Genomic DNA, 134,357 nt, shown 5'->3' with positions numbered 1-134,357 from the left:
GACCTCTGGGAAAACACTTGGAAGCGATCTCTGAAGGGACTCCTGGGGGAACTTAAACAGAACACCCAGGGTTCAACAAATGCAGATGGAAATTACATTACCTATGAACATCTATGTGGTGAAGGAGAGTGGGCTAACCCTTAGGACCAAGCTCGGGTGTTACCCAAATTCATTCTAGATAAAATCTGAGGGGTGGCAAAAAAGGCTTTTAACCAATTACCAAAGGTTGAAACTAAAGGTAGTTATATTAATATTAAACAATATTCCTCAGAAAGTTTCTTGCAGTGTTTGGACTGCCTTTGTGCACAAGTGGAAAGACAAGTAGACGATCCAGTGGTACAGGCAGAACTTATTAAAGAGATGGCTCAGAGAAATGCGAATGAAGCCTGCAGTAGGGTAAGCCTAGGTCTGCCAATCGATCCTCCTCCTACCCTAACACAGATGATCGAAGCCTGTGCTAAGAAAACAGAATTCTTCTGTGCACCAGAGAGGAAGCTAGGACTGGCAAACCTGAAGACTGCAGCAGCAGTAACGTCAGGAGTGAAAAGGTGACCAATGTCACCAGATCAGCTCCAACATGTCATCTGCTTTCAGTGCAAGAAGCCAGGACACTTTGCCAGAGACTGTCCTGAAAGCCAGCAACACAAGGAGAAAAATCAGAAACGACACACCAACAAACAAAAAAACCTAAGACCTGAGCGTGGACCCACCCAGCGTCATGGTATAAATACAGCGGGCTCCACAGTGGGGAAAGCCTCTCCCTTAAGAAAAAAGGGAGAGGAAGGGAAGCAGGATACAGGACAGTTGGAAAATAAAAATGACAAACGTTTACTTAACAAAGTTTGGCAAACTCATGGGAGTTTCAGACTCATGACTTCCAAAGCTTTTCTGTTTAGATCTACCTGTTGGATGGTCATTGCAGTGGACCTACCGGACAGCTCATAGGAAGTGATGATAAACCACACGGGACTGGACAGCAGTGAGTATTTTGTTATCGGGGACACTGCACACTCACCCCTGGAGATTGAGATGGCTCCCATGACCATCAAGTAAGGTATAACTCACCTCATTCTCCTGGAGTGCTGCCCTCAGCCACCCTTCTATTTGGCCAAGGGACAAATCCTTGCCCAGGCCATTCCCATTCCAATGGAGGTTCCAGTAGATGAAAAAGCACCTGAAGTCTACTGGGCAGAAGTGGTTGGTGAGAACAAACCCTTTATGGGATGCAACCTAACCCGTGGGTCAGACCATCTCCACGTGGAAGGGTTGCTTGACACGGGGGCAGATGTGACGATCATAACTGAAAGGATGTGGCCGTCACATCGGGAGTTGCAGCCGATAGCTGGCAAAATCCAAGGTGTAGGAGAGGTCAAATTGGCAAAGATCTCAAAAAGCTTTGTACAAATTGAAGAGCAGGATGGAAAATTGGCCAGTGTCCATCCGTTTGTCACTGATTACAAGTGCCCCCCATGGGGGAGAAACACCATGTCCCAGTGGGGGGTCAAATTAGTTATCCCTAAGACTCCCCAGGATTTTTAGAGTCGGCCACTGTGGAGTGCCCTACCCACAAGTTAACATGGCTGGATGACACCCCAAGATGGGTAGGTCAGTGGCCATTAAGTAAGGAAAGGTTTAAGGTGCTCGCGGAGCTTGTGGAGGAGCAATTAGCAAAAGGCCACGTAGAAGGGACAACTAGCCCCTGGAATTTCCCAGTCTTAGTGATTAAGAAGCTGGGGAAAGAAAAGTGGTAGCTCCTCCATGACCTCCGGGAAATAAAAAAGGTAATTGAGGACATGGGGTCACTCCAACCTGGGATACCTTCCCCAACGATACTTCCCCGAAATTGGAAATTGGCTGTCCTGGATATCAAGGACTGTTGTTTCCAACTTCCCCTAAACCCAGAAGATGCCCCTTGGTTTGCCTTCTCTGTTCCTACCGTCACTCAAGAAGCCCCAATGAAGCGCTACTACTGGAAAGTATTGCTGCAAGGCATTAAGTGCAGTCCTTCCATCTTCCAGTGGTACGTGGCCTCATTGCTGTCCCGGGCGCGTGCCGAAAAAAGAGAGGCCATCATCCTCCACTACATGGATGACATGCTTGTGTGCGCCCCGATGACTCTATACTCCAATACACATTTGACCTAGTAGTTAAAACTTTAACTTCTACTGGATTCCAACTGAAGGAAGACAAAGTCCAAAGGATGCCACCTTGGAAGTACCTGGGCTTAGAGATCACTGTACAGACCGTTGTTCCACAGAAATTGGAAATTGTTAGTGATCCGAAAACCCTAGCAGTTCTCCATTCCCTGTGTGGGTCTTTGAACCAGATCAGGCCCTGGTTAGGCCTCACCAATGAGGACGTAAGCCCCCTTCTCAATTTATTGAAGGGGGAGAGAGAGCTGGTCTCTTCCATTCCAGGGAACTGACCCAGAGGCAAAAGCCTCAATCCAAAAGGCACAGAAGGCTTTGGCCCAGAGGCAGAGTTGCTTTCAAATTCATTGTCCTGGGAAAGCTGCCACACTTGCATGGTTTAATATTCCAATTGGTCAAAAGGCAGAAAGATCCACTTGTCATCATAGAGTGGGTTTTCCTCTCCCAATAATGATCCAAGACCATCACAAAGCCATAAGAGCTGATGGCTCAGCTGATCAGGAAAGCCAGGGTAAGACTGTGTGAGCTGGCTGGTTGTGACTTTGTGTGTATTCACCTCCCCATCAAACTTTCTAAGGAGGGAAAAAACTGTCCGGAGAAGTTGACCAAAGAGATGTTTGAGCACCTGCTCCAGAACAATGCCAACCTCCAGTTATCTCTAGACAGCTACAGTGGACAAATATCAGTCCACACCCCATTACACAAGCTGTTTAATGAGGAATTCCACCTCATTCCTCGTGAGAAAAGGAGCCGTAGGCCACTCAAAGCTCTCACAGTGTTCACTGATGCGTCGGGGGCATCCCACAAGTCGGTGATGACTTGGAGAAATCCCCAGACTCAGCATTGGGAAGCTGATGTTGAGTTTGTGGAGGGGTCGCCCCAGGTCGTCGAACTGGCCTCAGTCCTGAGAGCCTTTGAGAAGTTCTCAGAGCCAATTAATTTGATAACTGCCTACGTGGCGGGGGTAGTGTCCAGGGCGGAGCAGGCAGTTCTCAAAGAGATAGAGAACAAGCATCGCTTCAGGTTGCTCTCAAAACTAATTTATTTAGTTTCGCATAGAGACCATGCATTCTATGTGATGCACGTAAGGTCACATAACAATTTGCCAGGCTAAATCACCGAAGGGAATCGTAAAGCAGACTCCCTTGCCCCCCCAGCTGAAAAGGCACACCTCCCAGACATCTTCCAACAGGCAGAGCTGAGCAGTTACATTAGAATGTGCCAGGTCTCATCCCTCAGTTCCAACTAACACGGAGTCAGGCCCGGGCCATTGTGGCTATCTGTCCCAGTTGCCAGCTCCAGGCTATGCCATTGCTGGGTGTTGGGGTTAACTCCAGAGGCCTTGGGAGCTGCAAAGTGTGGAAGGCAGTCGTAACACACATTCCCAGTTTTGGTTGCCTCAAATATGTACATACAAGCATTTACGCATATTCAGGTGTGATTTATGCCTCTGCCCACACAGGAGAAAGGGCTGTGCATGCCAAACAACACCTAGTGCAAGCCTTTTCAGTGCTGGGGATCCCTTGGGAAATCAAGACCGATAATGGCCCAGCATATACATCCAAGGAATTCCTAGAGTTTGTCCAGCAGTGCGGAGTGGAATATAAAACTGGCGTCCCCCACTCCCCCACAGGCCAAGGTGTGGCTGAGCATGCCCATCAGACGCTCAAGCAAGTCTTGACTAGACAGAGCAGTTCAACAGTGTGGATGTCACCACAACAAAAGCTCTGCAAAGCCATGTTTACCATCACTTTTCTAAATTGTTCATTTGAAAATATGAATCCTCTGGTGGTACGTCACTTTAACAGCAGTGATCAGTTTGAGTTGTCCCAGCGTCCACCTGTCCTAATTAGGGACTCAGAAACTTGGGAGACCAAGGGCCCTTATGAACTTGTTACCTGGAGGTGTGGCTACGAGGGCGTACCCACCCCCTCAGGGCCACATTGGATACCCCAAAAATGGGTAAAACCTTTCGTCCCCAAAAATCCAGCTCCAGCAGATGGGGATGAGAAGCAAGTAACAGTTGATTCAAAAAGAAGGAGGAGAGAAAACCTTCCTGAGATCTGGTTCCATTCTGGCAGACACCCTGACTTTAATATGCTTTAAGATGTTTGTTTTTCCTTTTTAGAAAAACCTACCTCCACCCAACCTTGCAATAAGCCCCATCCAAGTTCTCATCCTGTTCTCACTGAGCAGTCTGACAGCCATGTGGATTGTCCCTCAGCCATGCCAAAACATCTGGGTGACCCCGGCACAGACACTCCAATGCCAGGAATTTGAAAAACTTTGTTGCATGAACCTGACCTCAAAGGCTCCCAACATCCACGCAGCCCTCTGAGACATGAAAAGCTTGATTGGACAAGTGAAGCAAGAAACTGAGGATTGGTTCAGTGAACTGTTCAAAGGCTGGGGACTCACGAGGTGGTGGACTTCAATAGTTAAGACAATTTTGTCATTTTTTGTTGTTCTTTTCCTTATACTGTTGGCATTCGGAATTCTACATTCTTAATTTTCAAAGTAATCACTGCCTTAATTTCTGCTACCTCAGAAGTCAACCACATGGAGTTAACAAACCATAAACAGTCTAACTTGCCCACAAATCATAAGTGGTGGGCAAATCCATATTCTGAATCAGAATAAGTCTGACGTCTTTCTTTTAAATTTACTTAACAAAAAAGGGGGAGATGTTGTATTGCACTGTTTGTTTTGTAAGTTGCACTGTTCAAAGTTTTATATTGCACTGTTATGTTTATAAATTGCACTGAGAAAGTGGTTTGCCTTGTATCTCCCCGAGGCTTGTGAAGTTGGTTCAGTCCTTCCTTAGCCTCTCCCTGTCAGCGGTGTCCCATTGGTCACAGGTCTGTTCCTCCCCTTTCCCTGAGTTTAAAAGTGCCCGCCATCTTCCCTCACTCTCTCTTTCTCCTTTCACCATGTGGAGAGAATAAACTGTGGATCGCCTTCCCAAGGGAGAAAAGAGCCTTCTTTGGTTTTTTGCCTTTGTCTATGATGATTTTCCACCCCTCTCTAGTTCAGAGCTAGCCAGAGGACCGGAAAGGAAAAATGGATTCACCTCAATGGTACACTGCTCATGTGTTCTGTACATCTACACCTGCTTCTCACAGCACCTCACAATAGTCCATCAATCTTCCCACCTCTTGACCAGAAGCCACTCACTTTGGAAAAGGACTATAAAAAAGTGACTCTCTGGAGAAGCCTTTGAGATCTCCCCATGGATGGAAGACTTATCTATTGGCTGAGGACCATGAGGACGTCCATCTCATCTGTTGGTAGCTATTTCCCCATTCCCCCTCTTTTTCTCTCTATACTTTGTTTCCTATATCTCTCCCATCTATCGCATACTATGTTGTTAGCATTCAATAAAAATGCATTGCTGAGAGTAAACTGATTTTGTCCCCTGCTGTGTCTTTTGCACCCCTGAGATCAAACGAACAATCATGACCCTCGCCTGTGTTGGCAGATCATGACATTAAATTGGCATCAGGGACAGGATTTCTGACAGACAGAAGAGGTTGCAAGGTTGTGTGTAGTCTGTAATAGGGGAAGGATGTATTGCCACCTCGAAAGGGGCAGGCTTGTCTAGAAAGCAAGGGGGGCAATTTCAGATTTCCCGCAAACTGCAGACGCCTAGGTGTAAAGCATCCCCACACTCGTTTGAAGGCTCTGTCTTCAGAATTTCACAAAAGATCTCTTCGTGCAAAAGGCATGACTGTGTTGTTTTTTGTGTTTTGTTTGTGTGAATTTTGACTGCTTGGTGTAGCGAAGACACAACCTGAGATTTGTACTGAAGGTAGTATATCCCAAGCAGCTGCGATCTCTTAACCCACACAGGGAAGTGAAGGGGGGCAAACTGCGAAAGCTCTGTGTGTGTGTGTAACTTAAGTAATAGAACTCCCTGTAGTGATTTTTACTTATCCCTTCATAAAATGACTGAAAATCCCAGTGCAACAAATAAAGCTTCATTTTATGCTTTACTAGCTAAATATAATGCCAGACCGTCCCAAGGGGGGAGGAATGTGCGAGTAATAATTGGTTTAATTTAGAAAATGTGATTGATAGAATATGTTCTTTGCAACATGAAGCAAAATTCAAACTGGGCAAAAATAAAACCATACTCTGCTCAGTTTTAAGAGCTTGTCTTATGGCAGCCATAGAAACTTGCTTAAAGCGAAGAAGTGAGGAAAGCACAATTATAGACTCTCTACAAAACCTAGTCGAAATTTTACAAAAACAATTAGATGAAGAAAGGAATGAGAACCATTTGTTGCGAGATAAAAACCATTTGTTACGAGCTGCCCTAAGAGAAGAATGGGCCAAACATTCAAAACATACTGACTCATAAAAAGAAAGAGAAGGAAACTGTTCACATTAATCAAATACACCCTCAAAAAGAACTAAATCTGATGAAAAATTGTGGGGAACACTGCTGCCCTAGCTTGAGACCTGTGATTAAAATAGGATATGATTATATCAATGATGAGGATTTTGACCCACATATAACCACTAAAGAAATCCCGTACACTGCTACTGAATTAGCTATGAGACTGCTCTAAGCTGCACTCCCCGAGAAATCTTCTCCACAGGTTTTGGGCAGTGTACCAGAGCAACCTTCTCCACAGGTTCTGGGCAATGTGCCAAAAAAATCTCCTCCACAGGTTCTGGGAGTTGAGCCAAAGCAGTACGCCTGCACTAGGCTTTCCCAAGGGTATAAACACTCCCCCATTTTGGCCCACAACGCTTTAGCCCAGGAAGTAGAAAAGCTACCCAAACCCAACAATGTAGCTGTTTATCAATATATTGATGATATCCTTGTGGGAGGAGATGAAATAAAAGTAGTGGGAGATAACCACCAAAAAATAACCTCCCATTTGGAAAGCCTTAATTTGCAGATTCCCTCAGAGAAAATTCAAAAACCTTCACAGGAAGTGAAGTTCCTGGGAATTTGGTGGAAAGGAGGTATGACATGCATTCCACCTGATACTCTAACCTCTTTAGATCAGGTTAAAATGCATGAATCCAGGAAAGATCTCGAACAAGCTCAAGCATTATTAGTGTTCTGGAGAAAACACATTACAGTCACTACTGTAATCCCTCCACCTGATGGGGTGGCCCAGAGATCTTCAGTTAGGAAGTGGTATGCTCAGATAGAACATTACTGTAACATCTCAGCAACAGGAGCTGTAAAACATCTGGCAATACAAGAAACTGAGAGCTTGGCTAGAAGCCAAGACAAATCTGCTTCAGTAATTAAAGCAGCCTGTCCTTTCTCCCCCAAACAATCAGTAAATTATTGGTTCACTGATGCTTCTGCCAAACGAGAGAGAAAACTGGGGAAATGCAGGGCAGTAGCCCTCCACACTTCCTCTGGTGAACAAATTGTTACTGAGGGAGAAGGCAGCTCTCAGACCGGTGAGCTGACAGTTGTTTGGAGTGTTTTCCAACTTGAAGTACAGAATATCTCTCTTGTTTACATCTACACTGACTCTTATGCTGTGTTTAAAGGAGGTACAGAGTGGCTTCCTTTTTGGCAGCAAAATTATTGGGAAGTTAACAGAATTCCAGTCCCTGCTACACGCTGGGTAGTTCCATCATTTTAATCTCCCTCCTGCCTCCTGGATGCAGACTCTGTTGTGTTTACTTTTCACAGAAGAATGTCTAGGGACATGAAGAAGCACCCCCTTAGTGTTGGATGACAAAAACAATGTTTTCCCTCCCTTCATGGCAACACGAGATGATGATGTCACAATAACCTGTAAATTAATTGCTGAATCCTGTCGGATCTCAGGAAACTGGAGGTTTTGAGCTTTCTGTGCTTCTAGGCACAGACACCCTCGAAAACACTGCACTGGACCTGAAACCTTGGAGAAAATTTGTAAATATAAATAATGAGTTAGAAATCACAAATGTGTAGTGGGTTAGATGTGTGTATTTTCACTGGGTGATGGGTTTTAAATCTGAGGTTTTTACAGTATAGTGGTAGTTAGGGGACAAGATGGAGAATTTTGGGTGGTGTCTTTTCTTCTTGTCCATTTTCTTCTCTTCTTTCTTCTTTACAGAACTTAGATAGTAACCTCTGGTTGGTCAGTCTAAAGTCACTCTAAAGGTTATGGGAATCTATTGTTGGGTCAAAAGTATAAATAATATAGGTGTTAAACTTTTATTGGTGTGTTTAGCTTTAAAAGGCCTTGAAGCAAGCTAAGCTGGGTCCATTTTTCCTACTTCTAGCAAGGAGCTAGAGGTGCTCTCTGTAATTCTCTGATAAGACATAATAAACATCCAAGTCCGAACACGAGAATCCGTCTCAATCGCCTTTCTAATAATCCTGGCTTAGAACAGAAACAGACAAGACAGATGACAAACCACTAATTAGTGGTACAAAGCCTAGCCCACTCCTTCAGAATCCCTCATTGAACCTGTACACAGTTATGGCACTGGACCTCACAGCCATGATCTATTTTGTGAAATTCAAAATCAGAATTGTTGGCTAAACTTAACTGCTGTACAATTTTCCCATAAAATCATGTGCCATAAAAACAATACAAAATACTGGGGAGAACTCGATGTTAATGTTCTAACACCTACGACCCAGCCACCGGTTATGCTGAGCCAGAAATTTTTTGAAATTTGATTATATGTAATCAGGAAAACTGGCCAACAACAAATATGGTTTAATCCAACATTGTCTATTAAACAAGTCAAATTGTTAATGCAAAACAATGTCTCAGAAGCTCAGCAGGCTTGTTCACCTTTTTTGCAAACTTCTTTTGAGGGGTGGACAACCTGGTTGCGAAAGCGGAATCCTTTTAAGAAACAAACTACAAGAGACATAACCTATGTTGTGAGAACAGGATTGAGAATTTTCAATAGCATCGATTCAGAAGTACTAATAAATAAATTGGCTACCACAGCTGGAGATAGAACCAAATTACAGCAGCCATTGCAGTCATCCTTAACAGCTTTGGGAACCCAACAGTGGTTGTTATCAAACATATTACCAAATTGAGAAAAGATAAATGTAAATGACCACAAATTGATAATTGACGCACTTGGTACTACACAAAATAACATGTCTTTGGCTCTCAGCTGTATCCAGACTCAGTTGTAGATGCAGTCAGTTGCTGCCTCAATTATAAGAGAAGGTGAGGAAGGCACTTTTGCTACTGAAATTCTGAAAATAATCCAAGATAGTGCCTCTGATTTTGAAAGAGAATTCCAGTCCGGGTGGAACATAGTAAATTTTACCTATGACCCCAGCAGAAACACAGCCACAGCCTTTGTACTGACAATATGAAATGCTTCAGTGCATTCAATACTCCCTATCATCACATTAGGGCTGTGTGCTGGTTTGAAAGCAAAACCAGTGAGAGACTCCAAGTCAGTAATACAATTTAATAGGAAAAAGGAGAAAAAATAAAATACATGCAGTTATACAAAAGAAAAAACACCGACAGAGTCAGAATACAACCTGACACCTTGTCAAGCATGGTGTTGGTAGCAGTCCGTATAAATGGTGGCTGCAGTCTTCCTGTAGAAGGTGCAGTTTTCCTCCGAAGATCCAGCAATGATGTGGAAAAGGTCCGACTTTCCTCTGGGATCCAGTGGAAAAGGGCTGCTTTTGAGTCCCAAACCCCAGTTTTTTATCTAGGTAGGAAAGGCTTGGCTCCTGCCCCTGGCTGGAGCATCTCCCAATGGGATGATGTAATCTTATCAGTCATACAATAGGACTTAATGGCCCATTAACAGAATATATCTTCTGGAGGAAGGATGGGTTGTGAAAAGATAACGATGATCATCCCCGATCTTATCAGATGGCACATCAGCAGAGGATATCTCCCACAGAGATAAGGATCACCACCCCTCCCACATTTTAACAGATGGTGATAGAATACATATTTTTGCACTGTACTCCAGGACATAATCCACCCTTTATTCTATTACCATCTACATCATACCCAAACCAAAACCCTTTTACAGACATATATATATAATAGAAAATGAAACCTTACATACAGTTCTCACTTAAGATTAGGACTCCTTGTGGTACACAACGGGTTTCCCCATCTTTCTGCATTACCCACCAAGTGCAACCAGGTCCTTGAGCAAAAGCAATCCCACGGATTGGTTTGCCTTTGCCTGTGGTGGGATTAATCCAAACAGTCTTTCCTAAAATACCTTTCATGGGTACCACACGGACCTTGTCCCCATCCACTGTGTGCAGGGGTTCAGAGTGGGCAGGACCGGCTCGATTGATGGACCCTCGGGTGTTAACCATCCAGGTGGCTTTGGCCAAGTTCATTTTCCAGTTTCTGAAGGTTCCACCACCAAGTGCTTTCAAAGTAGTCTTAAGGAGTCCATTACACCGTTCAACTTTCCCGGCAGCTGGCGCGTGGTAAGGGATATGATATATCCATTCAATATCATGTTTTCTGGCCCAGGTGTTGATAAGGCTGTTCTTGAAATGGGTTCCGTTGCCTGATTCAATTATTTCAGGGGTACTATGCTTCTAAAGGACTTGTTTTTCGAGGCCAAAGATGGTGTTCCGGGCAGTAACATGAGGCACAGGGTAGGTTTCTAACCATCCTGTGGTAGCTACCACCATGGTCAGTACGTAGCGCTTGCCTTGGCGGATTTGGGGAAGGGTGATGTAGTTAATTTGTTAGGCTTCCCCATACCTGTACTTCGACCATCATCCACCGTACCACAGAGGCTTCACCCGCTTGGCCTGTTTGATTGCGGCACAGGTATCGCAGTCGTGGATGACCTGTGAGATGCTGTCCATGGTAAGGTCCCCCCCTTGGTCACGGGCCCATCGGTATGTTGCATCTCTCCCCTGATGACCAGAGGCATCATGGGCCCAACGAGCTGGGAATGATTCTCCCTTGTGCTGCCAGTCTAGATCCACCTGTGATACTTTCACTTTGGCAGTTCGGTCCACCTGCTCGTTGTTGTGATGTTCTTTATTAGTTTGGCTTTTGGGTACATGTGCATCCACATGGCGAGCCTTTATGGTCAGTTTTTCTACTCGGGCAGCAATGTCCTGCCAAATCTCAGCTGCCCATATGGGTTTCCCTCTGCTCTGCAAATTGGCCTTTTTCGAGCAATTCAGCCATCCCCACAGAGCATTAGCTACCATCTATGAGTCAGTGTAGAGATAGAGACTCGGCCACTTCTCTCGTTCAGCAATATCCAAAGCCAACTGGACAGCTTTTAGCTCTGCGACTTGACTTGATCCACTTTGTCCTTTGTGTCCTGGTTTAGGGCAAATTTGGGAGGAAACCTTTGAATGATTTCCCTCTGGAAAAAAGGAAAAAAAAAAAATGGAGACAAGTGGAAAAAAGAAAACTGTTTATTCAATAGGCCACACACCTCCCAGCACAACAATGAACAATATCAAACAGCAAAACCTCTCGCTGTTCCAAGGAGATGGCAGATTTAGAAGAGTTCTTTCCGTGGGCTGCCCGGCTCACTCAGTCTGTTTTCAGTCCCTCCTGTGCTGGGAAATGCTATAGCCCAGGCCAGGCCTGGTGGGCCACAGGTGTGAGCTCCCGGTGCTCTTCTGGGTTTTCAGTCCAAAGCAGGTTCAAATAGTTCCAGGAAAACAGAAAAAGGGAAAAAAAACAATCCAGGGGGCTTCTCTGACTCAGCTAGCCAGAAAATTAACCAAGAGCAAAGGAGAGCTCTCTCTCGCTGTCCACCCCAGACAACCCAGTCCGAGTGCAGGAATGCGGGGGAGCCAGTGCAGTCTCTGATAACAAACTCTGCACTTCTTCTTCCCCCCCCTGCCCTTTCACTCCTGGAACCAGTCTTAAAGTTGCAGAATTTAATATTCAACATCAACAGAACAGACGATTTGGGGATATAGGCATCATACAGTCACCCCAAGACACTTCGTTAGCTTGTGCAACTTGTCGTGTGGGGCTCCATACTGTAGCTTTCCATTTCTGGTTAGTGCCTACAATTTGGCAGGAACAATCAGTGAAGGGGGCATATCGTCTTTCAGTCTCTGGTAGCTCATTATATGGTGGGGCTTCCTTTGCAAGTGCCACTTGCATCTTTTCTTCTTCGGAAGTGTCTTGGTTTAATTTCGATTTCTCAGCCAACGCATCAAAGTAATATATTTGTTTTGAGTTGCTAATTTAAATAAACTTATTTTTTCTGTTGTGAGACAGAACCAGGAGCAAAAGAGCAAGGCAGGCCTAAAACTTGAGAGAGTATAAAAGAAAATTTATTAACTACACAAACAAAGAGAAAGGGGAAAAAAAAATCAGAATAAGATTTTTCTCAGATCACTCCTTCCCTCCCTCTCCCAACCTTCATAACAACAAAACAAACATATAAGAAATACTTCGGTCAGTCCCCAATTTAGTCTTTCTCAGTTCACTTCTGGAGAGAGAAGCCTCTTCTTGTTGAAGCTGAAGGGATTTTTCCCACAAGAAGGAAGAAGACAGTTCTCTTGTGGTTTTATCTTTCATGATTTGCATCCACCCGTGAACCTGCAATCCTGACGCTCGTCCCAACTCCACAGCCTTCCCAAAGCTGTAGATGTGGGCCATGTTTGTCTCATGGGGTATTACTTTTAAGAATGAAATGTTCGACAGCAAAGATTCTCTCTGTCTCCTTTCTCTCTGCTCAGGCTTCATCTTCAGAAAACTGAAATCCCCTTCTTTTCTCAGGGCTGAAATTCTCAACACAGGTGCTCTTTGGTCAAATCATCTATTAAATGGAACATTTCCATCCCCCCATGTCTCTTTCCATGGTTTATAGGAATATTCAGTACATCAGTTCATCCCTACAATTTTACAAAAAGATTTTCAGCCATTTCAGCATCTTCTCATTCTCCTTCCATCTTAAAAACTTAGCTCTTACATCACTGACTTCAGAAATCTTCTTATTCCCTTTCATATTCAAAGGAAAGGCTGGAGGCTTTGCAAATCTTATCTGAGCACTAAAGAGTTAAAGTTTAACACAACTACAAGAGTTGGGCCAGGCTCAGGCCGCGCTGGGGGGGGCGGCTGAGGTGTTAATCAGCCATTCTGGGGCTGGGCTGCAGCCCCACACTGCTCATGGCCACCTGGGCAGGCCCGGCCCATCCGACAGCAGCAAGAGTCGGCCTCCCCCTCACGCCAGAGCCGCAGGCCCGTGGAGGAGGAAGCCGTGAAGGTCTTATCACACAACTTTTTCTCTCCCCGGCCATTGGGTCCCGTCGTTGGCAAACGGGGCCCAAGAGGCCTCCCGAGCCTCCCCCCCCCGGCATGGGGCAGGGGGAAGCTTGGGTTGATGTTACCTGCTCAGCCGCCGGAAAGACAAAGACACTCATTTCCGGATTACCTCCTTCAAAATGTGTGTTCACGGAGCGAACTAACTTTCTCTAATTGGCTGTTGCAGGTGTCCCAATCCCCACATTGGAAATTCTCTTAGAGAAAACCTCTCTCTGAATTTCTTCTTCCCAAGTCAACCTATCACAAGAAGTCAATCCAAAAGTCTCACTTTCAGGTCAGTTTGTAATTATTTCCAGAATTCCAGGGCGATTTGGATTTCCAAAAGGTGCCTGCTGAGTGATGGGGGCAATCCACTTGCTCCATGTGGTGTCAGTGGCGTGATGTGTGGAAGGCACCTTTCTCTTGAACATCCAGCCCAACACTGGTAGTCGAGGTGCCAGGAGGAGTTGTGTTTCTGTGCCAATCACCTCTGAGGAAGCTTGAACCCCTTCATAGGCTGCCAAGATTTTCTTTTTTTGTGGGAGTGTAGTTGGCTTCAGATCCTTTGTAGCTTCTGCTCTAGAATCCCAGTGGTCGACTCCAAGTCTCACCAGGCACCTTCTGCCAAAGGCTCCAGGATAGACCATGGTTCCCGGCTGCAGAGTAGAGCACATTCTTCACCTCTGGGCCCATCCTGACTGGGCCAAGGGCTACTGCATGAGCGATCTCCTGCTTGATCTGGGCGAAGGCTTGCTGCTGCTCAGGGACCCAATGGAAATCGTTCTTCTTGTGGGTAACCAGGTAGAGAGGGCTCACAATCTGACTGTACTCAGGAATGTGCATCCTCCAAAAGCCTATGGCACCTAGGAAAGCTTGTGTTTCCTTCTTGCTGGTAGGTAGAGACATAGCGGTGATCTTATTAATTACCATTGTTGGGATCTGACGACGTTTATCTTGCCACTTGACTCCTAGAAACTGAATTTCCTGAGCCGGTCTCTTAACTTTACTCCACTTAATGGCAAAACCAGCTTTTAGCAGAATTTGGATAATCTTCTTTCCTTTCTTGAAGACTTCCCTTGCTGTGCTCCCCCATACAATGATGTCATCGATATACTGTAGATGTTTGGGAGTTTCACCCTTTTCCAGCGCAGTCTGGATCAGTCCATGACAGATGGTGGGACTGTGCTTCCACCCCTGGGGCAGACGATTCCAGGTGTACCGCACGCCCATCCAGGTGAAAGCAAACTGAGTCCTGCACTCTACTGCCAGAGGAATGGAGAAAAATGCATTGGCGATATCGATAGTGGCGTACCACTTTGCTGCCTTGGACTCCAGCTCGTACTGGAGTTCCAGCATGTCCGGCACAGCAGCGCTCAGCAGTGGAGTCACCTCATTCAATGCACGATAGTCTACGGTCAATCTCCATTCTCCTTCAGATTTACGCACAGGCCAGATGGGGCTGTTGAAGGGTGAGTGGGTTTTGCTGACCACCCCTTGGCTCTCCAGTTTACGAAACATTTCATGGATGGGAATCCCTGATTCTTTGTCAGTACGGTGTTGCCGACGGTGTACTGTTGTTCTGGCGATTGGTACCTGTTACTCTTTAACTTTCAGTAGTGTCTCAGCAGAGGGGTCATCTGCAAGACCAGGCAAGGTGTTTAGCTTTCTAATGTTTTTTGTCTCTACAGCAGCTATCCCGAAAGCCCAAGTATATCCTTTTGGGTCTTTGAAATATCCATTTCTAAGACAGTCTATGCCAAGGATGCATGGGGCCTCTGGGCCAGTCACGATGGGGTGGTTCTGCCACCTGTTCCCAGTTAAACTCACTTTGGCCTCCACTACAGTCAGCGGCTGGGATTCTCCTGTTACCCCAGAAATAGAGATGGATTCTTCTCCTACATACTTTGATGGCATCAGAGTACATTGGGCGCTGGTGTCAACCAAAGCCTTATGTTTTTGTGAGTCAGATGTGCCAGGCCATCGGATCCACACAGTCCAATAGATCTGATTATCCCTCTCCTCTACTTGGCTAGAGGCAGGGCTCCTCTATTCCTGGTCTTGGTACACGTTGCTCTCTTCCTGTAAATAGGTTCTTGAGCTCCCTTCAAGAGGATCAGTCATATCATCATTCTGATACTGTCTGGAGTTCTGTACACGAGAGACTGGAGCAGCATTGACTCTAGATGAACTTCTTGGGGTAGGTGTCCCTCTTTTCAGCTCACGTACCCGGGCTGCTAAGGAGGAGGTGGGTTTTCCATCCCACTTCCTCATGTCTTCTCCATGCTCCTGAAGGAAAAACCAGAGGTTACCTCGTGGAGTGTGTCCTCTTTCCCTGTTTCAGGAACGCCGGCTCCTAATGGCAGAAACTCTTGTTGTTTTTGGGGAGATCTGGTACGTGTTTTCCTTAAGTTCTTTTTTTAGTTTCTGATGGCCCTCTTCACTCAAGCTCCAGACTTGCTCCACCAGCCTTGTTTCCACAGATGAGACATGGGTACGACATGGGGCTGTGACAGTGTCCTCATAAATTCTTAGTTTATTGGCCAAGACGCCTACCATGTCCTCACCTTCCCTCCACTGCAGCGTTGCCAGGTAACGGGAATACATGTCTGGTCCAAGTCGTGCAAATCTCAACCACATCTGTGACGTGCACCGGACACAGTCTGGGCTCTTAGGAAATCTCTCATCTTCTGAGAAAATGATCTCCAGCACGGCCAATTCCCTCAGGCATCGGATACCTTGTTCTATTGTGCTCCATTTTCCTTGGTGCACCTGAAGATCTTCTTTACAAAGGTATCTGTCCTTCACACTTGTCAGCAGTCGCCGCCAGAGGCTGAGAGTTTCTTGGGTTCTCCCAATCCCCTGGTCAATGACCACATCCCGGGACAGAGATCCCAGTTGCCTGGCCTCACTTCCATCCAGAATGGTGTCATTGGCTGCAGCGTCCCAGATGTGGAGCAGCCAGGTCAGAATGGACTCATTCGTCTGGCGGGTGAATTCCCTCCACACGTCACGCAGCTCACCCAGGGATAGAGAGCGAATGATGATTTCTGGCTCTGTCTCTTCTGCTGGGTGCGAAGGTCCTGCCATGTCCTCGTCAGTCACTATGCGGACTGATTTGCTCCTTGATTTCTTCTTCTGAACAGGGGCAACTGCTACTGGTCTAGGCTGTTCTGGTTAAGTGATGGTTTGTGTGGAGATGCTGATGGCATTTCTGTCTTTTTCCTCCTCTGTGGTAGTCTGCATAGACACGGACACTGTTGCTTTTTGTTTGGTTCTTCTCCTCTTTGAGACATTCTGTGCACGCATGGACGAAGTTGATTTCTTTTTTCCTCTTCTTCAAAAATATGCTGCAGTACACCATGTAGTGTTCTGTTTCTAAGCATGTTGTAGGCTGTGCAGAGGAGACAAAGCAGAACTAACAACAACATTATGCTGTCCTTGGCATCCAGTGGGAACTCAACATTTCCAAAAACTGCTGTGTCTGGCCGAAAAGATTGGAAAAAATTATTCTTTACCCCTCCCCCCAGAAGCTGGGTACGATTGTTAAGGCCCTAGATGTAGAAACTTAGACTAGGACAAGCAAACAAAGTTGAGTATATATTTCGAATGATGTTCATTGCCTCAGAGATTATCATGCAGTAGACATAATAGGCCAATAAAGCAATTTTTATATCATACCTTGGTCTACACAGGAGCATTACAGCCGGCAGATAGTTCCCCATGTGCAGAAAAATAGAGAGAGCAAGATATAAAACCCATGTAAGCATGTTGAGAATCATGGAGAACACAAAATTGTAATACTGACTTTTTTCAGTACCCTTCGTGCCCCACGTTGGGCGCCAATAAATGTGCTGGTTTGAAAGTAAAACCAGTGAGACACTCCAAGTCAGTAATACAATTTAATAGGAAAAAGGAGAAAAAATAAAATACATGCAATAATACAAAAGAAAAACCACCGACAGAGTCAGAATACAGCCTGACACCTTGTCAGGCATGGTGTTGGTAGCAGTCCGTATAAATGGTGGCTGCAGTCCTCCTGGACTCCATAGGACTTAATGGCCCATTAACAGAATATATCTTCTGGAGGAAGGATGGATTGTGAAAAGATAACGATGATCATCCCCTTGGTTTATCAGATGGCACATTAGCAGAGGATATCTCCCACAGAGATAAGGATCACCACCCCTCCGACATTTCAACAGATGGTGATAGAATACACATTTTTGGTTTGTACTCCAGGACAGGCTGAATCGTGATGGAGTTATTCTCTATCCTTTCATTTGAAGGCTGCAGGCCTTGCACATAGTAAATAATGCAGAAGGAATGGACAACACGATGTGTACCTCAGAGAAATCTAATTTTTAAGTAAATACCATATATAAATATTACTATTAAATATCACTGTCATTGTCTGTCTATACCTGTATCTTGTATGCATATGTTTGTATGATGTATGTGTTTATAGAATTAAAGTATGTATTATATATGGTAGTAAGCTGACAATATGAACATAAGGGGTGGAATGTCTTGGAGTGACTGTATGATGCCTGCATCCCCAAATCGTCTGTTCTTTTGGTGTTAAATATTAAATTCTGCAACTTTAAGACTGGTTCCAGGAGTAAAGGGGGGGAAAGAAGAAGTGCAGAGTTTGTTATCAGAGACTGCACTGGCTCCCCTACATTCCTTCTGACAGACTTTGTTGTCTGCGGTGGCCAGCAAGAGAGAGCTCTCGTTTGCTCTTAGTTATTTTTTTCTGGCTAGCTGAGGCAGAGAAACTCCCTGGATTGTTTCTTTTCTTTTTTCCTGGAACTGCTTAAACCTGCTCTAGAATGAAAACGTAGAAGAGCACCGGGAGCTCACACCTGTGGTCCACCGGGCCTGGCCTGGGCCGCTGCATTCCCCAGCACAGGAGGGACTGAGAACAGACTGAGTGAGCCGGGCAGCCCACGGAAAGAACTCTTCTAAATCTGCCATCTCCTCGGAACAGCGAGAGGTTTTGCTATTTAGTGTTGTTCATTTTGTGCTGGGAAGTGTGTTGCCTATTAAATAAACAGTTTTTTCTTTTTTCCACTTCTCTCCAAGGAAGTTTTTGGGTTTTTTCCCCCAGCCGGCTGGGGGAGGGACTGCTTGTATCTTTTTTTTTCCTAAAAAGACCCCATTCAAAAGTTTCCTCCCAAATTTGCCCTAAACCAAAACAGAGCATAGAGAATGGGCCTGTCAAATTGGTGAGAAGTGACAAACTGTTAATTTGGAAACTTGTATTGTCCGGGAACAACAAGGGTTTAGCTGTGAATGTAATGCAATTAGAGCTCAATTTATCTGCTTGGACACAGAACAGAATGTTTGTAACTTTGGAATTCATCTGAACGAGATTCCTGAAACAGTACTGGTGTATATAGGCACTGGGTATTCCTGCTTAAGAATTGCTTGTGATAGGGTTTTTATAAAAAATTTGGTAGTGAATACTAAAAATCATTCAAATTTTTGTGTTTGTAGCTTTACTAAACTTGCAGGATGTGATTTTTCCTATGTAGCTCCAGTTACTTTTTATCACCTTTTGCAGTTCAATTACACACTGATCCACCATCTATTGCCCACTCCCATTGGAATGAACCTCACTCTGGTAAAGCAATTGTTGCTTCACCAAGATTTAATTGAAATTTTGTAAAGAATTAAGAAAGACAAACTAAAAACCTTAATAAATGTTTATCTCAATGTGAAAGAAATACATTGTGTTTTGCAAAGAGTAAATAAAGATGCCGAAAACAGATGGTGGGATACTCTCTTTGGATGGTGACCTACTGCTACAGGTGTCCTGAACAAATTGTGTCATCCCTTTATTGTTCTCCTGATTTTGATTTTGATTGGATTTGTTTTATCAGCAATCCTATATATTATGAATTGGAAAATGATGAAACGGTTAACACAATTGGCATCTGTACTGGATGTACCCAAATCGGTCACTGTTGACATACCTAAGGTTATTGACACAAGACAAACCACATGAGTATTTGAAATAGGATAAAACGTGATATTGACTGAAATTACTTATTTTTAATTGTATTGCATTTTTGAATTAAAATTGTTTATTCCTTTTGTAATCAAAAAATTTAATACATATTTTAATTGAAAATGGATTATTTTGGTTTTGTTTCTTTTCCTTTTTCTTTTCCTTTTCCTTTCCCTTATCTTTTTCCTTTTTTTCTATTCTGTCTCACTGTCTCTGTTTTCTGGGTTGTGCTACCAACTTGGACGAGTCCTGAAGACTTGGCATTGCAACAACACTATGAAGGAGGGGTCTTGATGACAATCGTGAGTCACGAGGTAGTGTAAGAGACCATCTGGAGTTTCCCTTATTTGCCTCATGACTGTCGCAAGAACAGAGACTGAGACCTCGTGGACCCCACTCGATTTGAGGGGGGGAGTTTTGGCCTGGTCTAGGCGGATGCTTGCCAAGTGACTGCTTGCAGGTGGGCTATGCTTGCTGTGCTGTGCTGTCATGGTACACTGCTCATGTGTTCTGTACATCTACACCTGCTTCTCAGAGCACCTCACAATAGTCCATCAATCTTCCCACCTCTTGACCAGAAGCCACTCACTTTGGAAAAGGACTATAAAAAAGTGACTCTCTGGAGAAGCCTTTGAGAGCTTTCCATGGATGGAAGACTTGTGTATTGTCTGAGTGTCCTGGGGTACAATGCAAAAATTTGTATTCTATCACCATCTGTTAAAATGTGGGAGGGGTGGTGATCCTTATCTCTGTGGGAGATATCCTCTGCTGATGTGTCATCTGATAAGATGGGGGGATGATCATCGTTATCTATTCACAACCCATCCTTCCTCCAGAAGATATATTCCGTTAATGGGCCATTAAGTCCTATTGTGTGACTGATAAGATTACATCATCCCATTGGGAGATGCCCCAACCAGGGGCAGGAGCCAAGCCTTTCCTACCTAGATAAAAAACTGGGGTTTGGGACCCGAGGGCAGACCTTTCTACTGGATCCCAGAGGAAAGTCGGACCTTTTTCCACATCATTGCTGGATCTTCGGAGGAAAACTGCACCTTCTACAGGAGCACTGCTTCAACAGAACCACATCTGTCATCCAGGAGGACTGCAGCCACCATTCATACGGACTGCTACCAACACCCTGACTGACAGGGTGTCAGGTTGTATTTCTGACTGTGTTGGTGGTTGTTTCTTTTATATTATTGCATGTATTTTATTTTTTTCTCTTTTCTCCTATTAAATTGTATTACTGACTTGGAGCCTCGCACTGGTTTTACTTTCAAACCAACACATTAATTGGCGCCCAACGTGGGGCACGAAGGGTACTGAGGAAAGTCAGTATTACAATTTTGTTTTCACCATGATTCTCAACATGCTTACATGGGTTTTATATCTTGCTCTCTATATTTTTCCACACATGGGGAACTATCTGCCAGCTGTAATGCTCCTGTGTAGACCAGGATATGGTATAAAAATTGCTTTACTGGCCTATTATGTCTACTGTATGATAACCTCTGAGGCAATGAACATAATCCGGAATATATACTCGACTTTGTTTGCTTGTCCTAGTCTAGGTTGCTACATCCGGGGTTTTAACAATCACACCCAGCCCTTGGGGGGAGGGGTAAAGGATGATGTTTTCCAATCTTTCCAGCCTGATACAGTAGTTTTTGGAAATGTTGAGTTCCCGCTGGATGCTAAGGACAGCATAATATTGTTGTTAGTTCTGCTTTGTCTCCTCTGCACAGCCTTTACAGCCTACAACATGCTTAGAAACAGAACACTACATGGCGTATTGAGGCGTATTCTTGAGGAAGAGGAAAAAAGAAACAAATCAACTTCGTCCACGACTGCACAGAATGTCACAAAGAGGAGAAGAACCAAACAAAAAGCAACAGTGTCCGTGTCTATGCAGTCTGCCACAGAGGAGAAAAAAGACAGAAGCACCATCAGCATCTCCACACAAACCATCACTGAGCCAGAACAGCCTAGACCAGTAGCAGTTGCCCCCGTTCAGAAGAAGAAATCAAGGAGCAAATCAGTCCGCATAGTGACTGACGAGGACATGGCAGGACCTTCGCACCCAGCAGAAGAGACAGAGCCAGAAATCATCATTCGCTCTCTATCCCTGGGTGAGCTGCGTGACCTGCGGAGGGAATTCACCCGCCAGACAAATGAGTCCATCTTGACCTGGCTGCTCCGCATCTGGGACGCTGCAGCCAATGACACCATTCTGGATGGATGTGAGGCCAGGCAACTGGGATCTCTGTCCCGGGATGTGGTCATTGACCAGGGGATTGGGAGAACCCAAGAAACTCTCAGCCTCTGGCGGTGACTGCTGACAAGTGTGAAGGACAGATACCTTTGTAAAGAAGATCTTCAGGTGCACCAAGGAAAATGGAGCACAATAGAACAAGGTATCCGATGCCTGAGGGAATTGGCTGTGCTGGAGATCATTTTCTCAGAAACATTTCCTAACAGCCCAGACTGTGTCTGGTGCACGTCACAGATGTGGTTGAGATTTGCACGACTTGGACCAGACATGTATTCCCGTTACCTGGCAACGCTGCAGTGGAGGGAACGTGAGGACATGGTAGGCGTCTTGGCCAATAAACTAAGAATTTATGAGGACACTGTCACAGCCCCATTTCGTACCCATGTCTCATCCGTGGAAACACGGCTGGTGGAGCAAGTCCGAAGCCTGATTGAAGAGGGCCATCAGAAACTAAAAAAAGAACTTAAGGAAAACAACTACCAGATCTCCCCAAAAACAACAAGAGTTTCTGCCATTAGGAGCCGGCGTTCCTGAAACAGGGAAAGAGGACACACTCCACGAGGTAACCTCTGGTTTTTCCTTCAGGAGCATGGAGAAGACATGAGGAAGTGGGATGGAAAACCCACCTCCTCCTTAGCAGCCCGGGTACGTGAGCTGAAAAGAGGGACACCTACCCCAAGAAGTTCATCTAGAGTCAATGCTGCTCCAGTCTCTCGTGTACAGAACTCCAGACAGTATCAGAATGATGATATGACTGATCCTCTTGAAGGGAGCTCAAGAACCTATTTACAGGGAGAGAGCAACGTGTACCAGGATCAGGAATAGAGGAGCCCTGCCTCTAGCCAGGTAGAGGAGAGGGATAATCGGATCTATTGGACTGTGTGGATCCGATGGCCTGGCACATCCGACCCACAAAAACATAAGGCTTTGGTTGACACCGGCGCCCAGTGTACTCTGATGCCATCAAAGTATGTAGGAGAAGAATCCATCTCTATTTCTGGGGTAACAGGAGGATCCCAGCAGCTGACTGTAGTGGAGGCCGAAGTGAGTTTAATTGGGAACAAGTGGCAGAAACACCCCATCGTGACTGGCCCAGAGGCCCCATGCGTCCTTGGCATAGACTGTCTTAGAAATGGATACTTCAAAGACCCAAAAGGATATCGCTGGGCTTTCGGGATAGCTGCTGTAGAGACCGACGGTATTAGAAAACTGAGCACCTTGCCTGGTCTTGCAGATGACCCCTCTGCTGTGGGACTACTGAGAGTTGAAGGGCAACAGGTACCAATCGCCAGAACAACAGTACACCGCCGGCAATACCGTACTGACAGAGACTCAGTGATTCCCATCCATGAAATGATCCGTAAACTGGAGAGCCAAGGGGTGGTCAGCAAAACCCACTCACCCTTCAACAGCCCCATCTGGCCTGTGCGTAAATCTGAAGGAGAATGGAGATTGACCGTAGACTATCGTGCATTGAATGAGGTGACTCCACTGCTGAGCGCTGCTGTGCCGGACATGCTGGAACTCCAGTACGAGCTGGAGTCCAAGGCAGCAAAGTGGTACGCCACTATCGATATCGCCAATGCATTTTTCTCCATTCCTCTGGCAGTAGAGTGCAGGACTCAGTTTGCTTTCACCTGGATGGGCGTGCAGTACACCTGGAATCGTCTGCCCCAGGGGTGGAAGCACAGTCCCACCATCTGTCATGGACTGATCCAGGCTGCACTGGAGAAGGGTGAGGCCCCGAACATCTACAGTATATTTTTCATGAAGTTGCTTCCATCGGTAAAAAAACTCCCAATCTGGATTCTCTATGGGCACATCTATCAGATCTGGTCAGCTGGAATAGACCTATTCAGTTATCTGCAAGCAGTCATGCTCTGGCTCATTGTCAATTAAAATGGAGGATAGAAAGATGGCAGGGTTAAGAATAGAAGTTGTTTTCAGGGTAACATCGTCCTGCTATAATAACAATGATTAGTATTTCCGGATCCGGTTGCCAGACAGCCAATGTTCCCCCTTTTGCACAAGGACAGCCACTACTGCATGGGGTGCATACACTACAATGTGTAGCCCAAGTGTGAGTTTTCGGGCCTCCTGGATCAAGATGACAGTGGCCACCACGGCCTTTAGGCATCCAGGCCAACCTTGGGCAACATTGTCTAGCTGTTTAGAAAAGTAGGCCACAGCTCTCTGCTGGTTCCCGAGATGCTGTACTAGTACCCCCAAAGCCATATTTTGTCTCTCATATGTAAAAAGTTCAAAAGGTTTAGTTAGGTCTGGCAGGCCCAGTGCTGGAGCTGACATTGTTAGCGTTGAAACACATAATCACAGAATGATTATATGCAGGTGCTTTATTGAAGAGCTCTGGGAATCAGGGGTGCAGACCCAAATCTGACTCTGACATGGATCCGAGATGAACATGTTTTTATACCCTTTTCATTATATAACTATCTATTAATTATTAAACCCGTATTGTTCTATTGCATACATTGATCTTATCCAAGCATCAATTCTTGTAATTTTCATTAGGCCCCCCCAAATATTCTTTCTCATGATTCTTGTTACGATTACATCATTTCTCATGATCCGTATTACAATTAAACAATAATTATATTCAATTACCAAACAATCGTTACATTTAACAATCATATTATTTATCATATGATGATTAAGCAGGTGTAGCTTCACACGATCTAGAAAAAAAAACAAAGCTCAATATTCGTTCCCAGGGCCTAGTTCCCTTTCCCAGGCCTACCTCCCTGAATCTATTGTATGCAGTTCCCATGATTTTTAGAAACGTTTTAACCCTATGCTATCAACATCAGTGAGTGTTTCAGCTGTTTAAAAGTTGCTCTAGCGTGTTCAGTCCATGGGATAATTCCTCTCTCAGCTGCTTTTAATGCCCCATTAGGGGTTTTACTTGAAGTCCATAATTTGCTATCCACAAATGACACTAACCTGCCATTCCCAGGAAAGCTTGCATCTCTCTCACTGTATGGGGCTCCAGGAGTCGACAGATAGCTTCTTTCCGTTCCTTGCTGAGCTGTCAGTGTCCATGGAAGATCTCAATCCCCAAATAGACTACTGCTTTTTTAGCAATCTGTACTTTGTTTTTAGAGACTCTGTACCCACTCAGTCCCAATAAGTTTAATAAACTTACAGTGAATCATATGTAGTCATCTTTGGTCCTGTCTGCAATCAAGATGTCATCCATGTATTGAAAAACAACTCCTTCTTACTCCTGTCTTTTCCAGTCTTCCAATTCCTTTGCTAGCTGGTTTTCAAATATGATAGGGCTGTTCTTGAAACCTTGAGGTAAAACTTTCCAGGTAAGTTGACTTTTCCTCCCTGTCTTGGGATTTTCCCACACAAAAGCAAAAAGATCTTGACTGTTTTTGTGTATAGGAATGCAGAAAAAGGCATCCTTCAGATCTATAACAGTAAACCACCCTAATTCGTCTGTCAGTGCGGTCAAAAGGGTGTAGGGATTGGCTACTACTGGATGTATATCCTCTGTAATTTTGTTGATTGCTCTTAAATGTTGCACTAATTTGTAACTCTTACTGTCTGCTTTCTTAACAGCTAAAATGAGGGTGTTGAATTTGGACTCGCATTAATAAACTATGTTGTAGGAATTTTTCAATTATAGATGCCAATCCCTTATGATTCTCTAATTTTAAAAGGTATTGTTTTTGCCTTACCAGTGTGGCTCCTGGTTTGAGCGCAATACTCACTGGTTCTGCCCGTTTGGACCTTCCTGGTGAGAGGAATGTTAAATTTGTCTTTACAAATGAGTTGTGGATCAGCCTATAGATAAGGCTAGCACTGAGAGATAAAAGAAACAATGGGATGGATTCCACTGATTGATGAATGGAAAGAGATATTTGCCTTTACAAACAAACTGTAGGGCTGCTGATAAATGAAATTGGATATCGAAAGATGAAAGAAGCAACGGGGGGAAAACTATGAATTCTATAAGAATTAAAAATTAAAAGGGAGGGTTATACATTAGAGGGGAATTTCAGGTATCAGGCATTCCGGGAAGTCTGTGCCTCTCAAGTACCTAAGCCAATGGGGAAAGAGAGAGGGAAATGCGGCCAGGAAAATAGGATAAAAAGGAGGCTGCGTCCTCCGAAAATTTGAGAGATCCCAGGGGAATGCCCCATGGCCTCTCCCTTTATTCGAATAAAGCAAAAAGGACTCCTCTGTCTCCTTTTTGGACATAAACCTCTGGTGTTTGTGGATTAATTTTCCTGACAATTTGGGGGCTCGTCCGGGATCTTTCCACCGTCCGGGGCGGCGGGCGGCGAGCGGAGCTGAAGGCGTGCCTCACCCAGTTTCGGTGATCAGCTGCCCTTGGTGCCGGCTGGCACCGGGCGATTGATTGGGTTCCCGAGACTGTCCAGGAGACAGACGAGTGGCGGACCAGGGGGGTCCGTGAAGAGTCCGCAGGGAAGGACCACTGAAAATCTCACCGGTGAGTAAAATGGGATCTTCGGGGAGCAAACCTGGGAGGGCACCCATGGAGGGTAGCACAGGTAAACCTGAGAGGGCACCCATGGAGGGTAGCACAGGTAAAACGGGGCACCCAGAGAGGGTTGGAAAAGTGAAGCCGCGAAGGGGCCCCGGAAAATGGGATGACGATCCCATAATACCCTCGGAGAGTCCCTTGGGGAGAATGCTGAGGTCTTGGGACAGATTGTATATTCACCCAGAAGTAACTATGGAAATGATAGTAAAATATAGTTATTTTGTGTGGCCAGAGTATAAGCTGGCAAGGGGACTTATATGGCCACCTTATGGAACAGATAAAATTCATTTGTGTCGAATTTTGTGGAGGTATCTAGAGGAGAATTGGAAAGGATGGATTGAAAGGGAATGTGGATTAATATGGGTCAGACAAGGAACAAGAGAAATTTATGTGTTAAGAAAAAAAAGGAGAAGAGGAAAAAGAGGAGGAAGAGGAAAGTGGTGAGGATTGGGATGTTTTTCAGCACCTTCCCCCGTCTTGTCCTCCAGTGTTGCCAGCTGCAGGTCGTCTGTATCCTCAACTTTCAGAGCAAGGGGATCAGGGAAATGTTATTCCTACAGCCTCACCTGAGAAGGATGATGGTGTAGGGGGAGGGGAGCAGCATGTTGTATCACCCCCCAGAACTAGAAGAGTGTGTTGGTTTGAAAGTAAAACCAGTGCGAGACTCCTAGTCAGTAATACAATTTAATAGGAGAAAAGAGAAAAAAAAAATAAAATACATGCAATAATATAAAAGAAACAACCACCAATACAGTCAGAAATACAACCTGACACCCTGTCAGTCAGGGTGTTGGTAGCAGTCCCTATAAATGGTGGATGCAGTCCTCCTGGATGACAGATGTGGTTCTGTTGAAGCAGTGCTCCTGTAGAAGGTGCAGTTTTCCTCCGAAGATCCAGCAATGATGTGGAAAAAGGTCCAATTTTCCTCTGGGATCCAGTAGAAAGGTCTGCCCTCGGGTCCCAAACCCCAGTTTTTTATCTAGGTAGGAAAGGCTTGGCTCCTGCCCCTGGTTGAGGCATCTCCCAATGGGGTGATGTAATCTTATCAGTCACACAATAGGACTTAATGGCCCATTAACAGAATATATCTTCTGGAGGAAGGATGGGTTGTGAATAGATAACGATGATCACCCCCCCATCTTATCAGATGGCACATCAGCAGAGGATATCTCCCACAGAGATAAGGATCACCACCCCTCCCACATTTTAACAGATGGTGATAGAATACACATTTTTGCATTGTACCCCAGGACAAAGAGGAACTCAGTTTAGGGCATCGGAAGCCCCCCAAGAGACAGGGGTACACCAGATGCCACTCCGTCAAGTTCCTTTGGGGGGTCAAGGGGGAGGATTTGGGTTTGTAATTGTACCACTTACTACCCAGGATATAAGAGGGTTGAAAAAAGAATTACCCCCATATTTGGATGATCCCATAGGGGTGGGGGAAAAGATAGAGGAATATTTGGGAAATGACGATTATACATGGAAGGATTGGGATTTTCTTTTGGGAATTTTGTTTGAGTCATCAGAGAAACGAATGATTTTGCAGAAAGCTCGGCAGCTGTGGGAGGATGAACACCCACAAGCAGCAGGGGGGGCTGGACCCAATGCACCTACGGTGGATGATGCCATCCCCCAGGCAGACCCCCAGTGGGACCCAAATAACCAGGCCAGTCTGGCTCGCCTTCGCGATTACCGTTCTTATTTGATCAGGGCAATCAAGTCTGCGGCTCCCAGAACTAACAACATAGCTAAGGCTATGTCGTTAGAACAGGAGAAACAGGAAAGCCCCTCTCATTGGTTGGAGAGGATTAGGGATGCCTTGAGGAAGCACGGGGGGATGGATCCTGAAGGGCCAGCCTTCAACACATTGCTTAAAGTACAATTTGTTACTAAAGCCTGGCCTGATATACGGAAAGGAGTACAGAAATATGAAGAGTGGCAGAATAAGCCTCTAGAGGAATTGGTTAGAAAAACACAGCAGATATATGTAAGAAGGGATGAGGAAAAGGCAAAAGCTAAAGCAAAGATGATGGCAGAGTTTTTGCAGCCCCAGAGGAGTAAACCGCAGGGTCCAAGGGGTCCCCAGGGACAGAGGGGACGGGGTCGGCCACAAGGAAGGGGCAAAGGGATTCCCTCCTCGGCAGGGGACAGCCGACCCAAACAGCGGCTGGGGAAGAAACAGTGTGCTATCTGCAGGGCAGAAGGGCATTGGAAAAACGAGTGTCAGCAGAAACAACTGGACCCTCAGGAAGAGGAAGTCCAGAGGATAATGGAAATGGATTGTTAGGGGTGTCAGGGGCTCCTATTATACCAAGGACCCACCACTCAGGAGCCCTTGATAACTTTTAAGGTGGGTCCGGATCGAGAGGAGGTGTGTTTTTTGGTAGACACGGGGGCCTCTCGGTCCACCTTAAATTTTATACCTAAGGGGGGGAAATTGTCAGAAAGATCCTTGGTTATTCAAGGAGTAAGCGGGAAGGATGAGCGAGTGCATTTTATTCAACCGCTGTTAATAGATGTGGGGGACAGATTTGAACTGCATGAATTCTTGTTTGTTCCTAATTGTGATTGTAATTCACTGGGAAGAGATTTGATGGCTAGAATGGGAATGCAAATTAGCATTGTAAGAAGTGACACGGAGTCCGAAACTGTGATATCTTTGTGTAAAATGTCTGAAAAGGCTTATGCTAAAATAAATCCAGAAGTATGGGCAGCTCCAGGGAAATATGGGAAACTGGACATAGAGCCTCTCCAAATTACTTTGAAGCAACCAGGACAAGTGGTGTCTAAAAAGCAATACCCTCTTTCAAGGGAGGGAAAGAAGGGGTTACAGCCTGTTAGTGAGTCCCTGCTAAAAGCAGGTCTTTTAGAGCCGTGTATGTCTCCCTATAACACTCCTATCCTGCCGGTTAAGAAACCAGATGGAACCTACAGAATGGTGCAGGATTTAAGAATAATAAATGAAATTGTCAAACCAAGGCATCCCACAGTTCCAGATCCATACACAATCCTAAATCAAATCCCTTCTTCACATCAGTATTATTCTGTACTGGATTTGAAGGATGCTTTCTGGGGGTGTCCAATCACAGAAGATAGTAAACAGTATTTTGCTTTTGAGTGGGAACAGGAGGAAGGAGGGAAAATGATAAAACAACAATTGACATGGACAGTACTCCCTCAAGGATATACAGAGTCACCAGTTCTGTTTGGGCAAGCTTTGCAGAAAATATTAAGAGAGTTTACTCCACCCTTAGGAGTCAAGTTGTTGCAGTATGTAGATGATTTGCTCTTATCAGGGGAACAGGAAAAGGTGGTTGAAGAGGCTACTGTAAAGCTGCTTAATTTTCTTGCAAAAAAGGGACTTAGAGTATCCAAAAAGAAAGCACAGTTAGTAGAAAAGAAGGTCAAATATTTGGGACACATTCTGTCCGAAGGGTTACGGTGTATTGATCCAGAAAGGATACAAGGGATTTTACAGGTACCATTACCCCAGACTAAAAAGGAGTTACGGCAGTTTTTAGGGTTGGTGGGGTACTGTAGAGCATGGATCGAGGATTTTTCTGTGGTGGCCAGACCTTTATATAACTTTTTAACTCAAAACAGTCCAAATGTTGTGGTATGGACACCAGAAGGAGAGAAAAGCTTTAAGAAATTAAAAGACAAATTGGTTAAGGCCCCAGTCTTGGCTCTTCCAGATGCAGAAAAAGAATTTCAGCTATATGTGGATGTCAAACAGGGTCATGCTAAAGGAATTTTGGTGCAAGAGCATGGGGGAACACGGAGGCCTGTTGCCTATTTTTCTAAGTTGTTAGACCCGGTGGCCAGAGGCTGGCCCCATTGTCTGCAGAACTGTGCAGCCACAGCTCTGATGGTGGCTGAGGCCCGAAAGCTGACAAGGGGAGGGTATCTCATTGTTAAAGTCCCACATCAGATTAAAGCTTTGCTAACTGAGAGAGCCTCTAAGTGGATGACGAGTGCTCGATTATTACAGTATGAATCTTGTTTAATGGAACAGGAGGATTTAGAATTTAAAGGTGGGGAAATTTTTAATCCAGCTTCTTATTTAAATGGCCCTGGAGAAAAGGGGGGCCAGGAAGAAATCCATGATTGTATCCAGGTTATAGACCTCCAGACACGAGCTAGGGAAGATCTACGGGATATTCCCTGGCCTGAGGGAGAGAATGTGTTCATTGATGGGTCCTCCAAGGTGGTAGAAGGGAAACGATTTACAGGATACTCTATCGTGAATGGGAAGCAATTAAAGGAAGGGGGGAGGTTACCAGCCACCTGGTCAGCTCAGACAGCAGAGCTGTAGGCGCTTGTGAGAGCCTGTGAATTATACCAGGACAAGACAGTAAATATCTTTACTGATTCTAAATATGCATATGGGGTAATACATGCATTTGGAAAACTATGGGAAGAAAGAGGTTTATTAAGCTGCAGAGGAAAGACATTAGCTCACGAGAACTTAATCTCTCGCCTATTGGAGGCAGTGAATTTACCAAAAAAAGGTGGCGATAATCCACATTAAGGGGCATCAGGCAGGATGGTCGGAGGAGGCAATAGGAAACCGACTGGCTGATGAAGAAGCTCGCAAAGCTGCATTGTTGCCAGAAGTCTCTAAGATCCTGCCTATGCTCCCAGTAACTGCACCGCTGCCAGAGAAACTCTCTTTTCCACCAGAGGAACTTGAGATAATTAAAAAGAGTGGGGCAGAGAAAAGAGAAAATAATTGGTTTACAAGGGATGGTAAGCAGTGGCTACCAAAAGCTCTAGCCTTACAATTGTTAAAACAGCTTCATGAAGGGAGTCATTGGGGCTCCCGAGGACTGGCAGAAGCCTTCCTCAAAATGTACGCTGCTGTTGGTCTCTTTAGCCTGGCAAAGCGAGCCACTGAAGGCTGTTTGACTTGTGCTAAAACCAACAACAAAGTTACAAAGAAACTGGCCAGGGGAGGGAGGCGTTGGGCAGTACGTCCCTTCCAGAGATGCCAGGTGGATTTTACTGAAATGCCTCGAGTGGCAAGATTTAAATATCTTCTGGTAATAGTATGTCAATTAACCGGGTGGCCAGAAGCATTTTCAACTGTGTCAGCAACTACAGGATCAGTTGTTAAAATATTTTTGGAACAAATAATTCCAAGATATGGGATGGTGGAAGCAATAGATTCAGATAGGGGAACTCATTTTACAGGAAAAATTCTTCAAGGAGTTATGACTGCTTTAGGGATACAGTGGAACTTCCATACCCCCTGGCATCCACAAAGTTCAGGCCAGGTTGAGAGGATGAATGGAGAAATAAAGAAACATCTCCTGAAGCTGGTGATAGAAACTAAAATGCCATGGGTGCGGCTCCTGCGCCTGGCTTTTAGCAAGGATAAGAGCCAGACCCAGGAGAGATATTCAATTATCTCCCTTTGAAGTGATGTTTGTAATTCCTTACCCTTGTAATTCTCAGCCTAGTGGGGGGATAGAGATAAGTGATGTGTATTTAAAACAATATGTGGCTCGGATACTGTCTCTTGTGAAATCTCTTCGACAGGAAGCTCAGCTGGCACAGACCCTGCCTTTGGACTTTGCTGTTCACAACATCCAACCGGGAGACTGGGTCCTAGTTAAGGAGTGGAAAGAAGCACCACTGGTGGCGAAGTGGCGTGGACCTTTCCAGGTGTTGCTGACCACAGAAACAGCCGTCAAGACAGCTGAACACGGGTGGACCCATCACACTCGGGTCAAGGTCTCTGCAGCCCCAGAGATTTGGACATCTCAGCTGGAGGAGAAGGACGGGAAGCCGCGACTGACACTCCGCAGGAGTGGACTGGAGCAGCAGCCAGTGCGTCGACATCGGGGGAAGCCTCGTGTGCCCACCCACAGACTGCCTGCTGAAATAGTTTGTGTGGGTATCCCTCCTCTCAGATCTCCAGTCATTGGGGGCCAACCCTTGCTGTCATTGTTTTCTTTATGTTGAGCTGTTTCTGTGCCTTCACTCGCCACAGGTGGTGTGAAAGACAAAGTGAAAGTAAAAATTAAGTTAGGAAATTAGATTACACAATCAGAATGTTTCTCTTAATAATGTTACCTTTATATTATCAGTTAGGTTGGGGCCAAGAATGGGAAAATAATTTTTTGACCTTAGGAGAAGAAGTAGCAAAAACCTTTAACCTTAGCAATTGTTGGGTCTGTGGAGGGCCAGGGGGATCTGAAAACTGGCCATGGGTGGCCAGCCCAGTAGAACCTAAATGGTGGATTAGCACCCTGAGTGAGGTCCGTAATGGAACAGGATTTTGGGATGAAGAAGGAAGTCCATGGCGGCTTCATTCTTCTGAAAGAGGCACTTACTGTCTAAATAGGACAGGAAGCATATATATGGGAAAAAGCATTTGTGACTGGACTTTATCTTTGGGTTTAGATTGTTGGACCCCCAACTGCCTTCCTTATGATTGTTCCAGATATCAAGGCAGATGGAATCAAACGCATGTTAAGCTCACAAATGGTAGCTGGGTAAAGTGCTCCTATCATAATTACCAGAAAGATTTAAAAGGCTGTAAAGCAGTGGGGAAGGATAAGTTTTTTGACCCCTTATTTTTAAGCTGTCCCCGAGATAATTCCACAAGTAGCACACATGTTATACGTGACTACCAGTGGAAATGGCAACATCGAAATGGAACTCGAACCCTTTTTAATAGGTTCTGGTCCAAATCTAACAAAACAGATCTGGGATGTAACTGCAGGTGGAAACCTCATGTGGGAGCTTGGAAATGCAACTACTGTGATTCTTATGGTGGGGCGACCATTGTTGGGGGACCACTGGGCCCAGGGAGTAAGCTGTATTTTGACTCTCCAATTGACCATGAAAATTGGGAAGGTCCCTTTGCCAATGGGACCTGGGCTTTAAAGGGGCATTACTGGATTTGTGGCCAACATGCATATCGCAGGTTACCCCCAAACTGGTCAGGAATATGTTATGTGGGGTATATCAGACCACTGTTCTTTCTGCTACCACAGGTTCAGGGAAATCACTTAGGAATCAAGGTATATGATGATCTAATTAGAGAAAAGCGGTCAATTGATGTATCCCTGGCTGGAGGGAGCACCCAAAGATGGGGTGAAGATGAATGGCCACCTGAACGAATCATACAACACTACGGACCAGCCACTTGGAATCCTAATGAATTAATATCAGGTGCCAGAGAACCCATTTATAATCTAAACCGGATAATTAGGTTACAAGCTGTCTTTGAAATAGTAAGTAACCAGACAGCTACAGCTCTTGACCTTCTTGCTGACCAGGCTACTCAGATGAGAACTGCAATATTTCAACACCGGATGGTATTAGACTATTTATTAGCAGAAGAAGGGGGAGTGTGTGGCAAATTTAATGACTCAAACTGCTGTTTGCAAATAGATGACAATGGAAAGGTGGTGAAGCAAATAGCAAAAGAAATAAGAAAATTAGCTCATGTGCCAGTCCAAACATGGAAAGGATGGGAATGGGACATGTTTTCTTGGCTACCTGGTGGACTATGGGTTAAACAACTACTTTTTTTCCTCTTATGTGCTGTAGCAACTCTAATATTTTTACCATGCATGATCCCTTGCTTAGTACAACTTATCCAACATGTGATCAAAGGGATGCAGGTAATAGCCACGCCTACTGATCCAGAGATGGTTACAAAAGGACAGAAACTGATGTCACTCCAAATAATTACAAAACCAAAAATAACTCAGGAACAAGAAATTAAGTCAATGATAGCTAAAGTTTGTAAAGACAATTATTAAACAAATAAAAGAGGAGGGATTGAGAGGAATGTTGAATTTGTCTTTACAAATGAGTTGTGGATCAGCCTATAGATAAGGCTAGCACTGAGAGATAAAAGAAACAATGGGATGGATTCCACTGATTGATGAATGGAAAGAGATATTTGCCTTTACAAACAAACTGTAGGGCTGCTGATAAATGAAACTGGATATCGAAAGATGAAAGAAGCAACGGGGGGAAAACTATGAATTCTATAAGAATTAAAAATTAAAAGGGAGGGTTATACATTAGAGGGGAATTTCAGGTATCAGGCGTTCCGGGAAGTCTGTGCCTCTCAAGTACCTAAGCCAATGGGGAAAGAGAGAGGGAAATGCGGCCAGGAAAATAGGATAAAAAGGAGGCTGTGTCCTCCGAAAATTTGAGACATCCCAGGGGAATGCCCCATGGCCTCTCCCTTTATTCGAATAAAGCAAAAAGGACTCCTCTGTCTCCTTTTTGGACATAAACCTCTGGTGTTTGTGGATTAATTTTCGTGACAACAGGAATTTCTTTCCCAAGATGAAAAAAAACCACTTCTGTTGTGACTTCACTTTTCATGAATAGCAGCCACTCAGTAATCTGCAATCGTGAAACTCCTATCTTCACAGCCTTCCCAGAGCTGTGCTTTTGGGCCATGTGAAACTCATGGGATATTACTTTTAAGGATGAGCTGTTCAAAAGCAAAAGTTCTCTTCATCTCTTTTTTCTCTGTTCATACTTCATTCTCAGGAACAGAGATCTCCCTTTTCCCTCATGGAAAAGAATCTTCCAAACACTTCAAACCCCCCCTCCATGTCTTTTCCACGGTTTATAGGAATTTTTAGTGTAGTACAGTCCACCTCTATAGCTTACAAAAGGATTTTCAGCCAACCTTCACAATGTCTCCTCATTGTCCTTCCATCTAAAAACTTAGCTCTTGCTTCACTGACTTTGGTGTATCCTCTCTGTTTTTTTTCCTCTCACTCAAGGGAGGATTGGAGGTCTGCAAGTCTTATCTGAGCATTAGAAGGGTTAAAATTTCACACAGAAGTTGTAGGAGCTGTGCCAGGCCATGCTGGAGCTGTGTTAGGATCTCAGGCTGCCCAGGCTGCACTGAGTGGGGGGAGGTCGGATGAAAACTGCTAAGTCCAGCCAGGGGAAAAAAATGGTGACAAGCCTCTGGCTACCTTCTGGCGTCAACTGCACCCAGCTCCAGCCGCGGGCCAGGGGTCTTCCTTCTACCTTGCCCAGCAAGCAAGGGCGTGGAGGGGCTCCACCAAAACGGGTCCCAGCTGCCTGCCCCCCAGGCGTCGTGGGCCACCCCAGGACTGCTTCAATCCTGCAGAGGGGTAAGGCCTCGCCCAGCAGAGGCCACGCCGGGGGAGGAGGGAGGGCTAGGATCTTCGCAATGGGCCTCTCCTCCCCCTGACCATCGGAGCCCCTGGTTGAAAACGGGGCCCAGCAGCCTCCCTGGCCCGCCCCTTGCCCAGGGGCCCAGGCCAGGTCGGTGTTACCTTGTCAAAGGCCGGAAATGAAAGAGAGCTTTCCGAGGGTTTATCTGCTTCAAAATATGGATTTCACGGAGTGAACTAACTTCTCCAATTGTTTTCTCAGGCTGTCAACAACCAAACCAGCCTCCAATTGGTCCCATCAACTCACAGAGGAAGTTTCTCAGGGAGAAAAACTTCCGAGTATCCCCTGGCCCTAGGCGCCTTTAATGCATAACCAGCACACCTTGGTATCTGCATAGTTGTTCCTCTCACATATTCTCATCCTGCTCTTCTCTGGCTGCAATTGCAAATGCACAATTACTTTTTTTTCTTAAATGTCATCACATAGGCGTTACCACCATTTCTGATTGGCACAGCCTTGGGCAGCGACATGCCCATCTTGAAGCTGCCTGGCATTGACTCTGCCAGACATGGAGGAAGCTTCTAGCAGCTTCTCACAGAAGCCACCCCTGTAGCTCCCCTGCTACCAAAACCTGACCATGCAAACCGAATACACTTGTCTGCTTCATCTTGGATTCACATAATACAATCTCCTTTAGTTAAGGAGATGCATCACAGACATTCAGTTTTGTTCTTGCCAGGCTTACAGACATATTTGTCCAGCAAATCAGCCAGCCGAAGGGAGTCCCATGGAATGGTTCGTGTGGTATTTCTTTGTTTACCCCCCTGGGGCCCTACAGACACTTCAGCTTTGATAATGGGGCCACCTTAAACTTTATCTAACTCATATTCTTCATTACTCTCATCGCTAAATTCCTAGCCAGAGTCCTCCCATATATCTGCATCCTAATCTTCTGGGTACGCAATTAACTCACAAATCTTCAGGGGACCTGGAGGATTGGGGGCCTGCATTATCATGAGTTCTAGTTTGTCTTCTACTCTTTTCTGCTTTTCATTTTCCTGACCCAATTGTTTCCACAATTGTTCTATTCACAGAGCATTTATCGTCACTTTCTTTGTTCAATCTCATCTTGTAACTTTCTCATTTCCTTTTCTTTGCATTTCTTACACTGACATGCTGCTTCCAAACACATTCCCAACACCTTTCATATTATTCAGTTTTCTTTGTAATTTTTTAGTTTCCCTCTCCTGATGTTTAACTGTTCCTCTCTTTTACTCCAATTATCCCAATTTTCAAGTGCCCAATCTTCAGATAATCTTGGAGGAGGGCTAATTGTCTCACTAATAGTCAGTTATTGAATCCAACATCCTGCTGACTGTGCAAATTGTGTTGCAGCAGAAGAATCAAAGATCACTCAGATCTGGTCCAGTAGTTAGTTTATTGGGTTCTGCTCAGTAAATTTACATATGTAAGACATTTAATAAGTATAGATGGATTGGAAATCAATATTCTACTACTTACTACATTTAAAGACTTCAAAGTATCTCATTACCATATATACGATATGCACGTTTCCTTGCATTAAGAAATGGAGAGTGTCAGAAATGGTTATGATTTTCTTGACAGCATATGCACACTAACACACCCACGCTTTTGTACACTAAAGACAGTTTGGAAAATTATATTCCTAGTTAGCTCAGACCAGTTGGTAATTTAAGTTTAGTAGGAGAAACTGGAATCAGAAAATAGTTCACAAAATGCCTTTTTTGACTGTCTTTAAGAGAAAGACCAGTTGTTCTCAGGGTACCCAGCCCCCTGAGCTGGAAGACAGGGACAGGGAGCAGAATAACACCACCACCACCCCCCATAATCCAGGAGGAAGCAACTAGTGTTACACTCACAAGTCTATGGGGCTGGATAAGATCCATCTGAGGGTAGTAAAGCACTGGAACAGGTTGCTCAGAGAATTCGTGGATGCGCCATCCCTGGAAGTGTTCAAGGCCAGGTTGGATGGGGCCCTGAGCAAACTGGTGTAGTGGGTGGCCTCCCTGCCCATGGCAAGGAGGTTGGAACTTGATGATCTTCAAGGTCCCTTCCAACCCAAGTGTGCTGGTTACATCTGGGGGAGGGTAGACTCAGAGAGGTTTTTGTCTCTGAGAACTTCCTCTGTGAGTTGATGGGACCAATTGGAGGCTGGTTGAGTTATTGACAGACTGAGAAACCAATTAGAGAAGTTAGTTCACTCCGTGAACACACATTTTGAAGGAGGTGATGCAGGAAAAAAGTTCTCTTTTATTTCCAGTGACTGAGCAGGTAACACCGGCCCGGGCTCTCTCTCATGGGAGGTCTCTGGAGGCTGTTGGGCCCTGTTTTCAACCAGGGGACCCGATGGCCGGGGGGGGAGGAAAAGCTAGTTGATAAGATCTTAGCTCTGCTTCCTCCCCTGTGGGCCCGTGGCTCTGGGGGAGCCTGTCCCCTGTTGCTGGCTCGGAGCAGCTTTGGAGGGGCTGAGTCCACCCAGCCACCCATGCAGCCTTGGGGGAGACAGCCGGGCCCCCTGTCTGGGAAGCAGGAGTGGTCATGGGCAGTGGATGCTGCAGCTAAGCCCCAGAAAGGCTGATTGAGATTTCAGCTGCCCCCTCACCCAGCACAGCCTGGGCGGCCTGGGCCTGGCCCAGCCACTGCAGCTTCTATGTGAAACTTTAACTCTTTTAGTGCTCGGATAAGACTTGCAGACCTCCAATCTTCCTTTGAATGAGAGGGAAAAACAGAGGAGGTGCACCAAAGTCAGAGAAGCAAGAGCTAAGTTTTTAGATGGAAGGAGAATGAGGAGACATTGTGAAGGTTGGCTGAAAAAGTCCTTTTGTAAGCTATAGAGGTGGACTGTACTGCACTGAAAATTCCTATAAACCGTGGAGAAAGACATGGGGGTTGAAGTGTTCCAATAATTTACCAAAAGCACCTGTGTTGAGGATTCTTTGCCCCGAGGAAAAGGAGGAGATCTCTGTTTTCTGGGGATGAGTCATGAACAGAGAGAGAGATGAAAAGAATTTTTGCTTTGGAACAGTTCATTCTTAAAAGTAACACCCATGGGTTTAACACGGCCCACAAACATAGCTCTGGGAAAGCTATGAAGATGGGAGGACTCTCACTACTTTGCAGATTTTCCCCAGGCGGCTGCTGTTTGTGAGAAAAGTGGAGTCACACTGGTTTTTTCCCCTCTTGGAAAAGAAATTCCTATAGCCAAACAAGAGGGAGCTCCTCTCCCTGAAGTGAACTGAATAAGATTATTTAAGTGGGAAACTGACTGAAGTGTGTTAGTATGTTGTTGTTAAAAAGGAATGGGAGGAAGGAGGAGGGAGTGGTCTGAAGATCTTATTCTGAATTTGTTTTTTTTCTTTCTTTGTGTAGTTAATAAAGTTTTTTATATCCTTTTAAGTTCTAGACCTGCCTTGCTTTTGCTTCTGGTTCTGTCTCACAACAGAAAATGAGTATATTTAAATTGGCAAATCAAAACTATAATGTTATTGGCGTGTTGGCCGGGAAATTCAAATTAAACTAAGATACCAAGCTTTTCTATGATGAGAGTGTATGACATGATAGCTTGATGAAAAACACTTCTTCCTCCTTTTTTTCTTTTGGCTTAAATAGTTTAGAAATTTTAGGCATGTTTAAATAAAATTTAAATATAAAATATTTTATCTCAAATATTTTAACTTTTATATTGAAAATAAACACACTTCCTAAACTTTGTTTCTTACTATATCATATTTAAATTTTCAACATCAAAAAAACCCTACTAGTTTTCTGTACTCATACTTTTTAATGTAGCCATTTTTCTCATTTGTTGATAACAGAAAAACATGTCTTGGGCTAACATTTTTGTGTTACAATGAATAGAAAGTCATTTATTATTACGATGGGGTCATTGGTTGGAGACAGAGAAGACACAAATTGACTGAGCGTCCTCAACAAACAGCACTGAGTTTATTATGGCCGCGCCTTTTATAGGGGGTTTGAATTTTCCAGGCTTATACATGTGATTGGTTGAGGTCTTAACACCACTCAGCTCCCTGGCCAATGATACATCTCCATTTAGGGCTGAATGAGATTGGCTGAGGATCTCTGTGTAGGTTTGAATCCAACCTATCCTTGTTCACCTAGGGACCTGTTTATTGAACCAGGCTAGCCGAATTTGGTTTCTTATTTATGGCCAAATTATTTGCCCAGCTACAGACTAGCCGTGATGTGACAATTTATTAATAACCGGAAAATGCAACTTCTAGATTCAGTAAATTCAATAGTAAATTTTAAATATAATGAATGGTCATCTTCTGTGGGCTGGTTTTTACTGACTTTCAGTACGCCTAAGACAATGACTGACACAAAATGCAGTGATAAATACTACTACTCAGAGTTAAGTAGTTCACATTTATGACCAAGAAAGAAATTAATGGGGGAAAAAATCTATCTTACTACATGATGACCTTATCTGGAAGCTTAATTTCTTTGACAGTGATTCAACCTCCTCCTAAATGTTGTCAAACATGATTAGAAAAAAATACTGATAAGTTTTCCCTTATCTTTTATACCAAGTTTTTTCTTTGAAATGTGAAACTGCATATAGTTCATCAGCTGATATAAGTTGTCTTAGCTTCATTGAAAGCAATTCTAGTTTCTGTCATTTCAGGATCTTCCCCTTTTGTCTGCTAAATTTATAGATGTATCTATATTTATTTTTTAATGTTAACAGTGGGAAACTTCTTACCCTAATCCAGAACAGTCTACAGCATATGGCTTAGAAGGTATTTCTTCACTACCATTTACTCTTCATCCTTATACTTGGTCTAATAAATACATTACTGTAGGGCTTTTTCTTGGCCCAAAACAGGGTCTTTCACCCTTCCTCCGGTCTAGCTCAAGTGTTAGGGTGAAATTCCCCTGGGCCCTAGCCACAGAGACGTAGTTAAGATATCAAAAGAGGCTCTTTCCCCTGATAAAGTTACAGGTTTATTTCTCGTGGGTAGTAAGTGAAAAGGGAAGGGAAAAGAGTGGGGGAAGAGAGAGAAAAGAGGGGGAAGGACAGGGTAAAAGCGTGGGAGAAAAGAGCAGGGGAAGAGAGAAAAGACGGGGTAAAAAAGAGTGCGGGATAAGAGAGTGGGGTAAAAGCGTGGGGGGAAAAAGAGAAGTGCGGGATAAGAGAGAAGAGAGCGGGGGAAAAAGGGAGCGGGGGAAGAGGACGGGAGAAAAGCGCGGGGAAAGAGATTGGGGGAAAAAGTGAAGTGCGGGATAAGAGAGCGAGGTCAGCGGGTCCTGAACTTTTCTAGGGTCTGGAAAGGGGGGGCGGGGAGAAATTGGATCCCAGCCAGCTCTGTGTGGCCAGGAGGGGAGAGGGACCAAGATACAGGGCACAGCAGGGGTCACGGGATGTACCATTTACAATGTATCTAGGAAACACAACATCTCCCCGTTTTTTGTTTAACAAAGTTGAAAGAAGGATATTGGTATCATTCAAATTACGATTTTGCCCACCACTTGTAGCTGGCGGGAGGGTTAGATTGTTTCAAGTCTTTCATTTCTATGTGATTGACTACTGAGGTAGAGGGAATGAGACTATGAATAGCCTTGAAAACCAAGTGACGTAGGATCCCGAATGCCATTATTACAAGGAAAAGAATAACAAAAATTAACATAATTGTTTTGACTATAGATGTCCACCACCCTGTGAGTCCCCAGCCTTTGAACAGTCCATTGAACCAATCTTCAGATTCTTGCTTCACTTGTCCGATTAAGTTGTTCATGTTTCGGAGGGCAGCATGGATGTTAGGAGCTTTCGAGGTCAGGTCCATACAGCAAAGTCCTTCAAATTCCTGGCACTCATGTCCGTGTAGTAGCAAGAGAAAATCTATAGCAGCACGATTTTGGAGTGTGGCCTGCCTGGTGATTTCCTCGTCTTCTAGGAGGGAGCTGATTGCGGTGGATGTTAAGTTTGCCTGTTTGACAACCCAACACTCTAGGTGGCCCAATTCGCCTAGAGCTTTAGCTGCTGCAACCCACGGAAGAAACAGGGATGCAGCAATTCTTTTGGACTTGGCCCAATGGAAAATTTCAGAATTACAGTTGGGGTCCATATTGTCTGCACTTCGTTTTTGGATTTTATTACCTGATTTGTTTTTGTGAGTCCAATCGCTAATTAAGGTTTCGTTGGGTGCCAACAGGGACAACCGACCAAAGGTGCATGGCCCTCCTAAGAGCCAAGAAGGAATTCCTGCCCACGCCCGGTCTCCACAAATTAAGAACAATCCCTTTGGGAGGCTTTTGGGGCTTGAATAAGTTGGGGTATCAGCTGCAATATGGCTTATAGTATTGCACCACCATTTGGCAGTGAATTCCCCATGATGTTGCATTATGTTGTGGAATTCCTTTATGCTAGAAGATTTTGGGAAGATTCTAAAGTGAATGCAATATTGTGATGGGTAGGAACCTAGCAGTTCTAATTCTTGGGGTTCTTGAGCTGTTTTGGGCAAACTTGGCAGCAACTCTTCTATGGGGTTCTTACTTACTCCAGCTTGCTGCCTATGATTTTTGTGTGATGAAATGGTGTGTGACTCAGGAATTTCATTGGACAAGTGTGTTTCAAAACTGGCTGAATATTCTCCAGCCTTCAATGGGATTCCTACCAGGCAGGTGGACATAGGGTTTGCTGTTGCTGCTGTGGACAGACATATGTTTTCTTGTTGGAGCGTCTGTGCCAGGGTCACCCAGACGTTCTGACGTGGCTGAGGGACGATCCATGCAGCTGCTAGACTGTTCAGTGTTAGCAGGAAGACAGCTTGGATGGGGTTCATCACGGAACTGAGAGAAGAGAAGCTTTTCTCTAGAAGGAAAGACAAACATTATAAAACCTATTAACAGTCTCTATTTGCTGGAATGCCACCTTCTATGAGGATTTCTTTTCCTTTTTTTCTGCGGCGTCTTCTTTTTGAAGCCACTGCTACTTGCTCCTCGTTCTCCTCAGTTGGAGCAGGATGTTTGGGAACAAACGGTTTCACCCACTTTTGGGGAATCCACCGAGGGCCTGAGGGAGTGGATACACATGCATAGCCACGCCCCCAGGTAACAAGCTCATAGGGACCTTTGATTTCCCAGGTTTCTGGGTCCCTAATCAAAACTGGAGGATGTTGGGATAACTTGAATTGTTTACTACTGTTAAAGTGACGTACCACAGGTGGACTCATGTTTTCAAATGAACAATTTAGGAAATTGATAGTAAACATGGCTTTGCAGAGCTTCTGCTGTGGAGACATCCACACAGTTGAACTGCTCTGTTTAGCCAAAACCTGCTTGAGCGTCTGATTGGCTCGCTCAACTACACCTTGGCCTGTGGGGGAGTGGGAGGTGCCAGTTTTATGTTCCACTCCCCACTGCTGGACGAATTCCAGGAACTCCTTGGACTTATACGCTGCGCCCTGATCAGTTTTGATTTCCTTAGGGATCCCCAACACTGAAAAGGCTTGCACTAGGTGTTGTTTGGCATGCATAGCCCTTTCTCCTGCATGGGCAGAGGCATAGACTGCGCCTGAACATGTGTCAATGCTTAAATGAACATATTTGAGGCGACCAAAACTAGGAATGTGTGTGATGTCTGTTTGCCATACCTCACAACTGCCAAGACCTCGGGGGTTTACCCCCATGCCTATTGAGGGCATGGTGTGCAGCTGACAATTGGGACAGGTGGCCACAATGGCTTGAGCCTGACTCCGTGTTAGCTGGAACTGATGCATTAGACCTGGTGTATTCTGGTGATACTGCTGGTGGCTCAGCTTTGCCTGTTGGAAGATGTCAGGAAGGCGTGCTTGTTCTGCTGGGGTTGCTTGTTCTGCTGGGGTTGCAAGGGAGTCTGCCTGACGGTTCCCTTCTGCAATTTCGCCAGGCAAATCTGTGTGTGATCTCACATGCATCACATAGAACGGATGTTCTCTATGAGAAATCAAATAAATTAGTTTGGAAAGCAACCTGAATAGCTGCTCATTTTCGATGTTTCTGAGCACTGCCTCCTCTGCCCTGGACACTATCCCCGCTACATAGGCTGAGTCTGTCACCAAGTTTATTGGCTCTGAGAACTTTTCAAAGGCTCTCACGACTGCTGCCAGTTCAGCTACCTGGGGCGACCCTTCCACAAACTCAACGTCAGTTTCCCAATGCTGAGTCTGAGGATCTCTCCAAGTCATCACCGACTTGTGGGATGCCCCAGATGCATCTGTGAACACTGTGAGAGCTTTGAGTGGTCTCCTACTCCTCTTCTCACGAGGAATGAGGTGGAATTCCTCATTAAACAGCTTGTGAGACGGGGCATGGACTGATATTTGTCCTCTGTAGTTGTCCAGGGCTAATTGGAGACTGGCATTGCTCTGGAGCAAATGCTCAAACATCTCTTTAGTCAATTTTTCAGGAGAGTTCTTTCCCTCCTCAGACAGTTTAACAGGGAGGTGAATACATGTGAAGTCACAGCCAGCCAGTTCATACAGTCTGATCCTTGCTTTCCTAATCAGTTGTGCTATTAACTCTTGTGGCTTAGTGATAGTTTTGGATCTCTGGTGGGAGAGGAAGACCCACTCTATGATTGAGTGACTCTCTCTGCTCCTTCATCCATTGGAATATTAACCCATGTAAGTGTGGCAGTTTTCCTAGGATAATGAATTTGAAGGGCAGCTCGGGTTGGTAACGGTGAGCTTGCCTCTCTCCTAAGGTCTTTTGTACCTTTTCAATTGCAGTCTTTGCCTCTGGGGTCAGTTCCCTGGGAGAAAGCAGCTCTCTCTCCCCTTTCAATAAATTGAAGAGAGGTTCTAGGTCCTCATTAGTGAGGCCTAGCCAGGGCCTAACCCAATTCAATGACCCACACAGGGAATGGAGATCTGCTAAGGTTTTTGGATTACAATTAATTTCCAATTTCTGAGGAACAATGGTCCGTGCAGTAATTTCCAGGCCCAGGTACTTCCAAGGTGGCATCCTTTGGACTTTGTCCTCCTGCAATTCAAATCCAGCAGAGGTTAAAACTTTAACCACTAGGTCAAGTGTGTCCTGGAGTAGAGAGTTATCGGGTGCACACACTAGCACATCATCCATGTAATGAAGCATGATGGCCTCCCCTCTCTGGGCATGCACCTGGGACAGCAATGAGGCCACATACCACTGGCAGATGGAGGGACTACATTTCATTCCCTGGGGCAGAACTCTCCAGTGGTAGCGCTTCATTGGGGCCTCTCGATTGATGGTAGGAACCGAGAAGGCGAACTGTGGGGCATCCTCTGGGTGTAGGGGAATATGGAAGAAACAATCCTTGATGTCTAGAACAGCCAATTGCCAATTTCTGGGAAGCATTGTTGGAGAAGGCATTCCAGGTTGGAGAGACCCCATGTCTTCAATTACTTTGTTTATTTCCCGGAGGTCGTGGAGCAGCCTCCACTTGTCTTTCCCTGGTTTCTTTACCACAAAAATCGGGAAATTCCACGCACTTGTGGTCTCTTCTATGTGGCCTTTAGCCAATTGCTCCTCCACAAGCTCCTCAAGCGCCCTGAGCTTCTCCTTACTCATCGGCCACTGTGCTACCCACTTTGGGGTATCATCTAGCCATTTCAACTTTTGGGTAGGGCGCCCCACAGTGGCCGCTTCTAAAAATCCCGAGGAGTTTTAGGAATAATCAATTTCACTCCCCACTGGGACATGGTGTCTCTCCCCCATAGAGGGCATTTATAATCTGTAACAAATGGACGGATGCTAGCCAATTTTCCATCCGGCCCCTCAATTTGTACGATGCTTTTTGATATTTTTGCCAATTTGACTCCTCCTACACCCTGGATTCTGCCTGCCACAGGCTGAAGTTCCCAATGTGACGGCCACATCCTTTCGGGTATGATAGTCACATCAGCACCCGTATCCAGTACCCCCTCCACATGGAGGTGATCTGATCCACGGGTTAGGTTGCATGCCAGAGAAGGCTTGTCCTCACCCACCACTTCTTCCCAGTAGACTTCAGGTGATTTTCCATCTACTGGGACCTCCTGTGGAACAGGAATGGCCTGGGCAAGGATTTGTCCCTCAGCCAGGTAATATGGTGGTAGAGTACATCGTGCCAGGAGAATGAGGCCAGTTATGCTTCCCTTGATGGTCATGGGAACCACCTCAATCTCTAGGGGTGTGTGTGCTGTGTCACCGACAACAAAGTACTCACTGCCCAGTTTCGTGTTGTTTAACGTCACGTCCTGTGTACTGTTAGGTAAGTCCACTGTAATGACTGTCCAATCAGGTGACCTGAAATGAAAACCTTTGGTAGTCACAAGCCTAAAACGGCCTAGTGGCTTCCAAACCTTGTTAATTGAATATTTAATATTTTCATTGCCATGCATCCCCACACCCTCTATCCCATCCTCCCCCTTTTTGTTTATTAAGAGAGAGTTTTTTGCGAGTGTGGAGCTCGCTGCATTTATAGCCGAGCGCGCTATTGTGTTAATGGCGGGTACGCGCTGTAAAGCTAGTTTTTTTGTTTGTTGGTCTTCTTCTGTTTCTGGTTGTGTGGACAGTCCCTGGCGAAGTGTCCTGGCTGCTTGCACTGGAAGCAGATGATGTGCTGCAGTTGCTCTGGTGACATTGGTAGCTTCTTGGCTTCTGGTGTCACAGCTGCCATGGTTCTTGGGTGTGCCAGTCCTGGATTTCTTTCGTGTCCACTGAGCAGTTCTGCTTTCCTGGCGCAGGCTTCTATCATCTGTGTTAAGCTAGGCGCTGGCTCCAGGGGAAGGCCAAGGATAACCCTACGGCAGGTTTCATTAGCATTCCTCTGAGCCATTTCTTTAATTAATTCAGCTTGTACTACTGGGTCAGACACTTGTCTTTCTACTTGTATACGAAGGCGGTCCACAAACTGTAAGAAACTCTCAGAAGTAAACTGTTTAATGTTAATATAACTGCCTTTAGTATCTACTGTTGGTAATTGATTAAAGGCTTTTTCTGCAACATTGCATATCTTATCTAAGACAGACTTAGATAGTACTCTGGTTTGGCTTTCAGGGCAATGCCAATCTTTTTCCCCACATAGGTGTTCATATTTTATATCATTATTATCAGCATCTTTTGCATTATTTGAGCTTTTTAAAAGCTCTTGTAAAAGCACTTTTAAAGATCTTTTCCATAGGCTTTCCCATAGATCATATTCTGAAGGAGTTAACAGACACCGGAAAAGCTCTTTGATATCATATGGAACCAGTTCGTTTGAGTTAAAAGTGGCTCTCATCATGCCTTTAAAGATTTCACTATTCCTACCAAATTCTCTTTGTACTTTACAAATTTCCTTTTTATCTTGGTAGGACAAAGGTTGATAACTTCTTTTTCCGTTTCTCTTACCAAGATAAACTACAGGAGCAACTGATGGTACATACTCTTTCTCCTGGTGCTGACTTTCAGGGTTAGGCATTCCCCCCCCACCCGGCCCGGGAGGCTGGCCACCCCCACCACCACGGGAGCACAATCCATCCCCCAGGGGCTGTGAGCTGATCCCCCCCCACCCCCACCGGCACTGAAACTAGCAGGGGCTACATTGCCCTCCCCCACCCCGCAGCAGCTTGGAGGGAAGGAATGTGAAACCGGAGAGGGGGAGGGGTGGTGGAATCCAGGGTTGCAACACCTGTGGGCGGGGTCGCCAGGTACCGTGCAGGACAGGGTCTTGGAGGGGGGAGGGGGCGGTGGAGCCGAGGGCAGGGAGGAGTTATGGGAGGGGACAGGCTTAGGGGCTGGGACCGGAGGGTAAAGGGGGTTGCGGGATGAAGGATGAGACACGTGGCTGTCACCATATCGGCCCCCCCCCACTCCCTGAACCGCATGTCCAGAGCTATCTGGGACCCCGACCCCGACCTGTCCAGATACGGCCACGTGTTCGTGGCCCGGAGGGGAAGGGAACAAGGAAGGAGAGCTGATAATTTTAGAAAAATCGTCAGAACTGGGATACTGGGGAGGATTTGGGGGTTTAGAACAGTTACAGCCGTGCTGAGCATGCTGCATTTCCAAGGGAGACCCTGGGGTGCTTTCTAGGTTATGGTTATAGGGATTTTTGGAAAGGGAAGGTGAGCTTGAATCATTTTGCTGCTGCTGTCTGTTGTTTTCTGTCTGAATTAAAACTTTCCGAATTTGTAAAAATATCGGAAGGAATACAGAGGCAATTTTATCTCCATTTTCTACTTTTAAAGTTAATAAATCCCCTATTTCATCCCAAAATGAAATCGAATTTATATTTTGCAATTCAAGGTCCGATATTTCAACAGACAGCCTGCTGGCAAAACGGGCTAGTTTTTTATTAGATATTAAAACATTTCCTGAACTTAGTATTTCTTTGAGTTGTTTTGTTATACTCTTTTGTAAGGCAAATTGCTGTATTCCCATGGTATTAGCAATTTGCACTATATCTACCCCACTACAGTTAAAACACAGGAAAGGAGTTAGTTGTTAAGACATACACCACGGTTTTCCGGCTTTACTAGATGCGGAACCGATGTTAATTTCGCCGTTTTTCGTCAGCAAAACCTATGTGGCGCCCGCGCCGTTGTAGGGACCGACCCCGTCGCAACAACCCGTAAAAACCGCAAAAATTGCAAAAACTCCCTGTGCCGCAGCTTTGAAACCGATCAAAGCTGCCTGCCTGCCGCGCCGCGCCTGGGGTGGCCGCGTCCAGCCCCCCCCCAGCCCCCGCGCCGCACCACGTGGCCACGAGCTGCTGAGCCGCGTGCACGCTGCAAACACACCCGCGCCGCCTCTCCTCCCGAGAACGGGGCCGGGCCGGCAAAATGCCACCGGTGAGACCCCCCTGCGGAGCTCCGGGAACCCCCGCCGCAAAGGGACGCTTAACTCACCTTTTCTCTTGCAGGCAGAGACGTCTGTGTACACGGTAGTGGATCCACGTCCCGAACCGACCTGTCTGGGACTGACAGGCTGCCAGTTCGTGCTGAAAAGTCTTCGAACTGCACAAAATGCAGCTTAAAGAAATTTGAGCTAGTTGATCAGCTCCTATGCTGGTCGAATCCCGAAATTAGGAGTCACAGCGAAACGTGGGTGCTTTGTAGAAACCACGCACGTGGAGCGCCAACTGTACAGCTTTTTCTCGGCCCAAAACAGGGTCTTTCACCCTTCCTCCGGTCTAGCTCAAGTGTTAGGGTGAAATTCCCCTGGGCCCTAGCCACAGAGACGTAGTTAAGATATCAAAAGAGGCTCTTTCCCCTGATAAAGTTACAGGTTTATTTCTCGTGGGTAGTAAGTGAAAAGGGAAGGGAAAAGAGCGGGGGAAGAGAGAGAAAAGAGGGGGAAGGACAGGGTAAAAGCGTGGGAGAAAAGAGCAGGGGAAGAGAGAAAAGACGGGGTAAAAAAGAGTGCGGGATAAGAGAGTGGGGTAAAAGCGTGGGGGGAAAAAGAGAAGTGCGGGATAAGAGAGAAGAGAGCGGGGGAAAAAGGGAGCGGGGGAAGAGGATGGGAGAAAAGCGCGGGGAAAGAGATTGGGGGAAAAAGAGAAGTGCAGGATAAGAGAGCGAGGTCAGCGGGTCCTGACCTTTTCTAGGGTCTGGAAAGGGGGGGCGGGGAGAAATTGGATCCCAGCCAGCTCTGTGTGGCCAGGAGGGGAGAGGGACCAAGATACAGGGCACAGCAGGGGTCACGGGATGTACCATTTACAATGTATCTAGGAAACGCAACACATTACCACTCCCTACAGCCTTGGCATGGCCTTTTTTCTAATGACCTTCCAGAGTGAGGTGTGAAAGTGTTAAATGGTGAGATCTCTAGAACTATTAAAAATCACTTGAGCATATGATTATATGGAGTGTATAAACTGTGAAAATAATTAAGGCATTTTTAATTATTTCTTCTCTTTGTTTTACTTTCATTTAAAAAAATAGATGTTTTAATTGCATTATACTCTATATTGAAATTGTGATCTGACTAAATTTAGTAGGTGGCATTCTACATCCACATATTTTTATAACCATTCTAGGACAAAGAAATACATATTAGAAAGATAAATACCAAACAAATTTTTCTGAAGACATCTTCCTTTTTATAGTTATCTGGCCTTCTTCTTCCTTTATTTATACTTACAACCTACCTAAAAAAGTTTCCCAAGAAAGAGGCATTGCTACAATATGATCAGTATTATCAGTCCTGATGAAGTCTATACGGTTTCTTCATTAATGCTGCATGCATTGCTACATGTAAGATTATCATTCTCTGTACCAATACCACTAAGTTCCATGTCTGTGCTGTTACAAAAGCTCACAATGCCATTATTACTTTTTATCTTCTTTTTTCTCTTCAGCCAGTCAGGATTAAAAGCACGAGAGATGGAGTTTTGTGTTCGGACTCAGATGTTTATTAATTCTTATCTATAGTACAGTAAGTGCTACAGTACTTCTAGCTAACAAGCTAAAAATGAAGAAATGGCAATGTATCTCGCTCGTTACAAGGTCTTTTAAGGCCTAACTGTCCAATTAAAAACTAACACCTAAATTATTTTTACTTTTGACCTAATGATCAAACACCCCTGACCTGCAGTAGGGCATTTTTTATCCAATTAAAAAAGTACCACCTAAACCCATGACGAAGAAGGTGAAGAAAAAAACCTCTGCCCTAAAACCTCCATCTTGCTCCATACCTATTACTATATTCTAAAATCCCAAATTCCAAATCCTTCACCATGTGATGTTACCAAATGACACAGAGAGAGAGACACTCACACTCACTGACTCCGAGGAATCAAGCAGGAAAAGAACCACTTTATTTACATTTCATGTCTATTTATAGAATTCCAAAAATGACCATGGATTGGACAGTGAGGATAATACCTCCTGACCCCATAGGTCCCATCAACAGTCCATCAATTCTCTCTTCCTCCAAAGAGGAATGCAAAACATTCATTGTTTACAAGAACAGAGTGTGAGAAACTGCAAGAAATTATCTCTCAATAATCAGAAGGTCGAACACAAGGGCAACGATGTGATATCACACACTTCTATTCAAACTACACACCAGTGATTCTAGTTCTATCATTCAGTTTTGGAAGCCTTCTCCAAGGCCTCAGGTCAAAAGCAATGTTCTTCTGGGGGTCAGTGCCTAACAACAGAGAAAGTTCAAAACTCCCTGTTTCCAGGGTTCCAACATGCCATGACCAAATATAGCATGTATTTTTAAAGATCTAATTATCAGTATGTTTTATACCTTCCTGGACATGTCACTGATAGTATTTTAAAAGGCAGCTTTGCAGTTTGAAGGCAAGTGGTTGGGGGAGGGATCACTTGAATCTGTTTCCCAGAGGGACCCGATTCAGAGGTTTCCTCCCAAATTTCCCCTAAACCAGGACATTGTCTTATAGATCAAAATGTGAAATGAATGACTGAATAGGTAAATTTGCACCTCTGCACTAGAAAAAAGGACTTGCAAATGCAAATTCAGTAACATTTAAAGTGCTGGATTGGGAGACAGGAGATGGGGACTCTTGAGAGCTACTTTGTGATTTGGGAAGGAAGTTATCAGAATACAAGGGTGATCATCTTGGGGTACTGAACTCTTGCAGCTGGTGCCTGGGGGTCAGTCAGACCCTGGCTTCCACTTGACTTCCTGGATAGAGAGGTCTCACAAGGAACAGCCTGTCCCGAAGTCTAGGCAGTCTCAGCCACAAAGGTACCAAAATGCAAGCAAGGCCTGAGTTTCAGACAATCAGCTCTTATAGTGATTTCAACTCTAAGTGATTTCAGCTTAGCTTGCAAGGTACCTCAGCCAACGCTGGAATAGGAGACGGGAAGTGCTGTGTAGAGATTCCACAAAGTTCTTTATTGTGAAGGGTTCCAGTGACAGCAGCAATCTGCTGAACTGGATAAAAGTAGGGTTTTTTATAGGGAAGACATGGCTTGGCAAAAGGACCAATGGTTTGGGGCTGAGGAAATATGACCAATAGTTTTACAAGGAGATAAAGCGGGGGTCTGAAGCGGGGAGAAGGGTTTCTTAGCCTAGTCATCATGATTAAGCAATTCTTATCTAGGGAATAGTTCTCCAGGGAAGCCTTGTGGGGGGCCCTGCTCCCTCTACACTGAACAGAAATGGATTTCTTACAGGTTGTATACATGTTCAACCAGTGCTTTCTCAAAGGGCTAATTAGACCTTTAACAATAATTCATGGCTGCCTCTTAGGAGTAAAGAGAATGGGGCATTAAAAAAAACCCTGCTGGGCGCAGAAGAGATATCTGGAAAACTTAGGAGAAAAGGGAAAGGAAATAAACTGTCAACAAAAATCATGACACTGGTAACTCAGATTTCAGTAATCTGGATTTGGTATTTTAGATATTTAGTAACCTGTCTGTTGATGTATTATGCAAACTGCTGTCATTTTAATAAATTGTCTTTTTATATGACTGTATTATTCATAGTTGCAGATACAACCTTGTCCTAACAGAAGTGTCTAAAATATCTGTATAATAGTAGAATCTAACATTTCTTAAATGTCTTAGAAATGAGAGAAGGACTATGCAATGTTCACACTGTGCCCAAATAGAAATTGAGATGTTGCTTATTTCCCAACCTGGAAATGAAACTCTAGATAATTTTAATAAGGAGGTAATATAAAAGGAGATCTTTATTTGAAGGCCTTCAGAGGCAGTTATGGAAAGATGTCCACAAAAGCCCACCCCCCTCCCCCCAGGAGTGAGTACATTTTAATAGGTTTTAGGAAATTAGTATAATTGATAAAAAGCACCAATTAGGAGGACAAGTGGTGATGCAATTCCCCCCCAGGTCAAACCCCTTCTCTGGAGCCCCCCTTCAGCACTAGTTGTACTTTGTCCATGAGAATGTATCTTGAAAAGTTGTTCTCAGCCTTGGTTCCCAGGAAGAACCAAGATAGCACTGGAGCCTTCTACCTCCCAGGGTTTAGAGCTCGGGAATTTGTTTTGTCTTTCTGCTTAAAGAAAGGCCATGGAAAAGTACTGGGAAAGCTAGTCACTAATACGATAGACTACACAGCTACAAATATATGTGTGAAGAATACAGAGAACATATAAAAGAAAAAAAAGGCAAAATTAAACGGCATCAAGGAAGACAGAAAATTCTTTTTAGAACAAAATGCTTCTTTCTTGTTAATATTAAGTTCTGATATTAGAAGCTAAAAGCCCCCAGTCTAAACCGCAAGAATTAACAAAAATACTAATAGATGGAGTGACTAAAAAGTGCCCTGGGGTGACTTTATGATGCTGGTATCCCCGTCGTCTGTTTTTTTGCCCAGAAATGGGTACCGTAGCTTTAAGCTAGACCGAGAGAGACAGAGAAAGCAAGGGGGATGGGGGGGGGGGGGAAGCAGCGAAGCAGTGTACAGTTTGTCTGCAGAAGCTTCACTTTACTGCCTCGGAATTCCTCTCCCAAATCTGTGCTACCTAGCACAGACAGCAAGAGAGAGAAGGTTCTCAGTGCTCTCCAAGTTCTCGGCATTTGCAGAGAGAGACAAGGAGTTTTTCTTTGCTTTTTTCCACTGGTTTTCCTTGTTAGCTACAGCAAGAAAGGTTTTCCCAGGACTTTCTTTTTTTCTGGAACTGTTCAGTTTCTCTAGGGTCCAGAACACCAGGACCATCGCGCCCCCCCCCCCCCCCCCAAAAAAAGCTTCTCAGCAGCCTGGAAGCCAAGTTCCAGTGCTGGAGGGACTGAAGGAGACTGAGCGAGCTGAGACACACCCATGAAAGGACTTTCCATTTTATAATGCTTGTGAGTACCTTGCTTGTTAAATAGTTTTTTCCACTTTACTCCTAGATTTTTCTCCCGAAGTGGGTGGGGAAGAGATTGCTGGATTCTGCCCTTTAGAGGAAACATCCTTTGGGAAGTTTCCTTCCAAATCTGTCCCAAACTGGGACATATGCTCAGGTACATGAGAGGAAAAGAAAGCCCTGTGCTTAGATGTGGCCTGAATTTCTCAGAAGTATTTGAGGAACTTCTATTGGAGATCCTAAAGAGCAACAAATTGAAGCAAGTAGACTTGATCCCAACTGAAATCAAGGATATACACCATCAAGATTCTTCACAGAACTATTTTTTATTTCTGAAAATAGCAAACTCTGGTATGAAGGGAAAAGAGAACCTCACCCTCAAGGAACCAATGGGTCCACAGCCCAGTGTCACTAGTTTGCTTTTCAGTATGTTCAATGACAGCTGATATGTTAACAATTGCTCTCTCCAGTTAAATTACTCCCAAGGAGCGAATGAGATCTCTGATTACACTATGAAAAAGTGTGGGACACTTAACGAGGGGACTAATGGATCCTTTCATCCACCTCATCCTTCCACTTGGATCCTCAATATGATCAAATATTGTTATGTTTGGAATTAGACCGCCAAGGGCACAGGCCCAATATTTATCTAGGGGAAAAACTTACCAGACCTCATTTTCACATTTTCAGTACCACCCTGACAAGTTGTTCTCATGAAGAGCTTTGGATATATTTTGGGCTAAAGTCACATGCAAATTTTGGGACCAAATCTGAGACATGGTTACCAACTATGCAGATAACAGGCACAAAAAGAACAATTTAAATCTCATCAGCTTAATTTGTATCAGTGTCTGTTTTCCAGTTGTTTCAGGAGCAGAAGTCTTCTTAACGCTAGAGCAGTGAACTCGGGGTTCTCTGCCAGCACCTTTGGTTGCAGTGAGGGTAGTCAGGAATTGGAATAGTCCCCTCCACTTAGCTTGTAAGGGTTACTGTCTGTCTTAGGTTGCAATGTAAGATGTAACCAAAAGTATGTATTCTATTACCATCTTCATAAGATGTTAAAATAGGTGGAGCAGTGTGTTGCATTTCCTAGATACATTGTAAATGGTACATTCTGTGACCCCTGCTATGCCCTGTAGCTTGGTCCCTCTCCCCTCCTGGCCATACAGGGCTGGCTGGGATCCAATTTCTCCCCGCCCCCCTTTCCAGACCCTAGAAAAGGTCTGTGCCCCTGGCCTCTGTCTCTTTTCCCCTCTTTTTCTCCCCCTCCTTTTTTTCCTCAATACCCATGAGAAATAAACCCTGTAACTTCATCAGGGGAAAGAGCCTCTTCTGTATCTTATTTACATCCATGAGGCAAGGGCCCAGGGATCTTCACCCTAACACTTGAGCTAGACTGGAGGAAGGGTGAAGAACCCCATTTTAGGGCCGAGAAAAAGCCTCAGTTGGAGCCCCAACGTGAGTGGTCGCTACAGAGCACCCCGCGACTGGCTGTGACTCCTATTTTTGGGATTCAAGAAGCCTTGCAGCTGATCAACTAGCTTAAATTTCTGTTAGCTGCATTTTGTGCAGTTCGAAGACTTTTAAGCACGAACCGGGAGCCTGTCAGAAGCCTAGGCAGGTCGGTTCTGGATGTAGACCCACTACAGTTACACAAACGCCTCTGCCTGCAAGAGAAAAGGTGAGTGGAAGCCTCCTTTCGTGGCGGGTTGGTTCCTGTAGCTCCGCGGGGAGGTCTCACGGGTGGCATTTTGCCGGCCCGGCGCCGTTCTCAGGAGGAGAAGCGGCGCGGGCGTGTTTGCAGCGTGTGCCGGCTCGGAAGTCCGCGGCCACGTGGTGTGGCGCGGGGGCGGGGGGGGGCTGGACGCAGCCACCCAAGCACAGTGCAGCAGGCAGACAGCTTTGGTAGGTTTCAAAGCTGCGGCACAGGGGTTTTTTTGCGGGTTTTAGCGGGTTTTTGATGCTGGGTTGGTCCCTAAATCCGCGCTGGCACCACGTGGGTTTTGCCGACAGAAATGGCGAAATTAACATCGGCTCCACATCCAGTAAAGCCTGAAAACCGTAGTGTACCTAGCACGTCTTAACAACTAACTCCTTTCCTGTGTTTTTAACTGTAGTGGGGTGGATATTGTGGCAAATTGCTAAACATCATGGGCTTACAGCAATCTGCCTTACAAAAGAGTATAAAAAAACAACTAAGGGAAATATTAAGTTCAGGAAATGCTTTAATATCTAAGAAAAAATTAGCCCATTTTGCCAGCTGGCTGTCTGTTGAAAAATCTGACCTTGAATTGCAAAATATAAATTCGATTTCATTTTGGGATGAAATAGGGGATTTATTAACTTTAAAAGTGGAGAATGGAGATAAAACAGCCTCTGTATTCCTCCCGATAGTCTTACAAATTCGGAAACTTTTAATTCAGACAGAAAACAACAGACAGCAGCAGCAAAACGGTTCAGACTCACCTTCCCTTTCCCCAAAAGCCTATAACCCGGACCTGGAGGGGACCTGCAGGTCTCCCTGGGGGGTGCAGGGCACCCAGCACGGCTGTGGCTGTTCTGAGTCCCTGGGTCCTCCCTGGTATCCCGGTTCTGAAAATTTTTCAAAAATTGTCAGCACTCCTTCCTTGTTCCCCTCCCCCCTAGGCCACGGACACGTGGCTACGTATGGACAGGTCGGGGTCGGGGTCCCAGATAGCTCTGGACATGCGGTACAGGGAGTGGCGGGGGCCCCATATGGTGGCAGCCACGTGTTTCCTCCTTCATCCAGCAACCCCCTTCACCCTCCGGTCCCTGCCCCTAAGCCTGTCCCCTCCCATAACTCATCCCTGCCCTCGGCTCCACTGCCCCCTCCCCCCTCCAAGACCCTGTCCTGCACGGTACCTGGCGACCCCGCCCACAGGTGTTGCAACCCTAGATCCCACCACCACACCCGGGCTCCGGTTTCACATTCCTTCCCTCCAAGCTGCAGCGGGGTGGGGGAGGGCAATGGAGCCCCTGCCAGTTTCAGTGCCGGTGGGGGTGGGGAGGGATCAGCTCACAGCCCCTGCGGGCCGGATGGTGCCCCCGTGGTGGGGGGGGGATGCCCAGCCCTGAAAGTCAACACCAGGAAAAAGAGTATGTACCATCAGTTGCTCCTGTAGTTTATCTTGGCAAAAGAAACGGTAAAAGAAGTTATCAACCTTTGTCCTATCAAGATAAAAAAGAAATTTGTAAAGTACAGAGAGAATTTGGTAGAAACAGTGAAATCTTTAAAGGCATGATGAGACCCACCTTTAACTCAAACCAACTGGTTCCATATGATATCAAAGAGCTTTTCCGATGTCTGATAACTCCTTCAGAATATGATCTATGGGAAAGGCTGTGGAAAAGATCTTTAAAAGTGCTTTTACAAGAGCTTTTAAAAAGCTCAGAAAATGCAAAAGATACTGATAATAATGATATAAAATATGAACACCTATGTGGGGAAAACGATTGGCATTGCCCCGAAAGCCAAACCAGAGTACTATCCAAGTCTGTCCTGGATAAAATATGCAATGTTGCAGAAAAGGCTTTTAATCAATTACCAACAGTAGATACTAAAGGCAGTTATGTTAACATTAAACAGTTTGCTTCTGAGAATTTCTCACAGTTTGTGGACCGCCTTCGTGCGCAAGTGGAAAGACAGGTGTCTGACCCAGTAGTACAAGCTGAATTAATTAAAGAGATGGCTCAAAGGAATGCTAATGAAACCTGCTGTAGGGTTATCCTTGGCCTTCCCCTGGAGCCAGCGCCTAGCTTAACACAGATGATAGAAGCCTGCGCCAGGAAAGCAGAACTGCTCAGTGGACACGAAAGAAATCCAGGACTGGCACGCCCAAAGACCATGGCAGCTGTAACACCAGAAGCCAAGAAGCAACCAATGTCACCAGAGCAACTGCAGCAGGTCATCTGCTTCCAGTGCAAGCAGCCAGGACACTTCGCCAAAGACTGTCCACACAACCAGAAACAGAAGAAGACCAACAAACAAAAAAACTAGCTTTACAGCGCGTACCCGCCATTAACACAATAGCGCGCTCGGCTATAAATGCAGCGAGCTCCACACTCGCAAAAAACTCTCTCTTAATAAACAAAAAGGGGGAGGATGGGATAGAGGGTGTGGGGATGCATGGCAATGAAAATATTAAATATTCAATTAACAAGGTTTGGAAGCCACTAGGCCGTTTTAGGCTTGTGACTACCAAAGGTTTTCATTTCAGGTCACCTGATTGGACAGTCATTACAGTGGACTTACCTAACAGTACACAAGACGTGATGTTAAACCACATGAAACTGGACAGTGAGTACTTTGTTGTCGGGGACACAGCACACACACCCCTAGAGATTGAGGTAGCTCCCATGACCATCAAGGGAAGCATAACTGGCCTCATTCTCCTGGCACGATGTACTCTACCACCATATTACCTGGCTGAGGGACAAATCCTTGCCCAGGCCGTTCCTGTTCCAGCGGAGGTCCCAGTAGATGGAAAATCACCTGAAGTCTACTGGGAAGAAGTGGTGGGTGAGGACAAACCTTCTCTGGCATGCAACCTAACCCGTGGATCAGATCACCTCCATGTGGAGAGGGTACTGGACACAGGTGCTGATGTGACTATCATACCCAAAAGGATGTGGCCGTCACATTGGGAACTTCAGCCTGTGGCAGGCAGAATCCAGGGTGTAGGAGGAGTCAAATTGGCAAAAATATCAAAAAGCATCGTACAAATTGAGGGGCCGGATTGGAAATTGGCTAGCATCCGTCCATTTGTTACAGACTATAAATGCCCTCTATGGGGGAGAGACACCATGTCCCAGTGGGGGGTAAAATTGATTATTCCTAAGACTCCTCGGGATTTTTAGAAGCGGCCACTGTGGGGCGCCCTACCCAAAAGTTGAAATGGCTAGATGATACCCCAAAGTGGGTAGCACAGTGGCCGATGAGTAAGGAGAAGCTCAGGGCGCTTGAGGAGCTTGTGGAGGAGCAATTGGCTAAAGGCCACATAGAAGAGACCACAAGTGCGTGGAATTTCCCGGTTTTTGTGATAAAGAAACCAGGGAAAGACAAGTGGAGGCTGCTCCACGACCTCCAGGAAATAAACAAAGCAATTGAAGACATGGGGTCTCTCCAACCTGGAATGCCTTCTCCAACAATGCTTCCCAGAAATTGGCAATTGGCTGTTCTAGACATCAAGGATTGTTTCTTTCATATCCCCCTACACCCAGAGGATGCCCCACGGTTTGCCTTCTCGGTTCCTACCATCAATCGAGAGGCCCCAATGAAGCGCTACCACTGGAGAGTTCTGCCCCAGGGAATGAAATGCAGTCCCTCCATCTGCCAGTGGTATGTGGCTTCATTGCTGTCCCAGGTGCGTGCCCAGAGAGGGGAGGCCATCATGCTTCATTACATGGATGATGTGCTAGTGTGTGCACCCGATAACTCTCTACTCCAGGACACACTTGACCTAGTGGTTAAAGTTTTAACCTCTGCTGGATTTGAATTGCAGGAGGACAAAGTGCAAAGGATGCCACCTTGGAAGTACCTGGGCCTGGAAATCACTGCACGGACCATTGTTCCGCAGAAATTGGAAATTAATTGTAATCCAAAAACCTTAGCAGATCTCCATTCCCTGTGTGTGTCATTGAACTGGGTTAGGCCCTGGCTAGGCCTCACTAATGAGGACCTAGAATCTCTCTTCAATTTATTGAAAGGGGAGAGAGAGCTGCTTTCTCCCAGGGAACTGACCCCAGAGGCAAAGACTGCAATTGAAAAGGTACAAAAGACCTTAGGAGAGAGGCAAGCTCACCGTTACCAGCCCGAGCTGCCCTTCAAATTCATTATCCTAGGAAAACTGCCACACTTACATGGGTTAATATTCCAATGGATCAAGGAGCAGAGAGAGTCACTCTTAATCATAGAGTGGGTCTTCCTCTCCCACCAGAGATCCAAAACTATCACTAAGCCACAAGAGTTAATAGCTCAACTGATTCGAAAAGCAAGGATCAGACTGTATGAATTAGCTGGCTGTGACTTCACATGTATTCACCTCCCTGTTAAATTGTCTGAGGAGGGAAAGAACTCTCCTGAAAAATTGACTAAAGAGATGTTTGAGCATTTGCTCCAGAGCAATGCCAGTCTCCAATTAGCCCTGGACAGCTACAGAGGACAAATATCAGTCCATGCCCCGTCTCACAAGCTGTTTAATGAGGAATTCCACCTCATTCCTCGTGAGAAGAGGAGTCGGAGACCACTCAAAGCTCTCACAGTGTTCACGGATGCATCTGGGGCATCCCACAAGTCGGTGATGACTTGGAGAGATCCTCAGACTCAGCATTGGGAAGCTGATGTTGAGTTTGTGGAAGGGTCACCCCAGGTAGCTGAACTGGCAGCAGTCGTGAGAGCCTTTGAAAAGTTCTCAGAGCCAATAAACTTGGTGACAGACTCAGCCTATGTAGCGGGGATAGTGTCCAGGGCAGAGGAGGCAGTGCTCAGAAACATCGAAAATGAGCAGCTATTCAGGTTGCTTTCCAAACTAATTTATTTGATTTCTCATAGAGAACATCCGTTCTATGTGATGCATGTGAGATCACACACAGATTTGCCAGGCGAAATTGCAGAAGGGAACCGTCAGGCAGACTCCCTTGCAACCCCAGCAGAACAAGCAACCCCAGCAGAACAAGCACGCCTTCCTGACATCTTCCAACAGGCAAAGCTGAGCCACCAGCAGTATCACCAGAATACACCAGGTCTAATGCGTCAGTTCCAGCTAACACGGAGTCAGGCTCGAGCCATTGTGGCCACCTGTCCCAACTGTCAGCTGCACACCATGCCCTCAATAGGCATGGGGGTAAACCCCCGAGGTCTTGGCAGTTGTGAGGTATGGCAAACAGACATCACACACATTCCTAGTTTTGGTCGCCTCAAATATGTTCATGTAAGCATTGACACATATTCAGGCGCAGTCTATGCCTCTGCCCATGCAGGAGAAAGGGCTATGCATGCCAAACAACACCTAGTGCAAGCCTTTTCAGTGTTGGGGATCCCTAAGGAAATCAAAACTGATAAGGGCGCAGCGTATAAGTCCAAGGAGTTCCTGGAATTCGTCCAGCAGTGGGGAGTGGAACATAAAACTGGCACCTCCCACTCCCCCACAGGCCAAGGTGTAGTTGAGCGAGCCAATCAGACGCTCAAGCAGGTTTTGGCTAAACAGAGCAGTTCAACTGTGTGGATGTCTCCACAGCAGAAGCTCTGCAAAGCCATGTTTACTATCAATTTCCTAAATTGTTCATTTGAGAACATGAGTCCACCTGTGGTACGTCACTTTAACAGTAGCAAACAATTCAAGTTATCCCAACATCCTCCAGTTTTGATTAGGGACCCAGAAACCTGGGAAATCAAAGGTCCCTATGAGCTTGTTACCTGGGGGCGTGGCTATGCGTGTGTATCCACTCCCTCAGGCCCTCGGTGGATTCCCCAAAAGTGGGTGAAACCATTTGTTCCCAAACATCCTGCTCCAACTGAGGAGAACGAGGAGCAGGTAGCAGTGGCTTCAAAAAGAAGACGCCGTAGAAAAAAAGGAAAAGAAATCCTCATAGAAGGTGGCATTCCGGCAAATAGAGACTTTTAATAGGTTTTATAATATTTGTTTTTCCTTCTAGAGAAAAACTTCTCTCAGTTCCGTGATGAACCCCATCCAAGCTGTCTTCCTGCTAACACTGAACAGTCTAGCAGCTGCATGGATCGTCCCTCAGCCACGTCAGAACGTCTGGGTGACCCTGGCACAGACGCTCCAACAAGAAAACATATGTCTGTCCACAGCAGCAACAGCAAACCCTATGTCCACCTGCCTGGTAGGAATCCCATTGAAGGCTGGAGAATATTCAGCCAGTTTTGAAACACACTTGCCCAATGAAATTCCTGAGTCACACACCATTTCATCACACAAAAATCATAGGCAGCAAGCTGGAGTAAATTAAAACCCCATAGAGGAGTTGCTGCCAAGTTTGCCCAAAACAGCTCAAGAACCCCAAGAATTAGAACTGCTAGGTTCCTACCCAGCACAATATTGCATTCACTTTAGAATCTTCCCAAAACCTTCTAGCATAAAGGAATTCCACAACATAATGCAACATCGTGGAGAATTCACTGCCAAAAGGTGGTGCAATACTATAAGCCATATTGCAGCTGATACCCCAACTTATTCAAGCCCCAAAAGCCTCCCAAAGGGATTGTTCTTAATTTGTGGAGACCGGGCGTGGGCAGGAATTCCTTCTCGGCACTTAGGAGGGCCATGCACCTTCGGGCGGTTGTCCCTGTTGGCACCCAACGAAACCTTAATTAGCGATTGGACTCACAAAAACAAATCAGGTAATAAAATCCAAAAACGAAGTGCAGACAATATGGACCCAAACTGTAATTCTGAAATTTTCCATTGGGCCAAGTCCAAAAGAATTGCTGCATCCCTGTTTCTTCCGTGGGTTGCAGCAGCTAAAGCTCTAGGCGAATTGGGCCACCTAGAGTGTTGGGTTGTCAAACAGGCAAACTTAACATCCACCGCAATCAGCTCCCTCCTAGAAGACGAGGAAATCACCAGGCAGGCCACACTCCAAAATCGTGCTGCTATAGATTTTCTCTTGCTACTGCACGGACATGAGTGCCAGGAATTTGAAGGACTTTGCTGTATGGACCTGACCTCGAGAGCTCCTAACATCCACGCTGCCCTCCGAAACATGAACAACTTAATCGGACAAGTAAAGCAAGAATCTGAAGATTGGTTCAATGGACTGTTCAAAGGCTGGGGACTCACAGGGTGGTGGACATCTATAGTCAAAACAATTATGTTAATTTTTGTTATTCTTTTCCTTGTAATAATGGCATTCGGGATCCTACGTCACTTAGTTTTCAAGGCTATTCATAGTCTCATTCCCTCTACCTCAGTAGTCAATCACATAGAAATGAAAGACTTGAAACAATCTAACCCTCCCGCCAGCTACAAGTGGTGGGCAAAATCGTAATTTGAATGATACCAATATCCTTCTTTCAACTTTGTTAAACAAAAAACGGGGAGATGTTGCGTTCCCTAGATACATTGTAAATGGTACATCCCGTGACCCCTGCTGTATCCTGTATCTTGGTCCCTCTCCCCTCCTGGCCACACAGAGCTGGCTGGGATCCAATTTCTCCCCGCCCCCCCTTTCCAGACCCTAGAAAAGGTCAGGACCCGCTGACCTCGATCTCTTATCCCGTTCTCATTTTTTCCCCCTCTCTTGCCCCGTTCTCTTTTTTCCCCCAGTCTCTCTTATCCCGTTCTCATTTTTTCCCCCTCTCTTATCCCGTTCTCTCTTTTTTCCCCCCCTCTCTTTTCCCGCATCTCTTTTTTCCCCAGATCTCTTATCCCGCTCTTTCTTTTTTTCCCCCTTTTTCTCTTCCCCCGTTCTCTTTTCCCCCCCCCACGCTTTTACCCTGTTCTTCCCCCTGTTTTCTCTCTCTTCCCCCGCTCTTTTCGCTTCCCTTTTCACTCACTACCCACGAGAAATAAACCTGTAACTTTATCAGGGGAAAGAGCCTCTTTTGATATCTTATCTACGTCTCTGTGGCTAGGGCCCAGAGGAATATCACCCCAACACCTGAGCTAGACCGGTGGAGGGTGAAAGACTCTGTATAGGCCGGGAAAAAGCCGTTACAGGTCTCTCCAACCTGGAATGCCTTCTCCAACAATGCTTCCTAGAGATTGGCAATTGGCTGTTCTAGACATCAAGGACTGTTTCTTCCACATTCCCCTACACCCAGAGGATGCCCCACGGTTCGCCTTCTTGGTTCCTACCATCAATCGAGAAGCCCCAATGAAGCGCTACCACTGGAAAGTTTTGCCCCAGGGATTAAAATGTAGTCCCTCCATCTGCCAGTGGCATGTGGCCCCATTCCTGTCCCAGGTGCATGCCCAGAGAGGGGAGGCCATCATCCTTCATTACATGGATGATGTGCTAGTGTGTGCACCCGATAACTCTCTACTCCAGGACACACTTGACCTAGTGGTTAAAGTTTTAACCTCTGCTGGATTTGAATTGCAGGAGGACAAAGTCCAAAGGATGCCACCTTGGAAGTACCTGGGCCTGGAAATTACTGCACGGACCATTGTTCCTCAGAAATCAGAAATTAATTGTAATCCAAAAACCTTAGCAGATCTCCATTCCCTGTGTGTGTCATTGAATTGGGTTAGGCCCTGGCTTGGCATCACTAATGAGGACCTAGAACCTCGCTTCAATTTATTGAAAGGGGAGAGAGAGCTGCTTTCTCCCAGGGAACTGACCCCAGAGGCAAAGACTGCAATAGAAAAGGTACAAAAGACCTTAGGAGAGAGGCAAGCTCACCATTAGCAGCCCGAGCTGCCCTTCAAATTCATTGTCCTAGGAAAACTGCCACACTTACACGAGTTAATATTCCAATGGATCAAGGAGCAGAGAGAGTCACTCTTAATCATAGAGTGGGTCTTCCTCTCCCACCAAAGATCCAAAACTATCACTAAGCCACAGGAGTTAATAGCTCAGCTGATTCGGAAAGCAAGGATCAGACTGTATGAACTAGCTGGTTGTGACTTCACATGTATTCACCTCCCTGTTAAACTGTCTGAGGAGGGAAAGAACTCTCCTGAAAAATTGACTAAAGAGATGTTTGAGCATTTGCTCCAGAGCAATGCCAGTCTCCAATTAGCCCTGGACAACTACAGAGGACAAATATCAGTCCATGCCCCGTCTCACAAGCTGTTTAATGAGGAATTCCACCTCATTCCTCGTGAGAAGAGGAGTAGGAGACCACTCAAAGCTCTCACAGTGTTCACAGATGCATCTGGGGCATCCCACAAGTCGGTGATGACTTGGAGAGATCCTCAGACTCAGCATTGGGAAGCTGACGTTGAGTTTGTGGAAGGGTCGCCCCAGGTAGCTGAACTGGCAGCAGTCGTGAGAGCCTTTGAAAAGTTCTCAGAGCCAATAAACTTGGTGACAGACTCAGCCTATGTAGCGGGGATAGTGTCCAGGGCAGAGGAGGCAGTGCTCAGAAACATCGAAAATGAGCAGCTATTCAGGTTGCTTTCCAAACTAATTTATTTGATTTCTCATAGAGAACATCCGTTCTATGTGATGCATGTGAGATCACACACAGATTTGCCAGGCGAAATTGCAGAAGGGAACCGTCAGGCAGACTCCCTTGCAACCCCAGCAGAACAAGCAACCCCAGCAGAACAAGCACGCCTTCCTGACATCTTCCAACAGGCAAAGCTGAGCCACCAGCAGTATCACCAGAATACACCAGGTCTAATGCGTCAGTTCCAGCTAACACGAGTCAGGCTCGAGCCATTGTGGCCACCTGTCCCAACTGTCAGCTGCACACCATGCCCTCAATAGGCATGGGGGTAAACCCCCGAGGTCTTGGCAGTTGTGAGGTATGGCAAACAGACATCACACACATTCCTAGTTTTGGTCGCCTCAAATATGTGCATGTAAGCATTGACACGTATTCAGGTGCAGTCTATGCCTCTGTCCATGCAGGAGAAAAGGCTATGCATGCCAAACAACACCTAGTGCAAGCCTTTTCAGTGTTGGGGATCCCTAAGGAAATCAAAACTGATAAGGGCGCAGCGTATAAGTCCAAGGAGTTCCTGGAATTCGTCCAGCAGTGGGGAGTGGAACATAAAACTGGCACCTCCCACTCCCCCACAGGCCAAGGTGTAGTTGAGCGAGCCAATCAGACGCTCAAGCAGGTTTTGGCTAAACAGAGCAGTTCAACTGTGTGGATGTCTCCACAGCAGAAGCTCTGCAAAGCCATGTTTACTATCAATTTCCTAAATTGTTCATTTGAGAACATGAGTCCACCTGTGGTACGTCACTTTAACAGTAGCAAACAATTCAAGTTATCCCAACATCCTCCAGTTTTGATTAGGGACCCAGAAACCTGGGAAATCAAAGGTCCCTATGAGCTTGTTACCTGGGGGCGTGGCTATGCGTGTGTATCCACTCCCTCAGGCCCTCGGTGGATTCCCCAAAAGTGGGTGAAACCATTTGTTCCCAAACATCCTGCTCCAACTGAGGAGAACGAGGAGCAGGTAGCAGTGGCTTCAAAAAGAAGACGCCGTAGAAAAAAAGGAAAAGAAATCCTCATAGAAGGTGGCATTCCGGCAAATAGAGACTTTTAATAGGTTTTATAATATTTGTTTTTCCTTCTAGAGAAAAACTTCTCTCAGTTCCGTGATGAACCCCATCCAAGCTGTCTTCCTGCTAACACTGAACAGTCTAGCAGCTGCATGGATCGTCCCTCAGCCACGTCAGAACGTCTGGGTGACCCTGGCACAGACGCTCCAACAAGAAAACATATGTCTGTCCACAGCAGCAACAGCAAACCCTATGTCCACCTGCCTGGTAGGAATCCCATTGAAGGCTGGAGAATATTCAGCCAGTTTTGAAACACACTTGTCCAATGAAATTCCTGAGTCACACACCATTTCATCACACAAAAATCATAGGCAGCAAGCTGGAGTAAGTAAGAACCCCATAGAGGAGTTGCTGCCAAGTTTGCCCAAAACAGCTCAAGAACCCCAAGAATTAGAGCTGTAAGTTTCCTACCCATCACAATATTGCATTCACTTTAGGATCTTCCCAAAACCTTCTAGCATAAAGGAATTCCACAACATAATGCAACATCGTGGAGAATTCACTGCCAAAAGGTGGTGCAATACTATAAGCCATATTGCAGCTGATACCCCAACTTATTCAAGCCCCAAAAGCCTCCCAAAGGGATTGTTCTTAATTTGTGGAGACCTGGCATGGGCAGGGATTCCTTCTCGGCTCTTAGGAGGGCCATGCACCTTCAGTCGGTTGTCCCTGTTGGCACCCAACGAAACCTTGATTAGCGATTGGACTCACAAAACAAATCAGGCAATAAAATCCAAAAACGAAGTGCAGACAATTTAGACCCAAACTGTGATGCTGAAATTTTCCATTGGGCCAAGTCAAAAAGAATTGCTGTGTCCCTGTTTCTTCCGTGGGTTGCAGCAGCTAAAGCTCTAGGCGAATTGGGCCACCTAGAGTGTTGGGTAGTCAAACAGGTATTGAGGAAAAAAGGGAGGGGGAGAAAAAGAGGGGAAAAGAGACAGAGGCCAGGGGGCACAGACCTTTTCTAGGGTCTGGAAATGGGGGCGGGGAGAAATTGGATCCCAGCCAGCCCTGTATGGCCAGGAGGGGAGAGGGACCAAGATACAGGGCACAGCAGGGGTCATGGAATGTACCATTTACAATGTATCTAGGAAACGCAACACATCCACCCACTGGTGTAGGCACCTCCCTCACCAGCTGTGGGTGAGTCTCTGCATCCCCCGTGGATCCCATGGGCTGCAGAGGGACAACCTGCTTCACCATGGTCATCACCACGGCCTGCAGAGGAGCACCTGGAGCACCTCCTGCCCCCTCCTTCACTGACCTTGGTGTATCCATGTTGTTTCCCTTACATGTTCTCACCACCTCCTCTTCTCTGACTAGTGGAAAAAAACCTGTGTGCCTTTGTTTTGTCTTTCTTCTTAAATATGTTATCAGAGGCCTTACCAACCTCTGTAATTGACCCAGCTTTGGCCATCAGCATGTCCATCTTCAGAGCCATCAGGGATTGGTTCTGCCAGATATGGTGGGAAGCTTCTAGCAGCTTCTCACAGAAGTCATCTCTGTGGCCTCCCCACTACCAAAATCCAGGCTGTGCAAAACCAAAACATTCATCCCATTGTGAGATGCTCTGTGCAGGGGGAGGAACCAAACATTCCTGCCTGTATATAATCTGAGGCTTGGAATGCCACTGGATTCCCAGAGTGTATCATATGAACACGAGAGACATGAGCTAAAAGCAAGTAATCTGGTTTATTGTAAAGTTAAGAGAGTAATTATACTTTTTAGTGTGAGATTTTGTTTTCAGCAGTTTGCTCAGGAGCAGTTACAGGCCCATAATAAATTCGTCATCTTGGCAGTTTACTATTTTTCTCTCAAGGTTTACAGGCTTGACAAACAGGACATCTTTCCTGTTTTCAGGTTTTGTGTGGTCAGTATTCTTCCATATTTCTCAGCATTCTTGCTGCTGTAGCCTTCTGTAGCGGTGGCTTCCTGTGCAACTCCACATCTCCCTCTGTTTTTATGGGGGTCAATAATAGAGCTAAGGTAACCATGACTTGTTTTTGTGTGCTTTTAACAGCTCTATGTTGAAAAGACAGAAGATTAAAAAGGATATCACTGCCAAACAACCCAGTTCAATGAAAATCCAAACTTGTAAATTTATCCTAGAAAACCAGTTTTTTTGATTTAGTCAAGAGAGATCATTTTTCAGATCTGTCAACACCTTTCTTTCCTTTAGAGTTTTTGAAGTTCTGAGTTGATATTTTAATTGAGTGTGAAGTGATTGAATATCTTGTCACAGAGTTTTATCAAAGGCCCCTTGGAGGTGGTTTTTAACTGTCTCCCAATTCTGTTCCTTGTCATTCCATGGAAGAGGAATGTCACATAAAAAATTAAGGATATCTTCCCAATCACAGTGCAGGGATAGGCAAGTTTTTTGTGCATCAAATCTTTAGCCTACCCATATAAGACCACTTTCCAAGGCATCTAATCTGGCCATTATTTCTTCATCAATGCTTTCTTGTGTTTGTAGTTCTTTTGCGACATTACTTAAGGCCTGCCCCACTGTATGAGCAGTTTGAATGGAATTACTTAAGGCAACGACAGCCACAGAGGCTATGGTTAATATTATTACAGCAGAAACAGGAGCAAAAATTAACCAACACAGAAATTTACAAACTTGTTTCTTACCCATTTGGATTTCTTCTTGGACTATTTGAGCCAATTGCAAGAAACCATCCTGTCCTTCCCAAGTCTGAGTCAGATTTACAGGTAGCCAAATTTCAGATCTTCTTTTAAATGGAAGAAGAACAGAATAGTTGCGCATATCTTCACTGGTTGCACGTGATTTGAATACAAAAGAATCAGCGGATTAATAAATACAAAATATTTCTATAATCTATCAAAAAAATCATTAGCTAAAGCAAAAACATACAGGTGTGAAGTACAAGTCATTAGTAATTCGTCCTTCAGCAGTGGCAATATTAGCAATTGTAGCATTCTTATCTAATTTTACTTGATATATCCTATTGCCAAAAGCAGGTAACAACATATTCTACAAATGTTTATACACACAGGACTGATTATTACCTAAATAATATTGAATTAGTGGTCCGGCCATTCCACCATCATGCCAAACAACGCTGCGGTTTGCCTTTTGGGATCGGAGAATGGTTGTATTGGTCCCAATTTCTCGAAGGATACCATGTGGTCCCCAATCAATTTCCCTCCCATAGTGTAAGAATTGTTGTTGTGGCCATTGTCCTATACATGATGTCCATTCCAAATGCTGTATATTGGAAATGGGTGTAAAACGACATTTGGGGAAAGGAGGTGGAGTGGCATCCACAGATTTTTTTGAGGTAGACAGAATGACCGGCAATGTAATAGCAGCCAATTTTCTTGCAGTGTCCAAGTGCACATATACTAAATGTAATAGCATAGAAACATAAGCACAAGGTAAAGAGTTACTTCTTTGATTCCACATTAAGCATATAGGCAGAAAATCAGTAACAGAAGTAGTATTACTAATATATCTATCTACACTATACTGATCTAGGGGAGGAAGCCAAGTTCCTCCTACCCATTCCATTCCATTGTTGCTGAGGGGAGGCTCTGGATCCCAATAGGTCAGAGGGCGAAAAATTTGTGGCTGAAAGATGTGTGCCCTGTAGATTCCTCCTTCTACCACTTGATGGCAGTATAGGAGAAGAAAGATAAGATTGATTGCTCTTGTCCTTGGCTAGATTTAATATATCTTGCTGGCAGGCTGGCAGCCTGGTCCTGTGGGCAAAGAAACATCTATAACCTCTCCCCTAATCTAACAGCTGAACTGGACCTTTCCACTGACCACTAGGTACATCTTTGTATGTAACTTCTGGGTAAACTCCTCTATCAGTGGTCTGACCTAGGTGTCACTGATGTGCTGTGAGGTCATCTCTAGTCGAAAGATTAAAAAAATGTAAAGCATAGGTTGCTTTGTCAAGCTGCTCTTGGGGGAGCATACCTGCTGGATTCCCCCTTTTTTGTTTCTGTAGCATGTTTTTCAATGTAGAAAGTGCCCTTTCCACTATGGCTTGGCCTGTTGGAGAATGGGCAATACCTATAACATGTTTGATACCCCAAGTGTGGAAAAATTCTGGTGTTTTATGAGATATATATGCAGGTACACTATCTGTTTTTAACTGTTGACAGACTCCCATTGTAGCAAAAGCACGTAGCCAGTGCTGGGTGGCATCTCTTGATTTCTCACCTTTGTGAGCTGTTGCTACTATAAAACCTGAAAAAGTATCAATGGAAACATGCACATATTTTAAAATCCCGAAACTCGATATGTGGGTGAGAGGAATGTTGAATTTGTCTTTACAAATGAGTTGTGGATCAGCCTATAGATAAGGCTAGCACTGAGAGATAAAAGAAACAATGGGATGGATTCCACTGATTGATGAATGGAAAGAGATATTTGCCTTTACAAACAAACTGTAGGGCTGCTGATAAATGAAATTGGATATCGAAAGATGAAAGAAGCAACGGGGGGAAAACTATGAATTCTGTAAGAATTAAAAATTAAAAGGGAGGGTTATACATTAGAGGGGAATTTCAGGTATCAGGCGTTCCGGGAAGTCTGTGCCTCTCAAGTACCTCAGCCAATGGGGAAAGAGAGAGGGAAATGCGGCCGGGAAAATAGGATAAAAAAGAGGCTGTGTCCTCCAAAAATTTGAGAGATCTCAGGGGAATGCCCCATGGCCTCTCCCTTTATTCGAATAAAGCAAAAAGGACTCCTCTGTCTCCTTTTTGGACATAAACCTCTGGTGTTTGTGGATTAATTTTCCTGACAGTGGGTAACATCTGATTGCCAAATGTCATTAGGTTTCAACCCTCATGGGTTTGTACCTACTATTTGTGACAAAGAGTCTGTAGACATTGTGAGCAAGTATTCACTACATCTCGTGATTGTGGCAAAGTTAAACCAAATTGTTTGGCTATAGTGCTCGGGCATTTTGATGATAGAAATCATGAGAAAGCTTTGCCTTTTAATCTTTTTAATATTCAGCCTTGTTTTAAAAAAAATCTTTAAAGCTGTTATGTGTACTAACCAAAAGATTTAGTCCAGCTCACACAGTTCCTGAGACTTCCCCCCCACAACACCCGCATCTACTGATCCTATCTATCTTTCACAACACCTACCAACAAAAGAAAGGGAGAATAGAGAGTAAAAAGGCCATAAGTGCATCTTAACTTTTAAAATAATTCCTTTATGGAGCCTAACCCCCCAACTATCAGACATTTTTCTAACACCACACAAGCACAGTTAAAAGAGAGACTACCTGTTCTAATCAAAAATCTAGAATCCAGCCAAATTCTAGGGCCTTTCCCACTAATTACCTGGAGAAGAGGATATGTTTGTGTCTTTACAGATAGAGGACCCTGCTGAGTTCCAGCAAAAAATGTAAAACCATATCTACAGCCTTTACAGGAACACCAAAATGCTCCACAAGAAGAATCCCAAAAGGAATCTGAAGAGAGGACGTCCTGAGAACAACCACCTATCTGCTGCAAAATTGTTATACTTCCCTAATTTTCTTAGCTTTCTCACAGATTGTTCCATCAAATATGACTCCAAAGGGACTCCCGCTCATTTCTACCATCCTAATCAGCTCCATGCGCCTCATAAAGACCTGGATAGTCTGGCAGCCAAACCAAAACGTATGGGTAACTCTGGCAAAAGCCATAAAGCAAGACATCCTGTGCTTGTCTGTTGCTAGCCCTGATGACTCCTTTTCCACCTGCCTAGTAGGGCTGTCTGCAAATGTATGGCGAATACCTGATAATACCACTCGTATGAAAGATAGCAATCCTAATGGCATATGGAAACATAACCCTGTAGATGCCTGGGATCTCTGGACCCAGAAGCTCCCACATGCATCACTAGAATCCCAGGAGCTAGAAATTCTTGGCTCTGTGAAAATTGGTTTTGCAAGAAAACCTTACACAAAAATCAAAGTGGGAAATGATTGAAAGACCCACAATCATAGAAGAAAGAAAAATTATTAGGAAAGATGTTTCCCCATACTACCCAACTTAAAAAAAATCAGAGCCAATGGTGTATTTATACCTCCCCTGTCACTTCTCGGTCCAATAATTACCCACTCCAGCTACCACAGGGTGTGTTTCTAATTTATGGGGACAGAGCATGTCCTGGAATACCATCACGTATTAAGGGTGGGCCTTGTAGCTTGGGGAGGCTTACTTTGCTGGCACCCAACATAAAAATGATCCACAGCAAAAAGAATAGAGCAAAAAGATCTACACATTACTTTGAATCTAATTGCAATGATGATGTCACATATTGGAGTAAAGGCAAAAGAATAGCTGTCTCCCTTTTACTGCCCTGGATGGCTGCAGCAAAAGCCTTAGGTCAATTAGATAATCTCGGATGCCTCCTAATTAAACAAACCAATGCTACCTCCCTTGCATTAAGTGGCTTGCTCTCAGATGTAGATGCAATCAGGCACGCCACCTTGCAAAACAGGGCAGCAATAGACTTTCTACTCTTGGCACATGGGCACGGCTGCCAGGACTTCGAAGGCATGTGTTGTATGAACCTTTCTGATCACAGCGAGTCCATTCATCACAGCATTCAGATTCTCAAAAAAGGATTCAAGAAGTTACAAAAGGAGGATGACTATTTAAAAATTGGAACTTATCTAGTTGGGCCCTATCTTTAATCAAAATAGTTTTACTGATTTTTGCAATTATTTTTATTGTGTTTATGTTGTTACCCTGTTTGTTAAATTGTATGTCAAGAGTTTTTCAAAATTCTTTACCAAAGATCTTTGCAATCGAGAAAAAAGGGGCAGATGTGGTAATTGAATCAACTGAAATAGGAGACATAAACCTGAGACCCCGGCAAACCGGGCACTGTGAAGATGTTAATTAGCACATTCCAAAGTAAATCTTATTCCTAGCCCTAATTCTGGATTGGTCTGAGACCTTTGCCATAAAAGGTCAAGTCCTTCGGGATTGGACCTTTGCCCACAGGTATTCCCTATGTATTGTGAACCTGATCCCCTTACCCTTGTCTTTGATCCCTGCCTATCCTTGGATAACATCGCTTTTGGAAACTGCTTCGTGGACCACGTGGATTAAAGGATATCCTGGCAGACCATTGTACCCGTCTGGCTTAATTTACAGCTGGTGAAGTTGTTGCAAGGGGAGAACCCCCGAGGGATACGACAATTTCACTGAAACTTAACTATAACAGAAAGTACACTTAAGAGAATTTAAAGTAAACATTACTGAAACTGATCACAAATTGATCTTAATAGCACTTAACGGAATTTAAAATAACAGAAGGAAAACTTAACAACACTTAAATTCAATAGAATTGAATTTTACCATCACTTAAACTGCACTAAATTGAAACAGAACAGAACTGAAAATTAATATCACTTAAATTTAACAAAAGTGAAGTTAGAATTGAGAGTGTTTCTTTAAAAATTCCAGACACAAAAGAATTTACCTAATTTTGATTTTATCATTACAATTAAGTTATTGGAAATCTGTCATACAACAGTTAAACATCACTGAACAATATGTAGGTAAACAAGTGTTCCGTGACTGAAATAGCAGTAATGTGGATTTACTGGAGGAATTAAACTGCTACAGATAAAATTTAAGGTTATAGGACTTAGTTAATTGTTCTCAGTGAATTATCTCTCCAGTAAACAATCCTGTTAAAAATCGCAGTTCACTGAAAATACAAGCTTAATTTTAACAAACATATTTCAATGCGCCTTCTAGGCATTCTGATAGCAGTGTGCCATAGCCTCAGCACTTCTCGCAGGCCATGATCCTGCCGGGCAACAGAGTTGATCGGCGGCTCTCCGCAGGCACCAAGTGGGGGGGGAGAGGGAAGGGGCACCGCGCAGGAGCCCGAGACAGGCTGGCACCACTGATCTAACTTTATCAGCTGTGCCAGCATCTTGCTTTCCATCGGATTGTGACTCGCAAAGAAAGTCCAATGTTGTTGTAGTAGGGTTCCAACTCCGCTCTCCACCCACAGCCCGAAGGTGGCAAGGGTCTGCCCTGCCGAGCTGCAGACCTCCTCACTGTAACCTTATCTCTCGTTGTTCGTAGGCAGAGGGGGGATGTTAAAAGCTCCTCTGCAGAATCCTTGTCATTTGCTGAGGAGGCAGGGGGAGACAATTCTTTCCCGGCACCCTCCTGAGCTTTAGTTGCTGTTGTTAAACCAGTGCTGGCATTTAACCCTTTAAAGTGTGATTTTGCCCAGTGCAAAATCAGCTTAAGAGAATGAGAAGCAACTGATTTGCTGTGCTTGTCTAAAAGTTTAGTCACAAGTTCGAAAACATGTTTTTCTTCTGAGGACATATTCATGTCCATGTTCTCCACAGCTCACCTTCAAAACCTGAAGGGATGGATGCCGACCAGCTCCTGCTTCCTTTCAGCAGCACTTCCAGTTCTGTGGAGCTTCCTGCCAGACACCAGAGGCGAATTGTCGTTCCTCACACGGGAACACCATTTGCAGGGATTGAGAGACACAGATCATGCTATGCAAGCAAAGTTGTTTATTACACTTGTTTACCAGTATTTATAGGTCTCTAAGTTCAGTACAAAATTTTCCACTCGGACCCCTTTGCCCTTGTTCCCTTAGTAACAAAATATTCTTGGTAATCATTATTTTGCCAGCAATATCCTTGTTACATTCTTTCATCACAGCACTCAGAATGACCAGACATGATGTCTTCACTTCTGTTCTTGCCTTGAGTTTATCTATCCCACAGCTTCCACTGTACCAGGGCCAGGAGGTCGGTGGCACTATCCAGCTCAGCTTCTGTAGCTGTCTGATCTTCCACAGTGACAACCATGAACCAGGTAACCAGGGAAAAGGCCTTGCCATCAAATGCATCATCACAGAGAGATTAACTGATTACATCAATGAAAAATCTAGAATACAGCAGTCATCTAGGAGAGAGGACTGGCAACTGTTCAAGATAATGGAATTGAACATACTGCACAGACCTATGCACTGCTAGGAATATTTGGGAATGTAGAGAAGCAGCTTTTATGCATTGCAAAGCTCAGTGTTATAAGTACATCTTATATTATTGGCTTTTCGCAAATATTAAAATGAATGCTATATGTATATCCTAGGTTACAATATAAAGATGTGCCCAAAAGTATGTATTCTATCACCATTTGTTGAAACCAGGAGGGGCAGTGATCCTTATCTCTGTGGGAGATATCCTCTGCTAATGGGCCATCTGATAAAAACCAGGTGGGGCAGTCATCTTTCCCAGGACTCATCCTTCCTACAGGAGGATATCTTCTGTTAATGGGCCATTGAGTCTCACTGCATGACTGATAAAATTCCATCATCCCATTGTGAGATGCTCCACCCAGGGGGAGGAGCCAAGCATTTCCTACCTAGATAAAATCTGAGATTTGGAAAACCAAGACAGCCTTTTCCCACTGGATTCCAGAGGAAAATTGGACCTTTTTCACATCATCACTGGACCTTTGGAGGAAAACTGCACCCTTCTATAGGACCACTGCTTCAACAGAACCACATCTGTCATCCAGGAGGACTGCAGCCACCATTTAATCTGACTGCTACCAAAACCCTGACTGACAGGGTGTCAGGTTGTATTCTGACTCTGTCAGTAGTTTTCTTTTGTACTATTGCATGTAATTTTTTTCTCTTTTTTCCTATTAAATTGCATTTCTGACTTGGAGTGTCTCACTGGTTTTGCTTTCAAACCAGTACAATGTATAATGTTGGGAAACTTTGCTGTATTTAATATACTTTCTTTTAGGTCTGCTATTAACAAAACTTAGGAATAGTAATATGATAAATATATATATATTTATTGGACTATAGTATGGTGATGTAAAAAGCTTTTTTCATGTAACTAACCCAGAGAATGGTAAAAGATAATCAGTAAACTCTTCACATTCTTGGTTTATCCTATCTGGATGAAGATGGCGGTGATGGACACCAGAACCCATGGGAAGGAATTTATTGATCGTCCGTTATCAGGGACTTCGTGACAGGACAGAGCCACAAGGAGAAATAAAAAATGTTGATTTACAGGATGGGGGGGGGGCAGGTTGGGGGAACTCAAAGGAATGTCTTTGAATAATGCATGAGGCTTTATGAATATGTAACATACTGATGCATTTAAAGAAGTGTTTTCTGAGATAGTGAGTGGTCTTGGCAGAATGCCAAGCACCCGGCCATCTTAACCCTTTGCTTTATTGTCTTTGTCTCCTATTGTCTTTTTATTGAACCTTTTAGAATTTACCAGGAAAGTGAACCTTGTTTTTCACATCAGCAAAACGGGAAAATAACTCCCTAATTAAAGAATTGTTTTGCTGACAAAATAGTAAAAGGGGCTGCAGAAAAAGGCATCTTAGCAGTGGTGCCACAAAAGGAAATCGAATTGTCAAGGTTTGCCCCAAAGTGTGATCAATAGGACCATGAGTTTTCTGGCACAAACGCTGAAAAGCGAATGGACTATTACACCAGAAAGAACCCAAACATGGACAAAAGAGTTGTACTAGATATAAGTGTTGAGGGTTGGGTTTTCTTTTCTTTCCTTTTCTTTCCTTGTTACTTGTGGAATTCTTTCCCATTGAGTTGCTAAAGAGGCACTGATGGCTGGGTGCTTGAGACATCAGGAGGGGAAACTCCTGTGGTTTTTCGGAGTTTCTCTGGAGGGACAGAGACACCTCAAGATTGGAAGCAGGAAAAGGACAAGGGCTGGGGTAGTTGCTAATATTTTTGCTCTCGCTCTGCGGCTTCCAGAGGACACGCTAGTTCGGAAGCTGCTGTTGCTTGGGGAAAGGAACTCCCCATAACCCAGCCCGGAGCTGCTTCTATTTTTCCTTCTGTGGGGTTGTTACCGTATGGACTAGAAATCCTGAATATTAGAATATAAAGTGTATAAACCATAATAGTAGTAGTAATGCTAAGGCTTGAAGACTGCAGTCCCCAGAGTAGGCCCTGGGAAACTAACTTAAGAATGTGCTGTGCTAAGAGCATGCAGAACCGTTAGTGATAAGGTTAAAGTCTAAACATAAATAAAGTACTGGTGGTGGGCAGTGGCATAAGAGAGAGATTGAGGGGGAGAACACTATAGTCCTAAGATAAGCAACCATGTAGGATTTATGACGCCAAAATGCTATCTTCAAGGTGAATGTATCTACAGAAGAATGTGTACTTCTGCACATAAACCATTTGTAAAAAGGGTATAAAAAACCCTCTAAAAAGGGAACCAGCGGGATCCTGACTTAGGACGCGAGTCCGCAGGTCCCCGGGCCCTGAATAAAGCACCGCATAAACTGACACTCTGTTAGTTTGTGTTTTACTTGGGGTTTCGGGCAGCAGTTTTGGCGACCGCGGCAGGACTCCGGAGGCGGCAGGGGCGGTTCGCGAGCTGATCTACTCCACGCCGGCACCAGGTGATTTCTGGGGAGACATCAACCCGTGCCCGACCCCGCGCCTGACGGACGACTGTGAGGTAAGCCCGCAAGGTGCTTTATTCTTTATTGAAAGGGAAAGCCCGCCGATTAAGACGGGACGGTGATCCCGCACCGGGGGCAAAGGACGTCTTAAAGGTTGTGGAAAAGGAAGCCTAGGCGCTGGTCGTCAGACGCAACAGTGATTGCGCAGATCCAGCACTTGCCACTCGCGGCGACGAGAAAGGCAAGAATTGTGGTAAAGGGTGTGTGAGTGTGGAAATAATAGTAAAGTGTGTGAGTGTGAGTGTTATGATGCCTTTTAAAACCTTTAAAGTTCTGGCTAGTTCGGGGATGGAAATTCCGAATGATTCACCCTTGGGCTGTTTGTTGCAACATTGGAAGGTGGGGAAATTTGGTCAAGAACTGAGTAAAAAGAAATTGATTGATTTTTGTAATCATGTGTGGCCCCAATACGAACCTGAGGGTATGCAATGGCCCCGAAATGGTACTCTAAATCCTGATATTATAACTCCTCTTATGCATTTCTTACAAAATAATGAGAAATGGGAAGAAATCCCGTATCTTGATTTGTTTTATTATTTGAAAAATAAGCCAGAGTGGCAGAAGGAGTGTGGCATCATGGTCTTAAAAACAGCAACAGATGGTTGTGCGGGCTGCAAAGGGTGGCAGAAAGGGAAGGGGTATTCTGTTAAGTTGTCAGACCCTGAGGAGGATGTTTCTCTGTTGGTAGCACCTAGTGCACCCCCCCCGGAAGAGAGTGAATCGAGTGAGTCGGACGAAGAGGTGGATGAGGAAGAAAAAGGGGGGGATTTAGAGAAAGGAAAAGTCGTTGATAAGCCGCGTACTCCTCTATGTGAAAGGACCCGTAGCGGGCGGGAGAAGAAGGGAAAAAGGGATGCACAATTGATGGCTCCGTTGCGGGAAGCGGTCGGACCCCACGGGGAACGAGTAATGGTGAAAGTTCCTTTTTCTCCTAATGATTTGTTAATTTGGAAGCAGTCTGTGGGGGCTTATCGGGAGGATCCTGAACGGGCGGCAAGGGTAGTGAAAATGGTGATTAAAACACAGAATCCAGACTGGAATGATTTACAGGTTTTACTGGATACAATAATGGACTCTACTGAGAAAGAGATGGTGTTTAGAGCTATGAGGGAAAAGGCACGAGAAATGATTAGGTTGCAAATAGCGGATGGTACATTAAACGATTTGGTGCCGCGGGAGGATCCAGAGTGGAATGTTAATTCAACAGGGGGTTACCATAGACTTAAGGCTTATCAAGAATTGTTGATAGAAGGAATACGGAGCGGGATACCTAAGACGTTAAACTGGTCCAAGCTGTATTCAGTGAAGCAGGAGAAAAATGAGTCCCCGTCAGCTTTCTTAGAAAGGCTTAAGGAAACTGCTCGAAAATATACCAGTTTGGAAATTGAAGGGGAATCAGGGAAATTGCAGCTAGCTTTAATTTTTATGGGACAATCCCAAGAGGATATTCGGAAAAAGTTGCAGAAATTAGAAGGGGAAGATACACGGAATTTGGATAAACTTTTAGAAGTTGCGTGGAAGGTATATAATAATAGGGAAAAAGAGACTGCTAAGAAGCAACAAGCTAGTATGTTGGCAGTACTACAGCAGATAACGGGGAATGGTATGTGGGGAGGTGGCCGGGGGCGCGGACGGGGGCGAGGAATGGCTAGGGGAGGAATTTCGATGGGTGGAAGGGGATTCCCAAACCAATTACAAATGGGACAAGGAAAAATGAGATTGGGATTGGATCAGTGTGCCTTGTGCAAGAACAGAGGACACTGGAAAAACGAATGTCCACTTAATCAAGGTATGGGATTCGGGCTGAATAGCGGGGAGGGGTTGATAAATAATTCACGTGCAGTTCGTGGAGGGCCACAAGGTGTCGCCCAAGCCTTTATGATGGGAAGCTACCAGAATCAAAGCTGACTAGATCGGGATCTGAAGGTAGTCTTAGAAGTAGACGGGGAACCATTGGAATTTAGAGTAGATACGGGGGCTACATATTCTGCTATTAACACCAAATTAGGACCTCTAAGTGATTCTACCATTCGGGTGGTAGGGGTTACAGGACAGGTGGAAGAAAGGGCATTTTTACGTCCGTTGGATATAAAGTTTGGGGGGAAAGAATTTGATCATCAATTTTTATATATGCCAAATAGCCCAGAATCATTAATAGGGAGGGATTTGTTATCAATGTTAGAGGCAAAAATAATCTTTGAAAAAGGAAGGGTAAAATTAGAAATTCCAGAAGATAATATAGCCAAATTATTTACAGTGAAAGAAGTAGAGGCAACAGAAATCCCCACAGAAATAGAACAGGCTGTGGTACCATGGGTATGGGAAATAGGGATTCCTGGAAAATCAAAAGCAGCACAACCGGTAGTTGTGGAATTGAAGGAAGGAGCACAACCCGTACGGATAAGGCAGTACCCTCTGAAACTGGAGGCTCGGAAAGGAGTAGCACCCTTAATAGATCAGTTTGTCAGTTTAGGGATATTACAGGAATGTGAATCAGAATTCAATACCCCCATATTTCCGGTAAAGAAGTCCAATGGTAAGTACAGGTTAGTTCAAGATCTGAGGGCAATTAATAATATAACAAAGGATATTCATCCAGTAGTAGCAAATCCATATACATTGCTAACAGCTGTCTCGGAGATATTTAAATGGTTCACAGTAATTGACTTGAAAGATGCATTCTTCTGTATCCCTTTGGCATTTGAAAGTAGGAAAATTTTTGCTTTCGAATGGGAAAATCCTGCTACAGGACGGAAAAGACAGCTCACCTGGACACGCTTACCACAAGGATTCAAGAATTCTCCAACCATCTTCGGAAACCAATTAGCCCGGGAACTAGAAGAATGGAGACTAACTCAGGTAAAGGAGTCACCTTCCTCATTTATTCTTTTACAGTACGTAGATGATATTTTTCTAGCCTCAACAGAAGAAGACATCTGTCGCAGACTCAGCATTGAACTCCTCAACATGCTCGGACAAGCTGGATACAGAGTGTCAAAAGAAAAGGCCCAGCTGGTAAGAACACAAGTCATTTATTTGGGATGCGAGATATCACAAGGAGTTCGGAAATTAGGGGTGAACCGGATCCAGGCCATATGTGCTATACCAACACCTCGAAATCCACAAGAGTTAAGGTCCTTTTTAGGAATGGCAGGGTGGTGTCGGTTGTGGATTCCAGAATTTGGACTAAAAGCAAAACCTCTGTATGAGGCAGTCAAGAATCCTGAATTTAAATGGAATAAAATACAAGAAAAGGCATTTCAGAACTTGAAGCAAGCCTTAAAAGAGGCACCTGCATTAGGGTTGCCAGATCTCACAAAACCCTTTCAGCTATATGTAAATGAGAGGCAAAGACTGGGGATTGGGGTGTTGACACAAAAATTGGGAACATGGAAGCGCCCGGTGGGGTACTTCTCAAAACAACTGGATCCAGTAAGCGCTGGATGGCCTGGCTGCCTTAGAGCTGTTGCTGCAACAGTGCTTCTGATACAAGAAGCTAGAAAACTAACTATGGGGCAGAAAATGGAAGTGTTTGTCCCACATATGGTAATAGCAGTGTTGGAACAAAAGGGGGGGCATTGGCTCTCCTCCAGCCGTATGCTGCAATACCAGGCAATCCTTAGGGAACATGATGATGTTGAAATGAAGGTAACTAACCATCTCAATCCAGCCGAATTTCTTAGAGCCACCCAAGAAGAAGGCAACCTGGTACACGACTGTGTGGAGACCATCGAACAGGTATACGCTACCCGCAAGGATCTAAAGGATGAGCCCTTAGACGAACCTGAATGGGAGCTGTATACCGATGGATCTAGTTTCGTGGAGAATGGAACCAGGTACGCCGGGTATGCAGTGGTAACTCTAAGACAGGTTATAGAAGCCAGAGCCCTGGCTCCCGGAACATCAGCACAACAAGCTGAAATCCAAGCCCTCATCCGAGCCTTGGAATTGAGTCAAGGGAAAAGAGTAAATATTTGGACTGATTCTAAATATGCATTTGGGGTAATACATGTACATGGGGCATTATGGAAGGAGAGAGGACTATTAAATTCACAGGGTTCGTCAATCAAACACCGAGAACAAATTGTGCAACTACTGGAAGCAGTACATAAGCCCCAGGCGGTAGCAGTAATGCATGTAAAAGGACACCAGCAGGGAGAAGAAAGAGCATTCCAGGGAAATCGTCTGGCTGACAGAGCAGCCAGACAGGCTGCTCGCGAGGTATGGACCCAAATGGCGTTGCTACCAGCACGTACCAACCCTGCGGAAGCTTTCATGGACGAAGTACCAGTATACCTACCAGAAGACGAAAAATTAGCACGGCTAGTACAAGCTAAGAAGAATGCGGCTGGATGGTATGTAACTGCCGTAGGACAAGTGATATTGCCAACAAAAATAATGAGAATGATATTAGAAATTGAACATAACAAATGCCATTGGGGAGCAGAAGCTTTAGTGCAATTTCTAAAACAAGAAATAATCTCCAATCAGATGTTAACAATGGCCAAAAGGATCAATGCAATGTGTCCAGTTTGTATTAAGAACAACCCAATGACACGTAGGCAAGTGCAAATGGGAAAATTGCAAATAGGCCCACAGCCAGGAGATTATTGGCAGATAGATTTTTCAGAATTACCAAAAGCACAGGGGTATAAGTATGTTTTAGTCTATGTATGTACCTTCTCAGGCTGGCCAGAGGCATTCCCATGTAGAACAAACCAAGCAAAAGAAGTGATTAAAACTTTACTTCGAGAAATCATCCCTAGGTTTGGAATCCCACTAGGGATGTCCTCTGATAGGGGACCTCATTTTGTGGCAGGAATAGTGCAAGAAGTGGCTAAGGTACTTGGGATAACATGGAATCTCCATACACCTTGGAGACCTCAGTCTAGTGGACAAGTAGAAAAAATGAATCAGACACTAAAAGGCCAAATTAAGAAAATCTGCCAAGAAGCAAAGATACAATGGCCTCAAGCATTACCTTTAGCTCTGTTAAGGGTCAGAATCAAACCTAGAGACAAGGTAGGAGTAAGTCCGTATGAAATTTTATACGGCAAACCCTATCATGCTGCAACTTACAAAGGGGACCCGAATGTGGTGGGAGATCAGGTACTGGTAAATTACATTTTGTCTCTCAATAAGACTCTTACAGCACTACGGGGGGCGTTGCAGTGGAATCGACCTTTGCCTCTGGAGAATCCCGTCCACGATATACAGCCTGGAGACCAAGTCTACATTAAAAACTGGAATGTGGAACCACTAAAAGAAACATGGGACGGTCCCCGACAAGTGATTATGACTACATACACAGCCGTAAAGGTCCAAGGGATCGACAATTGGATACACTACACCCGAATCAAGAAAGTCCCGTCACGATGGGAAGTCCAACCTCTAACCGACACAAAACTGGTGTTCAGGGCGAGGCCTTGATTGCGATGTTAATGTTGAGCATTGCTCGTATCGGAGATGCCTTTGTTAAAGTTACTGTCCCTAAACCAACAGTGATTGTACCACAAGGGGCAAATGTAAATCTAACCTGTTTGTTTTCTGATAACCAGGGAGCTGGATTCGATGAAGTAAAGACGAAATGGAAATTGATCACTACAAATAAGGTATTTTCAGAAGAAATTGTGACAATTTGGGATATGAAACAGCAGAAAGGTAATACTACCCTAATGATCTCACACTTGCAAAAAGCCCAGGTTGGTCAATTTTCATGCATGGTATGGATTAGGGAAAGTTTCGATTATGGGAACTTAGATGTAAAAATTTTGGTGGAGGGTTTTAAGACAGAAGGGCATTCTTATCCAATACAAGTAACACCCACAAGTATGAGAATTGACATGTGGGATGGTCCTTCATTGAGAATCAATTGTACTCTTAAATTAGGGAATCTTTGCAGGATGAGAAAAACTAGAATGGTCCAACAAGCAAAAGAAATGGAAAATGAGAAACAGGAATTGGGGCAAGAGAATTTGGTAGTGGGATTAATTAGGGATTTTGGGAAAATGCAAAATGTAACAGCGATAACAGCGTGTTTGCCCTTGCCAAAGGCAGCAAGTGACCCTATACCGTGGGGAATCATCCCATTAGGAGAAATGCCCCCAAAAATAGTAAATGGAACGAGGAAATGCCACAGAGAGCTACGAAATCGCACTAGAATAGTAGAAGAGGTTTATACCTATGGAAGACGGTGGTCAACCCCAGGGCAAAGATCGGAATGTTTAAAATTACCAAATTCTGTATTCACTGAAATAGGTCAATACAACAATGTTGGGTGGTGCACATTTGAAGTAAATCAGAAAAGAAGAAAACCTGTAGTAGATTATTATCATGAGATAGTGTGTCAGGAAGGGAAAGAAGAGTGGGAGCAATGGAAAGCAATTTGGGGTCCTAGCCTACTCGAACCCTATAGTTATATCGGATCAATACACTGGTGTATCGAGTGGTCAAGAAAACAGGAACATCCAGGGGCCCTCGAAGTTGAAACAGTGCACCACAGCAGACTAGCCCAAATATCAGGTTGGAACTGTAGTAAAGTCATAACCTGTGATACCCCAGAATCCCAAATTGGATTGGTACCCGTTCGGGTGTTGTTGAAATGGGGATGTGAATGTCAGAGATACAACCATACAATAACGGGAGAATTAAAAGGAGCTCGGAAAGATTGTCAATCAACCACAGTACGAAGCCCCGGAAATTCAGTCTGGGTAATGGGACATGGCCAATGGACTACACATTTACCGATAGGTGGTCCGATTACTCAAATAACGTTAGGGATACCAACCTTATGTCCATTTTGGAAACAGTCCAAATTAACCAAGGAGGACCAAGAGAAAAGGACGAAAAGGGGATTAAGCCCTGAGATAGTCGAAGCAGAAAATCTAGAGAATGAATGGCACGAACCGGGGGAAAGTGTAAAATTCGGTTGGATGCTTGAATCCTTATTTGCACCTGTATCTACATATAGAAACCGGGAAATGTTATATAAATTACTAGAGCAGACAGAAAGATTGGCAGCAGTAACAAAGAAGGGATTTAGAGATCTTAATATACAATTACAAGCCACAACCAGGATGACAATCCAGAATAGAATGGCATTAGATCTGCTCTTATTAAAGGAACACGGAGTTTGTGGATATTTACAAGGAGGGGATGATCACTGTTGTGTACATATCCCAAATGTCACGAAGGAAGTAGAAAAGGATATAGGTCAATTGGAGCGAATTGAACTAAACATACATGAAGTACAAAAGAATGCAGAACATAATTGGGTTGGAGCTTTATTCAGTTCTTTAGGAATCCAGGTCTCTGGTTGGTTATCCTCAATTATTCAAAATGGAATAATGATTGTAATAATCATTGTAGTAATTGTGATTATGTATAGGTGTCTTTTAGGAATAATTGCTAAAGAAGGAACACATACACGGCAAATCATGAAGGCCCTGACTCGAAAAGAAGTGATTCAACCAACTTCCTGAAACAACCCTCCACCATCATATCTGGAAACTATCACTTGGAAGAATTGAGCATCCTTGCAGAAGGCTCTGAAGAATGCTCAAAAGGGGGGAGTTGTTACCGTATGGACTAGAAATCCTGAATATTAGAATATAAAGTGTATAAACCATAATAGTAGTAGTAATGCTAAGGCTTGAAGACTGCAGTCCCCAGAGTAGGCCCTGGGAAACTAACTTAAGAGTGTGCTGTGCTGAGAGCATGCAGAACCGTTAGTGATAAGGTTAAAGTCTAAACATAAATAAAGTACTGGTGGTGGGCAGTGGCATAAGAGAGAGATTGAGGGGGAGAACACTATAGTCCTGAGGCAGTGGCGCCAGAGAGAGATTGAGGAGGAGAACACTATAGTCCTAAGATAAGCAACCATGTAGGATTTATGACGCCAAAATGCTATCTTCAAGGTGAATGTATCTACAGAAGAATGTGTACTTCTGCACATAAACCATTTGTAAAAAGGGTATAAAAAACCCTCTAAAAAGGGAACCAGCGGGATCCTGACTTAGGACGCGAGTCCGCAGGTCCCCGGGCCCTGAATAAAGCACCGCATAAACTGACACTCTGTTAGTTTGTGTTTTACTTGGGGTTTCGGGCAGCAGGGTGAGCCTCTGCTCGTGAGAGCAGCCACTCACCTGGGACCTTATTAACACTTACCTCACTAAAAGAAGGACCTATCACCATCTGCTCGAGTGCCTGGGAATCCTGAGCTGGCCTCTCCCTGCCCTGCTCAGAGCCACTGCCCCACTGTACTGCTGCCCCATCCCCGCTGCTTCTTCGGCACTGCTCTGGGTTGCTCTACATTGTAGTGTCCTACCCCCTGCTCTGCCGGGACATCCAGCAGTTCCAACTACTGTAGCAGAATTTCTGATGCATCTTGTCCACCAGCCAGGGATCTTTTGCTCATTCCTGCCATTCTGGCTTAGTGCTCTTCAGAGTCCTGCAGGGGCACCGGGACCAACTGCTCCAGGGTTTTGTGAAGCAAAGCCTCTCCTCCATCCTTTCCCGTCTCGGCCGAAAAGACTGTAACAGAGTCCCTGATTCTGTTTGTTGTTAATTCATAGTTGTTTTGCTTGCCTTGTTGTACATACTAGTAAAGAACTGTTATTCCTATCTTCATATCTTTGCCTGAGAGCCCCTTAATTTCAAAATTATAATAATTCGGAGGGAGGGTATAGTAGGACCCACAGTTGGTCTGTGGGTTAGAGAAGGTTAATGAATGAGGTTTGTTTTGAGAAGTATTCTCTGACCAAAGCTGTTGGCATGGAGACTAAGAAGAGAGGAAAGAGAAAAGAAGATAACTAGAAAAAAAACCCACAGCTGTGGAAAGTATTTTTAGAAAGGTTCTGGGAAGAATAGGGATGGAGAACTTTCCGCCAATGATTGTTATGTGGACCAATTGTGACCAATAAGAAATTGTAAACTGTACAGAGGGTATAAAAGACAGTGCGATGTTGTAATAAACAGGTATTAGCCTTTTGAAGTGTAGTGTGCCTTTTGTGTGTCGCGCCCGCCCCTACAGCAACAGGAGGGGATTTATATTCTCCATTTTAAGGGAGGGTTCTGCCTTCCCTAGTAGACACCTGTCTTTCAAACCAAGACACAGAGGCAGGAGATTTTCCTGGAAATTATTGTCAAATAGATTCTGCTGAGTTGCCAAACAAAGAAAGAAACAGGTTTGTATTGGTGTTAGTTGACACCTTTAGTGGATGGTCTAAAGCTTACCTGTGTTGCACTAACATAGCAGAGAGGTGGTAGAAGTTTTACCCAATCATATAAGTCCAAAGGTTTGAGATTCCTTTGGGGTTGATCCCCAGTAATCAGGGAAGTTAGTCAAACTTTGGGAAATGTCTGAGATCTGTACATTCCCTATATACCCCAGACTAATGGTAAGGCTGAATGTGTGAATGGAACCCACAGAACACAGATTAGTAAAATTTGTCAGAAACATCCATGATATGGATTCAAGTCTTGCCTATAGTCTTGCTAAGAATCTGCATGCAACCAAGGTGGTGAGACATCATGATTCCTTATGAAATATTGCATGGCAGGCCATATAAAATTGCATATATTATGGAAGAAATCTATATGAGGGAGAAAATAGACTTTAAAAAGTATTTAACAACTTTGAAGTTCCACTTTGCAGAAGCTCAAGAGATTTGTCATGTTATCTGGACACATCTGCCCATCTGTTCCAGCCTGGAGACTATGTTAAATGGAGAAATAGTAACCTTACAAGCTAAGTGAAAAAGGCCATTCCAAGTCCTTTGCAGGAGTGAAGGTAACAGGACCAGGGCCTGGCTCCACTGCATGGCCTGTGGGCCTGGCAGAGGGTAGGACCGGGCGTCCCTGTCTGGGAAGCTGGCGTGTCCCAGCAGGGAGGAGGGGATGGCTATCGGCAGTGGGTGCCAGTTGAGCCCAGGGAGACTGATTGAGGTTCCAGTCGTCTTTGTCTCCCCCCCCCCTCGCCCCCCCCCCCCCCCCTTTCCAGACCACTTGCTGCTGTTTCTGGCCTGGGCAAGCGCCTCCCACAGAGGCCTGAGTCTTCTGAGCCACAGACTCTACATTCTCCGTGTGAGATATTAACCCTTTCAATGCTCAGATAAAACTTGCAGACCTTCAATCCTCCCTTGAGTGAGAGGAAAAACAGCAGAGAGAAGACACCAAGGTCAGTGGAGCAGGAGTTAGGTTCCAGATGGAAGGAGAATGAGGAGATGCCTGGAATTTAGGCTGAAAAGCCTTTTATAAGCTATGGGGATGGACTATAATACACTAAAGATTCCTATAAACCATGGAAAAAGACATGGGGGGGTTGGAGTGTTCAATTTGTAGATCATAAGCAAAGGCACCTGTGCTGAAGACCCTTTGCCCTGAGGGAACATCTCTGTTCCTAGAGATGGAGTATGAACAGAGAGAGATAAATGAACCTTTGCTTTTGAACAGCTCATCCTCAAAAGTAATACCCCATGAGCTTGACATGGCCCATAAGCACAGCTCTGGGAAGGCTGTGAAGATGGGAGGAGTTTAATGATTGCAGATCCCAGGGCAGCTGCTATTCGTGAAGAGTGAAGCCACGAGAGAACTTTTTTTTCCTCTTGTGGAGAAGTCCCTATGGCCTGACAAGGGGAGACTCCTCTCCCTAGAGTGAACTGAAAAGGACTATCCTTAAGTTGGTAACTGACTTAAGTGTTTCTGTATGTTGTGGTTGAGAAGGTGTGGGAGAGGGGAGGAGGGATGGTCTGAAGGTTTTATTCTGAATTCTATTATTCCTTTATGTTGTGAATGAATGTTTTCTTTACACTCTTTAAGCCTGCCTTGCATTTGCTCCTAATCCTATCTCACAGCAGAAAATGAGTATATTGAAATTGGTGAATCTAAACCACTACACTAATTGGTGTTTCTGTCTGATTTCATAATGAAGCCAGGGCACCCTAGATAAATATCATGCCTGTGTCCATGGGGCTGTGATTTCAAATATAATATTTGATCATATTAAGGTTATTGACAAAACCGAATGGCTCTTAGTTTTCTACTAGTCACAAAATCATTAACACTGGTTGTTGTTCTTATGTCAGATCAGAATGAAAGAATTATTAAGGATTTGGTTGAAATTTGAAAGCAAAGTCAAATTCTACACCAGGTAGCTCTCAAAGAAGTTCACTGAATCTTGAATATCTTCAGTACATGTTGGAACCCAGAAACCTGGCAGTTTTGAGCTTTCTGTGCTTTTGTCCTGGGGTACAATGCAAAAATGTGTATTCTATCACCATCTGTTGAAATGTGGGAGGGGTGATGATCCTTATCTCTGTGGGAGATATCCTCTGCTAATGGGCCATCTGAAAAAATCAGGGGGATGATCATCGTTATCTTTTCACAACCCATCCTTCCTCCAGAAGATATATTCTGTTAATGGGCCATTAAGTCCTATTGTATGACTGATAAGATTGCATCATCCCATCGGGAGATGCTCCACCCAGGGGCAGGAGCCAAGCCTTTCCTACATAGATAAAAAACTGGGGTTTGGGACGCAAAAGCAGCCCTTTCCACTGGATCCCAGAGGGAAGTTGGACATTTTCCACATCATCGCTGGACCTTTGGAGGAAAACTGCCCCCTTCTACAGGACCACTGCTTCAACTGAACCACATCTGTCATCCAGGAGGACTGCAGCCACCATTTAATGGGACTGCTACCAAAACCCTGACTGACAGGGTGTCAGGTTGTATTCTGACTCTGTCATGGTTTTTCTTTTGTATTATTGCATGTATTTTATTTTTTCTCTTTTTTTCCTATAAAATTGTATTACTGACTTGGAGTGTCTCACTGGTTTTACTTTCAAACCAACACAGCTTTCTGACACTGTCCCCCGGGAGAGCACTGCTTTTGACTTGAGGCCTTGGAGAAGGCTTCCAAGTGTGGATGATGGAGTTAGTCACGGGTGTGTATTTAAAATAGAAGTGTGTGATTTCACATGGTGAATGGCTTTGAATTTGAAGGTTTTAGAATATATAATAGATATGGGACAAGATGAAAGATTTTGGGTGCTGTCTCTGTCTTCTTCCTTCTTCATGATTTCAGGTAGTAGTTTCTGGTTGGATAGTTAGTGCTGCACTGCAGGTCACATGAGTTTGGTTATTGGGTCAAAAGTATAAATAATATAGGTGTTAATTCTCTATTGGACTGTTTAGCTTTAAAAGGCCTTGTAACGAGCTAGATTCAGGCCTCCGTTTTGCTGGCTTTTAGCTGGTAGCTAGAAGTGTTGCAGAACTCTCTGTACTTTAGATAAGATTTAATAAACAACCAAGCCCGAACACAAGAAAATTCATCTCCTTCATGTTTTTAATCCTGACTCTGAGTGAAGACAGAAGAAAATGAAGACAAGCCGCTAATCAAGTGGTGCAGTTACCACATTTACAAGTATACTCACTTCCTGGTTACCAAACTGGGCCTGCATAAAGTGTGTTCATAGTAGCTGTAGTTCTAGTTGGCATCTGTATAATAACCAGTGGGATGGCTGATTGTGTAAACCAGTGGTATGGTTAAATATGGAGTAGAGACTAGATGTGACAATTGATAAAAGATTCGTGTTAATCACAAAAGCATTGGGGTTTGTATAAACCAGAATACTAAGCTCTAAAGTGAAGCATGGATACTAGATAAAGGAAATAATATGATTAAATAATTCTCTTTAAAATCACCTTGTTATGTTATATTATGTTGTATTATGTTACATTATAATATGTTATGTTTTTCAAATAAGTTGTATCGGCTACCAGCTTGCAAAATTGGACTTCCCAAAAAGCCCTTCCTGCCTTTGATCAATACTGCCTATCCCAAAAACCAGACTCCCAGAACTTCTCTAGTGGTTATCTACAAAGACCCGACCTCCAGAACTTCCCTGGTGGTCGTCTGCAAGGACCAGATGGCTATCTGTGACTGATTATCACCCAAAGGCTTTGTGAATTTGTGAACAACGAGAACCCACAGTATAAGAAGAGGCTGCAAAGCGAGGTTCAGTGGAGCGTGGAGTGGGCGGTGACCCCTCGCGTTCCCCAGCGTGCTGCTTGCTCTTTCTATATCAAATAAAGCAATCTAAATTTTGCTGAATATGGAGACTTTTGTCTCTCATTTATAATACTAGACAAGGTAGTCTTGTTAGTCTCTAAGAAAGGAAGGGAATTATGCCGTTTTGGGTTTTGCCTTTTTTTCTTTTATATGTTCTCTGTATTCTTCGCACATATATTTGCAGCTCTGTAATCTATTGTATTAGTAGCTAGTTTTCCCAGTAATTTTCCATGGCCTTTCCCTGGGCAGAAAGACAAAACAAATTCCAGAACGCCAAGCTCGTGGGAGTGGTAGAAGGCCCCTATGCTATCTTGGTTCTTCCTGGTGTGAGAAACAAGGCTAACTCTTTAAAATTTTTCATAGTTTAATAAGGGATAAAAGGGACAGTATGGAGTGCTTGGCAAACTGCCAGAAGCACACCAGTTAGCTTAAAACAATTCTCTTATATACTTTTTCATTATATTGGTTAAATGCATATTCACGAGGATTATACATATTCAAACATTCCTGTGAGTTTACATGTTCCAGGAATGCTTTTGCTTGGCTTGACCTTTGACTTGTCTTCATGCCATCCTGTAGATGAAATTCATATATTTTATTTCTTCTCTAGGCTCTGTTCGATTGTTTGACATTTTTTTATAACCTTGATGCCTTAAGTTTTAAATTTTTCTATTCTGCTTAGGTGTGCTTTTCTGATGTGCTAGGGTGATGAAGACAAAACAGTCCTATTCCAGTTGAGAACTCAAGGACAATTTCTTCAAACTTCAGGCCCTAAGCATAAACAACGTGGAAAGAGGAGGGCGGGTTCAAGGAAATGAACCAAAACCTATAAAAATTTGAGATCTTCTGACCAAGCTCTCCTTTGCTTCCATCTTGGAGACATCCAGGCAGGGGTCACGACTGTGGCACTGTTACTGCTAGGGTGTGGCCTTCTGTAGGCCTCTCAATAAATACCCATTTTATTCCCCTTAATTCTGTGTTTAGCCTCTGTTCCAGTTCCTCTATGCATCAACCTGGAGGGTCAGTAGTAGATTCCTTGTATTTTTCTTTCTCTGGGTGTTTATTTTCCTGGTTTCTTTTCAATATTATCATTCAGATAAGATACTCCACAAGTACATTGAATAGTTATTTCACATTCCTATCATTGATAGTTATAGAAATAAAAGCATTTAACATTACATAGTCTCTATTTTAATATTTTGCAAAAGCCTAAGCTATAATATATATTTATCACACTACTATATAAACTACACAGCACATACAAAGCTGACAGATTATACTATATTAAAGCAGTTAAAAGTGGTTACAATCAGTTCTATATCAAAATCATTGTGATTAATAATTTGCAAAAGCCAATACTTAAATGTGCAAGCCACCAATTATATAGTTATTTACAATTTCTCCCCTTTGTTTTTTCTTACTTTATTTGGCTTGAACTACAGTTTAAAACCTCTGTATTCTTGACACACTGATACCTTTCATAGATCTTAAGTGCCTTTTTTTAGGTTTTTATCATAATTTGTTTTCTTTAATATCATGATTTTCTTTGTCCCTCTTGAGGTCTCTAATTTTGGATTGGTAGGCATTGTTATTACCTGCATATTTTGAACCACATAAGTAATTAAGTGGATAAGGCATTGAATTAAAAGTGGAAGAAAAATTAAACTTGTTATACCACATAGCATTATGAATCGTATCTTTTTCCATCAAGATATTAAAAAATATTTCCCACCATCATTTATTCATTATAGACTCCCACTTTTGGACTGGTATATGGGCTATTTTTCTGGATATTTTTGCCTATATCCAAAACTGCATATCCATTAGCATCAATTTGTAGACAACAATCAGATGTGTTAAATTTTCCACAAACACCTCCTTCTGCTAATAAATCGTCTAGCGCCAACTGATTTTGACACACTGCTGTCGCTACCGCGCTAGAGAAAGCAATGATAGCAACACGGATCTTCTTGGGGAAAAGAAGGCTTTTTATTCAGAAGGCCGTTCTTATTTATAGGGTGTTCCGATGAACTAAGACAAGACAGTAGTTCATTGGATAATTGGGAAAATGCCTCTGGGACAGTACTTCAGGACAGGTCCTACGGTCAACACCAGGTGTTAATCTATGTTATTAATTCCATTCTATTTTGACAAAACTAGCATCCTGGGAAAAACTCCCTACAGGACCTGAACATGTTATCAACTTGGGAATGGATCTGAGAGAACCAGGAGAAACTCTAGCCTGGGAATGATTTCCCTGGCTGTAATTTTCCTAGTCCTCTAACAGTGTGTCCACACACTGCAACTCTGGTTTGCCTTTGCTGGCTAGTTATTAATTCCAAGGCTTGAGCTGTTCATTACTTATAATTTCTACAACTGCTTGGAGCCTTATGATATGATTTAACATATAAATTGGGGTACAATATCCCCAACTCCTATCCTGTGGCCAGGTGACTGGTCCATATGTTTGTATTATTCGTTCAGGAGGCCACTCCTCATTACTCCACTTTTGATATCCCCCAATATTCTCTGATTGATTCTCTTTTGCTTCTTTTTAAGGCATCATAGATGGGTATTCCTAAAGTAGCTCCATCTTGGTTTGGTAACAGAAAAAATCCTGGTTATATAATTCCTAGAGTAGAACTTCTTTTCCATAAGGGAGGGAGTTTCAGATAATTCCTTTTCCCACATATCCAGAATAAACCAACTGGTGCTTTCCAGCAGTCCTTTCTTTGGTTTTTTATATTTTCCCAAAATTAAGATATTTCAGGGATCCCATAATAGGGGTTTTACTCAGTGTCATTACACAAGGAAAGTTTAGTTTCTTTCTCATATTTACAATTCTTTTTCTTTTCCTGGGTCCAGTATTGTGTTGATTTTTCAGGGATCCACCACTTGGAAGTTCCATTATAGACTTTATATCTTTTACAGGAGGTTTGTTCTACTTTATCCAAGAATTTTCTTCCCATACGTCATAGACACTCCTCTGCTATTATCTCTGAACTTAATATCCACCCTTCTGGCCAGTTTTCTCCTTTCATGTTGGTTCTGGTCCATTTGAGAAGCTCAACTGGGCCTAGGCTTCTACCTTTCCATGGCCATTCTTTGGTCATTAAAGCTCGCTCACATACCCAGCAGTTGGTAACATTTACTTCTTTACTGATTCTTTCTCCCAGATCTACAAATAAGTTCTTTCCTAACCTGAGGATTTCTATTTAATTTTCTATTCGTTGTTTGAGTTTTGTATATAAATGTCCACATGGAGTTTGCTCTGGGTTGGATTGCTGTATCTGTTTTTTTTTTTTCTTGTTTATTATTCATTCCTGTATTAAATCTTGTATTAAATCTCATTCTTTTTTCCATTCTTGGGTCTGACTCATGGAAAAGTAAACCCATTTTTCTCCTTGTTGGCAGCCAGGGTTTGATCCTAGAATTTTTGTAACCCAGAACCTTTTCCCATTCTGTAGGCAGGTGCCTAATTTAAATGAATTATAACAGTGTTGGCTGAGGAAGGTATGAGCATTAAAATAAGAACCTTGAGTTTTTCTGTGATACAGCATTCTGTAGCACTTGTGACATGGATCATCCAGATTCCCAAGAGGAAAAGGATTAACAAGGAGTAATAGATGTCCTGTATGGCATGTACCCCTACCTTCCATGCCTTATGGGATTGCTGCCCACAGCAGGTGTATATGATCTTCTTCGTGGCCAGTATAGTGGCCAATCTGGTCTTGCCTTCTATCTCCTTATAATTAAATTGTCACCTGCTTTTTTTATATTGTGGTTCTTTACTGTTCCTTAGTCAACTAGCACATATTAATTTCATCTGCAGAATAGTGTCTTATTACATCCCCATCATGTGGAGTTGTTGTCTGCACTCAAAATATGGTCCCTGTTTTTTATCTAGTATAGCCTTCCACTCAGCTTCTAATAGCTCATGAGTATTGGGGAGCATCCATTCAACTCCACAACAGAGCATTAAAATTGGTACTTGCCCTCAATTTGTGTTTTAATTTTTCCCTTTCTCTTGACAAATTTTGCAACACGCTTGCCGTTTGGGGGAGCTACACTGCCAGAGCTAGGCACAATTTTCCCACTGATGTACCCAACTTGAATGACTCTCATTAGGGTGCTTTAAGCAGGGTATGTGACCAGGAATAAATGTGGGACGTCTCAGCAGGGAGAGCTGATGGCTTTTCTTTTTGTAGGTCACAGGTAAAAGCAAAAACTCTAGGATCACCTATGGTCCCACTGTCTTTTAATTTATATAACCCTCATCCACTCGATTGGGAAGGAAGTAAATTACTGTCCCAAATGTTGTGTTGGAGTTTGGAGAGCCTCTGTCCTTTGGGAATACAAAAGAACTGGTAAAGCTCACAGGGAACTCTTTCCCAGTCTGGATTGATGCCTGTTGTTTACTTGCCACATTGAACATGTGTGCTTCGTTTTAGGGTCATTCTTAGTCCTCCTGTGTAATTATGTATTAGCTTTTGCAAATTATTGTTAATCACAAAGATTTTGATGTAGTACAGTTTGTAATCACTTTTTTAACTGGTTTTGATATAGTATAATTTGTCAGCTTTTGTGGCCAATGCCTGGGCCATGTGTAGCTTTTATATATATTAGCGTGATAAACATATATTGTAGTTTAGGCTTTCGCAAAATATTAAAATAGAGAGTATGTAATGTTAGCTTTTGCAGGATGCTTTTATTTTTGTAACTAACTGACAATAGTGAGAATAAATTAGATAAGTTTGTGGAAATAGCTAAAACTGTCTGTATGATTAGATAATATTGAAGGAACCACACAGATAACATCGAAAGAAAGGATGTGAAAAGGACTTTTACCACTGACCCTGTGGCTATCAATAATCCCTCATTTGTCGCTGTGAGGAAATGGCATACACGTGAAGAAATGGCATACACATTGTGAGGATATAACATACATGACTCCCAAAAATCAAATCTACACTATTGCATGATAGGCCAGAGGTGGAACAAAGCTAAAGAATTCCAGGAACATGTAAAAGAACTCAAAGGAATGTTTGAATATGTATAATCTTCACCAATATGCATGTGATCAGTGCAATGGAAAAGTATATAAGGAAAGTTGTTATAATTAACTGACATGCTTCTGGCAGTTTGCCAGGCACCCCAGTGCTGTGTACTATCCCTTTTATTCATTTTTAAACTTTCTAAAATTTTAAAGAGTGAGTCTTGTTTCTCATACTCTTGTGTACAATTTTATTTTCATTGTGTGTCTCATTCCATTGCTTTGTGGTTTTAGTAAACTGTTATTTTAACTTATCTCTCATTTATTGTCCCTACCTTACTGATGTGAGGAAGGGGTGTGACATATTTGGAGTTTAGTTCGTTGTCAAAACCAATACACCAACATCAACCTGTTGGAGCAAGTCCAGAGGAGGGCCACCAAGTTGATCAGAGGGATGGAGCATCTCTGAGGAAAGACTGAGAGAACTGAGATTTTTCAGCCTTGTGAGAAACAACTGCTCACTTTAAAATTTTGAAGATTTATTAAACCTTAGCAACACAACAAAGGGACTGAATAAGGAAAAAGGGACAGCACTGAGTGCTTAGCTGTTGCCAGAGGCACATCACAAAATGGCGGCTCAGCCTTTTATACTCCTGGTGTTGCATCAGCCAAATAAATATTCAAACATTTTCCTTATATATCCCTGGCCCCTCCCAAAGTCTGCCAGTTGACTCATCTTTGCCATCCATTGGTGAAGACCTTCTTGCAGTCTGATTTGCAGTGAGGTGTTGTCATGCTATGCCTCTCCAGCAACGAGCTTTCCCCATTCCCAACTGCCCCATGTAAGGGGCAGATGTACACACCCTCTCTCCACATGTCCCTGACAACCCTGACAACCAGGGTTGTCCGATGGCAACAACACAGAGGGAGAAAAAGAGGATTATAGGGACAACAGAGGGTGTCCAAAAACAACCTACAATAACAGAGTTGCACACCAAAAGAACTTCAACTCTCAACAAAACTTCCCTTAACTCACACAATATTCCTCCTTTAATTGTGAGAGCCAATCTTCATTCTACCCATCTAAGCCTAGAAAAGAGAAGGCTTCATGGTTTAGAAGATAAAGAACTGGACACTGCATGTTTCAATATGAATCAAGCAAATGCATTTTTATTGCTCTCTTCTAACCCTAATATACAATTTATCTACCTCTACACACGATCAACTAGTTTATCATGGGTAAAAGACTTCTTGCACAAGGCAAAAGTGGGTTTTTCTATTTTTCATCAGCTTCAGAGTTTCTTGGCATTCACCTATTGTATTCAGCTCTTCTTGTCTCGCCCCTTGTTTTCTTGTTAAGCAACAACTGTCCTTATCTCTCTTTCAAGGTGACTTCAAGGGCAAAGCTACAGGTCTAGCTTGGGCTCATAAAAGCGTTCATATCCCTTTACTGGCTAGTTCACTACATGTCCATTTTCCTCTAAAAACATTCGCACACAGGGTGACCTAATTGTGGCCTTCCAGTACCTGAAAAGAACTTAGAGGAAAGATGTGCAAGATTATACAAGAGCATGTAGTGACAGGACAAGGGGGAATGGGTTCAAATTGAAAGAGAGTAGGTATAGATTAGATGTAGGAAAAAATTCCTTACCTAGAGGCTAGTGAGGCACTGGAACAGGTTGCCCAGAGAAATTGTGGCTGTCCCACAACTTGGATGGAGCTCTGAGAAACCTGATCTAGTTGAAGGTATCCCTGTCAAAGGCAGGGAGGTTGGAACTAGATGATCTTCAAGGTCCCTTCCAACCATAATCATTCTATGATTCTATTATCACAGAAAGATACACACTATCTTGGGCATCTTTATCAGCCAAGCTGTGACTGAACTTACTTTGCATAAATCCTCCAAAGAAAATGTGCACTACTTGTGATAAGGACGTCCAAATAAACAATGCTGTTTTCTTAATTTATTAGTAAACCTATTTCCTATTAGAGTTGACATATGGTTTGCAAAACTGGAATTTTGTCAGTGATATGTGAAAACATATTTCTGACCACATGTTGCTAAAATCCAGAGCGTTTGTATTACCCAAATATGGAGGCTGCATTCTGCCTGTGCAATGTAACACTATGGTTTTTTTGGAAAGGATATTTCTTCACTTCTTTTCACAAAACTGAGTGCAACTGGAGCAAATTGTGTTTTATCCCATAAATAGCAGGATTTCACTGCCAGACAAAATTATTCCTCTATGTAGAAAGTCAGAGTTGTAAAATTACTGGGAGGTGAAAGAGGTTTTACATATATCACGTACATCATACATATAAATACATATTATTGTGTCACATAATGAAAATATAATAGCTGCTGTCTCAGAGGTGTGTATATAAGGTGACTGTAGTAAAATACATGAGCTATGGCTAATATAAATCTCACCTTCCTTGAGTTCTGATGGCTAAACTATGACCTTTTAAATGTGGAATTTAAAAAGCTGTTAGAACAAGCATAAACGGAAGTTGGAAAAAAAAACAAACAAAAAGTTCAAGCTATCTTGGTGTAGTCTATTGACTGTGGCTGGTTGTCAGGTGCCCACCAAGCTGCTCTATCACTCCCAGAATAGAGGAGAGAATAAGATAGAAAACAACTAGTAGGTTGAGACAAAGCAGTTTACTAGAGAAAAAAAAAAAAAAAAAAAAAGAAAAGCTAAAGTTTGCGTGCACATAAGCAAAGGGAAAAGTTAATGTCTACTTCCCTTCAGTGAGCGATGTTCAGACACTTCCCAGGAAGCAGGGCTTCAGCATGCATAGTGGTTGCTCTGGAAGGCAAACATTGCAGAATAACGAATGCCTCTCTGTTCCTCTTCTCTCCCTCAGGTTTTATATCTGAGCTGATGACACATGGTATGGAATATTCCTTTGGTTAATTTGGGCCAGCTGGCCTGCTTGTGATCCATCCCAGGATCTTGTCCACTCCCAATCCCTTGATGTGGGGGAGGTGGGAATGTTAGAGAGACAGCACTGCTCATCACTAGGCAAAACACTGGTGCGTTATCAGTACCTTCCCAGCTCCAATGCAAAGCACAGCACTGTGAGGGCTGCTAAGGAAAAATGAACTCTATCTCGGTCAGACTCAAAATACTTGGGTAAAACCATATGAATTATTTGGAAAAGAACATTAAAATAATGTTACTTTTCTGTATTTGGGGAACTATATTTTTGTCCTGGAAATAATGCTTTTCAGCACTGGCTTTGTCATTGTCTCTTTACTGCATTTGCAAATAGCGAAGAACAAAACTTAGTGTATTTCAGAAATATGACAACAGGACACTGGAATTACCCAAAGAAATTCTCATGTAACATTTGTGTTTAAATTGCAATACAGGATGTGACCAAAAGTATGTATTCTATCATCATCTGTTAAAACCAGATGGGGCAGTCATCCTTATCTTTTCCACAACCCATCCTTCCTCCAGGGTGATATCGTCTGTTAATGGCCCATTGAGTTCAACTGCATGACTGATAAAATTCCATCATCCCATTGTGAGATGCTCCACCCAGGGGGAGGAGCCAAGCATTTCCTACCTAGATAAAATCTGAGATTTGGAAAACCAAGACAGCCTTTTTCCACTGGATTCCAGAGGAAAAACCGGACCTTTCCACATCATCACTGGACCTTTGGAGGAAAACTGCACCCTTCTACAGGACCACTGCTTCAACAGAGCTACATCTGTCATCCAGGAGGACTGCAGCCACCATTTAGGTGGACTGCTACCAACACCCTGTCTGACGGCATGTCAGGTTGTATTCTGACTCTGTCAGTGTTTTGGGGTTTGTTCTTTGAAATACTGTATTTCTATTTTCATTTTCCTAGTAAAGAACTGTTATTCCTATTCCCATATCTTTGCCTGAGAGTCCCTTAATTTCAAAATTTTAATAATTTGTAGGGAGGGGGTTTACATTCTCCATTTTAAAAAGAGGATCCTGCCTTTCTTGGCAGACACCTGTGTTTCAAACCAAGATAACCAGGCAAATGGGATTCCTGGAAAAAAACAGGAAAATTCTAAGAGAAAAATTGTGGAGCAGTCTTGCCCATCCCGTGGCATGCTTGCAGCTCCACAACAGCTCCTGTGCTACTTCGGTGGCAGGACCAGACCACGGTGGAAGAAAAACACTTGACTGTGACACCCTATATATCAGAATGCACATTAGTGGTTTCTGCCCACTCCCAAAATAAGGACCTTTGAGAAAAAAATTCAGCTTGCTGCTCTCTCAGAGAAGGTCTGCTGCATGTCTTCCACTCAGGCCCCTAAATGTGTGACCATTAGTCAAGTAATCTAAATTGCCTGCAAAATAACGATGGCTCGGAATGAGAAAGGAAAGGAAAGGAAAGGAAAGGAAAGGAAAGGAAAGGAAAGGAAAGGAAAGGAAAGGAAAGGAAAGGAAAGGAAAGGAAAGGAAAGGAAAGGAAAGGAAAGGAAAGGAAAGGAAAGGAAAGGAAAGGAAAGGAAAGGAAAGGAAAGGAAAGGAAAGGAAAGGAAAGGAAAGGAAAGGCAGGAAGGAAGGAAGGAAGGAAGGAAGGAAGGAAGGAAGGAAGGAAGGAAGGAAGGAAGGAAGGAAGGAAGGAAGGAAGGAAGGAAGGAAGGAAGGAAGGAAGGAAGGAAGGAAGGAAGGAAGGAAGGAAGGAAGGAAGGAAGGAAGGAAGGAAGGAAGGAAGGAAATGAACATTCCCCTATCATCTTGTTTAAGTGCACAGAATATTCAGATAAATAGAACGCAAAGGGAATTCTAAATGATGCTACTAAATTGCCCTGCTTCTAACATTGCTATTAAGGCAAAATAGTGCGAGAAGATGGAAAGGAAGCAGATAGTCTTGTAGGTGGTCTCAATGAACAACTCTGGTGGGTTTTTTTGAGACATGCATAAAAGGATGTTAATCATTCCTCCTCTTTATTTTTGAAGTGTATCAAGTTCTATGAAAAAAGTTCAAATTTTTTGCATTTGCAATGGTTAACTGACTGAATTATTGTTGTAGTAAGACTAAAAATACATTTGTAGAATGACTAAAGCCTGTTTAGACTGTTTTGGAGTCACAAATTTTTCTCATCAGAATAGGCCACATTTCACTCTAACTTACTACACATCTTTAGGTGAAACCCAGAGCTGCCGAAAGAGAACTAGAATGAAAGGCCATGTCAAGATCCCTGTTGGAATGTCGCTTGCTTGCATGCATAAAAAGTCTTGGGCAGGGATGCAGAATAATATGCTTCCACGATTGCAGCTGCAGATTATGTGAAATTGCTGTGGCCTTGAAGAACTGGGATGTTCCCAGTGCAGGACCCTGATCTGCTGGACTTGTGCAGTAGGCAGATCCATCAGTTCCCCAGTTTGTCAAGGAGGTGTGTTCACATAAAATAGAGTTTTCTCTCAACCACATCCCTATATAGTTGGATGAATTTATAGGTAGTGTTCTTGTCCCACTGGGCAATTCTACACACCATGAAAAATTAACTTTTAGCACACATATGTCGCTTCATTATCTTGATGGGTAGTCGGTGTGAGGTATTCCACAATACTGTGCCCACTGGATGTGGGCTCTGTTGGTGGCCTAGTAGGAGCTCTGGCTCTGCAGCCTGTCTATAGAAAACTACCCTAGTTATGTTAAAGGTCTGTTCAAGGTTACCGTGTCCTTGGCGTGACTATAGGAGAAAAACAAGATCATAAATTTTAGCGTTGAGATAAGCAAGAACAAAGGAAAAGACATCTGGGGAAGCAAGATCCTGTTTAGATGACATACCATGTCCACTTCAAAGAGTATCTTACGCAATAACTAGACTGTAGAAAGATAGATCTTAGATGAACCAATAGAATTACTATTAACATATATACGTCTTTTGTGTAACCAATCGTACTCTTTGTAACAAACTCTAAGTAACCACTGAAAACGTATAAAAATCATCTCTTTGTTAAAAATAAAGATTCTGCTCTTTGCATTCATATTGAGTGCGTGTTATTGATTCCTGTTCTCCAGCATAAAGACCTGAGCAGGGCTCAATATGTAACTTTTAGCATACAAAGTTCTCATACAAAAGTTTATTACGCAAACACATATTTACATCAGCCCTATGTTTTAAACGGGATAGAGTATAGCTCTGTTGTGATTTGATCTTGACACAAAACAAAAACTGTGGCTTTACTGTCGGTGGAGTTATAAGTGAAATTAATTCCCTTTCAAAATTAGTTATATTATCCCAGATTGCTTTTATGTCTTTTTTTTCCACTGTGCAAATTGCCCTCATCATATTAATTTGTAATTGCTGCTACAGTGAATTGTACCCACAACTGAGAACCATGTGATGCAGAATGTACTATAGGTACCATATTGATTAGAATAGATTATAAAAGTGAGGTAAAGATCTTAATTGATTGAAACAAAAGTATACATCCATAAGATAAAAGCTTTTCCTACTTTTTTTTCAGTAAAAATACAAACTTAGCAAAAATCAAACTAACAATACATAAAATGGTTAGTCTTATGTAATCCTAATAATATTTGGTCTCCTAAATTGCTACCCATGAAAACAAAAAAAAAAAAATCACAAGAACTAACAAACTGATAATACGAGCAATTATGGGGGCAGTTAAAAATTCCATCTGATTCTGTTGGCAGGTTGGTATAAAAAGAACTGAAAACTCAGCCTACTATAGACTGATCATTATTAGAAAAAAAAAGATCAATCCATGGTGTTGATTCAGTTCCTGTGTATACCACAGAAGCAATCAAAAGTTAAAAGAGCTTAAGGAAAGAGAAAAGTGATTATATCTTAACTGTCTATGAGTCTTCTCATGTAAATCTGCTGGCAGCCACCCCCTCACTCTGAACTCATTCCTCTGATCTTTCGTGGGGGAGGGGAGGGTGCTAGCATTCCTAGAAAAAGAAAACAGCACAAACCCCAGAGGGGTTTCTCTGGATGGGTTACTCCATAGTAAATCAAGCTTTTTAATTGCATGAACTTGATATCTCTCAAGTGGAGTTTGAATTTCTGTTTTATCAAATGCTTGCTGCACTGCTGTTACTTCCTCTATGTTTTTTAGGGGAAAATCCTCTGGTTAACTTTAGGACCGGGGGCAGTGAAACTGTAAGTTTGGCAAGCGCAGCATCTGACTCCTGCAGGAGTCTATTAAAAGTGTATTGACCTTGCCCTGCCATACACAAGTGGGAAGCTCTCTGTATTTGAGTTACCAGTCCCACAAAATTTAGCATAGCAGCAGTTAAAGGTGAAGTATTGTTATTCAATTGCATGTAATAAACTGGTCAGATAAGAGAATTAGAAGACCATCTCATCACTGTCGACTGCAGTATTTTGGCTTTTAGGTTTGCAAAAATCATTACTGCAGCTGTTAGTAAAGTCAAATTAGCTATAACTTCAGAAATTTTATTTTGCATTGTAGTGAAAATCCAGTATTGTGATATACTAGAATTAGGGAATGCAGTCTCTGGGTTTCTTTGAGTGTTTAAATTAACAGATCTCCTTATCTGGGAGCCATCAATGAACTTTATCAGTTTCGAAGATAACATTTACTCAGTTTATTCCAGTGATTTTAACCTTTTGCTGTCAAGCTCTGCTTGAAGCCTCCTAACACAACCGCACTGGTCAGCAAACGGCATCTCCACTTGCAGCCTTTTTTTGAGTTTGGCAGCAAGCAGTGGCTCTGCCTGCATTTTTTTCCCTTTTCCTCATGTAATTGGTAGAACAATTTTTCACCAAATCATGTAAAGATAGCATTATTTCATTTTCAGATTTCTAAGTAACCAGTTGCACATTATCCCAATTTTCTCATACTAACTCCCCCCAGTGGCTTCCTAATGCACTCCACGATACCATTGGCCTTCTTGGCCACAAAGACAGACTGCTTGAAAAATTTTGTCCCTAGAAGACAATTATAATTCTGTAATGTGTAGTCCTTCAACTACAAGAAAGATGGGGAGAGATGTTTTGTAAGGGCATGTGTGAGATACTGGAAGGATTGCTGGCTTGAAACATTTTGGGCATGTGTGTGAAGGAAGGGGCAGATTTGGCCTTGCAGTGGTGAGGTGACGTCCTGCTCTGCACACCCCACCTCCTACGGCCTGTAGCCCAGCCCTGTAGTGGCCACTGATCACTGGTAAACTGGAGACAATGCTCCACATCCCACCCCTGGAGCCCCAGTCTAGCCCCAGAGTGGCAAGGGGACCAAAAGTCCTACCCAGAGTGAGGTTTCTTCCACCCACTGCTCACCTCACCTGGGCTAACAGCTAGCTCCGGGAAGCCTGCGTCGGTGAGTGGCCCCTCCCCGGCACCACTCTGGGAGCCGCAGAAGGGGTGTAGCAACAGCTACGCCTGGGCGAGTCGTCAGGGAGGGACAAAGAGGCGCAGGAGAGACCTTTTACGGTTCTGGGGGAAGGGATTTATTGAAGGAAGAGGCAACAGGTCAGGAGGTTGGGAGAGGGAACCACAAAAGGCAGTTTGAGGGGGTTCTACACAGGCTTAAGTACGGGGGAGGAGCAAGGGGAGGGCACAAAACTCTGGCCAATAACGGTTAACAGGGGGAGGTACAGAAGGCGGGGAAAGGGGTACATTGAGCCAATAAGGTAATCCGAGGGTGGGGATACATACAATTTAACCAATCATGAATACAAAAGGGAATGCTTGACATGGAAACTTCTAGAACAAAGGGAGGGGCTACAAAGGATTGATATCCAGTGGGGCAGGGTTTAGGGTGAGGGACAGGGAACGTTCCAGATAAAGGGGAGGGGTTTAGGATGACTGACTAGGGCAAAGGCGGGAAAGGGAAAACCCATTATGTACTTAACTTAGGGGAACGAAACTGGGACGAACCATCAACACAGAAGGAAAATTAACATTAAACAACACAACACCAGGGGAAGGGCCCAGGAAGTCAAAGGGTACTTAAGCCAGAACATGAACCCTTGGAATTTCTATTGGCAGAGACAACACTGGAACCCAGGAGTGGTAGCTATGTTCATTCTTTTCTGTATCTTCTCTCTGTTTCTTTCTTCTCCTTCTTCTAATTCGCTCTTCTTGGAGTTTGGAGAACCTTAAAATTGGGTGGGTTTCAAGTTTGCTAAGTTGAATGGGCTAAGTTAATGCTTTGTGAAATGCTGTATGGTGATTGAGTGCTGCCCTAAACTTTTATCACAAAGTTCTCTGATTTTCTGAATGTCAGGAAAATTAATCCACAAACACCAGAGGTTTATGTCCAAAAAGGAGACAGAGGAGTCCTTTTTGCTTTATTCGAATAAAGGGAGAGGCCATGGGACATTCCCCTGGGATCTCTCAAATTTTTGGAGGACGCAGCCTCCTTTTTATCCTATTTTCCCGGCCGCATTTCCCTCTCTCTTTCCCCATTGGCTTAGGTACTTGAGAGGCACAGACTTCCCGGAACGCCTGATACCTGAAATTCCCCTCTAATGTATAACCCTCCCTTTTAATTTTTAATTCTTATATAATTCATAGTTTTCCCCCCGTTGCTTCTTTCATCTTTCGATATCCAATTTCATTTATCAGCAGCCCTACAGTTTGTTTGTAAAGGCAAATATCTCTTTCCATTCATCAATCAGTGGAATCCATCCCATTGTTTCTTTTATCTCTCAGTGCTAGCCTTATCTATAGGCTGATCCACAACTCATTTGTAAAGACAAATTCAACATTCCTCTCAATCCCTCCTCTTTTATTTTTAATAATTGTCTTTACAAACTTTAGCTATCATTTACTTAATTTTTTGTTCCTGAGTCTTTTTTTTTTTTTTTTTTTTTTTTGTAATTATTTGGAGTGACATCAATTTTTATCCTTTTGTAACCATTTCTGGATCAGTAGGCATGGCTATTACCTGCATCCCTTTGATCACATGTTGAATAAGTTGTACTAAGCAAGGTTTTTGCTACTATTTCTCCTAAGGTCAAAACAATTATTTTCCCATTCTTGGCTCCAACCTAACTGATAATATAAAGGTAACATTATTAAGAGAAACATTCTGATTGTGTAATCTAATTTCCTAACTTAATTTTTACTTTCACGTTGTCTTTCACACCACTTGTGGCGAGTGAAGGCGCAGAAACAGCTTAACATAAAGAAAACAATGACAGCAAGGGTTGGCCCCCAATGCCTGGAGATCTGAGAGGAGGGATGCCCACACAAACTATTTCAGCAGGCAGTCTGTGGGTGGGCACACGAGGCTTCCCCCGATGTCGACGCACTGGCTGCTGCTCCAGTCCACTCCTGCGGAGTGTCAGTCGCGGCTTCCCGTCCTTCTCCTCCAGCTGAGATGTCCAAATCTCTGGGGCTGCAGAGACCTTGACCCGAGTGTGATGGGTCCACCCGTGTTCAGCTGTCCTGACGGCTGTTTCTGTGGTCAGCAACACCTGGAAAGGTCCACGCCACTTCGCCACCAGTGGTGCTTTTTTCCACTCCTTAACCAGGACCCAGTGTCCCGGTTGGATGTTGTGAACAGCAAAGTCCAAAGGCAGGGTCTGTGCCAGCTGAGCTTCCTGTCGAAGAGATTTCACAAGAGACAGGAGACAGTATCCGAGCCACATATTGTTTTAAATACACATCACTTATCTCTATCCCCGCACTCGGCTGAGAATTACAAGGGTAAGGAATTCCAAACATCAATTCAAAGGGAGATAATTGAATATCTCCCCTGGGTCTGGCTCTTATCCTTGCTAAAGCCAGGGGCAGGAGCCGCACCCATGGCATTTTACTTTCTATCACCAGCTTCAGGAGATGTTTCTTTATTTCTCCATTCATCCTCTCAACCTGGCCCGAACTTTGTGGATGCCAGGGGGTATGGAGGTTCCACTGTATCCCTAAAGCAGTCATAACTCCTTGAAGAATTTTTCCTGTAAAATGATTTCCCCTATCTGAATCTATTGCTTCCACTATCCCATATCTTGGAATTATTTGTTCCAAAAATATTTTAACAACTGATCTTGTAGTTGCTGACACAGTTGGAAATGCTTCTGGCCACCCGGTTAATTGACATACTATTACCAGAAGATATTTAAATTTTGCCACTCGAGGCATTTCAGTAAAATCCACCTGGCATCTCTGGAAGGGACGTACTGCCCAACGCCTCCCTCCCCTGGCCAGTTTCTTTGTAACTTTGTTGTTGGTTTTAGCACAAGTCAAACAGCCTTCAGTGGCTCGCTTTGCCAGGCTAAAGAGACCAACAGCAGCGTACATTTTGAGGAAGGCTTCTGCCAGTCCTCGGGAGCCCCAACGACTCCCTTCATGAAGTTGTTTTAACAATTGTAAGGCTAGAGCTTTTGGTAGCCACTGCTTGCCATCCCTTGTAAACCAATTATTTTCTTTTTTTCTCTGCCCCACTCTTTTTAATTATCTCAAGTTCCTCTGGTGGAAAAGAGAGTTTCTCTGGCAGCGGTGCAGTTACTGGGAGCATAGGCAGGATCTTAGAGACTTCTGGCAACAATGCAGCTTTGCGAGCTTCTTCATCAGCCAGTCGGTTTCCTATTGCCTCCTCCGACCATCCTGCCTGATGCCCCTTAATGTGGATTATCGCCACCTTTTTTGGTAAATTCACTGCCTCCAATAGGCGAGAGATTAAGTTCTCGTGAGCTAATGTCTTTCCTCTGCAGCTTAATAAACCTCTTTCTTCCCATAGTTTTCCAAATGCATGTATTACCCCATATGCATATTTAGAATCAGTAAAGATATTTACTGTCTTGTCCTGGTATAATTCACAGGCTCTCACAAGCGCGTACAGCTCTGCTGTCTGAGCTGACCAGGTGGCTGGTAACCTCCCCCCTTCCTTTAATTGCTTCCCATTCACGATAGAGTATCCTGTAAATCGTTTCCCTTCTACCACCTTGGAGGACCCATCAATGAACACATTCTCTCCCTCAGGCCAGGGAATATCCCGTAGATCTTTCCCAGCCCGTGTCTGGAGGTCTATAACCTGGATACAATCATGGATTTTTTCCTGGCCCCCCTTTTTTCCAGGGCCGTTTAAATAAGAGGCTGGATTAAAATTTTCCCCACCTTTAAATTCTAAATCCTCCTGTTCCATTAAACAAGATTCATACTGTAATAATCGAGCACTCGTCATCCACTTAGAGGCTCTCTCAGTTAGCAAAGCTTTAATCTGATGTGGGACTTTAACAATGAGATGCCCTCCCCATGTCAGCTTTCGGGCTTCAGCCACCATCAGAGCTGTGGCTGCACAGTTCTGCAGACAATGGGGCCAGCCTCTGGCCACCGGGTCTAACAACTTAGAAAAATAGGCAACAGGCCTCCGTGTTCCCCCATGCTCTTGCACCAAAATTCCTTTAGCATGACCCTGTTTGACATCCACATATAGCTGAAATTCTTTTTCTGCATCTGGAAGAGCCAAGACTGGGGCCTTAACCAATTTGTCTTTTAATTTCTTAAAGCTTTTCTCTCCTTCTGGTGTTCATACCATGACATTAGGACTGTTTGGAGTTAAAAAGTTATATAAAGGTCTGGCCACCACAGAAAAATCCTCGATCCATGCTCTGCAGTACCCCACCAACCCTAAAAACTGCTGTAACTCCTTTTTAGTCTGGGGTAATGGTACCTGTAAAATCCTTTGTATCCTTTCTGGGTCAATACACCATAACTCTTCAGACAGAATGTGTCCCAAATATTTCACTTTCTTTTCTACTAACTGTGCTTTTTTTTTTTGGATACTCTAAGTCCCTTTTTTGCAAGAAAATTAAGCAGCTTTACAGTAGCCTCTTCAACCACCTTTTCCTGTTCCCCTGATAAGAGCAAATCATCTACATACTGCAACAACTTGACTCCTAAGGGTGGAGTAAACTCTCTTAATATTTTCTGCAAAGCTTGCACAAACAGAATTGGTGACTCTGTATATCCTTGAGGGAGTACTGTCCATGGCAATTGTTGTTTTATCATTTTCGCTCTTTTCTCTTGTTCCCACTCAAAAGCAACATACTGTTTACTATCTTCTGTGATTGGACACCCCCAGAAAGCATCCTTCAAATCCAGTACAGAATAATACTGATGTGAAGAAGGGATTTGATTCAGGATTGTGTATGGATCTGGAACTGTGGGATGCCTTGGTTTGACAATCTCCTTTATTATTCTTAAATCCTGCACCATTCTGTAGGTTCCATCTTGCTGCCCGAAACCCCAAGTAAAACACAAACTAACAGAGTGTCAGTTTATGCGGTGCTTTATTCAGGGCCCGGGGACCTGCGGACTCGCGTCCCAAGTCAGGATCCCGCTGGTTCCCTTTTTAGAGGGTTTTTTATACCCTTTTTACAAATGGTTTATGTGCAGAAGTACACATTCTTCTGTAGATACATTCACCTTGAAGATAGCATTTTGGCGTCATAAATCCTACATGGTTGCTTATCTTAGGACTATAGTGTTCTCCCCCTCAATCTCTCTCTTATGCCACTGCCCACCACCAGTACTTTATTTATGTTTATACTTTAACCTTATCACTAACGGTTCTGCATGCTCTTAGCACAGCACATTCTTAAGTTAGTTTCCCAGGGCCTACTCTGGGGACTGCAGTCTTCAAGCCTTAGCATTACTACTACTATTATGGTTTATACACTTTATATTCTAATATTCAGGATTTCTAGTCCATACGGTAACAATCTGGTTTCTTAACCGGCAGGATAGGAGTGTTATAGGGAGACATACACGGCTCTAAAAGACCTGCTTTTAGCAGGGACTCAATAACAGGCTGTAACCCCTTCTTTCCCTCCCTTGAAAGAGGGTATTGCTTTTTAGACACCACTTGTCCTGGTTGCTTCAAAGTAATTTGGAGAGGCTCTATGTCCAGTTTCCCATATTTCCCTGGAGCTGCCCATACTTCTGGATTTATTTTAGCATAAGCCTTTTCAGACATTTTACACAAAGATATCACAGTTTCGGACTCCGTGTCACTTCTTACAATGCTAATTTGCATTCCCATTCTAGCCATCAAATCTCTTCCCAGTAAATTACAATCACAATTAGGAACAAACAAGAATTCATGCAGTTCAAATCTGTCCCCCACATCTATTAACAGCGGTTGAATAAAATGCACTCGCTCATCCTTCCCGCTTACTCCTTGAATAACCAAGGATCTTTTTGACAATTTCCCCCCCTTAGGTATAAAATTTAAGGTGGACCGAGACGCCCCCGTGTCTACCAAAAAACACACCTTCTCTCGATCCGGACCCACCTTAAAAGTTATCAAGGTCTCTTGAGTGGTGGGTCTTTGGTATAATAGGAGTCCCTGACACCCCTAACAATCCATTTCTATTATTCTCTGGACTTCCTCTTCCTGAGGGTCCAGTTGTTTCTGCAGACACTCGTTTTTCCAGTGCCCTTCTGCCCTGCAGATAGCACACTGGTTCTTCCCCAGCCGCTGTTTGGGTCGGCTGTCCCCTGCCGAGGAGGGAATCCCTCTGCCACTTCCTTGTGGCCGACCCCGTCCCCTCTGTCGCTGAGGACTCCTTGGACCCTGCGGTTTATTCCTCTGGGGCTGCAAAAACTCTGCCATCATCTTTGCTTTAGCTTTTGTCTTTTCCTCATCCCTTCTTACATATATCTGCTGTGTTTTTCTAACCAATTCCTCTAGAGGCTTATTCTGCCACTCTTCATCCTTCTGTATTTCTTTCCGTATATCAGGCCAGGCCTCAGTAACAAATTGTACTTTAAGCAATGTGTTGAAGGCTGGCCCTTCAGGATCCATCCCCCCGTGCTTCCTCAAGGCATCTCTAATCCTCTCCAACCAATGAGGGCTTTCCTGTTTCTCCTGTTCTAATGACATAGCCTTAGCTATGTTGTTAGTTCTGGGAGCCACTGACTTGATTGCTGTAATCAAATAAGCACGGTAATCACGGTGAGCCAGACTGACCTGGTTATTTGGGTCCCACTGGGGGTCTGCCTGGGGATGGCATCATCCACCGTAGGTGCATTGGGTCCAGCCCCCCCTGCTGCTTGTGGGTGTTCATCCTCCCACAGCTGCCGAGCTTTCTGCAAAATCATTCGTTTCTCTGATGACTCAAACAAAATTCCCAAAAGAAAATCCCAATCCTTCCATGTATAATCGTCATTTCCCAAATATTCCTCTATCTTTTCCCCCACCCCTATGGGATCATCCAAATATGGGGGTAATTCTTTTTTCAACCCTCTTATATCCTGGGTAGTAAGTGGTACAATTACAAACCCAAATCCTCCCCCTTGACCCCCCAAAGGAACTTGACGGAGTGGCATCTGGTGTACCCCTGTCTCTTGGGGGGCTTCTGATGCCCTAAACTGAGTTCCTCTTCTAGTTCTGGGGGGTGATACAACATGCTGCTCCCCTCCCCCTACACCATCATCCTTCTCAGGTGAGGCTGTAGGAATAACATTTCCCTGATCCCCTTGCTCTGAAAGTTGAGGATACAGACGACCTGCAGCTGGCAACACTGGAGGACAAGACAGGGGAAGGTGCTGAAAAACATCCCAATCCTCACCACTTTCCTCTAAATACCTTCACAAAATTCGACACAAATGAATTTTATCTGTTCCATAAGTAGCCATATAAGTCCCCTTGCCAACTTATACTCTGGCCACACAAAATAACAATATTTTACCATAATTTCCATAGTTACTTCTGGGTGAATATACAATCTCTCCCAAGACCTCAGCATTCACCCCAAGGGACTCTCCGGGGGTATTATGGGATCGTCATCCCATTTTCCGGGGCCCCTTCGCGGCTTCACCTTTCCAACCCTTTCTGGGTGCCCCGTTTTACCTGTGCTACCCTCCATGGGTGCCCTCTCAGGTTTACCTGTGCTACCCTCCATGGGTGCCCTCCCAGGTTTGCTCCCCGAAGATCCCATTTTACTCACCGGTGAGATTTTCAGTAGTCCTCCCCTGCGGACTCTTCACGGACCCCCCTGGTCCGCCACTCGTCTGTCTCCTGGACAGTCTCGGGAACTCAATCAATCGCCCGGTGCCAGCCAGCACCAAGGGGAGCTGATCACCGAAACTGGGTGAGGCGCCTTCAGCTCCACTCGCCGCCCGCCGCCCCGGACGGTGGAAAGATCCCGGACGAGCCCCCAAAATTGTCAGGAAAATTAATCCACAAACACCAGAGGTTTATGTCCAAAAAGGAGACAGAGGAGTCCTTTTTGCTTTATTCGAATAAAGGGAGAGGCCATGGGACATTCCCCTGGGATCTCTCAAATTTTTGGAGGACGCAGCCTCCTTTTTATCCTATTTTCCCGGCCGCATTTCCCTCTCTCTTTCCCCATTGGCTTAGGTACTTGAGAGGCACAGACTTCCTGGAACGCCTGATACCTGAAATTCCCCTCTAATGTATAACCCTCCCTTTTAATTTTTAATTCTTATATAATTCATAGTTTTCCCCCCGTTGCTTCTTTCATCTTTCGATATCCAATTTCATTTATCAGCAGCCCTACAGTTTGTTTGTAAAGGCAAATATCTCTTTCCATTCATCAATCAGTGGAATCCATCCCATTGTTTCTTTTATCTCTCAGTGCTAGCCTTATCTATAGGCTGATCCACAACTCATTTGTAAAGACAAATTCAACATTCCTCTCAATCCCTCCTCTTTTATTTTTAATAATTGTCTTTACAAACTTTAGCTATCATTTACTTAATTTTTTGTTCCTGAGTCTTTTTTTTTTTTTTTTTTTTTTTTTGTAATTATTTGGAGTGACATCAATTTTTATCCTTTTGTAACCATTTCTGGATCAGTAGGCATGGCTATTACCTGCATCCCTTTGATCACATGTTGAATAAGTTGTACTAAGCAAGGTTTTTGCTACTATTTCTCCTAAGGTCAAAACAATTATTTTCCCATTCTTGGCTCCAACCTAACTGATAATATAAAGGTAACATTATTAAGAGAAACATTCTGATTGTGTAATCTAATTTCCTAACTTAATTTTTACTTTCACGTTGTCTTTCACACCACTTGTGGCGAGTGAAGGCGCAGAAACAGCTTAACATAAAGAAAACAATGACAGCAAGGGTTGGCCCCCAATGCCTGGAGATCTGAGAGGAGGGATGCCCACACAAACTATTTCAGCAGGCAGTCTGTGGGTGGGCACACGAGGCTTCCCCCGATGTCGACGCACTGGCTGCTGCTCCAGTCCACTCCTGCGGAGTGTCAGTCGCGGCTTCCCGTCCTTCTCCTCCAGCTGAGATGTCCAAATCTCTGGGGCTGCAGAGACCTTGACCCGAGTGTGATGGGTCCACCCGTGTTCAGCTGTCCTGACGGCTGTTTCTGTGGTCAGCAACACCTGGAAAGGTCCACGCCACTTCGCCACCAGTGGTGCTTTTTTCCACTCCTTAACCAGGACCCAGTGTCCCGGTTGGATGTTGTGAACAGCAAAGTCCAAAGGCAGGGTCTGTGCCAGCTGAGCTTCCTGTCGAAGAGATTTCACAAGAGACAGGAGACAGTATCCGAGCCACATATTGTTTTAAATACACATCACTTATCTCTATCCCCGCACTCGGCTGAGAATTACAAGGGTAAGGAATTCCAAACATCAATTCAAAGGGAGATAATTGAATATCTCCCCTGGGTCTGGCTCTTATCCTTGCTAAAGCCAGGGGCAGGAGCCGCACCCATGGCATTTTACTTTCTATCACCAGCTTCAGGAGATGTTTCTTTATTTCTCCATTCATCCTCTCAACCTGGCCCGAACTTTGTGGATGCCAGGGGGTATGGAGGTTCCACTGTATCCCTAAAGCAGTCATAACTCCTTGAAGAATTTTTCCTGTAAAATGATTTCCCCTATCTGAATCTATTGCTTCCACTATCCCATATCTTGGAATTATTTGTTCCAAAAATATTTTAACAACTGATCTTGTAGTTGCTGACACAGTTGGAAATGCTTCTGGCCACCCGGTTAATTGACATACTATTACCAGAAGATATTTAAATTTTGCCACTCGAGGCATTTCAGTAAAATCCACCTGGCATCTCTGGAAGGGACGTACTGCCCAACGCCTCCCTCCCCTGGCCAGTTTCTTTGTAACTTTGTTGTTGGTTTTAGCACAAGTCAAACAGCCTTCAGTGGCTCGCTTTGCCAGGCTAAAGAGACCAACAGCAGCGTACATTTTGAGGAAGGCTTCTGCCAGTCCTCGGGAGCCCCAACGACTCCCTTCATGAAGTTGTTTTAACAATTGTAAGGCTAGAGCTTTTGGTAGCCACTGCTTGCCATCCCTTGTAAACCAATTATTTTCTTTTTTTCTCTGCCCCACTCTTTTTAATTATCTCAAGTTCCTCTGGTGGAAAAGAGAGTTTCTCTGGCAGCGGTGCAGTTACTGGGAGCATAGGCAGGATCTTAGAGACTTCTGGCAACAATGCAGCTTTGCGAGCTTCTTCATCAGCCAGTCGGTTTCCTATTGCCTCCTCCGACCATCCTGCCTGATGCCCCTTAATGTGGATTATCGCCACCTTTTTTGGTAAATTCACTGCCTCCAATAGGCGAGAGATTAAGTTCTCGTGAGCTAATGTCTTTCCTCTGCAGCTTAATAAACCTCTTTCTTCCCATAGTTTTCCAAATGCATGTATTACCCCATATGCATATTTAGAATCAGTAAAGATATTTACTGTCTTGTCCTGGTATAATTCACAGGCTCTCACAAGCGCGTACAGCTCTGCTGTCTGAGCTGACCAGGTGGCTGGTAACCTCCCCCCTTCCTTTAATTGCTTCCCATTCACGATAGAGTATCCTGTAAATCGTTTCCCTTCTACCACCTTGGAGGACCCATCAATGAACACATTCTCTCCCTCAGGCCAGGGAATATCCCGTAGATCTTTCCCAGCCCGTGTCTGGAGGTCTATAACCTGGATACAATCATGGATTTTTTCCTGGCCCCCCTTTTTTCCAGGGCCGTTTAAATAAGAGGCTGGATTAAAATTTTCCCCACCTTTAAATTCTAAATCCTCCTGTTCCATTAAACAAGATTCATACTGTAATAATCGAGCACTCGTCATCCACTTAGAGGCTCTCTCAGTTAGCAAAGCTTTAATCTGATGTGGGACTTTAACAATGAGATGCCCTCCCCATGTCAGCTTTCGGGCTTCAGCCACCATCAGAGCTGTGGCTGCACAGTTCTGCAGACAATGGGGCCAGCCTCTGGCCACCGGGTCTAACAACTTAGAAAAATAGGCAACAGGCCTCCGTGTTCCCCCATGCTCTTGCACCAAAATTCCTTTAGCATGACCCTGTTTGACATCCACATATAGCTGAAATTCTTTTTCTGCATCTGGAAGAGCCAAGACTGGGGCCTTAACCAATTTGTCTTTTAATTTCTTAAAGCTTTTCTCTCCTTCTGGTGTTCATACCATGACATTAGGACTGTTTGGAGTTAAAAAGTTATATAAAGGTCTGGCCACCACAGAAAAATCCTCGATCCATGCTCTGCAGTACCCCACCAACCCTAAAAACTGCTGTAACTCCTTTTTAGTCTGGGGTAATGGTACCTGTAAAATCCTTTGTATCCTTTCTGGGTCAATACACCATAACTCTTCAGACAGAATGTGTCCCAAATATTTCACTTTCTTTTCTACTAACTGTGCTTTTTTTTTTTGGATACTCTAAGTCCCTTTTTTGCAAGAAAATTAAGCAGCTTTACAGTAGCCTCTTCAACCACCTTTTCCTGTTCCCCTGATAAGAGCAAATCATCTACATACTGCAACAACTTGACTCCTAAGGGTGGAGTAAACTCTCTTAATATTTTCTGCAAAGCTTGCACAAACAGAATTGGTGACTCTGTATATCCTTGAGGGAGTACTGTCCATGGCAATTGTTGTTTTATCATTTTCGCTCTTTTCTCTTGTTCCCACTCAAAAGCAACATACTGTTTACTATCTTCTGTGATTGGACACCCCCAGAAAGCATCCTTCAAATCCAGTACAGAATAATACTGATGTGAAGAAGGGATTTGATTCAGGATTGTGTATGGATCTGGAACTGTGGGATGCCTTGGTTTGACAATCTCCTTTATTATTCTTAAATCCTGCACCATTCTGTAGGTTCCATCTTGCTGCCCGAAACCCCAAGTAAAACACAAACTAACAGAGTGTCAGTTTATGCGGTGCTTTATTCAGGGCCCGGGGACCTGCGGACTCGCGTCCCAAGTCAGGATCCCGCTGGTTCCCTTTTTAGAGGGTTTTTTATACCCTTTTTACAAATGGTTTATGTGCAGAAGTACACATTCTTCTGTAGATACATTCACCTTGAAGATAGCATTTTGGCGTCATAAATCCTACATGGTTGCTTATCTTAGGACTATAGTGTTCTCCCCCTCAATCTCTCTCTTATGCCACTGCCCACCACCAGTACTTTATTTATGTTTATACTTTAACCTTATCACTAACGGTTCTGCATGCTCTTAGCACAGCACATTCTTAAGTTAGTTTCCCAGGGCCTACTCTGGGGACTGCAGTCTTCAAGCCTTAGCATTACTACTACTATTATGGTTTATACACTTTATATTCTAATATTCAGGATTTCTAGTCCATACGGTAACAATCTGGTTTCTTAACCGGCAGGATAGGAGTGTTATAGGGAGACATACACGGCTCTAAAAGACCTGCTTTTAGCAGGGACTCAATAACAGGCTGTAACCCCTTCTTTCCCTCCCTTGAAAGAGGGTATTGCTTTTTAGACACCACTTGTCCTGGTTGCTTCAAAGTAATTTGGAGAGGCTCTATGTCCAGTTTCCCATATTTCCCTGGAGCTGCCCATACTTCTGGATTTATTTTAGCATAAGCCTTTTCAGACATTTTACACAAAGATATCACAGTTTCGGACTCCGTGTCACTTCTTACAATGCTAATTTGCATTCCCATTCTAGCCATCAAATCTCTTCCCAGTAAATTACAATCACAATTAGGAACAAACAAGAATTCATGCAGTTCAAATCTGTCCCCCACATCTATTAACAGCGGTTGAATAAAATGCACTCGCTCATCCTTCCCGCTTACTCCTTGAATAACCAAGGATCTTTTTGACAATTTCCCCCCCTTAGGTATAAAATTTAAGGTGGACCGAGACGCCCCCGTGTCTACCAAAAAACACACCTTCTCTCGATCCGGACCCACCTTAAAAGTTATCAAGGTCTCTTGAGTGGTGGGTCTTTGGTATAATAGGAGTCCCTGACACCCCTAACAATCCATTTCTATTATTCTCTGGACTTCCTCTTCCTGAGGGTCCAGTTGTTTCTGCAGACACTCGTTTTTCCAGTGCCCTTCTGCCCTGCAGATAGCACACTGGTTCTTCCCCAGCCGCTGTTTGGGTCGGCTGTCCCCTGCCGAGGAGGGAATCCCTCTGCCACTTCCTTGTGGCCGACCCCGTCCCCTCTGTCGCTGAGGACTCCTTGGACCCTGCGGTTTATTCCTCTGGGGCTGCAAAAACTCTGCCATCATCTTTGCTTTAGCTTTTGTCTTTTCCTCATCCCTTCTTACATATATCTGCTGTGTTTTTCTAACCAATTCCTCTAGAGGCTTATTCTGCCACTCTTCATCCTTCTGTATTTCTTTCCGTATATCAGGCCAGGCCTCAGTAACAAATTGTACTTTAAGCAATGTGTTGAAGGCTGGCCCTTCAGGATCCATCCCCCCGTGCTTCCTCAAGGCATCTCTAATCCTCTCCAACCAATGAGGGCTTTCCTGTTTCTCCTGTTCTAATGACATAGCCTTAGCTATGTTGTTAGTTCTGGGAGCCACTGACTTGATTGCTGTAATCAAATAAGCACGGTAATCACGGTGAGCCAGACTGACCTGGTTATTTGGGTCCCACTGGGGGTCTGCCTGGGGATGGCATCATCCACCGTAGGTGCATTGGGTCCAGCCCCCCCTGCTGCTTGTGGGTGTTCATCCTCCCACAGCTGCCGAGCTTTCTGCAAAATCATTCGTTTCTCTGATGACTCAAACAAAATTCCCAAAAGAAAATCCCAATCCTTCCATGTATAATCGTCATTTCCCAAATATTCCTCTATCTTTTCCCCCACCCCTATGGGATCATCCAAATATGGGGGTAATTCTTTTTTCAACCCTCTTATATCCTGGGTAGTAAGTGGTACAATTACAAACCCAAATCCTCCCCCTTGACCCCCCAAAGGAACTTGACGGAGTGGCATCTGGTGTACCCCTGTCTCTTGGGGGGCTTCTGATGCCCTAAACTGAGTTCCTCTTCTAGTTCTGGGGGGTGATACAACATGCTGCTCCCCTCCCCCTACACCATCATCCTTCTCAGGTGAGGCTGTAGGAATAACATTTCCCTGATCCCCTTGCTCTGAAAGTTGAGGATACAGACGACCTGCAGCTGGCAACACTGGAGGACAAGACAGGGGAAGGTGCTGAAAAACATCCCAATCCTCACCACTTTCCTCTAAATACCTTCACAAAATTCGACACAAATGAATTTTATCTGTTCCATAAGTAGCCATATAAGTCCCCTTGCCAACTTATACTCTGGCCACACAAAATAACAATATTTTACCATAATTTCCATAGTTACTTCTGGGTGAATATACAATCTCTCCCAAGACCTCAGCATTCACCCCAAGGGACTCTCCGGGGGTATTATGGGATCGTCATCCCATTTTCCGGGGCCCCTTCGCGGCTTCACCTTTCCAACCCTTTCTGGGTGCCCCGTTTTACCTGTGCTACCCTCCATGGGTGCCCTCTCAGGTTTACCTGTGCTACCCTCCATGGGTGCCCTCCCAGGTTTGCTCCCCGAAGATCCCATTTTACTCACCGGTGAGATTTTCAGTAGTCCTCCCCTGCGGACTCTTCACGGACCCCCCTGGTCCGCCACTCGTCTGTCTCCTGGACAGTCTCGGGAACTCAATCAATCGCCCGGTGCCAGCCAGCACCAAGGGGAGCTGATCACCGAAACTGGGTGAGGCGCCTTCAGCTCCACTCGCCGCCCGCCGCCCCGGACGGTGGAAAGATCCCGGACGAGCCCCCAAAATTGTCAGGAAAATTAATCCACAAACACCAGAGGTTTATGTCCAAAAAGGAGACAGAGGAGTCCTTTTTGCTTTATTCGAATAAAGGGAGAGGCCATGGGACATTCCCCTGGGATCTCTCAAATTTTTGGAGGACGCAGCCTCCTTTTTATCCTATTTTCCCGGCCGCATTTCCCTCTCTCTTTCCCCATTGGCTTAGGTACTTGAGAGGCACAGACTTCCTGGAACGCCTGATACCTGAAATTCCCCTCTAATGTATAACCCTCCCTTTTAATTTTTAATTCTTATATAATTCATAGTTTTCCCCCCGTTGCTTCTTTCATCTTTCGATATCCAATTTCATTTATCAGCAGCCCTACAGTTTGTTTGTAAAGGCAAATATCTCTTTCCATTCATCAATCAGTGGAATCCATCCCATTGTTTCTTTTATCTCTCAGTGCTAGCCTTATCTATAGGCTGATCCACAACTCATTTGTAAAGACAAATTCAACATTCCTCTCATGAAGTTGACAGTAAAGTTTTTGTGCTGTTTTGACCTCTTGAGAATATCTTGTAGATATTTTTTGTATACGTCTAACTCAAGAGTACATGAAAAAACCTGTAAGTCCTTTTAAGAGGCTTGTTGAGTGAATTTTTGAGGCTTTACATCTTAATTGGTGCAGCAAGCAGGTCTCCTGGTTTAAAGAACAAGTGTCTGCCAAGGAAGGCGGGAATCTCCCTTGGAATGGAAAATGTGACCCCATTCCCTCCAAATTATTATAGCTTTGAAATTACAGGGCTTTCAGGCAAAGATATGGGAAAAGGAATAACAGTTCTTTACTAGTGTATATATATATATAACAAGACAAACAAACAACAACAACGGCAGCAACAACAAACAAAACCAGAAACCCAGTAACAGCCTTCTCTCGGCTGTCAAGCACTTTCCCCTTTGGTGTAGTTATGGCCACAGCCAGCAGGGGCGTTGTTGGCTCCCAGACAGGCAGGGCAGGTGAGATTATTCCCCCGCGGCTGCAGGGGGTGCTGTGGCACTAGCTCAGCTGCCTCTCTGCTTGTGCTTAATGGCGAGTGAGCCAGCAGGAGAGAGAGATAGAAAAGGTGCTTTCTGTACAAAGTCATGGGGAGCAGCCAGTCCAAGTGCCTCTCCGGATGGTGAAGTGCACTGTAAGCAGGGACCTCGGAGCAGCAGGCTGGAACAGCAGAGGCGAGCACACACAGGGTGGCAAACAAAATATAGCAAAATCTCCCGAGCCATGCCAGGAGCTGCAGGATGTCCAGGTGGACACGGGGTGTCAGGTTAAAGTGTAGAAAAAAGGCCAAAGCAGTGGCAGAAAAAAAGCGGGGCTGGGCAGCAGCAGGCGGGCTTCCACAAATAGCCGCCGCAAGCAGGAGGAAGATGCTACTTCCAGGTAGGGGGAAGGGGGAGGGGCCCCATCCCAGAGAGGTTGGATGTTGGAAAGGTCGCAGTTCAACAGCTGCTATTGTGAGCAGAACCTCACCCACAGTAAGGAGAAAGCATTGCAGGACAGAACTCTGCAGTGGCAGCGAATTCTCCCTACAGCAGCAGCCCGTCTGGCTCATCTCCAGTCCCGAGAGTGTGACAATTGATAGAAGATTCGTGTTAATCACAAAAGCATTGAGGTTTGCATAAACCAGAATGCTAAGCTCTGAAGTGAAGCATGGACACTAGATAAAGGAAATTATATGATTAAATAATTCTGTTTAAAAACACCTTGTTATGTTATATTATGTTGTATTATGTTACATTACATTATGTTATATTATGTTATGTTTTTCAAATAAGTTGTATCGGCTACCAGCTTGCGAAATCGAACTTCCCAAAAAGCCCTTCCTGCCTTTGTCTGATCAATGCTGCCTATCTCAAGGACCAGACTTCCAGAACTTCTCTGGTGGTTATCTACAAGGACCAGATGGCTATCTGTGACTGATTATCACCCAAAGGCTTTGTGAATTTGTGTAAGGATGTTTATTCGACCACCACTGCTTACCTAGCAAAATTATGACAGCAAAAAAAACCCCAAAAATTATTGATTACAATGAGGAACCACAGTATAAGAAGAGACTGCAAACCAAGGTTCGGTGGAGCGTGGAGTGGGCGGTGACCCTCGCGTTCCCCAGCGCGCTGCTTGCTCTTTCTATATCAAATAAAGCAATCCAAAATTTTGCTGAATATCGAGGCTTTTGTCTCTCATTTATAACAAAAGCAAGAGAGAGAGAGAAGCCGAGCCCAGCCCCTGACCCCCTAGCCAAAATCTCGCAGTATGTCTGCCCTTCCCAAGAGAAAGCCCCCCAGCTAAGAGACAGCAGCCAGCTGCACCCTTTCCCCCCATCTTGGCCACATCCTTTGTCTCTCTTAAGTATCATTGTTATCGTCTCTTAGGCAACAAATGGGAGAAAATTCCCTAAGAGAAAGGAAAAAAATCCTATCCTCCAACAGCAGGGTACTCTTGAGGTGACAAAGAGATGTTTTATGCAGACATAGACAATAGTTTTAGAATAAAGGACATATAAATTTTACGTGGAAACCTACATTCTCTGGCAGAAGGTAATGGAAACCCAGGTAAAAATTGATCTTGTGTAGTCAACGCAGAGGGCCCCGGCCGATGTTACCTTCTGAGAGTCCGGAAACGAAGGAGAGCTTCCAGGGGTGTTTTCGTCTTTATATGTGTGTTTCACAAAGGTGCCTAAACTTTCTCATTGATATAACAATGTGTCAGTATTAAAAATGAGACGCCAATTGGGTCTTTGTCAGGTCCAAAGGAGGCTGCCCAGGTCTTGACAGGGAACTATTTCAGGAAATTTATACAAACCACCACACCTGGACTGCTCTCCACTGATAAGAGTTGCTAAAAGCTTATAAAGCTTGTCCAGCCCCAAACAGAGAGATGTGGGCTGAGGAAAGCAGGCACAATCTGCAGCTAGTTGTGGAGAAAATCTGAAATTTGGCAAAAGAAAGGGGAAAAAAGCTTCATAAGGAAAAAGACTTGGTATCCATATGGGTGGAAGTTGGGCTCAGACTTGCACAAAGAGAGAAATATGTTGCTGAGCAGCAACAGAAAGAGCTACTTGAGTTGCAAATCGGCTTGGAGGCTGAAACAATAGCCCGCCTCAAGTCAGATGGAGAACTGAATGCCAAGAAGTTAGCCCAACACCTGGAAAAACAGTTAAACAAGCTTGTCCAGAGACAAAGAGCTTTGGATTTGCAAATTAACACTGATGGGGAAGGTGTGGAGAATGAACCAGGGTTTTCCAGCCTCCAGAAGGTGGGCCTCCCTGAATGTGATATCACCTCTTTCCACTCTCTGGAGGAGGACTCAGAAAAGGCAACCCCCTCCTCCCCCCCCCATCCCAAGTTCTGCCCTCTTGTAAAGATGAAATTTGTCTACCAGGAGGCAGAGCCTATGGCAATGATATCTTACTCTGCAACAGAATTCTTTAAGTTAAAAGTGTTGGAGTCAGTAAGTCAGGAGTCTCTGATTTCTTCAGAGAAAAATCAGAGTGCAGGGATTGAATTAAAGTCTGTGAATGGAATGAGTAAGTGAACAGATGGAGTGAATAAGTAAGTAAGTAAATGGAATAAGTTTTAAGTGCTTTTAGTAAGCAAAAGGTCTTAGATGCCTGAGAAGTAGTACATGTTCTAGTGAAGGTTGAAAAACATGCTAGTGTTTTCTTAGAGGCTCCAAGAACCTAGCTTCAGACATAATAGTTAGAGTTAAAAATATTGCTTACATTTTTCAGTTAGAACAAGATAGGCCATGAACGTAGTCTATACGTAGTCTGGCGTGCTAAGAAACCAGAATTCTAATAGGTTAAGAAGTAGTGGTCCGAGTTTGTGTCTTAGCTTGTTGGAAAGTTTCTATAAAAGAACATGCATCAGGGAGAGCTGGTGCTCTAGGCCATGTGCATTTTGCCATTGCCTTATGCCATTGCTTTATGCCATTGCTTTGCTTTGCTTTGTTTTTGCTTTTGAGATTGATATGCTTCTGCAATAAATAACTTTATAGCAACTATTAGCTGCTTCGATTTTCACACAAAAGGAGAATAAGCCCGACAGTGTGGGCGCCCAAGAGGCACCTGGAGGTTCCTCGAAACCTCACAACAAGGAAAAATTAGCAATTGTCCCAAAGAAAATGGAACAGGGAATGTTTTGAGAATTTCACTAATGGGGGAGAATTAAATCAAGCTTTCTGAGGAGAAAGCACATGGTGAAGAGCTGTCATCTCTTGCCTAGGGAGCAACCTGTTGTGTGAAAAGTTTGGACCTGTTGGAGGGGGAGAACGCATCTCTATCCCCACTCCAAAATGTGCTAAAATTACTGTCCGAGTTTGAGACAAAATTTGGGAGGAAACTTCTCAAAAGGATGTCTCTAAAAGGCAGATTCCAGCAGCCCCTCTCCTAAGCAGTTCAGGGAAAAATCTCCTTGGAGAAAAGTAAAAAAAAAAAATTATTTAGCAAGCAGAGTATTCACAAGCATGGAAAAAATGAATAATCTTAAATAATAAAACCTCTCTTTGCTCTCAAGAGATAGTAGGTAAAGAGATCCAGAATCTAAATGTCGTTTCTGTAAGTATGGCTCCCTCTGGGCTAGGAGCTGGCAGGAAGATGTTTCAGGTGGCCTCTCCCCCCAGGGTTTGTTGGCGTGGGCTCCTGGTGCTGGTCTTCTGGACTGGAGCAGAGCTGAACAGTTCCAGAGGAAAAAACAAACAAACAAACAAACAAACAAAACCACCAACCCCCCCCCCCCCAAAACAAAACAAAACAAAAAACCAAAACAACTCTCCCCAGTCCATGCCACAGACAACATGCCGAGAGAAAGGAATCCTGGGGGAGTGTTATAAATGCATATTATAGCATTGGCTTTTTGCAAATATTTGAGTGGATACTATATGTGTGGTGTTGAAATGGTTTTTAAGATACAGTTTTCTTTAAGAGTAACATAGGCTGATAAAGTGTAGTAAGTAAACTACCTGCTTAGTTGGATAACACCCAGTGAAGACACCTGCTACTGATATACCTGTTACCAGAACCAACCGTCTGTAGAAATTGAAGACCACAGCCCAAACTGACTCATAAGAAAAATAAATTAAAACCACCGCCAAGAAACATGCATGCTCTAAAAAGGCAGACTCAAGGAGCGGCCATGTAAAACAGTTCCTGGAATATGGAAAATAGTTTATAGAAAAGTTTGAAAATGCATGATAGGTCTATGAATATGCAACAGGCTGATGAATTTAAGGGGTGTCTCCAAAACAGCAGGGGTGCTCTTGCCTGAATGCCAAGCACCCGACCGTTATAACCTTTTGCTTTATTGTTTGTCTCTTATTGTCTTTTATTAAACCTTTTAAAATCTACCAGGAAAGTGAACCTTGTTTTTCATAGGAGGAAGTGAAGCTTCTGCACACACAGACTGCGCACCGAAAAAGCATTCCTCTGCTTGTCCCCTCCCTGCCCTTAAAGGCACAAGACTTATATCCAGACAAAAAGACAGACGATGGGGATACTGGACCATACAGTCACCCCAGGACACTTACCAAGAGAGTATGGGAGGCAGCTGGACTCCAACCAATGCAAGAGAAACAGCTGATGCCCCATGAGCCTTCTCCCGTGTTATTATTTATTGCAAACTTTAAGGATCGTGACCGAGAAAACAAACTCTCAGTGCTGCCTTCAAGAAGTAAAATGGCAAAAAAATGGAAATTTAGTTATCCTGTAGTCTTAATGATACTTTGCAAAATGGTCCTACACTGCCACCTTCTGGTGGTAGTGAGTATAGAGCCTTGCCTGCCACTAGAGGCACTGAATGGAAATTAATTCTAGAATTAAAGGCCAAAGATGGCTATGGCAGAAAAACCAAAATGCCATCAGATGGACAGTTCTTTCTTTGTAAAACCAGTCCAAGCAGGACCAAGTTTTCTTTTTCTCTCTTCTTACAGGTATTTCAAAAGAAGAGGTCTTACATGAGATGAAGTGGTAAGAGGAATGAAGAGTTGCTGTTCTTCACTGCATTGAGTGTTTACATGTTTTTATCTTGTTATTTATGTTAATATGTGTTTTATACAAGTTTTTTGCAAGCAATATTTTATGTTTATATTTTCTCTCTGGTTGCCAGAGTAGGTGAAGATTCTTCCCTAAGTTTACCTAAGGTTTTCACATGATTATGCAATCAAATGTGTATACCCCTTCCTATGTCCTCAGAGCAAAGCATAAAATTACTATAACAAGGGAAGTACATGTAACCGTAGCGATGTGTAAAGCATGACTGTGCAGAAAAAGGGGATGTTGAACTCTTGGTGACCCCTGGAAGGAGGGAGAAACAGAGCTGACAGAAGAGTTGAAGTTCTCTCCAGCTGTAGACAAAGGCATAAGTGGTTAAGCTGACAAAAGAAAAGAAGGAAGATTTTGGGTTTGAGAACCAACAAAGGGTTTGGTTGTCATGGGTAACAAAAAATGTTATTGTATTCCATATCTATCTGTGCCAAAAAATTGTTATTGTCTCTTTAAGACCCTGCAGCCAGAAAATGGAACCATGGGGCAGGAGGAGAGGGTGCCCGAGCTTTTAAAAGGCAGAGCACTCAGGCAGACCTCTCTCTTGCGTCTTGGCTCTACCGGCAACAGTAGAAACCTGAGAAGTTGCATTTTGCAATCAAAAACTGTTTCAGAGTGAAATTTGTAATGCCTGTCAGCAGCAAGGGGTCAGAGCCGGTCCGGGGTCAGGCCACCATTTGTCAGTGCTCAAGAGTCCACTTTCTTGCCCCCTCGGTCAGAACACGGACTCAAGATAGCAGCACCAGCAGAATCCAGCAGGTGGCAGGAGGAAGCAGCGAGCAGCAGCACTGACCTCACACATTAGCAATTCCCATCTGCCACTAGAACTGCTTCCTAAACTTCTACCTTCCCGGTTTTCTGTTTCAGGGGGAAGGTTGAATAGAGAGGGATTTGTACACCATCTCCCTTCTGTCTCCCAGGCGGTGCAGTCATCTCCAGAGGACGCCATCTTGGGGGGGGTTGTTACTTTGATATTTTTTCTTCTTGGGGAGTTGTTGGAGGTTAGGATTTTTTTTAATTTTATTTTTTTTCTCAGGGAATTATGTCTCATTTGTTGCCTAAGAGATTATAACAACAGATACTTAAGAGAACAAAAGATGTGGCTGAGAGGAGGGGGAAGGGTGCAGCTGGCTACTGTTTGCTGGGGGAAAGCTCTTGGGAAGGGCAGAGATACCTCGACATTTTGGCTGGGGGGTGAGGGGCTGGGCTCGGCTCCTCTCTCTCTCTCTCTCAGAATCTGAGTGGAGACAGGTGGGGTTTGGTGCCAGACCGTTGCTGCCCAGAGGATTTGCTGCCACTGGGGAGCTTTTGTCCTCCCACTGCTTCTCCCTCTGTGGGTGATTTTTTGCTCGTAAAAGCATCTGTTGAACTGGGACCTTATTAACACCCGACCTCAGAGGAAAAGGACCCTCACCATCTACTTGGGTGCCTGAGGGGAAAACTCGGAACCCCAAGCCCCACGTGCCTCTGAGGGAGCCTCTCCCAGCTGCTTGCAGGAGCCGCTGCACAGCCCCACTGCTTTCTGCCGCTGCTTCCGTTTTTTTGGTACACTTTAGGCACCCATGAGAGTTGCTCCCTCATCCTCCCCTGCCACAGCTAGGCAGCAGAGAGGGGGAAAAAATTGCCAAAGGGTTCATGAGTGAGATAAGGACCAAACATTTCAAGGGCAAAACAGGCTCAACTTAAGGTTGCAAAGTGAATTTATTACTAAGGGAATCAGAGGAAGATAATGAGAAGTGAAATAAGCCCTTAAAACACAATTTTTCCCCAGCCCCTCCCTTCTTCCCACCAACAGTGCAGGGAGGCAGAGCATGGGGGGTTTTGTCAGTTCATCACCAAGATTTTCTTCCACTGCTCTGGGAAGGAGTCCATCCCCTGTGAGACCATGGGGTCCCTCCCACAGGAGACAGTTCTCTGTGAACATCTCCACAACTTCTCCATACTCCCATGAGCAGCAGTCCTACCGCACCTGCTGCAACGTGAATTCCCCCCAAAAGCAAAGTCTTCCCAAAACTACTATAATGTGGGTCTCTTTCCATGAGGTGCAGTATTCCAAGGACAGACTGCTCCAGCCTGGAAGCAGGGTCCCCCTCTCTGCACCGCATCTTCCACTTGATCACAGCCTCCCCTAGGCATCCACCCACTCCAGCACGGGCACCTCCCCCACGGGCTGCGGGTGGATCTCTGCATCCTCCATGGATCCCTATGGGCTGCGAAGGGACAACTTGATTCATCACGTGTGGGAATACAGCTAGAGAGCAGAACTATGAGCACTGCTCAGCTTATTACAACCAACAAGGATGTATTACCCATAGTAGGCCACAACCCTTGGCAAGAATAAGTGGGATTCTGAAGAAGGAATGTAAGAGATAAGAGAGTGCTTAGTATGAGGTGCTTGGTATGCTGTTTTGTGGGGAATCATGCGAATACTGTTGTCTAGGTTTAGTTCAATTTCCTGGCCAATGCACTAATAAATGTTATAGTTTAGCTTTCCTAATTTCAATATACTTTTTTTGTTGTTGTTGTGAGATAGAATTAAGAGCAAAAGCAAGGCAGACCTAAAACTTAAAAGGGTATAAAGAAGAAAAACTTAATTAAGAACATAAAGAAATAATAAATTCAGAATAAGATCTTCAGACCACTCCCTCCTCCCCCCTCCCACACCTTCTTAACAACAACATACAGAAACACTTCAGTCAGTTCCTAACTTAAATAATCTTTCTCAGTTTACTTCAGGAAGGCGAGTTTCTTCTTGTTCAGCTATAGAGATTTTTTTCCCAAGAGAAAAACATGGTTCTCTCGTGACTTCACTTTTCAAGAATAGCAGCCACCCGGGAATCTGCAATTGTGAAACTCCTCCCAACTTCACAGCTTTCCCAGAGCTGTGCTTGTGGGCCATGTGAAACTTTTAAGAATGAGCTGTTCAAAAGCAAAAGTTCTCTTTATGTCTCTTTTCTCTGTTAATACTTAATTCCTAGTGTTATAGATAAGAAAGAGATTCAGCCGAATTGAGTATAAATAAAAATAAGCGATAATTTATTTCGCGACTGGGATACGGTCCATGACAGCCACAATCGCAAAGAACAAAGCCGAGCCTGGGATCGGCGCCAGGTGAATACGCTATGATCTGAACTCTACAGCTCCGGATCCCCCAATATTCACAAAACCGCTTTTGTCAGTCCAGTTTATATAGTTTTTCCTAGCCCGTAGCAGAGGTCTTTGTCTCCTACCATCGCTTCGCATATTCATGTGGTTTTCTTTCTCTGCGTTGGGCTGGACAAAACCATATTCTGGGAGACGATGAATTCTGATGAAGGCAGGCCTTGGTTTACAGGAAGCTGGTACTGAGATGTATTTTTCCCGATGGCTCTGGTTATCTTAATCGTGGGTGCTTGTCGGGAGCTCATCATTTGGGTGTTCCCTGGATGGTTTCCGAGAGAGCCATCTCCTTTGTGGCTAGGTATATTTACTTGTTAATCTGGGCTGTCCTGCTTTTGTTGGCTGTTACAATGCTGTGATGAAGCAAACTGTGTCCTTTTCATCAGTGGTTCTCTTTTTAGTTTCTGAGTTTTCTTTATTATTTTATTCATACAAACATTGTTTATTCCACATTAATTTACAACTTTACACGAATTACATTATATCATATATTACAATCCCTCCCCTTCTACATAAACACATTAGTTCGTGTCTAATTTTCTTTCCTTTTTAGTCCTCTTCAGATTCCTCACTGTTGTCCCACTCTTCTAGTGATTTTTCTTGGTACTCTCCGTAAACAAATCCATCCCTCTCTACTCGCTCTTCAAACTTAGCCAATGCTTCTACTGCCCTAGTATTCACTTCGTCTTCTTCTAATTTCATTATTTTGGATGTTTAGTTTCCTAACATTCCTGAAGCTTGTTCCGGGTCCATAGGCATAGCTGCAAATTGCGTACCCTGTACGACTAAGTGTATTAGCCTGATGAAACATGGTATTAAACAAGGTAGGAATATGACTCTGGCTACAGAACATGCTAAAAAAAAATGCCATCTTTTTCCACCAGGCCACTTCGAATAGCTGGCCCCACCAATATGCCTGGAGAATAGAATTCTACTTTTGAACCGGGACATGTGCTACTTTTATTTCTGCGGCTAAGCCCCTTATGGTTTCCCCATAATCGTCAATCTCTGTACAACATTCTGATTCATTGAATTTTCCACATACCCCTCCTTCTTCAGCTAACAAGTAATCTAAAGCTATCCTGTTCTGATATACAAAAGCCCGCATTTGGGAATGTTGTTTGGTCAGTAATTCTAGAGCATCAGAGGTATGGTTAGACATAATTTCTACTACTGCTTGCAATCTAATTAATCTATTTAATAAATATATGGTGAAATGAATAATGGCAAGGAGGCCAGCTCCCGTTTAATGCCTTTATTGAGAAATCAGCTCTGAGTGGGAGCCCGACGGGTCACGTGCACCACTGCTGCTCCCGATGGACGATCCAGAGGAGGAATTCAGCTTTGCTGTGCAGCAGAGCTGGGCCTTCTGTCCTCACAGGAGTCCCGCAGAAGACACTGGTTGGCTCGTAGTCCAGGGGTGTCACGTTGATCGGGTGCTGTTCAAGTCATGGTGACAAGGCAGGAGGCTCCTGGTTGGCGATTTCATCTTCTTCACTGTTTTTCTTACTTGGGAGTACCATTTTTGGTTTTCGATGTTATATTAGCTCATTGTTTTTAGGGGTTTTTTTTATTACTGAGTTGTGTCCCATAAGTACTTGTGGTCTTCTCATTTGCTAGGCATAATTTTGGGAGCAGCAAAGGCGTTACCGACAGGGGAGGGAAAGGGCACAATGACCAGGCAATTCCAGGGAGTGGGGATCAGAACAGAACAACAGCAACAATTAACATAAAAACAGGGTGTTTTCCACAGTTAACAGAACATTAACAGAACAAACAGGAGCTTGTTCTTAACAATTCCCCCCTCTATTTCTTTGATCAGGCCTCAGCCTGCATCAACCTATGATTTTAGTTTCTTGGACAGATAATTTCTTTAGTTTTTTATATTGCTCATATATTTCTTTGGCACCTTTTTGTTTTTGTTTTTGACTTCCTTGTTCCTGGCTCTCTATTAACATAATTTTGGTTTGTTTTTGGTTAGTCAGTTCTGGGAGTTGTATACTGGCTTGGATAGTGGAGGTTACTACCTGGATTAGGCAGGGAAGTAGGCATGGCAAAAATAATAGTCCGGTGATTGCGCATATTATTATAAACACAGCCTTCTTCCACCATGTTCCTTTGAAGGACCAAAAGTTGTCCCACCAGCTAGTATCCATTAGAGGAGTCCACTCTTGGGCACCCACATATGCTAATTTCCGAATTTCTTTGGAGATGTTTTTAATTACTGAACTTTTATCATCAATTTCCAGGCCGCACTCAGAGGAATTAAATTTCCCACATATCCCTCCTTCATCTGCTAATAGGTAGTCTACAGCTAATCTAATTTGGTATATCACTGCTCTTGTATGAGTTAATTGGTCACTGATATGATCAAGTGGAAGGGCTGTCTGGTTGGAGATTACCTCGAGTACTGCTTGGAGCCTGATAATTTGGTTCAGCATATAAATTGGGGTACGGTATCCCCATGATCCATCTTGGGCCCAAGTAGGTGCCCCGTAAGTTTTAATAATTTCTTCTGGGGTCCATACTTTTCCATTCCACTTTTTGTTACCCCCTATCTCGATTATACTCCTTTTTTTTCTGCTTGTTTTCTTTAAATCGTCATACACTGGGACTCCTAAGTGTGTTCCTGACTCTTTTGGCAATAGGAAGAAGGCTGGTTTAATAATCCCTATAGTGCAACTCCCTGCCCAATCTCCGGGAAGTTTGGTGTATGCTGTATTACCACAGATCCAAAATAAAGGTTGTGGAGCTTCCCAAAATGCATCCCCTATTTCGGCTGGGGATTCCCAAAACTTCGACAATTCCCTTATGCCCCAAAATGGGTTAACTCCTTTCTCTGTACATTCTTGTAACTCATATTTCTCATGGTAAATACACCCTCTTTCCTTTCTTTCAACAGACCAGTATCTATTTGGCTCTCTGGGGATCCACTTTGTGCCTAGATCTTTTATTATTAGGTATCTTTTACATGCCATTTTCCCTATGGGAGTATTATATCTCTTCCCTGTTCTCATGATGCATTCTTCCCCAATTACCCTGGACTTTAAATCCCATTGTTCTCTTCCCCTTGCTCCTGCAACTTGTGGTTCTTGTGTAATTTGGGTCCATCTCAGTATTTCTAATGGGCTTAAACTTATTCCTTCCCATGGCCAGATTTCAGTCATTTGGGTACTTCCACAAATCCAGCAGTCTGTCAAGTTTAATTCTTTACTGATTCTTTCAACTAGATCTATAAATAAATTTTTCCCCACAGGAATATCTAAATCATTTTTTTTCTTGTGCTGTTAGTTGTTTTTCTTTTACCAGGTCTACCAATCCATCTCGGTTTGTTTCATACTCGAAGCAAAGCCAGGTATCTCCTATGGGGCATTCCCCAAGTAGGCGTTGCTTATAAGAAGCAGTATTTTTTACAAGCCAATAGACTTTCCCATCTTCTTGACAGGTGTTTAATTGGGAGTTATTGAAGCATTTGCGATTTAGGTTGGTATGAACCCTCAGGAGAGACTTCAGATTTTCTCCATCATAGAGAGGGTGGTAGCATTTGGTACAAGCATCCTCTTCACTCCCTCCGGTGTTACCTATGAATAGGATTAACACTATTCTTCCCAAGAGTCCAGTATGAACCATTTCTCTCTTGACCTCACCTGGTCTTGCCTCTTGGGGAACAAGGAGACTTCCTGGATGTGTATTAGAGTCTTTCTTAGCAGCTGGCTCCTTCTACTCCCCCTTCTCTACTAATTTAGTCACCCTTGGAGAGTGCTCTGTAGGAGATTTATTGTGTTAGTGTTGAAACCTTCCTGGGGGTGGAATTGCGGTTTGCAGGAAGGGCTTGTTTGAAAGCTGAAGTTAATGAAGAACCATGTGTAGTATGTAAGCTATACCTTAAAAGCTCAGAAGAGTATATGAACCCTCCAACATTCTAGTCAGTTATCAGGGGAAGCATACAAACAGTAACTTTTAACTTTGCCAACTCTTACTACTTTGACCTTCCAACTATCCAAGCAACAGCAACAGTATCAGAAGAGGTAGAACATGAGTACAAACATGACTTCAGGTAACTTCTGAAAAATGTTACAGAACCCTTATTAGAACATAATACTAACTTGTACAAAAAAAAAATGTATCCAGGTAATAATTTTTTTTTGCAGGAGTTCTTCAACTGTTTTTTTGTTTTCTTTTTAATGTCAATTTGAGTTTTTTTGGATCTCAGATAGCAGTCCACTCAGGGGCATCTGTCGATGGTGTGACTGGATCTGGTTCACTACCAGGGGGTGATACTGGTCCTTTAACTCGAGAGATGTGTGTCCAGCCACGTTCCTGGGTCTGCACTGCGGTGTGTGTAGTGAGTAACACTTGGAATGGGCTTTCAAACCTAGGGGTTAATGGTATGTTATTCCAGGATTTTATTAGCACCCAATTGCCGGGATGGATCTGGTGTACATCCGCATCAAGGGGAGAAGACTGGGGAAGGTACCCCTTTTTTCTAAGATTTCCCAGTGTCCTCCCAATTGCCTCTAGTTATTTTTGGGTTGCTGTTTCCCCTTCCAAGTAGTTCCCCGTACTGAAAGGAGTGATAAGGAAAGGAAGCCCGAACATCATTTCATAGGGGGAAACCCCTATGTCTGACTGGGGTCTGGTTCTTATCCCCAAAAGGGCAAGAGGTAGGCACTTAAGCCAATTCATTTGTGTTTCAGAAATTAATTTTGTTAACATGGTTTTGAGAGTTTTATTCATTCTCTCTACTCTCCCTGAACTCTGGGGATGCCATGGGGTATGTAACCTCCATTTCATGCCCAGAGCCTTAATTACTTCATGTAAAGCTTGGGCGATGAAATGTGGACCTCGAGCTGAATCAATATTATTTACTAGTCCATACTGTGGAACTATTTCTTCTAAAATTATCTTTGCAACTACCTCTGCTGTTTCCTTCCTGGTGGGGAATGCTTCCACCCAGTGGGTGAGATGGTCTACCATTACTAATAGATGTTTATATCCTTGTATGGGGGGCATTTCAGTGAAGTCCACTTGTATATTTTGAAATGGTCTTAAAGTTAACTCTCTTCCTCCAGGTGTTATTTTTCTCATAACCTTTTGGTCTACTTTTTGGCAGATGACACACCCTTTTGTAACTGCTTTTGCTAGATTATATACCCCGATACATATGTTCTCTCTTAAGAAGTGGTCACATAACCCTTGGATTCCCCAATGGGTTAATTCATGCATTTCTGATAATATTTTTCATGCTAAAGCCTCGTTTAGGAACTTACGCCCATCAGATGTCAACCATTCCCCTTGTTCCCCCTGATGTAATCCTAGTTCTTTTATTTCCTTTAACTCCTTCTCACTAAATGTTGGTTTCTTTTCTTCTTCCCCTTTACTTGGTGTTTCCTCTAGTCTCAAGATTATTATTGGCTCTTTCGGGTCTAAAGCTACTTCTTTAGCCATCTGGTCTGCTAATTGATTCCCTTTTATTTCTAAAGTGTCTCCCTTCTGATGTCCTTTAACATGCACTACTGCTATTTCTGCTGGTTTATATAGGGATTCGAGTATTGATTTTATTAACTCCTTATGTACCAAGTCCTTTCCTTTCCAATTTAAGTATCCCCGTTCTTCCCAAATCTTACCAAATGTATGAACAATCCCAAATGCATATTGTGAGTCGGTGTAGATAGTTACTTTATCTTTCTCTAACAAATCTAACCCTCTCTTCAGTGCGTAGATTTCACAACACTGAGCTGACCAGTTTGATGGCAACTTCCCCCTTTCTGCAACCTTCATGTCTGTCCCTTCTATAATTGCATATCCTGACACCCTTTTTCCCTCTATTACTCTTGAGGACCCAGCAGTGAACAAAATCCTTCTGTATGGCAAAGGTGTATCTTCTAGATCTTCTCTTATTTTAGTTTGTAGGTTTATTAATTCAATACAATTATGTTCCAAATCAGTTAGGGGTTCCCCAGATAGGAATTGTGCAGGGTTTAGACTTTTGGAGGTATTCAATTCTAAATTGTCATTGTTCATTAGGATAATTTCATATTTTAATATTCGGGAATCCGTTAGCCACTGTTGGGCTCTGTGACTTAAGACTGTTTTAAGGTCATGTGGTGTGTGTATTCTGATTTTTCCTTGCAAGGTTAACTTTTGAGCTTCTTCTAATAGGATAGCTGTAGCAGCAATTGCGTGTAGGCAAGTTGGCCAACCTCTAGCTACTGGGTCTAGCAGTTTTGATAAAAATGCAATGGGCTTTTTACTTCCTCCCCATTCTTGGGTCAACACCCCATAAGCTATTCCTTTCTCTGTGTTTACAAATAGCTTGAAGCCCTTCTTAAGGTGGGGCAAGCTTAGCACAGGTGCTGAGAATAATTTGTTTTTTAAATCTTGTAATTGTTCTTCATCTTCTGCTGTCCACTTTACTGGCTCAGGGTTGACTAATTTGTCATAGAGAAATTTAACACTTTGGGTATATTGATCTAACCACAATTTACAATACCCAAACAAGCCTAAGAGATTCCTTATGTCCTTTTTAGTTTTAGAGGCAAGGATGGATAAAAGGCCTGCAATTCTCTCAGTGCTTAATTTCTTACATCCTTTTCCGATAATGTGGCCAAGATATTTAACTTCAGTTTCTACAAACTGTAATTTGTCCTGGGACACCTTTAAGCCCTTCTCCCCTAAGAAATTTAAAAGCCGGATATTGGCCACTTTAACTTTGCTCTGTTCTTCTCCAGATATTAACAGATCATCTACCTACTGTAAAACCTGTACATTTTCTCCAGGGGCAAATTGTTCGAGCAGGCCTTCTAAAGCTTGTCCAAAAAGGTTTGGAGACTCCGTAAACCCCTGGGGTAAACGAGTCCGTCCTAGTTGTTGTTTTCTTTTCCTATTAAGGTCTTCCCATTCAAATGCAAACCAGTTACGGCATTCCTCTGCCAAAGGAGGCCCAAAAGGCATCTTTTAGACCTATGACTGTAAACCAAGCGTGCTCTTGTGGGATTTGGATTAAAAGGGTATATGGATTGGACACTACCGGGTGCCTGGTGATAGTTCTTTTATTAACTTCTCTTAGGTTTTGGACTAATCTATATTGACCTTCTGCTTTCTTTACTGCCAGTATAGGAGTGTTATGGGGAGACATACATGGTTCTAAAATTCCTGCTTTTAGTAAATGGTCAATCACAGGCACTAGCCCTTCTCTACCTTCTGGGGATATTGGGTATTGTCTGACTCGGATGTGGGAGGTATCTTTTTGCATTTCTATTTGGATTGG

At 44.0% G+C, this 134,357-nt stretch overlaps 1 protein-coding gene across 1 annotated transcript; it reads left to right on the top strand.

The window, feature by feature from the left end:
• Positions 1–71,312: 71,312 nt before the first annotated feature.
• LOC148220165 (syncytin-A-like) lies at positions 71,313–126,183 on the top strand. The gene is given in 5 exon segments (XM_088155793.1): positions 71,313–71,934; positions 71,937–72,050; positions 123,817–123,853; positions 125,832–125,907; positions 126,061–126,183. Coding segments are annotated over 5 exon segments (972 nt in total).
• The last annotated feature ends 8,174 nt before the right edge of the window (positions 126,184–134,357 follow it).

Source organism: Sturnus vulgaris, chromosome W, assembly GCF_052056855.1.
Source record: "Sturnus vulgaris isolate bStuVul1 chromosome W, bStuVul1.hap1, whole genome shotgun sequence".
NCBI classification, from domain to species: domain Eukaryota; kingdom Metazoa; phylum Chordata; class Aves; order Passeriformes; family Sturnidae; genus Sturnus; species Sturnus vulgaris.
This window is presented reverse-complemented; position numbering and strand designations above follow the sequence as displayed.